This window comes from Balaenoptera musculus, chromosome 4, assembly GCF_009873245.2.
Source record: "Balaenoptera musculus isolate JJ_BM4_2016_0621 chromosome 4, mBalMus1.pri.v3, whole genome shotgun sequence".
Classification (NCBI taxonomy): domain Eukaryota; kingdom Metazoa; phylum Chordata; class Mammalia; order Artiodactyla; family Balaenopteridae; genus Balaenoptera; species Balaenoptera musculus.
The window spans coordinates 58,613,780-58,757,958 of record NC_045788.1 but is presented as its reverse complement, the minus strand read 5'-3'; the positions used below and the strand labels follow the sequence as shown (position 1 = coordinate 58,757,958).

Here is a 144,179-nt window from a genome sequence, read left to right as displayed (position 1 = left end):
AATGAGTTAATCTTTTGATCTCTCCCTCCCTTTGTCCCTGTCTCTCTCTTTCTTTTCTATGTGTCAGCTTTAGTCACTTCTACTAAAGAATGGCTTCCTCATATGATTCCATTTATATAAAATGTCTAGAATGGGCTAAATCATAGAGATAGAAAGAGTGGTATACAGGGGCTGGAGGAAATGGAAGGGACTGCTAATGAGTACAAGATTTCATTTTGGGGTGATAGAAATATTCTAGAATTAGTGGTAATGGGTGTATAACTCTGAATATACTAAAAATCACTGAATTGTAGACTTTAAAATTGTGAAATTTATGGTATGTGAATTATATCTCAATAAAGCTGTTATTAGAAAACAAGCAAAAAAAAGAATGAAATCTTGCAATTTGTGACAACATGGATGGAGCTCAAGTGCATCATGCTAAATGAAATAGACAGAGAAAGGCAAATACTGTATGATCCCTCTTATACATGGAATCCATAAATTAATTAATTAATTCAAGCTCATAGATACCGAGAACAGATTGGTGGTTACCAGAGGCGGGAGTTTGGGGGTGAGAGAAACGAGTAAAGGAGTCAAAAGGTATAAAATATTTTTAAAACATAATGGAATGCAGAGTCTTGACAACATATTTTTCACAATGTCCAGGATATAATCCAAAGTTAGTTAACATATGAAGAAAGAGAAATCTGTTTTCTCAAGAGAAAAGACAGTAAATGAAGTGTGACCTCAGGATGACCCAGATGTTGGAATTAGTTGACAATGATTTTAAAGGAGTTATAAAACTATACTTAAGGATATAAAGGAAAATATGTTTGTAATAAATGCAAATATATATCACAGTACAGAAATAAAACCTACACAAAAGAAACAAATGGAAAACATTGAGCTGAAAACTAAAATATCTGGATAGATATTACATGTTCACAAATAGGAAAATTCAATATGGATAAGGTGTTAACTCTTCCAAATTTGATCTATAACTCCAATGCTATCACAATCAAACTACCAGAAAATTATTTTGTGGATATTGACAAACTGATTTGAAAGTTCACATGGAAACACAAAAGACCAATAATACCCTTACACAATACTGAAATAGAAAAGCAAAGTCAGAGAACTGACACTACCTGACTTCAAGACTTACTATGAAGTTACAGTAATTAAGACTGCATTGTATTGGTGAGAGAATAGACAAGTAGATTAAAGAAACAGATTAAAGAGCCCATTAATAGATCCACCCTTATACAGTCAATTGATCTTTAACAAAGGAGCAAAGGCCATTAAATGGAGAAAGGATAGTCTTTTCAACAAATGGTGTTAGAATAATTATACATCCATATGCAAATAAAAAATTAGACACAGATCTTACACCTTTCAAAAAATTAATTCAAAATGGATCATAGACAAAAATGTAAAACACAAAGCTATATATAAAATACAATATAGGAGAATATATTATAGGTAAAGTTTAGGTGACCATGGGTTTGACTGAGTTTTTAGATATGAAACCAAAAGGACAATTCATGAAAGAAAAAAATGATGTCATTAAAGTTTAAAACTTCTGCTCTGTGAAAGACACTGTTAAGAGAGTGAAAAGACAAGCCCCAGACTCAGAGAAAATATTAGCAAAACACATATCTAAGACTTTTATCCAATGTATACAAAGAACTCTTAAAACTCAACAATAAGAAAACAAACATCTCATTAAAAATGGGCAAACTATCTGAACACTTTACCAAAGAAGATATACAGATGTCAACTAAGCATATGAAAAGATGGTTTACATAATAAGTCATCAGGGAAATGCAAATTAAAACAACAATGAGATACCACTACACACCTATTAGAATGGCCAAAATCCAGAATACTGACAAGACCAAATACTGGCTAGGATGTGGAGCAACAGGAACTCACTAACTGCTGATGGAAATGTAAGAGACACTTTGGAAGACAATTTGGAAGCCAGTTTGGCAGTTTCTTACAGAACTAAACATACTCTTATCAAATGATCCAACAAGCATGCTTCTTGGTATTTACCCAGATGAATAAAAAACTTCTGTCCACACAAAAACCTGCACACAGATGTTCATAGCAACTTTTTTATAGCTGCCAAAACTTGGAAGCAACCAAGATGTCCTTCAGTGAGTGAATGGATTAGTAAACATCCAAACAATGGAATATTATTCAGTCCTTAAAAGAAACGGACTATCAAGACATGAAAAGACATTGAGGAACCTTAAATGCATATTACTAAGTGAAAGAATTCAATATGAAAAGGCTACACACTGTGCCATTCCAATATTTGACATTCTGGAGAAGGAAAACTATGGAGACAGTAAAAAGGGCAGTGGTTGCCAGAGGTCGGTGGGGTTGGCAGAATGGGATTAATACATGGAGCGCAGAGAATTTTTTAGAGCAGTAAAAAATACTCTGTATGATACCATAATGATGGACACATATCACTAAACATTTGACCAAACCCATACAATGTATAACACCAAGAGTGAGCCATTATATAAATTATGGACTTTGGGTGATTATGATGTGTCATTTGTAGGTTCAGCAATTGTAGCAAATGTACCACTCTGGTTGGGGATGTTAATAATAGGGGAGGCTATGCATGTGTGGGGACACAGGGTATATGGAAAATCTCTTGGCTATTGTAAATAATGCTATAATAAACATGGGCATTCAGATACCTATTCAAGATCTTGATTTCATTTCCTTTGGATGTATACCCAGAAGTGGAATTACTGGATCACATGATAGTTCAATTTTTAATTTTTTGAGGAATTTTCACACTGTTTTTCATAATGCTCATTCCAATTTACATTCCCACCAACATGGTACAGGGGTTCCCTTTTCTCCATATTCTCACCAACATTTGTTATCTCTTTTCTTTTTAATAATAGACAACCTAACAGGTGTGAAGTGATATCTCATTGTGATTTTGATTTTCATTTCCCTGATGATTAGTGATGTTAAGCACTTTTTCATATACCTGTTGGACATCTGTATGTCTTCTTTGGAAAAATGTCTTTTCAGATCCTTTGCACTTTTTAAAAAAGTTTTATTTAATTAATTAATTTTTTTGGCCACACTGCATGACATGTGTGATATCAGTTCCCTGACTAGAAATCAAACCTGCTCCCCCTGCATTGGAAGCTCAGAGTCTTAACCACCGGACCACCAGGGAAGTCCCCCTTTGCACACTTTAAATAGGATTATTTGTTCCTTGTTTTTGTTTTTGCTACTGAGTTGTATGAGTTCTTTATATATTTTAGATATTAATCCCTTATCAGATATACAGATTAAAAATATCTTCTCCCACAGGTTGCCTTTTCATTTCTTGACTGTTTCCTTTGCTGTGCAGAAGCTTTTTATGGTTTCAGGTCTTATATTGAAGTTTTTAATCCATTTCAAGTTAATTTTGTAAGTGGTGTAAGATAGGGGTCCAATATCATTCCAATTTTCCCAACACCATTTATTGAAGAGACTCCCCTCATTGTGTGTTCTTGGCACCTTTGTCAAAGATTAGTTGGCAGTATATATGCAGCTTTATTTCTGGGCTCTCTATTTTTTTCCAGTGATACATGTGCCTGTTTTTAATGTCAGTGCCATACTGTTTTGATTACTATAGCCTTGTAATACAGCTTGAAATCAGCTTGTTCTTCTTCCTCAAGATTGCCTTAGCTATCTGGGGTCTTTTGCGGTTCCATATGAATTTTAGGATTGTTTTTTCTGTTTCTGTGAAAAATAACATTGGAATTTTGATAAAGATTGTGCTGAATTGGTAGATTGCTTTGGATAATATGGACATTTTAACAATATTAATTCTTCTGATCCATGAACACAAGGTATCTTTTCATTTATTTGTGTCTTCTTCAATTTCTTTTATCGATATCTTACAGTTTTCAGTGTACAGATCTTTCACCTCTTTGGTTAAATTTTCTTTTCTTAAAGTGTCCTTGTCTGGCTTTGGTATGTTAACCTCATCATGAGTTTGGGAGTGTTCCCACCTCTTCAATTTTCTATAAGAGTTTCAGAAGAATTGGCATTAATTCTTCTTTAAATGTTCAGAAGAATTCATTAGTGAAGCCATCTGGTCCTGGGCATTTCTTTGCTGGGAGATTTGTGATTACTGATTCAATCTCCTTCCTAATTATACATCTATTCAGATATTTTATTTCTTCATGATTCAGTCTTGGTACACTGTATGTTTCTAGGAATTATCCATTTTTTCTAGGTTATCCAATTTGTTGGCATATAATTGTTTATAGTAATCTCATATGATCTTTTGAATTTCTGTGCTATCAGTTGTAATATCTCATCTTTCATTTCTGATTTTATTTGTCTTCTCTCTTTTTTTCATAGCCTAGCTAAAGTTTTGTCAATTTTGTTTAGTTTTTCAAAAAATAGTTCTAAATTTTATTGATTTTTCTATTGTTTTTCTAGCCTCCATTTCATTTCTCTCTGCTCTGATCTTTATTATTTCCTTCCTTCTACTAACTTTGGGCTTGTTTGTTCTTCTTTTTCTAGTTCCTTGAGGTGTAAAGCAAGATTTTTTTACTTGAGATCTTTCATTTTTCCTAATGTAAGTGTTTATTACCAAGAATTTCCCTCTTAGAACTGCTTTTGCTGCATCCCATAAGTTTTGGTATATTTCCATTTTCATTTGTCTCAAGATTTTTTTTTTTTTTATGGCTGTGTTGGGTCTTCATTGCTGCATGCGGGCTTTCTCTAGTTGCAGCGAGTGGGGCTACTTTTCATTTCAGTGTGCGGGCTTCTCATTGTGGCGGCTTCTCTTGTTGCGGAGCCCGGGCTCTAGGCGCAGGCTTCAGTAGTTGTGGCGCACGGGCTTAGTTGCTCCGCAGCATGTGGAATCTTCCCGGACCAGGGCTTGAACCCATGTCCCCTGCATTGGCAGGTGGATTCTTAACCACTGTGCCACCAGGGAAGTCCCGCTCAAGATACTTTTAAATTTCCTTTTTGATTTCTTCTTTGACTCGTTAATTGTTCAGGAGGGTGTTGTTTAATTTTCACATATTTGTGAATTTTCCAGCTTTCCTCCTGCTATTGATTTCTAGTTGTATATCCTTATGGTTTGGAATGATACTTGATATGATTTCAATCTTCTTAAATTTCTTTAGACTTGTGACCAAAAATATACCAATCCTGGAGAATGTTATGTGTGCATTTGAGAAAAATGTATATTCTCACATTTTTCTACTGTTGGATGGATGTTCTGTATATGTCTGTTATGTCTATTGGGTCTAAAGTATAGTTCAAGTCCTATCTTCCCCTATTGCTTTTCTATCTGGATGATCTATCCATTGTTGAAAGTGGGTTACTGAAGTCCCTTAGTATTATTGCATTGTTACCTATTTCTGCCTTCAGATCTGGTAATATTTGCTGAATATATTTAGGTGCTCTGATGTTGGGTGTATATATATTTACAATTGTTTTATCCTCTTGATTAATTGACTCTTTTATCATTATATAATGACCTTTTTGTCTCTTGTTACAGATTTTTACTAAATGTCTATTTTGTCTGTTATGCACATAGCTACCCTTGGTCTCTTTTGGGTTCCATTTTCATGGACTATCTATCTTTTTCCATCCCTTCACTTTTAACCTACGTATATGTCTTTAAAGCTAAAGTGAGGCTCTTGCAGGCAGCATATATACACACCTTGATTTTTGTCCATTCAGCCACTCTGTCTTTTCAATGGAGAATTTAATCCATGTACACTTAAAGTAATTAGTAATAGGTATGGACTTACTATTAGCATTTTTTAAATTGTTTTCTGGCTGTTTTGTAGTTCCTTTGTTCCTGTCTTCCTCTTTTGCTGTCTTCTTCTGTGATTTGATGATTTTCCATATTGATAGTCTTTGATTCCTTTCTCTTTATGTTTTGCATATCTACTATATGCTTTTGCTTTGTGGTTACCATGAGGCTTACAAAAAAAAAACTTATAACAGTCTATTTTAAGCTGATAACAACTTAACTTTAGTCACATACAAAAACTCTATCCTTTTACTCCCCCCTTTATGATTTTGATATCACTTTTTACACTTTTTAAAATTATGTATCCATTAAAAAATTATTTTAGCTACATTTTTCATTTTTTGATCTTTGTACTAGAGTTAAGTGATTTACACACCATCAATATAATATTAAAGTATTGTGAATTTGACAGTACACTTACCTTTACCAATGTGTTTTATACTTTAATATATTTTCATGTTACTAATTAGTGTCCTTTCATTTCAACTTGAAGAACTCCCTAAAGGAGTATTTCTTCTAAGTCAAAAGTCTGTTGACTCAGGAAGTGTGAGGTGGGGCCCAGGAACCTGTATGTTTTCTCCCCAGGTGCTGATGATCAACCAGTTATAGGAAATACAATGGTGTACAATGGTGAAACTCTCAGAGCCTTCTGAGCAATATAGAACTGTATTTCTTCTACATCTTAGGCTTGGACAGTTTGCACATCTGATTATGAGCCATAGTGAATCTACAACCATTTTTAAGGGATCCAGAGTAATTACAAATTATTCACTAAAGAAGAACCCATAAGTCACCAGCCTGTGCATACCATCAGAAATGACTTTGTTATTACTCAAGTTATTATGATATGATCCCCACTGGCCTACTACCTGGAAGTTAAAAGTGTTTCTCTTGGTCCTGTCACCCCCAGAATAATTTCTGGGAGTTCCCTAGTGAGTTGCCACAAGCATGCTCCCGAATAATTTCCTCTGTATCTTCTGCTATGCCCTCTCATCTCATCACTATAGTACACGGCCTCTTCCAGGACTGCTCCTTTGGAGACTGCTGCTCTGCTGAGGATAATTTCACTAGAAAGCCTGTTGATGTCCCCGCCCTAACCTTGGAGAGGAAAAGATGCTTCCCCTAAATTCCACAGTAGAGTAACACTTTTAAAAGACTTTATGGAAGACCTGAAGATAGGAAGTTCAACACAGAATGTGGCTTATACTAGAATAGCTCTTAGAGGTCTTAAGGTACCATCTGACTTTGAATCCATGCTTGGCTCCTGCAAGAACAGCTTGTGAAGCAAAAGCCATTCAACTCACATCAGTGGAATCTCCATGTAATCCTGTACCTCTGACTTTGTGTTTAATACCCCTTTACTCCTAATAAAAGGAGAAAAGGAAAATAGGAAAAAAATTGTCCTTTCTCCCCTTCAAGTGGAAAAAGTCTATTTCCTTCAGGAAAATCCCATTTACTCCACCATATCATTTCCATAGGTCACGTACTTTTTTAGCTAGTACCCAGGTCTCCTACTTCCATCCCAATACTCTTTCCACTGCTGTGTTGAGTGTGTATCATTCAAACACTAGCCCAGAGAATTGTGATTTTTTTTCAAACACAATACACACAAACACACAGACTGGCCTAACTGACCAATTAGGAAGCTACCCTAAAAATCCACCCAAGAGTTGATGAGAGTCTAAACTAAGGCAGTACCAGCAAAGAAGAAGAAAAGGGAAGAGAATTCAAACCTACAGTTAGCAAAATGTAGCAACCAATTCAATGTGAGAACTGAGGGCAAAGATAACAAGACAGAGAAGACCAGGAGCTGAGTAGCACTGAGACTCTGTTTAGACCAGAGAGACTAGGTATCAAAAAATTAACACCATAAAGTCAAAATAGGGATGAGGTAAAAGTACCATGTGTTCAAATGAGAATATGAAGTTCAAAACTCATGGTAGGTAGATAGGAGGGGGCACAGTTCTCATTAAACCACCTACTCATAGATGTGTTCTTCTGGCAGAGCTGACAATAGAAGCTCTTAGAAAAAAGAAGATGAACCTAGGATGCTTCTTTATTAACACATTAAATAAGAAGAGTTATTTCAAAATACTCTAATTTGAAGTACAGTAAATATAAATGATATCTTAAGATTTATTATAAATTGAATGTGCTATAAAAATATCTGATTTCTATTGATGACAAAGTTACAGGTACTACTAATATCATGATGTTTTGTTGCCTACATTCATAATTGAAGGAAATGATAAATTTCAATTAGAAGTTAGTGAAAATTAAAATGGAAGTTTTAATTCCCTTTTCTCCACATCCTCACCAACACTTGTTATTTCTTGTCCTTTAGATAATATCATTCTGACAGGTGTGAGGTGGTACCTCATTGTAGTTTTGATTTTCATTTCCATAATGATAAGTGATGTTGAACATCTTTTCATGTGCTTACTGGCCATCCATATGTCTTCTTTGGAAGAATGTCTATTCAGCTCCTCTGCTCATTTTTAAATCACATTGTTTGGTTTCTTGGGTTGAGTTGTATGAGTTCTTTATATATTTTGGATATTAATCCCTTATCAGATGTATTATTTGCAAATTTCTTCTTCCATTTGGTAGGTTGTCTTTTCGTATTGTTTCGATGGTTTCCTTTACTGTGCAGAAGCTTTTTAATTTGATGTAGTCCCATTTGTTTATCTTTGCTTTTGTTTCCCTTGCCTGAGGAGACATATCTATAAAATATTGCTAAGAACAATGTCAAAGAGCATGTTGCCTATGTTTTCTTCTAGGAGTCTTATGGTTTCAGGTCTTACATGCATGTCTTTAATCCAATTCAGTTGATTTTTGGGTTTGGTATCATATAGTGGTGATCCATTTCTTTTCTTTTTTTCTTTTTTTGCTTGTGGCTCTCCAGTTTTCCCAATATCATTTATTGAAGAGACTATCCTTTCTCCACTGTATGTTCTTTACTCCTCTGTTGTTTATTAACTGTCCATATATGGGTGGGTTAATTTCTGGGCTCTCAATTCTATTTCATTGATCCATGTATCTGTTTTTCTGCCAATACCATGCTGTTTTTATTACTATGGCTCTGCAGAATTCTTTGAAATCAGGAAGTGTTATACCTCCAGCTTTGTTTTTTTTTCTTAGATCTTGCTAGTTTTTTTTTTTTATTGCTATAAAGAAGAGAGAGACTTTGGATTTCAGTCATCATTGATTAAGTAATTCAGATCATCCTACCAACAAAGGATGGATAACATATATAAAACATTGACCTGAATGGGTTGGAGAGCTAACAAGTTTAAAGAATAACTTGTCTAAGATACTGGAGAAGTCAGAAATCCAGAAAGGTTAGCTGAACATTGGCCTCTTCTGCCCTAATGGCATTTGTCAATTTTGGGTGAAGTGACTGAGATACTAAAGAACACTTTTTTGACAGGCTTATGTAGCAAAAATAACAAAATTGAGTCCAGACCTCCTAATGATAAGGGCTCTAGTAAGTCCTCCATCTTTGCATTGGCACTCCCAAAGGGCTGTACCTTATGAGTTGGGAGATCCAGAATGAAATCTCAGCTTCAAGTCATCTGAACAGTCCAGAAAATATCAGTCTCTAAGATGGATTAATGTGATGCCAAAGGTTAGTGCTTGCAAACACTTGAAGGAAGAGAAAAAAATCCACTCTGGAAGAAGGTAATGTCTTGCAAGTTCCCAAATAATTTCTACAAATAGTTTTTCAAATAAAATATCCACAGAAAATCAACTAGAAGACATAAGAGAAGGCAAGACAATATAAAGCAGAATAAGTATAAACAACAGGAGAAACAGAGCCATAAAAGCTCCAGATATGAAACTGATCAGATATGCACTTAAAATAGCTATGCTTCTTTTTTTCATTGAAAAGATTGAAATTTTCATCAGCTAGAAACGATATACAGTGACTGGAAAATTTATAAAGAGCCAAACAGAAATTCTAGAATTGAAAAAGATAAGAGCCAAAATTAAGAACTCAATCAATGTGTTTAATAACATTAAACTCAGCTTAAAAAGACAATCTGTAAAATGAAAGGAAGAAAAAAATATTTTAAGAATAAAGTACAAAAATAGAAAAGGATGGACAAAACAGAATTCAAAATGTGGTTGTTTTAAAATATATCCAAAAATTATCTAACATTTGTCCTCTCAAAAGGTAGAACCTAATTACTCTCCCGTTGCATGAGCTGGACTTACTAACTCACTTCGAGCAAACAGAATATGGCAGAAGTAACAGTGTATGACTAACAAGACTAGGTCACAGAAGGCAATGCAGTCTCTTCCTTGCATTCTCTCTCGTTTCACTTAATCTGGGGAAAGCCAGATGTCATATCATGAGACACTCAAGCAGCCTTTTTGAGCAATCCATGTGCTGAGGAAATAAGGCCTCCTTTCAACAGCCATGTGAGTGAACCGTCTTGAAAGAGTTCACTTCGGCCCCTTCAAACCTTTAGATGACTACAGCTCTGGCCAACATCTCGACTGCAACCTCATGAGAGAGCTTAAGGCAGAATGATGGTTACTCCTTAATTCCTGATCTAGAGAAACTGTGAGATAACTAATGTTTGTTTTATGCCATAAATTTTGGGGTAATTTGTTACTCAGTCACAGTCAACTAATTCACAGAGTGAAATAAAGCAGATACAGTAAGAATTTTTCACATGCATCTAATTGAGGTTTCAGAAAGAGAGAAGAGAGAAAATGGGGTAAAAATAATACTGAGAATTTGTCAAAATGAAAAAAATCCATAGGTTTATGAAGAAAAACAGTCCCCAAGAAGTGTAAATTTTTAAAAATCCACATGTAGGTACCTTATATTAAAATTACTGAAAAATAAAGATAAAGATAAAAAAACTTAAAAGCACCCAAAGAAAAATGATAAAGGTGAAAAATTAGACTGAGATCTTACTTCTCACCAGAATACAATGGGAGCCAGAGACAATGAAATGATCTATCTAATGTGGTGAAAGAAATTAGCTATTAATCTACAATTGTATATATAGTGAATATATCCTTTAAAAAACAAAATAAAATAAAGATATTTCCAAGCAAACAAAAACTGCAGGTCACTAACAGACCCACAATTAAGGAAATACTAAAAGTATTTCTTCAGGTGGAGGGAATATGATCACAGACAGAGGCATGGAAATGAAGAAAAGAAAAAAGAAGAATAAATAGCAATAGAAAGGTAAATATCTGAGTAAATCTCAATGAATATTGACTGCATAAAATAAAAATAAAGTTTCTGGTATTTAAAATACATGTATAATTGAAATGCATAACAACAAAAACACAAAAGGCAGAAAAGGGAAAAGTCTTTTAGGAAATAGCAAAAGTATTAATTTATATTAGATTTTAATAAGTCAAAGATTCATGCTGTACTATCAGAGTTGACACTAGAAGAATTGTAAAAGAGTATGTAACCAACAAGTAATGCAGGAGCAGAAATGGAATTTTAAAAACAAAACACTTGACTAATATAAAAGAAGACAAGAAAAGAGGACGATAATATAGAATAGGAGGGTCAAGTAGAAAACAAATGATATACCATTAATTATATTAAATATAAATAGGCTAAATAGACAAGTTAAAAGACTAAAATTATCAGATTGGAATTTTTAAAATCTTCAATTATATGCTGCTTACAAGACTACATTAAAGAAATAGGGATGACAGAAATAGGCGAGGGAGATTAAGAGGTATAAACTTCCAGTTAATGAGTTGCGAGTATGAAATGTACAGTGTGGGGAATTTAGTCAATAATAATGTAATATCTTTGTATGGTGACACGGTAAGTAGACCTATTGTGGTGATCATTTTGTAATGTACAGACATATCAAATCACTATGTTGTGCACCAGGAACTAACATAGTGTTGCATATCAACTATACTTCAAAAACAAACAAACAAACAAATTCATAGAAAAAGAGATCAGATTTGAGATTCCTGAGGTGGAGCTGGGGAGATGGGGAATTGGATGAAGGCAGTCAAAAGGTACAAACTTCCAGTTATAAGATAAATAAGTACTAGGGATATGTTATACAACATGATAAATATAATGAACACTGCTGTACGTTATATATGAAAGCTGTTAAGAGAGTAAATCCTAAGAGTTCTCATCACAATGAAAAAAAAAAATTTGCCTTTCTTTTATTTTTTATCTATATGAGACGATGGATGCTCACTAAACTTATTGTGGTAATCATTTCATGATGTACATAAATCAAATCATTACATTGTATACCTTAAACTTATACAGTGCTGTATGTCTATTATATCTCAATAAAACTGGAAGAAAGAAAAAATAGGGTTGCAAGTGAAATTATATGAAAAGATACAGCATGCAAAGGGTAACCAAAAGAAAATTAGTATAGCCACACTAAAATTAGAAAATAAAACTTTAAAGCAAGAAATATTACTGGAGATAAAAAATATATTTCATAAGGATAAAAGGTCAATCCAACAGGAAGATATAATAATTCTGAATTTCTATGCATGCTAACATAGCCTCCAAACACATAAAGCAAAAATCAAAAAAACTAAAAGCTGAAATGGAAAAATCCCTAACTACAGTAGAATATTTTAATCTACCTCTTTCAGAATGTGCTAGAACAAACAGACAAATAATAAATAAAATATAGAAGATTTGAACATTATTAGCGAACAAATTAATGATATATATTGAACAATGGCAGAATATATATCTCTTTCAAATACACATGAAATATTTATTAAAAGTGACCATATCCTGGTCCATAAAGCAGGAAAGTCTCAGGAAATTTCAAACAAATCAACAATATAGAATATTTTCTGACCCACTGCAATTAAGCAAGAAGTAAAATTTTAAAGTAACTTAAAGAACCCATAAGTTTGAAAATGAATAAATCCATTTCTATACAACCAATGGATCAAAGAAGACAAAATCTCAATAGAAATTAGGAAGATTTGGAATTGAATGATAATAAAAATACTACATATCAAAACTTGTGGGATATAGCTAAAGCACTGTTTAGAGGGGAATTTATAGTCTTAAATGCATGCATTAGAAAAGAGGAAAGGCTGAAAAGTAATAATTTAAGCAAACATCACAAGAAGTTAGAATATGAAGAGCAAAATAAACTCAAATAAAGAAAAGAAATGCCAAAAATATGAGCAGAAATTAATAAAATCAAAACCAAAAATATAATAGTGAAGATAAAGCCAAATTTGGGTTCTCTACAAAACTATTTAAATTGATAAATGTCTAACAAGACTGATCAAGAAATAAGAAGGACGGCATAGCTATCCCAAGAAGACATCATTACGGATAATTCAGATACTATAAGAGAATATTTTAAATAACTTTATGCCATAAAATTTGGAAATTTAGATTAAAGGGGAAAATTCCTAAAAAATACATAACTTACCAAGGAGAAACAGAAAATGTCAACATTTCTATAACTATAAAAGGAATTAAATCTATAATTAAAACCTTCCCAAAAAGAAAACCTCAATTCAGAAGTATTTACTGGTGACTTCTACCAAACATTTTAGGAAGAAATTATATCAATTTTTCACATTCTTCTAGAGAATTTTAAAATATAATAAATAAAGAACGCTGCATATATTAGTTTCCTATGGCCGCTGGAACAGATTACCACAAACTGGCCTGAAACAACAGAAATTTATTCTCTCACAGTTCTGGAGGCCAGAATTTTAACATCAGTTTCACTGGATCAAGGTGTCAGCAGGGTCACACTCCCTCTGGAGCTTCTAGGAGAGAATTCCTTCTTTGGCTGTTCCAGCTTCTGGAGGCTGTTGATATTCCTTGGCTTGTCCAATCTCTGTCTCCATCTTACACTGCCTTCTCCTCCTCAGTGTGTAATCTCCCTCTGCCTCTCTCTTGTGGGGATAATCTCTTCACAAGATCCTTAACTTTATCATATCTGCAAAGACTCTTTTTCCAAATAAGGTATTAATAGATTCCAGGGATTAGGTCATGAATGTCATTTGGGGGGTCATTTTTCTAGCCTACCACCCATCCCAATTCATTTTATGAGGCCAGCTGAACTTTGACATCAATACCTGAAATGACATTACAAGAAAGGCAAATTATAGGCCAATATCTTGAGTAAACGTATGTGCAAACCTTAAATAAAATATTAGCAAACCCAATCCAGCAATACATAAAAAGAATAAATATACCATGATCCAGCTGAGGAATGCAAAACTGTCTTAACTTTAAGAAATCAATTTAATTCTCCGCATGAACACTGACCAAAAAAAAGGGAGAAAAAATAGGGAGAAACACAGCTCTTTACATCCTCAACCAGAAAGAGGAGTTGTTATATGTCACTTTAATCTACAATGAACAAACAGAATGAAAGGAGCCATAATGCCTTCACCACTTCCACCAGCACCTCTCTCAAATAGGAGACCATTGGGTCTGTGGATGCTTGCAGGTATCCCCCCTACCAGCTACCTATAATTACCAAGAGAGCCATAACAACTTTCCTGGAAGCCCAGAACTGATTTGATGATTGAAGAATACCTTCTTGAGGTAGGGAGCAGGAGAAAGGCAGATTATATCTAGGTAATGTCTAGCACTTTGTTTTATCATGACGATGGGGCATGTGAAAATTTTCTCACTGGTCTCTGACTTTGATAACTTAAAATTGCCAGCTCATTGAAATCAAATAAAGTCAATGTATGATCTAGTCCAGAGATGGGTAGCAGACCCAGTTTTAGCAGTCCCTAAAATATTATAGTGCAATAGTTTTCAACCCAAAGCATATCCCAGCCACCAGGGGACTTTGACAAACTACACAAGCCTTAGCTCCACCCTTGGAGATTTACAGGTATAGGGAGCCACTATTGTGATGGAAAGGTATCACATTCTTCAGGTGTATTGTTTGTGTATTATAGCGGGGAAAACAGAGTAGAACCACTGGAATAATGATGTAACAAACATAAAAATAGAAATGTATGAAACATAAATACACTCCTTTCCCTTTCCCCTGATATTTTTGGACTTTATCACACAAACCAAATTAATGTACATGTATTCATTTTCTATTGTTGTATAATAAATTACCACAAATGTATTGGCTTACAATAACATTTATTATCTCACTAGGTCAGAAGTCTAGGCACATTGTATCTAAATTCTCTGCTCAGGGTCTTACAAGGTTGAAATCAAGGCTCCAGCTAGGGCTGCCATTTCATCTGAGGGTTGGAGGTGTCTTCCAAGCTCACTGAAATTGTTGGCAGAATTCAGTTCTTGCAGTCATAGCTGTTACTGCTAACAGCTCGTAGAGGTTGATCTCAGCTCCTAGAGGCCACCTTAAGGTCCTGCCCATAAGGCCTTTTAAAACATGATAGCTTACTTCCTCAAAGCAAGCAGGAGAATCTCACTCCAGTCTGCTACAATGGTCTTACATAAAGTGAAATTACAGAAGTGAACTATCACATCACCTTTGCCACTTTGATGTAATCGATCAAGGGGGCCATGTTCCCACCATATTCACAGGTCCAGCCCACACCCAAGGGTACAGGATCATACAGGGGGTGTACACCAGTGGCTGGGAATCCTGGCGGCTATCTTAGCTTCTGACCTACCACAGTGTGCACTGCAGAAAGGGAAAGAATATAAAAGAATGGGAAAACCTTGGATGGGCAGAGAGTAACTGGAGAAGAGAATCAGATTGATTGAGGAGTGGTGGCAAGAGGAGAAAGAGCTGGGCAAACAGCCTTGGGGGAGAATCGGGAGAGTTAAGAGTTTTGTCTGGCAATGGACTTTACATGAGGCAGACAGAAAGATACAATAAGGAAGGAGGACTTTAAGGAAATTCTTCTACTAAGAACTTACTCCTTTTTTGATATTTTCTTTAGAGACTGCCATAAAATATCTTAATTTCTTTCAGCTAATTGTATGTGTAGTTGTTTATCTTTCTTATTTTTATTTTTTGCTTCACTGTCATTCATTTCAGTGCAAATCTGTGCTCAGAATGAAACTCAATGTGATCCAACAATATTTTGATTACATTGTAAAGATGAGGCTTAGGATTCAAACAGACCTTAAATCAAATCTCCACACCTTCATTTACTAAGTCCGTTATTTTTTTAAACCTCCACCAATTATTAAGCACAATATGCCTATTCTAAATGATGTTGCTTAATTTAGCTTGTGATCAAGATATAGCCTCCAGTTGATTGATTTATCTCCTGTTATCTGTTTAAGTGACAGCTGTGATCACCAGTTTATCCAGATTGACAACAAAATAAATAAATGCAATGAATTGCTTCATTAAATTCCTTAAGTGGTGGTACATATTAAAAAGAATATCGGGCTTCCCTGGTGGCGCAGTGGTTGAGAGTCTGCCTGCTAATGCAGGGAACACGGGTTCGAGCCCTGGTCTGGGAAGATCCCACGTGCCACGGAGCAACTAGGCCCGTGAGCCAACTACTGAGCCTGCGCGTCTGGAGCCTGTGCTCCGCAACGAGAGGCCGCGACAGTGAGAGGCCCGCGCACCGCGATGAAGAGTGGCCCCTGCTCGCCACAACTAGAGAAAGCCCTCGCACAGAAACGAAGACCCAACACAGCCAAAAATAAATTAATTAATTAAATTTTTTAAAAAAAGAAAACTTAAAAAAAAAAGAATATAACTATCTAAGGTGTGCAATAGATGTCAGCTTCTACTATTATAGTTTTATTATTTCCTGCACCCTGGCAAACCAACTGGCAAAATGTATTATTATTATGTAAATGACATGAAAAACTAGGAAAGTGAAATTGAGACATATCAGGAGGAGAGCTAATATTAAGCTCATGCTTCTCAGCCTAGACTGTAAAGCACCACAGCAGCTGAAGTTTCTGTCTATCCATTGATGTTTTCTCAGAGATTTGCATGTAATAAGTGTTGAATGAATACAACATTTAATAAATGAAAATAATATTCTGTGTCTAATTACCAGTTCCATTTATGGTGCTCATAGCCTTATTAAGGGGTCCAGGATCAGGATAGAGGTGGAAGACCTACCTATCAGAAAATTAAGGGCTTGGAAGAGTTGGGAAATAAATTATGTTCTTGCTGGAAGATATTATAAGTAATTTATGCATTCATTTAAAATATCCTTTGAGCACCTTCTGTGTTCAGATACCATAATAGATGTTGTAGGGGTTAAATAAAGTATACAAGATTTAATTTCTACTCTCAAAGATCTTCAGTCCAATAGAGAAAATACTTGTATACCAATAATTTATATACAAGGCTAGATGTGATAAGCGGCACGTATAACACAAACAAAATTGTATAGGACTTCAGAGAAAGAAGAGATCACCTTAGACCATGGATTGGCTAACTATGGTCCATGAGCCAAATTCACTGTGGCCTGTTTTTGAATGGACCATGAGCTAAGGATAGTCTTTACATTTTGAGAAAACAAAGAAGAATATAGAGGCTGCATGTGGCAAAGCCTAAAATTTTACTGTTACTTTACATAAAAAGTTTGTGGACACCTGTTCCAGACAAATGAACAAAGAAGGCTTCATAGAAGGCAAATTTGATCTAGGCCTTCAACTGATGGACAGAGCTGGGGTTGGGGAAGGGCACTTGGAATGAGGGGAATTACTTTTACTCAAGCCCAGGGGCAGTGGACTTCAGGACACATCTGAGAATAATGGTGACAAATCCCACTTGGCATGACTAGGAGTTTTATGAAGGGAGAAGTGGAGGAGTCTGGAAGGGTTGTCTGTGGTAGGTGGGCTAAGGAAATGGACTATGCAGTAACTGAGGACATCACAGTTGCCAGAAAGAATTTCATGCAGTTTTTGCAATGGCCTCTCTTCAAGGATTCTAATGATGAGAATGAAGATGATTTTTCATAGCGAAGGACTATAGTAATGTAATTTTATGACAATTAGCCAGAGATGAATACCATGCTTCACTCCAGCCACCAAAACACTCATGACAGCAATGCATATTCTCTTAACTTCAGCCTAGGTCAGACTGAAACTCCCAACCAGCTGCTTAAAGACACCTTGCTTTATTATTTCCCATCTCCTCCACCAGCTAGCTCCCTGAAAATGTGATTGAAAATGGGATTTCAGACAGACTCTCTAGTGTAGCTTTGTTTCACATGACACTATGTTATTAATGCATGACACTATATTATTAATAATATTCACCAACAAGTCTCAGACCCACTATTTCACCCTCATTTAGTGGCAATCTCCAGCAATCAAATAATTGCACTTGTCTGTCTAGCCCAGCCACAAGACACACTTACACAGACTGTTCTGTTGGTCAGTTCCATTTGCTGACAGCTCAGCAGGGAAGGATTGATTTATTCAATGCATAAAGCTGCTGCATACAAGTGGAACTCGGGCTAGGGAAGGGGGGAAAAGACTGAGAAAGGCAATGGAAAAAGACATGCAATGTGGAATGAAATGGCAGGTTGGTTGGGAAATCTCCATTTGGGAAAAAACACATCTAGTCCACCCCAATTTCCAACTTTCCGCTGAAATCCTGAACGCCTCAGTTTTCCTCCCTCACAGGCTGAGAAGATAGCAGAGCCTTTATCCAGAAATACATGCCTTCTGGGTGCTGTCACTCTGGTCAGACACATTGCAATTCTCTGACTGGCCCTCCACTCACATGCTCTGGACTTTTATAAGGACAACAGTTCTTGTAATTAGAAAGGAAAGTAGGAAGTCAGACTAAAACAGACGCAGCAAGGAAAAAATAAAACAAGTTGAAGAAAAAGGAAAGAAAATCACAGGAGAAATGGTTATAATTATTTTACAATAGCCACAAGGCAGGGTGGGATCGCCTGACTTGATGCAGATAAGGGCCGACAGGAGGAAAGGGTGGCTGAACCTCAGCCTTCCCTTCTGACTTTCCACATCCCCTCCGCTTCTCCACTGCCCTAGGCCCTCACATTCCTACCCAGGGCCTGTCCTCCATCCCACTTGCTCTAAAATATCTCTTTCTTCCTTCCATTCTGCACCAGAATTAGAGCATTCCTTTTACTAGCTATAATAGCGAAAGGATCTCTTAAAACACTTCATGAAGGAGTCTGTTGATCATAGCTCAGTATGATAATTTACTAAGAATATTCACTTCCAAACAGGGAACAATAGGATGAATTCCCATTGGTAGATTGTCAGGTCATGGTAGGATCACTGAAGGTAAGGAGGAAAAGAAGAAGATTAAAGGGGTGGAATGAAGGAGAAGAGGAAGGGAACTAAATATGTACTGAGCGACATTTAGTTTACATATAGCATTGTGAGCAGCTGCCTACAAGAGATTCTATGGGCTAAATGGCTGTTAGTCTGGGAACTTAGACTCCATGGACCCAGATGTGAGCAAATTCCTTAAGGGTGGTAAGGAAAATATAGAGAAAGGCATTCTATTGACCCTCTCATGACCCAAACATTATATACATCTGGAAAGTGGACAATAAGGGTGAGCAATTACTGGACTCTGTCAGGGCTTTAGAAAAGTCAGCCAACCATTTTGAGGCTCAGTTTCCTCACTTATAAAACAAAGCTGCTGAGGGGGAAAGGGTCTCTACATTTCCTTCTCATTCTTAAAGTATATAATTCAATGAATTTTGTCTAATTTTTCCCTCTGTAAGTTCATTCCTATAGCAGATAAACATGCTTTTACTTCTTCCATCTTAAAAAAAAAAAAAAAGCAAAAAACCTCTCCTTATACTGCTTCTCTGTCTGATTTCTCTAATTTCTTATTTCTCTAATTCCCTTTTCAGCAAAATTCCTTGAAAGAGATGTCTTATAATCCATATCTCCACTCTTTCTCTTCACATCCTCTCTTGAATCCACTCCAGTCAGACTTTTGTCCCCATTGTGTTGCAGAAACTTTTCTCATAAATATCACCAAAGATCTCTAGTAGCCAATTCTCAGTTGTTCTTTTTTTTGACTATTAGCAGTATTTTATACAATTCCTCCATTGAACACTTTCTTCATTTGGCTTCTAGGACACCACATTCACCTAGTTTCTGGTCACGCTTTTTCAGTCTAATTTCCTGGCTTTTCATCATTTCCCCAAATTCCAAATATGAACGATACAAAAACACAGCCCTTATTCCTCTTCTTCTCTCTCCACTCATACAATGGATGATTTCATCTGTTCCATGGCCTTAGAAGACTATCTATGGGCTGATGACTCTCAGACCTCTCTCCTGACACCAGACTTGAATATCCAAATGCCTGTTTGAAACTCCTTAGATATCTAGTTGCTATTTCAAACTTAACACAACAAAAGCTCCCACCGCCAGCTTGCTCTTCCTGAAGTCTCTCCAGTCCCATTAAGTGGCAACTCCAGCCTTCCAGCTAATCAAGCCTACTGCTTGGGAGTCACTCTTGAATCTTTTCTCTCTCACACACATACTATATCTCATCCATCAACAAATTCTATCAGCTCTTCCTTCAAAATATAAGCAGGAGTCCAGCCACTTCTTTCCACTTCCACCGCTACCATCATCTCCTACTTGATTGCAGTAGCCTCTTATAACAGTCACCATCCACGTTGGAAACAGATGGCATCCCACAATAGAGTAACTGAAGAAATTTTAATTAAGGACCCTTTATGAAGGTATGGACAGGATTAAGGGAAATTAGCAAATGATGGTCAAGTGCCCAGTGTCTAGCATGGCTTTGGATGCCAATGGAGTCATTACTATCCTTAGACATACATGAAAAAGAAAAGGAGTGAGAGTAATTACCTGAAGACACACAACAGGAACTGCATTCTGCAGTGGAAAAACTCAGCCAGCCTTTGGCAACCATCAGAAAGGAAAATGGAGAAATGAAGACCATGAACTCACTGTCCTCCTGCCTTCCGATCTTCTGATCACAGACATAACTGAACCCCAAGCCAGAAGACAAGGGAGCCCATTGATGCAGTCCATTAAGGTCAGCCTCCTAGCCTCCTGTGCTCCTCTGGGACACAGAGCAGAATGGAAAACAGTAGAGAAGGGATCTGGAGGGGAAAACAAATGTATTTGGCAAGATATCCTCATCGGCAAAACAGAAATAAATATTACTGTCATGGAGTGAAGTGAAATAATCAACATGAAGCATTTAGCACAATGCCTGGCACATAGTTTTTAGGGGAAAAAAAACAACTTTTATATGCCTGGCATCATATTTCCAAAGGTGGATTTTTATGGAGTGATGTTTTCCAAACTTCAGATCATGACCAATTAGTGGGCTGTGAACTTAATGGGTTTCCCGGCATTTTTTTTAAGAAATAGAAAAGACCAGCACGCATCTCATGAAGCAAGTACAAGTATTGTCTCAAAAACATTAATTTCCTTTAAATTCACATTAAATTCAATGCATGTGTGTGTGTGTATACGTGCGCACACGCATTCAACTGTGTATTTGTTTCCTAGGGTTAGAACGTAAAATATATTGGGTTGGCCAAAAAGTTCCTTCCGTTTTTAAGTAAAAATAAAAGACACATTTTTCATTTTCAACAAGAACTTTATTGAACAACGTATTCACCCTTTTGTTCTACTACCTTCTGCCATTTTTCAGGCAACTTCATAATTTCATCTTCCCAAAACTTTTTATCTTTTTGAGCAAAGGACTGTTCCAGGTGCCTTTTACAGTCTTCCAGGGAATTGAAATTTTTTCCATTAGGAGAATTTTGTAAAGACCAAAATAAATGGAAATCCGAAGCTGCAATGTCTGGTGAATACGGTGGATGAATAAGAACTTCCAAGCCAAGCTGTAACAGTTTTTGCCTGGTCATCAAAGAAACATGCGGTTTTGAGTTATCCTGATGGAAGATTATGCGTTTTCTGTTGACTAATTCTGGACGCTTTTCATCGAGTGTTGCTTTCCGTTTGTCTAATTGGAGCAGTACTTGTTGGAATTAATCATTTGGTTTTCCGGAAGGAGCTCATAATAGAGGACTCCCTTCCAATCCCACCATATACACAACATCACCTTCTTTGGTTGAAGACTGGCCTTTGGTGTGGCTGGTGGTGGTTCATTTTGCTTGCCCACAATCTCTTCTGTTCCATGTTATTGTACAGTATCCACTTTTCATCGCCCGTCACAATTTGTTTTAAAAACGGAACATTTTCGTTACATTTAAGTAGAGAATTGCATGTGGAAATACAGTCAAGAAGGTCCCCCTCCCCCGCCTCCAGCTTAACTTATGTGGAACCCAAACATCAAAGCAATTAACATAACCAAGCTGGTGTAAATGATTTTCAACGCTTGATTTGGATATTTTGAGTATGTTGGCTATCTCCCCCATGGTATAACATTCATTACTCTCAATTAATGTTTCGATTTGATCGCTATCAACTTCAACTGGTCTACCCAAACATGGAGCATTGTCCAGCAAGAAATCTGCTGCACAAAACGTCGCAAACCACTTTTGACACGTTCAATCAGTCACAGCACCTTCTCCATACACTGCACAAATCCTTTTTTGTGTTTCAGTTGTGTTTTTACCTTTCTTGAAATAATAAAGCATAATATGCCAAAAATGTTGCTTTTTTCTTTCATCTTCAATATTAAAATAGCTACACAAAAATTCACCAATTTTGATAAGTTTTTTGTTTACAATGCATGCTGATATGACAGCTGTCACAATACAGTCTAAAAAAATTGTTTCAAATGAAGCTAAAGACAACTAAGCAGGGCCTCCTTGGTGGAGCAGTGGTTAAGAATCCATCTGCCAAAGCAGGGCACACGGGTTCGAGCCCTGGTCCAGGAAGATCCCACATGCCACGGAGCAACTAAGCCTGTGCGCTACAACTACTGAGCCTGTGCTCTAGAGCCCACGAGCCACAACTGCTGAGCCTGCATGCCACAACTACTGAAGCCCGCACACCTAGAGCCTGTGCTCCACAACAAGAGAAGCCACCACAAGGAGAAGCCCACACACCGCAACGAGGAGTAGCCCCCGCTCGCCACAACTAGAGAAAGCCCAAGCGCAGCAACGAAGACCCAATGCAGCCAAAAATAAATAAATAAATAATTTTTTTAAAAAAAGAAAGACAACTAAGCACTACTAGAGCCATCTTACAGAAAAAAAACAAACGAACCTTTTGGCCAACCCAATATTTCTTACTAAGAATTATGGTTAGAAAGTGTTTGAAAGCCACAATTCAAGAGTACTTCTAGCTACTCCCTCTCATCTCTCACTTATTCCTCCCCAAGAAGTGATTTGCCTGGTCGACAAATGTGGGAGAAGAAATTGAGCATATGTGCTTGAGTCTTTTCTCATTCTCTTGTCCCTGCTAGTCCCCTCTTCTGTCTTCTCTTATTCTCTATGGTAGACGAAATAATAGCCCCCAAAGATACCAAGTCCTAAAACCTGGAACCCATGAATATTACCTTATATGACAAAGTCTTTGCAGCTATGATTAAGTTAAGGATCTTGAAATGGGGATATTATCCTGGATTATAGGGGTCTAAATGGAATTATATGTATCCTTTAAGAGGGAGGCAGTGGAGATTCTACACACAGAGGAGAAAGGCAACTCAAAAACAGAGTAGAAAGGGATTTCAAGACACTGGCCCTCCTTGAAGATTGAAGTTATGCTGTCACAAGTCAAGGTATGCTAGCAGACACCATAAGCTAGAAGAAACAAGGAGTGATTACTTATCCATTCATCAGCCAGTAGACATATTTTTAAAAGATTTTAATTTTTTACTTATTTTTGGCTGCATTGGGTCTTCATTGCTGCACGCAGGCTTTTTCTAGTTGTGGCGAGCGGGGGCTACTCTTCGTTGCGGTGCACGGGCTTCTTCTTGCAGTGGCTTCTCTTGTTGTGGAGCACAGGCTCTAGGTGTGTGGGCTTCAGTAGTTGTGACGCACAGGCTTAGTTGCTCTGCGGCATGTTGGATCTTCCTGGACTGGGGATCAAACCCGTGTCCCCTGCATTGGCAGGTGGATTCTTATCCACTGTGCCACCAGGGAAGTCCCAGTCAATAGATATTTTTTAAAATTGCTTTTAAGGGTTCTTTCCATGCCCTTAGTGGGTAGGGAAGGGATTACCAGGCTTGCAACCATGAGTGAAGTGTCATGAGAATTGGGAAGGCCTTTGCACTCTGACTTTCCTCATAATAATAACAGCTACACTGAGTGATACTTATGTATAGAACACACAATGTACATCTCTATCCTTACAAAAATTTAGCAAGGTAGCCATCATTACCCTTGTTTTACAAATGAGAAAACTCAGAGTCAGGAATAGTTATTCCTTTTGGACAAGTTTGTCCAAATTCACACAACTAGTAAGTGACAGAGACAGGTTGTGTATCTAGTTTGATTTGCTTCCCAAAACAGAGCCATCTCCACTTCAAATGTCTCCCTGTGTTGTCCACCACTGGTTTCCTGAGGCTAGGTTTGTGTTCCTCAAGCAAGCTGCATATCATAGTTTGTATATATCACAACTATACATAACAGGAAATTTTGAACGTAGCAGTCTAGTTTTTTCTGGCCATTTTGGTCCCAAGGTCTTATGTCCCACTTATTTCTTTTGTAGTTTGTTGGGTTAAAAACTAGATAAAAGGGGGCAAAAGAGGAAGATGCACACTTAACACTAGGGTCTTAGTGTTGGATCGTTTGCTGACAATAAATTTCATTACAAAAATCTCATGGCTATCTTGGAGATCCAAATGCAGAATCTTTTTATAGATGAGGAAAAGAAAGCCAACAAATTCACATATTTGTCTAATAACCAATGACCTCATCAAAGCAGAATTTCATTGCAATGTAAACAGACTCCTAATACTTTGTAAGTTCGAAGTGCGAATTAACTCCAAATTTATTTTGATCATCCAAACATCACATTGTAAATTTTCCATTACTGTCTCCATTATTTTTCTCTTCTCCTTTTATGTAGGGATATATGAAACATACTCTGTAAGGGCAAACCCAAACCCTACTTTTTACTTTGAGAAGGGGAGAAATTTTAAATAGCATTTTTCAGTTGTGGTGATTTTGAGATCCCATGATCAGAATATTAACTGTCCTTGAAGTAGTAATTCCATTCCACAAAACCAAACCCCAAACATTCACACAAGTTCCTGTCAAGTCACATATTTAAACAAATTATTCTAAATAAATGAATGCTACAGAACCCCCGAAACAATGTGGTTTGCTCCTTTGATTTTCTGGAACATCTTTTTGCTATACTGTGCCGCTACATACTTATTTGCCTTCATGGTGGACTTGGTACGGCATGTTTAAGAATATTCATTACTCTTGGCAGTTATAAACAAAATAAATGCCAAATGGAGATGCTAAGATGCAGGCAAAAAAAAAAAAAAACGTTCAGAGTGTAGCTACACCGTAGCTACACTCACGCCCTTCTATACCATTACCCTTCCCCGAAAGAATTTCCAAATACTCTAAGCCCAGGCGCAAAGGACAAAACAAGGAGAAGCCCCACCTTTGAGCCCAGTAAGGAGGTGATCCGCCCACCCACCAACCAATCCGAAGTCGTGTTCTCCACCTGCCCACGGCTTGAGCGACCATTTCCTTCCCGTCCGCTGTCCCCTTTTACGACAGTTTTCCGGCCTAGTTTACGGCCGCCCCTGCCGTATTTCCTAGGGCGCCCGTGTCTGGGCGGTTTGTACGTGCTGGTGGTGGCCGCGTCGCTTTGTGGTAGAGGTGTAGAGTTGGTGGGGTGGGATGAACCGCGCTCCCGGTGGAAGCAGAGGAGCCGAGCGGGAACCATGGTGAGTTCCGCCTTCCGGCCTCTTGGGCGATCTCAGGTCGAGGCCTTAACCTCTGCTCAAGGTCTGGGAGGAGAGGAGCCGCAGATGTCTCCCTAATGCGACTCAGAGCTGGGGGTGTAGCGCCCCGGAGAGTCACCCTCTAGGACACAGAGCTGTTGCCTCACCCCTCTCGGGCCTTTGTGCCTGCCGTCCGTGGGGCTCGGAGGTTAGTGGAAACGCATTTGATTATACCTGCTGTTCCCCTAACACATCCTCGCAGTCCTTTCTCTACATTGCTCTGTCTTTCCCCTTTTCTCTTGCTGACACACCTCTTCTCGATTCCCGAACGTATTTGGCCGAAGGTGCTATGAGAAGCTAGTCTCTTAGTGAAGCCTACGTTTAACGGTGAATCAGAATTTACAGGAAACCTCTGTAAACAGTTCTCCCTTCTCTGGCAGAAACTTTATTTCCGTTGCTCTTGATTGAATTTTAATGTGACTTCACTTGCCCGGAGGTGAAAGAGAAGTTTTCAAGGGGAGGGGAATTATCCTTTTCACTGTTGTATAAGTAAATAAGCAAATCGACTTGCCTTTTTTTTTTCCTGAGTGAAAAATCCCATACCTTTTCAATGCATTGGATGTAAAATTTGCAGGATCATTGGGCAGAATATTTTCATCCTAAAAGTTATTTCTCCCGTTGAAATAAAACTTGTAATAAGTTGGAATGGGAGAATGGGCATGATAGGGAAGGGTGAGAATGAGAGAAATGAATATTTACTCTGCTTCCCTTTACCAGGCCAGTACAGTGGTAGCAGTTGGACTCACCATTGCTGCTGCAGGATTTGCAGGTTTGTTTATGATTTGGGGGTGGAACTGAAGTAGAGGAGGTTGTGGACTTTTTAATTATTTTATTGCTTTTGTTTTTAGGCCGTTACGCTTTGCAAGCCATGAAGCATATGGAGCCTCAAGTAAAACAAGTTTTTCAAAGTCTACCAAAATCTGTAAGGCTTCTTATTCAACATGTTTGGCCAATTCTTTGCTGTCTGTGTATGAAGCCTAGAGCCAGACATCCATGAAGTTCTAAGTGATTGCTTTGGACCCCTTCTCTTGCTTCCCACAAAGAAGGTTTAGAAGTTCTGAGCTCTGTAATGGTGCTACCCTAAAGAATCAAATGTTACATGTGACAGATTTGGGGAAGAGGTGTTAACAGTTTTAGTATAATGAAAGTTAATATCACTTTATTGCTCATACACCATTACCTTCAGCATCATCTGCTCTGCATCACAAACACAGAGGGATCTAGGGATCTGAAGTGATCCATTTTTACTGTGTGGCTCTGGCACTCCCTAACAGAGATTACTTGGGTAACACTTCAGTTAATTGGGCTTTAGAGTATGACTGAATGTGATGATCATACCTTCTGTGGTCTAAATTCAGAATGAATATGATTTTGACAGCCTGTAGAGTATTGCTTTTTATTGTTATGATTGAATGTGACAGAGTAGGGTAATGGTAGGTTTTACCAATATAATTTCTGACATACCAAGGTCAGTGGATCTAATAGCCTGATTTTCTCAATATATATCTTAAAGTCTTGTTTTAGTAGTTGCCTTGAACCTCAAAATGTCCTTGAACCACTTGTCTCAAAAGATCTCTGGATCCTCTAAAGCACTTGTTCTAAAACATGTAGTCATATTCTGAGATCAAATTTTTATCTAGAACATGGCTAGCTTGGAATAATCTTCCCTTCACTCCCAGAAGAACTGGCTTTGAGGCACTGTTATTTTGTCTTGTATCTTCAAGACAGTTTAGATTGTCCGGGGGGGGGGAAATATGGATGTTTAATGATCATTAAAATATTTGTTGCTATTTATAAAGTTAAAATACCATAGGAACTGCACTTAGTTTTCTGAAGTGTCTTAGTTTTTCTGCTGGTTCTGTGAACATTTATAGACATTTTTTAGCAGCTTTCAGTTTATTTTGATAATCTTTTCTTACAAATGTATTTCCGCTTTCAGGCCTTCAGTGGTGGCTATTACAGAGGTGGGTTGAACCCAAATGACAAAACCGGGAAGAGCATTAATACTAGGTGTAAGGTAAAATAATTCCTCACATTTTAATATTTTTCTCCAAATTTAGAGCTATAAGCAAGTGTAAGAAAGGACCTTCTCAAAGAATCTTTTTATTAGGAGAGATTTATTCTATGATGCACATTTTTATGTAATTTTTATTATTTTTTTTGGCTACACTGTGCGGCATGCGGGATCTTAGGTCCCTGACCAGGGATCTAATCCACACCCCCTGCAGTAGAAGCATGGGAGTTTTAACCACCTGGACTGCCAGGGAAGTTCCATTCTATTACATTTTAAGATCTAAAGATTCCCTACAAAAGTCCAATGAGGAAGGTCTAATGACGCATGAGTACTTTATTAACTCATTGAAGGTAGGATTTTTCAACAGATAATCACAGTGCTCAATATTGTTCTCTGTAAACGGAGTAACAAATTTTTTGTGATGAAATTCTGCCTTCTTTCCCCAAATACTTAAACATATTAAACATACTTTTCAATAAAAGGATTGTTGTAATGAATAGTTCAAAGTTCAACTAAATTTTAGAAGCAATGCCTTATTTTTCTAAGGAGCTCTGTTTAGTTCTGTGATTCAGAATATTAATCTTCCTAGTGTGTTAGAGAAGAGGTTCCCAAATAGCTTTTCATACTGTTGTGTTGACTTACTCGTTTCACAATTTTTTTTCATTTTCACAATTTTTAATTGACCTTTATATAGTTTTTTAATGTGACTCAGAACTACTCTGAAGTATACAATACCTTTTCCTTTTTAAATTAGCCCTACTGCCAATAAGGGAAAAATAAGAGATGCTCATCGACGAATTATGCTTTTAAATCACCCAGACAAGGGTAAGTATCATTAAACTATTGTTAACACATTTTGTTGGAGTAACTAATTGTTATTAATAGGATAATTTTGTATCTAATTCTTGGCTATTATAAGGGAAATGCCTAGATCTGTTTGTGAGCAATGTCTCCCAGGCTGGATCCATTTGTTGTTTAGGTATCTTAAAAGAGTAAGTTCTGAGTGAAAAATTTATAGACTAATCAGCAGATCTAGTAACTACTATAATTTGGAAGTAGTGATAAGCATTAACCGTGTTTTGAGATCTGCAGTTGTGATGTGACTTACAATAGTGAGTCTCAAATACTGCTACTACTACTGTTCGGGTTGGGGGGGTGTCTACATTCTTACCTAAGGAAAATGTTGAATTTCAGTTAATGAAACTAATAAAACTTTTAATTTTTTTCCTATCCATTTAGACCTTTTAACTAGTGGTTACCTACTTAGAAACCTATAGGATGTACTTATTAGTTTCTGATACACTTCTAAGCAGCCTAGGCTGTGTTGAAAGATCAAATGGAATACCAAAATGTAGACCACAAAATCCATGTTCCAGTGTTTAAGTCCTTTTACTTTACAGGAGAAGCCTCTCATTAAGAAAGAGGGTTTTGAGCTTAAACAGGGTTGTAATTGGTTGGTATCTGACTGCATAACCTTTTACAAAACTTAGCTTATACTAACTGGAAGGCTCTTGATTGTGTAGGTCTAGGGTGGAGCCCATAAATTTGCATCCTAACTAAGCTTTTTACTGATTGCTGGTGCTTGCTGGTCTGAGGCCCACACTTTTTTGAGAATCACTCAAATCACTGCTGCAGTTTAGTAGGAAAGCAGATGTAGGTGACATCGTGAAGGGACTGTTGATAACAGGAAAAGGATATAAAGCAAAGTGGGGTCTTCCCAACTAGCTCGCACCTCTGAAATTTCATGGTTTTAAATAACACAGTACAATAAATCGGTGTTTATGACTTGTGATCATCATGAAAAGTTAACTTACACTATTTCAAAGTCACATAAGTATGAGAATTTTTTTTAATCTTATTTCTATCAATTTAAGCTTTTCCAAAAGGTGCCATTTTTTGTGGAAATCTCCCTCCCATTGGTCAATATATTAACCATGTTTTTGGTCATCCAGTTCCAGTGCCACAGTTATTTAAAAAATAGTCAAAATTTCATTTCTGCTCATTTCACCTCTTAGATAAGCATAGGAATTCTTGAAGCAAGAGAATAGCTTTTCATGAAGCAGAAATTGGAGAGTCCATATTATAACTATTTCCTTTTTTTTCTTCCTTAGGAGGATCTCCTTATATAGCAGCCAAAATCAATGAAGCTAAAGATTTACTAGAAGGTCAAGCTAAAAAATGAAGTAAATGTATGATGAATTTTAAGTTCTTACTCATTTATGTATATGAGTACCAGCGTTTTATAATAAAATGCTCAAAGCTACACATTTTAAAATTAGCATAAGCTAAATGAAAGCCTTGGTATAAATTTGAGGATTTCAAATCGGATTATAGAATATTTGTAGGTTAATACTCAATAATTATGGATAAATGCATGCCATTTGAAGTGTTCATTACTCATTTGTCAAATAATTTGGTACCTATTTCAAGACAAGGTAAACAAGATAGTCTCTCCCTGAAGGAATCCCCAGTCTGATGGGAGACTGATAAACTGATAATTAAAATACAATGTGAAATAATTAAAATACAGTGTAATAAATATGATGGAATTAGCACAGGTGTTATAGTAGGGGCTCATATCATTAAGACAGACGGCTGTTCAAGGTACAGAGGACTCCCCCCAACCACTTAGAACCTTGAACTTAAAGTGAATTTAGCCACAACTTACCTAAGAAATTGATCTAGGTAGGTATTTATCACTTTGTTCAGTGATAAATCTGAATTGTTTCAGATTTCATACATTAAAAACTGTAACAGTATGATAAAGATTTGAGAATACAAGTCTTGTTTTTAATCGAGAAAGTATGTACATTTATTAGCTAACCCCTTAAAAGAGACTGACCATTTATAAACTACTGTAATTGGTTATTTTTTACATAGTCAAGTTCACATTTGTTAAAACACAATTAGTAAACTGAAAAGCTCTCCGTTATCAAAAATATAACTAAGGACTCGAGAATTCATACACTGATATATTTAAATGACATTCATCAGGGTAAATGCTTATTGGTCTAACAAAAAATATGTAAGGATCATAACCAGAGGACCTACCTAAAACACCTGAGGTTAAAATAGCTATTTTGTGGTCAGCCAGAATACTTAATTTTCAGTTCTAAGATGTAAGTACTACTACCTACAATCTAAACTTTCTTAAATCATCCTAAGTTCTTATTAATGGGGAACACAAAGATTTCAAGGTCAAATAATGGAGGTGTCATATTTAGCACTGGAATGTGTTTAGGGACATGTCAAAATGGAGGTATATCTGCTTTTATTTTCCACCCATTTCCTCATTTCAAAATCTGATCAAGTTCATTTGTCATATTTAGAGTATGACGAAGCACTTGGCTGTTTCCAGGGGCAAGGGGGTATGAAGGTACAGTTGATTCTTGTTGTTCAAAGTAGTTGTGTTCTATAAAGTCACTGAGAATACTAAATTAGTGAATCCTGAACCACGGTTCCAGGGGTTTCCTGTGAGCCTCTGGTCACAACACTTTTGTCACCAGTGACTATATAACCTTGTTTACACGTGTTTCTGTTTAAAGACATCTTATCTAATATCTGTTGATTCATTAACATTAAATTCACAGCCAATAACATTGAACTCATGCCAACTGCACATCACAGCACTTCTTGCATTTAGGATACCCTAGGCAGCAGCACTTCACTATGCTTGGGGGCCATCTTAAACAGTGAAATCACCAATAAAAAGGGACAAAAATGCAAAAATTTGGCATTAAATGGACCACGAAAAGGATGCTTTATTTACAGTAGGAAAACTGAAACAAGGCAGAGCATTACTTTGTAGGTACCGGGTGACTCATTTTCACACTTTGCAGTCCACAACCGCCAGGAAATCACCGTGATTGTTACTTTGGAGGTACGAACTTGAAAATAAGGAATCGCTAATAATGAGGATCAACTGTATTCTGGCATACTAGCCTTTTATTTCAGTCTTTGGACTAGTCAAAAAAAAATGTTTATGAACAAGAGCTTTAATTAAGGAGAAGAGATATTATCAACTAAAAAGCAAATTTTTCAAATAGAAAATATGCCCAAAGGCATTCAAGCATTAACTTTAATAAAGGAAAACTTTCATGTTGAAGGGTGTACTTTTGAGTGTTTTAATGCAAAAAAACAGCATACCTGTTTCTAAGATAAGTATTGAGACAATGGAAACCACTTTAAAATAATACTAAGGAGCACAGCAGACCACATTTTTCTTTCATAGTATGTTTTATTTCTCTAGGCTTACCTTTTTCAAGTAGAAGAATCCATATTTCATTGAAAGCTGTTAGGCAAACCTACCATTTTCTTGGGGTAAAAAAGTCATCTTTTTATGAGGGCTATAAGATCACGGTAATTGATGCAAGTATGATGATCTATAAGAGAGCCTTCATCTTTTAATGGTATTTTCTTACAAAATGCTTGTGTATTTATTAACATTATTGACTATTTACAATGTGCTAGCGTTGTGCTAAGCATTTCCCCCTACCCAGTAGTAGTTACTATTACATTTTACAAGTAATGAAATTGAAGTTCAGTGAGGTCCAGATACTTGCCCAAAGCAACATGCTGCTGAGAAAACTGATCTTTCTCAAACCCAAGTTCTACGCTGTTACACCGCTACACACTGTGGTACCTTTCACAAATCTGATAACCCAGGGATGTTTTCCTTGATGGTACTGAGATGTGTGTCTGGTACTTGTCATTACACTTCTACCTTGGGCCCTTTTTATCCACTGGTCCTTTCAGATATAGACTTCTTTAAAAGGGAGGAAGATAATGGTTGAATATAGGACTAGGGAATAGGAGGTACAGGTTTCAAGTGAAACTTCTGCTATAATAGCCAGGCAACTTTGAGCAAGGTATCTATGCACTTAGGGCTCTACTTCCTCATCTGTTAAAAGGGGGGAAAAAAAATAACAGCCAACTTAAATTGTGAAGATTTCTCCACATTTTATGGATAGGAAATTGAAAAACTAGAGCAAATGCTTTCTGAAGTTGCACAGCTACTGAAACTATAAGCCCTGAATATCTTCTCCAATTTACTAGGTTCATTTATAATTTGGTTCTCTATGTATTAGTCCTTAATACATGCCTATTCACAGCCTTAATGTTTAGAACTGGCATACCAGAGCTTTAGTTTCCTTACTTAGCCTCTTCCCTTTTGCCTTCACTGGGCCTCTAGGTTGACAATAGATGAGTCCTATGCTACTTAATAAACTTTATAAACCTGCTTTGCTGGTGATGAAAGTAGGCTGTAATGGGTGGTCCTGAAGTTGAATCTTTTCCCACCCTTATTTTTAAGCAAATTCTCTTGCCTTCAGCTGTTTTACAAATGATGGGAATATCTATAGAAGCATTTAACAAGTCATACAGACCCAAACCATTCAAGAAATAATTGAGAACATGTATGAAAATAGATGGAACCAAGCCCATTTTCTGATTCTAGAAGCTTGGTTATATAGTTTTCTCTGCTATCCTTAATTTCCTGTGCTCTAAATCACAACAAACAGAAGCAAGAAGGGTAAAAGGCAACTAGATGTAAAATGAGAAGTGGAAGAAACTGGATGACTAGTATCTTAACACAGGGTAAAAACCTAAACATGTTGGACCATGCCACACTAAAAAGCTACGTAGTATTCGGCACACTGAAATTTATGTCTACTTACCTTAAAGAAAACCTTGTATCAGAAGTATTTAAATTAACCCAGGCAGAATGCTTCATTTAAGAGTTAACCGAGCTTAAGTTAAACACTTCAGGCTAAATACTGAGTTCTACTGTTTCAGTGAGAATTTATAAGGCATCTTTGTTGTTAAAAAACCCTATAAAAGTTGTTTTGCATTTCAGAAGTGTGTGATGGGGTCATATTTTGTTCAGCAAAAATGATCTCCCAAACATGTTAATTACAATGAAAATTAGAAAATTGCTCCAAAACTTAAAGGACAGAATATGGTAGAAAGAAATCTATAAATCTGAGGTAAAGTAAAAAGCACTACTTAGAATGCTAGAATAGGTTTTTGTTAAAGAACCCTGGACTGAGAGTAACCTGAGTACCAGGAAACTTAAATGACTTAAGCTCTGCTTTTTGTTGCTGGCACTGTCGTTCAGTGTTGTGTATCTGCTAGAGCCAACTGTTGCGTTAGCATGGGATATAGAAAGAGCTTCTATCCAGTGTTAACCTATTATTCCTGACCCAATGACAAGGTTGTAGTCCAGTGTTAGGGTATAATCTGGAACAAGTTAACACTTGCTGTGACCTTAGTGCTGTTTCAGTTAATGGAATTTCAAGTGAAGTATTTACGTGACATTTTCCTTCACAACCTGAAAACAGCAAGGTGAAAAATGAAGTTCAAAGAGGTTGAGGTATGAGCTCCAGGGAACAATTAAGCACAGATTAGTTCATCTAGAAAAACTATGGGAAAATTTCTGTAATGAAAACAGTCTCTAACCTAGAAAATGAGTAGCTACATTTGACAATCCATCAAGTAAAAAGGGTACAAAACATTCAGAAAATATCCCTGTGGTTTCACCCTAATTTGAGAAACTGCTAACTAGTATACTTAATAGTGGGGCTTTGAAATTGAGAATGTTAGTGAAAAATAATTCTGCCCTTTTTTTATCTTTAGATTGCATACAATATAGCTGGAAATGTCTGGGACAGATATAAATAGAAAACACACACCATTTTAATTCAGCATACTCCTTGAGAGTACATAAGACTATGGTTAAGTATCACACAGTGTCTAACATATGATTGATTACACTCAAGTTATATTATATTGAAAGGCCTTTATGGGATCACCTAATCTAGGCCTCTCTAGTTAGATGAAACGGAATATAGAAAAAGTTTGTACAACAAAGATAGTAACTCCCTTCTGTGCTTCAGTACCCTGAAATAGTAATATAGAAGATAGATGAATCTGAATCTAAAGTGACCCACTGATAAACCATTTTAAAAAACAAAATTAATATTTTCCTTATAGAGTATGCACCTCCCTCATCCAATAATTAGGGGTTTTCTGGATGATTAGACCCTTGCTTGGATTTCTGGAGTAAATGATTATACCTTAAAATGTATTATTAGGTTGAACCATAAGAAATTGTCTCTTCTGTGGGTCAAAACTGGTCAGCTCCCAGCAATTTCCTATGGTTCAACATAACTGACGTTTTCAACCAGCAGTTGAGTGCAGTTTCAAATTACCACCACTTGCCAAAAGTTTTACTATAGCAGATTGCAATTATTGCTTTATTGCAACAGTTCCCTGAAATAAAACCCAAATGCTGTCATAGGTTAATCATGGGTTGTAAGTGAATATTATCCGTTCAAGCATCCTAGTAAAAAACTAAAATTTTAAAATAAGCGATCAGCAAATTCACTATATCAGATATCCTTATAAAGGGTACAGGGGATCCAAATTGTAAATAGCAAAGATAGGGAGACTGAGACTTTACAATGAACACCCTACTTGTTGCCTTTTGGAATTTTGCTAATCCCACAGATCCAGTTCAAATCCAAGTTCCTTGAAGCCTTAGAAAATCTAAGTATGAAAGTAATTCTCCTTATCCATTTCCAATAACTGCCAATCAGCTGCTTACGGCACAAGGCTCACTGTAGGCACAGCCTATGAGAATATTAACTAGTTGTGGTTCAATCTGAAAAAAAGCAATCTGTTTGCCGAGGCACAAAATGGTAGGTACTATTTCCCAATCTACCAGCAATATTCAGCTAACATACCAACTCTGCAGAGACCCTTCTGAGGTTAAACACGACTCATAGCAAACAGTAGCTACAAAAATACTTCCAAAGGTGATGGATCCCAGCCACAAAAGAACGGCTGACATGAATGGAGATCCAGAACAAATAGTAAAACACCAGCTTAGTGTTTTCCTGTTCTTTAGTTATTTTGCTTGTCTGTATATACCTGGACTTGCTTTTTAAAGAATATTTACTTAAGCTACTACCTCCCTCAGCCTTGTCCTAAGCAACGTCTCAGTTTTCATGAACTCACTGGTTTGATACGCTGTTACCTCCACATTAAAATAGAGTTACTTAAAATGAAGACTTTTATGTATCCCTATTATAATTTTAACAGTGGTGACTGACCTGTCAACAGAAACCCATACCATTTTGCGGAAGTTTTAGGCCCGTGGAAGGCTTAAAAGAGTGATGCCAAACCCAAGAATCCTAGGCTTCCCAAGGCTTCAGGAAAAGACCATTTTTACCCCCATGTAATCTCAGCTCTTAATTCATGATTTAGTTCAGATATCATACACGATTTCATATATGTATGCTGAAACAATATTTAAGCTGCACAAAACCTTTTGGGGCGGGCGGGTCTGGGGTACTGGCAAGCTTTCCCATAGCAACATTCCATGTAACTAGTAGCCAAAAAAGATGCTCCCCTCTCAAACTAAGTTTGGAAGGCTACCTCTATCAAGAATATTTACCTTTGGGGAGTGGGCTTTTCACTTCTGAATCTGAGCATGTGCTATTAAAAAAAAAAAAAATAGATAAAAGGCCTATCATGATTCTGCAGTACATATTTTTAAAGGACATTGGGATTAGTCATTTGTAAATAATGAAATCTTAATACTTATTTCTTAGAATCTGGTTATTCTAAAAAAACTCACTGGGCTAAACCCACTTAAGATGATTTTGTGTTTCTTCCGTTCCCATTGAAACAGTCTTTACAGGAGGATTTTAGTGAATATTCTACCTGGAAGAACATGAAAAATCATATTTTCTTTATGCCATATTTACTGATTTGGGGATTAATGAAAATTCTTCTCATACCTTATAGTTAATTTGTAACTCTACTATTGAGAAGAATAAAAAGGCCAACAATTTTACGTGTTTCTGACTTTGGTGGATTAAAAAAAAAAGACATTTGTGGGTAATTTTATTAGGATATGAAATTACTTGATATTATTATTCAATGTTCAAGGACTGCACTATTCACACTACACCTTAAAAATTTTCAGTTATCAGGGTTTTAGGAAAAAGCATGTAATACCACATCTTTAACCTCAACAGTAATAAATTTCAGGACTAGGGTTTTATATACACTGACCTGGCAAATATTTTTAACTATAACCTGAATTGTCCTTCAGCCATAAATTAAAATCACTTAGCTTTTTTATGCACATAACAAATTAACACAAATTATGCACATAAAAAATACTTTTCAGATGCCAAGTGAAAGAGCTGTCTTTCTTCTTGCTCAGTAGTTTTTATATAATATTGTAGAGCAACTCCCATAAACCCACAATTACTTGATATCACCTTGCAACACACTTCGTGTAAGTTTGTACCTTCCTAAAATTAAGACATCTGGCTAAAATATTTACAAAAAATCCATTCATTAGTATGAGAACCTTTAAAATTATTTCCTTGAGAACCAAAAATCAAATTAGTGACATTCCTTATTTAAAAACTGCTCATTGTACTTCTTTATAAAAATAACTTTAATAAAGAATCAAAGGCAAAAGTAAAATTCTGGATTTTACCCCAATGCCTTCCAAAAGTTGCCTATGATTAGAATTTTGTTACAAAGACTTTCCTAATATCAAATCTCTGATCAATACCCTAAACCATTCTATTCTAACACACTAAATTTTTTTAAGTACTAAGATTTCAGAGGATTCATTACAAAATGATAAATTGACCAGCTAATATTTTACTACTACTTATGAGCAAGTATAAATGCATCTTAAAAAGCAATCAGAATACTAGTCTAGGCCTTTAAGTAGGTCCAACTACTTTTCAACAGTTGGTATAAAAAGTAGAAAGTTAAAAATCAGCAAATGGAAGATCAAAGTTTATTTACTACCTGCATACAAAAACATATTGCACATCAAACAACCAAAATCCAAAAAAAAAAAAAAAAAAGGGAAAAAAAGAAAGAAAAAAGGGGGAAAAAAGAAAAGGAAAAGATACTCTACTGAAGACTAACATGTAGTTTATACAGAATAAACCTTCTGGAAATTGATCTTTTCAGTAGTTCAGGTTATGTCTGAATGGACATGACTAATTCAGCTTAGTGTTTTAACTAAAGCTATGTTTGATTTTTTAAATACTGTACACTTTAATAAATAAACCAAACAAAGCCTCAATGTAGAACAGTCACTGCCAATATCACCCAGTATCCCTGCAGATGAGAATTTAACAAATGTATCCCAGTGGCCTGCAGATTTTCCTCTACATACAGCATTTTAAAAACACATTAAAACAGACCAGTTTCCAGACTAAACTAATGAAGAAATTACAATTCAGTGCAAAATATCGTAGACTGCATTTCACTCTAGTTTTCCTCAGGTGAAGAAGTGGTTGCATATTATTAAAAATGTAACAAAAGCAGCTAATGCTTTCATAAAGAATATTCCCTTAGGGATCCCACCCCCCACCCACCTCCCCCCATCTCTGCCATATTTTGAAAACAAAATAACATTTCCTATAGCCAGCAACTTTTTTTAATGTTACATATACTATTCTCAAGGCACATCTGATGATATATTTTATAACACAGTAGGTGTCAAAGTATGTTTAACATATGATTTCTTCAGGATCCCTCCCCTTTCTGAATTCCAAATGGAGGAACTGAAAGTGCGATGTAAAGACTGGCGATCCATGTTCTATCTTTGGCAAGCTTGTACAAGCACTATTGTAAAATGTAATGTAAAAGAACTGTAAACTAGGAACTTCTTCAGTTTATGAAACACCATTCAGGACTGCTGCTTCTTGAGTATTTTCTTCTTTTAAGGTATTAATCTTTTCTTCTCCTGGAGTACGCTGTAGCTTAGAAATTTCATCGCCAGAAGCACTAGTTGGGCCATTTATTGCCTTTTCTGAAGGACCATGCTCTTCAATCACATCTTTTGCCTGCCAAAGGGAGACAACTTTTTCAACTTCTTTATAAATGAAATCTATAGCTGAGGAGGAAAATAGCTACATAAACATTAATTAGCTAATAAATAATTTTAGTTTCACATACCACAATGGATCAAAGAATTAAAACATTCTTAAAATTCAAAACAAATACCAATGTACTCCACCTCTCTGGGCTTTTCAACTCTTTATCTCTAGTATCTAGCGGTGCATAAACCACAGGAAGAATCTGTACCTGTTTACTGAAAACTTGCACCTAATTTCATTTTAACCACTGGAAAGCTCACCATATAAAAGATATAAACATTAATACCCTAAGTAATGCAAATAACCACCTACTTACTCACCTTTTCTTTGGAACTCACATTTACATATCAAATCCCTTAAAATATTTAAAAGAATTGAAACTTAAAGGTCTTTATCCACCACTGAGAAGAGGTATATTCAGCCTATTGCTCCCCAAATTAAGGCAACAGTCTCTATGCCCAGTACCTTTGGGCAGACTGAATTTTACGAATGCTATTTAGAGTTCTAAATGAAAAGTATTTCAGGCTCAAGCATGCATATTTTCAGTTACCTGGGGCCAAAAACAAAATCAAGAGTAGTATTTAACTAAAATATTACTGGTCTAACTGGGGAAACAAGTGATCATACAAGTAAGTTAAGAAGTGAAAATAAAACTAAACCATACCAAAAACAAAAATAAAAACACCAAAACCTACAGGTTAAATTCTCCTTACCATTTCTTTCTTGTTTTTAGCCAAAGTTTCCCTTGGGAGGTTTCTTTGTCTGCTCTGAGACTCAGCTCTAGAAATATAATCTGCAACTGTGACTGTTGAAGATGAGAAAAAAATTACAGGTGTTGAAAAAGTACTTCTAAAGTTTATTTATGGATAAAGAGTAATTTTACTTTTAAAATAAATTAATGGTGGGTTACCCAATTTCAAAATTTTCTTAAGCTGGGTACCCACCTCCAACCAAAAACTAACCCTGAAAAATGTGCCTGTGGTTTAGTGCTGACTACAGAAGATTTCAAGCTGGAGAGTGAGGAAGCCTAGATTAAAGTCCTCTTCAACAAGAGTCCAGCCATTTGCTTCTGGTTAGTCTACAGTTGTGGGGTAAGTCTGACATAGAAATCCACAACCAAGAATAGGGAATGCAGCATTCTAAGCCCAGACAGTGTTTGCACTTATCAGTGGGGGAAAAAATGGGGCAAACTGGGTCAAATCGTGGTGTAGCATGCTTCAATTTGAAATTTTCATCAAAGATGTAAAAGATTTACTCAGAAATTAGTTGTTCTGGTTTTGTTTTTTTTTTAACATTTTTTTTTAAAGCACAGTAAGATATCCAAGTGTATTTTATGGTTCCTTTTTCACGTTTCACACTAGAAACCATTCTGAGTAATCTAAAAAAACTGCAAGCAAACTAAAGATGACAGAACACCAACCTAAAAATGTGGCCATTGATCATGGTGGGAAAAGGTCCACCATTAATTCAGTAACCACTCCCTTCCCCCATCTTGCCAATCTTTCAAGGGACTGACTGAAAAGGTATTTGTGTTTGCAATGGCAGTAGGGATACGGGGAAAACACTAACCCAAAGGGGAAAAGACTAACCCAAACTAACACCCTACTGCCAACCCAACTGCAACAAACTACCTCTGGTCTGCTAGTACACTGGACTGGCCTCACTTTATACTGCAGAACTTTCTCTTCAAGGACTTACAACTTAGAATTCACTGATTTGAAGAAATATCAAAATAATCAGCCTCTTCCTTTCAAAGCATTTACTTTCCCTCAGAAACTGGTGAAGAAAAATCCCTGATTATGTGGAATACGGTGTACTTTAAATTATGGGAGCAAGTAAATTACGAAAAGAATTAAAACTCGGGTAAATTTAAAATTTAAAGTCACTACGTACGGGAAGAACTAGTCCATCAGGTTCAAATTATATGAAAATAAATCATTTTAATATAATAAAAAGCTGGACTGTATTTACAATTCATTTTTCTTAATCATGAATTAACATGCTGACACCTTTCTTTATAAGATCCAAGAACTTTCTAGAACTATTAAAATGAATTTTTTTAAATCTCAAGGAAACAACTTAATTCAGAATACACATCTTTAGAAACAGCGCTAAATAAAGATGTTTCATGTCTAAAACTGTCTCTTTTCCTCCAAATTATAAGAAACTCAGTGTGCTCATTTTGGAGCTTTATAAATGGTCATTTAAATTCACTGTAAATGAATTTATAAATACATTTAATAATAGTTTCCAAAATTGGGGAGAGGGATACTATCAAATCCACTTCATCATTATATCTACATACACAGAAGCAAAAGCATCCTAGGAAGTATTCTAGTTTGGAGAGCACCTTAATGAATTCATTCTGTTTCCATGGTCGAGCCCTCAGTGACACCTGGAAGAACTCAGCTACTTGGAAACCCTGATGCATAGACACACATACTACTAAATTTGAACACGTGACAATTCTTAGAACTCTTCATCCACTATGTACAGAGGATAGTATACTTTGATACAGTTTATCAATTAATTAATAGGCACTTAGCTGGAAAGGTAAAAATTTATCAGTGCCCCTCCCCTACCAAAGGGAGGTAAAACTAAAAATAACCTCAGTTAATTCAAAGAAAAACCTGTTTATAGCCAGTCTTTATAATACAAGACACTTAAAAGTTCAAAACAGATTAATAAGTATTTACAATATCTAGAAAAAAATTAAGGCAATTTGTGCAGCATACTTTGGACTCTAGAATTTAAGGGCTCCAAAGTTAATCCACTGGACACCAGTATACTATCATACTTTTCTTAGTAAAGAATACTCACTGTTTAATTTATACCAAGGGCAACAAGAAATTCTGAGTAAATAAGAACAAATTAAATAATTGTTTATTTCAGAGAATGTTGACATTAACTTTGGATAGAAGCTGCCTTCGTAGAACTCCTTCCAGGGGCAAAGGAGAAAATGATGTGCTTTTTCCACCTATCCTATCTTGTGGGTGTGTGTGTGTTGGTTTGGGGGGCAGAGGGCACGCTGAGAAAGGCAATGAGTTCTAAAGAGGAAATCAGTACTTCCAAAGAACAGAGTAAAACAGGAATAAATGCAGTAAAGAACACAAATCATTGCGAAATTATTTAAAACTCTAAATTACTCAAGTTTCGATTAATACCATGCAGAAATCGCTTCCTCTTCTTTATCAAAGGCTTTTACGTTATTCCCTTTATGTCCTTTGACTTAGTAATGAACCACCATCCACCTAGTTAATAAATTATGTTGTAATTTATTCTATCTCAAGCCCATACTACTAATAGCTTAAATTTCCTTATTTATAAAGTACAGCCAAAAACGGTATGCACTGCTATGCCAGCTTCAAAAAACAAAATAAATACAATCTCTTCATCTAAAAGATATTTCTAACACTACAGAGAGAGAAAAGAAGAGAAAACTAACATTTCCTGGAACCTTCTATTTTGACAATATTTAATTCCTTTTAAATTTACAACTATCTTTAGAACATGAACTTTCTTTTTCCCAAGAATGGAAATAATACCCTTAACCAGTTTTCCCAAATGTCTCTACAACCACTAAACTTAAAATTCTAAATAAAGATACTGGAATTTACATTCTTTATTTGGGGAAAACACAAGAATTTGCTTTGGAAAGAATGCAAAATTGATTAGTTTAAAAGGGGTTTATTTCTGGTGCACACAGTTTCTTCATTGTAAATATACATGTGATTCTCCGTACAAAGGAAATGGAATTATGTTCAAGATAGTATAGACACAGCAAACAAGTTTCTTTGAAGTTACTAAAAATTATATCTACTTAAATTAACATTCTAAAACTAAGTAAGTACTATTAATTTGAATAGTTAGTAGGTGTAAGGGAAAAGGCATCACACTACAATAAACAAAAACATAACATGCATTCCTCTTACTAGGAAAAAGACACTTTCAAGTATTTTTTTCATTTATACTTTTTTTTTAAACTGTGGGTATGAGAAACCCCACAAAAATGAGGTGCTGAACCCAGATATAGTAAGCAGGCACCATGCAAAAGCTGCCCCGTTTTGCCAATCAACCTCAATCACAATCTACAACATAGTTCCTGGGATGGCAGGCCCCAACTCAAGAATGCAGAATCTGCCAAGTGGACAAAATAGCGGTCTTCTCAACAGTATTTCCATGTAAAAAAATTGAGACACAACATTAGTTCAATTAGACGGGTTTACTACACATTTACGGTGTGAAGGAAGAATGCATTTTCTTAAGAGTAGTAGTTGTATTAGTTGAGTAAACAATTTATGCAATGCACATCTTGAATGTATATGCACAGGTGTACATGTAAGTATAATATATTTAGAAAGCAGACACATGACATTTTTTTTTCATGCTTGTAACCTGGTGTTGTCAACAGGTCCACGCAAGTTACCTGGCTGTCTATCTTCTGCCTGACCCCTGAAACGACGCCTGCGGCTACGATTGCGTCGCTGGGGTTTTTTTTCACTATCATCTGTAATTGCAAAGTTCACCATGAACTATTCTGACAAAAACAAAGCAAAAAACAAAGCAAAAAAAATAAAAAAACAAAAAACTTCTTTCCTTCAAAGATTTAAAGAAGGGGAAAGAACCTTTTAATTAAACAGGAAAGATAAAACAATACACATTACTCACAGGAAAAATACTTTTGTAGTTTGAAACATTCCTACTACATAAGAAATGGAATTATCATCCAGAAATTAAGAGGGTTTTAACTCTTGATTAAACTCTAAGACTTAATTTAAATTATCATCATTCAGGAATAAAGTTTTCCTTTTTTTACCAAAGTTAATGACATTTTAGCCCTCTGGAAATCAATGCCTACTCAGTATACACACCTTCATTAGTGTCATTTATAATAACATTTAAAGAGGCAAACTGAAAGCCCAAGTTTGGTTTAGAACAGTAAGAGTATTAAGTGCCTTGCAGTTTGAATATTTGTATTGTTTTAATGGCATCAAAGGGTACTTTAATAAACCCTCCCAGTTTCAAATTATTTGGCTATACAACTCTGAGAACTAGACATTTAAGACAGACACAAAGCCATCTACCTCATCTGAAGTAAACACTAGGAAAAATTCAATTTGTGAATTGCATATGTTTGGGATTTTTTTTTTTTTAAAAAGCTTCATACATTAACAATATTATACAATAATATATATCTTTTCCCTAAGTGCTTACATACCTAGCCCATTTTCATTAACTGAAGCTGTATCAGATTCAGTCATCCCATCCATCAGAACAGCATCTTCATCAGTCCTTCGTCTACGAGACCGCCTACGACGGTTAGTACTGTGATGAGATTCGCTGGCATCAGTGTCTGCAGTCTGATCTGATTCTGTATTATCAAGTAAGCTGTATGGATTGCTGTCTGGATCTTTGAGCACTATATGCATGTCAGAGGCAAGAAATATTTGTTTAAGAGAGCTGCAGTTATTAGGAATATTCTGACCTATATTGAACTATATCAATTAATGATAAGAAACTTCAATTTTCCCCCGATAAAAATATACCCTCTCTGTCTTCAGATAAAATGTTTTCTGTATCACTATTTTACCTGAAAAACAACAAATATAAAAACCTTTAAATGGCAATGAAAAATTAAAACAGAAGATGGGCAGACAACTTGGCTTTCTACCATTTCTCTTTGATTTGTTTTGAAAACGTATTAGGAACTAGTATATTATTACATGCTACTTCTTACATTCACATTCCTAGCTAATCCTGCCCAGAGGCTAGAGAAATAAAAATGAAAACAAATATTCAGCTAATATGAATCAATTCCACGAAACAGCTTTTTGTCTCCATAACTGAGTTCAATGTGGTTGCTGCTTCTTTGTGCCAATGTTAATGAACTATTTCCAAATAATACTCAACACCTGCACTCCATGACATAATAGAACTCTCTTACTATGAACTGAAGCAAGCAAAACAAGTCTACACAAAAAAGCATACTAAAAAATTTGAAATTCTAACTGGTTATAGGAAAATGTGGAAATGAATGTTGACTAGTACTCCCATCTCCAGAAAGAAAGAGGGAAGGTGGAGTAAGGTGGGGTGAGGGTGGGAAAGGAAAGGTTTTAAGATATAATTTATAAGAAAAAAAAAATACCCATCTTACCTATGTGCATTTATTGCTTCCACCAATCAAATTATAGAAGAAATTCACCTAATCACGATTTTTCCTTTCTAAGTTTCCTTTGGTAACAGCTAGCAAGCTAGCATCTTTGCAAAAGACACTAAGTTTATCCATTAATCATAAACACTAGGTAAAGTACATTTACTTTGTAATTCAGCATACTATAATTTTACAAACCTTGGTAATAGTGAACAATGTACTAAAATATAAAAAACTATTTCCCTGGAAGTCTGTAAACTGAACTTAGGACTTGAAGAATATCACTAGAACTAGAGAGTACTTTAAAGTCCCGTAAAAAGTATGATTTGATCCAGCCTTTTTTTAAAATTTATTAAGAGTGGTTTTATTAAAAGTTGCCATACAATAATATGTTATGGTTGTATCCCTGATATAATCTAGTCCATGGATCCCTGACAATTCTCAATTCTCCCCCCAGCCCATTATACTAAGCAAGAACATTCTGAATATTCTAGCTAAACTTTCACTGAGAAACACTCTATAGTGCTTTTCCTTATGTTGCTATGTGTATGTGTGTGTATATATATATATATATATATTCTACTATTTTCCTCAGACAGTTAAAAGAGAAACTTCCAAAAATGAGTGGCTCTGGTAAATGAATTAACGTATATGAAATTATACCGTTTACCAAGAAAGGATTCTGACATAGTATATAAAAGACTACCAGAACTGATGGAAGATTTGCCACCACGTGGTCCACCACGACCTCGACCCCCTGAAACACTTCTGCCTCTTCCTCCTGGGCGTCTCCTGCTGTCACGCTGATGCCGGCTCTCTCGGTCATCTTCTCCCGCCAATGACCAATCACTCAGCTCGTCTTTACGCTCAGATTCAGTTTCAGATGGGTTAGACAGCTCAGAGTTTGTACCTTGGGAAAGAAGAAAACGTAAGCCAACTATATTTCTATTAAAGAAAAAAGTGAAATTTTTCAACATTTCCTGCTTATCATCGTTTAAATAACCCTACTGATTGGCTGCTCCAAAGAAAGAGAAATAAAAATGTTAATGAATTTGAAATTTATTAAGAAATAATTAAATGTTAATATTGTATACCAGTAATAAAGTATTTACCTAGTCAGATAGATTAAAAATTGAACTGTTTGGATGCGCAGAAACATAGCCAATAGAATTTTGCAGAAAACATACAAAACATTACACATATACAATATGAAAATGCACTTAATATAGGGAAATATTTTTTAAATTTTGCCCATTTTTAGGTTTTTAACAAATTGTTAGTATTGGGTTGGCCAAACAGTTCATTTGGTTTTAAGTAAAAATAAAAGACATTTTTCATTTTCACCAAGAATTTTATTGCACAATGTATTCACTCACCAAGCGAACTGTTTGGCCAACCCAATATAATAAGAAATAACCACTATCCAATATTTAAAAGCAAATTTAATCATATTTAGAAGAATGAGTATTTTAACTGCATACTGTATTCTACCATTATTTCACTGATTCTAGGTGGCACCTTTTTTTCACATTTAACATCTCTGAAATAAGAATATTTCTTATAATTGATGGTCTCATGAACTGGGAGTGTATTTTTAGTAGCTCTACATAAAATTATGTTTTTCACACAATAATGTCTTAAGTTAGAAGAATACAGCGTTTGAAATCACTGAACAAATTTTAGGTTACTCTGAGAAAAGACAGCTTCAACCTGACAATCAACGGAGTTGAAGCCATTATCAGTGAGACAAAAACTTCAGCATGACTTTAAAAGTTTACAGACTTTTTCTAACATCCCAATGACCAAATTCAATAGTGACCTTTTAAAAATGCAAACACTGCAAAGATTCTATGAAAGCCTACAATATCATTATTATTATAACACAATTAATGTGTCAGATTTATATGACCCAATCACTATCATACTCATTCCCACTTCTATTCTTTGCTAGTTCTGGGATGGCATTTTTTCATCCTTTCCTCTTAGCACAGAGGTATCCTATGCTTTTCAAAAGTTCATTTTACACCTTTTTTTTTTTTTCCTGGCTGCATTAGGTCATTGTTGCTGTGCGCGGGCTTTCTCTGGTTGCAGCGAGCGGGGACTACTCTTCATTGCAGTGCGCGGACTTCTCATTACAGTGGCTTCTCTTGTTGCGGAGCACAGGCTCTAGGCATGCGGGCTTCAGTAGTTGTGGCACGCGAGCTTCATTGCTCCACGGCACGTGGGATCTCTCCGGGCCAGGGCTCAAACCCATGTCCCCTGCATTGGCAGGCGGATTCTTAACCACTGCGCCACCAGGGAAGCCCATTTTACATCATTTTGCTTTTACAAAAGACCTACACAAATACCTGTTTTCGCTAGCCAAAAGAAATCAAAGAGGATTTCTGCTTTAGGGAAAAAAAAGGCACGAAGAGAAAATAGCCTTCAGCATTTACTTTGCAGCAAGCCGTTACAGAGGCAGCAAGTACCCCAAACAGTGACAGCAGCACCCCCCAGCTCCTTCCTCAGGAACTAAACTCAGCATCAAGCCAACATAGTTTTGAACTGTGTCAGTGAGCATCTGTGCTTTATCTCACGTTATTTTGTGCATCTATTAGCAAGATGTGTCCTAAGGTAATTGCTTCTTCACTTTATGCCATTTCAGCTTACAAAAGGTTTCACAGGAAAACTCTACTTTCTGATAGTGTGGGAAACCTATACATGCAAATCTATCTCCTTAAGAGCCCAGTTCAATGTCTGTAGCTTCCAACCAATTTAACTAAAAACTAAAAACAGACCTCTCCCCTTATTTCCTTAAAATTAATGTGTATCTATCATGAAGTATTGTCATGTATTGTTTTCTATTTTCTCCAATGTGGATATACTTCCCACTTGGTCTACAATATAATAAAGGGGAGAGCTCTGTCTTATACCTCTAAATGCCCCCAGAAGCCTAGCAACATGCATATCAATTTTCTCTTGAGATGTGAATTTGCTGCATGATTTTGAAGTTCTTATGCTGAACTCCCAAATAAGAAAGATAAACTAAAAATACACTATATTAACTCCATAGTCATATAATGATAAAAGCAAAACACAAGAGCTCTTCAGATGCACAAAATGCTAAGTACTAAAGTACAGGGATTAAAACGTAAAGTTTAAAAACAAGCTTACCAACTTCCTTTCTCCTTTAAAAATAAGTCATCTATCCATCTTTTTTTCTCCATATGCCATTAAATATAGATGTAGCTAGTCATTATATAAGAATGGGTAAATCAGACATACATTTTAAGAAAAATATAGCAAGCTTCTAGTACTGACATTCGAATCTTTGTTAAGAAATGAGTCTCATAGTAGAGAATGAATCAAAACACTTATTTTTCCAAATGACAAAAAAGAACTTTGTTAACTGATGTCATGGTCTGGTGGAATAAGGGTAGTTTACCATTTCACGGGTAGCTAAAAAACAAAACAAAACAATCAAAAAAAACCTTGGAATGTATCAGAACTTTGGGATTTATTTACAAAGCTATATACCCTGCCTGAAAACATTACCAAGATTTGAAGTTAGATGAGTATCTCATTTTTTAACAGAAGTTCCTTTCGAATTATCTTTAGAAATACAGTGTAGTATTTAACTCAGTATCATAAGCAAAACAATTTTCTTAAGTTTAACCTAAATCTAATACTCAAGATAAGATACTCAAAGAGGGTGTCTAAATCATAGATAGATTTCACTAGATAAAGACAGCTATTAAGGTCAAGAACAAAAAAAGCTAATGAACTGGCTAGTGTTCCACTTCCTTCATATTAAACATCTCTGAGATGGCATAAGAAACTCTGCAGATGTAATTAAGGTTAAGGATATTGAGGTGGGAGGATTATCCTAGATTATCCAGGTAAGGCCAAATTAATCACATGGATCTTTAAAAAGTAGAGAACCATTCTCAACTACAGAGAACCAGAGATGGCAGCATAAGGACTCTCTGTAATTACTGGCTTTATAAGACGGAGGAAGCGGGCAATAAGCCAAGGAACAGAGATTGTCTCTAGAAGCTGGAAGTGTCAAAGGAACAAATTTTTCCCTATAGCCTCCAAAAGGAAATACAGACATGCCAACACTTAGATTTTAGCCCAGTGACACTCATGTCAGATTTCTGACCTACAGAACTGTAAGATAATAGTATTGTAAAAGCCTCTGAAATTATGATTTGTTGCATAATCAACAGAAAACAAATACTCTGTTAAAATCATTGCAATCATTCCAATCTCAATTTTGTAAAATATAAGTTCATGAATCCAAAAAGTCAGGGTGGGGGGAGGCTTTATAAATGATCCATGAAACCGATTCAATTTGTAATGGCTCCAACAAATAAAAAGACCTGTTTTTAACAGAATTTTAACTCAGATTTTCCCCTAAAACTTCTAAAATCACCTTATGAAGATGGTTCACATCCTTTTAAATGAACACGTATGCTGAACTTAATATTAACAGCTAAAGCCCCACATTTTATCAAATCCAACATTAGGTCATATTTTGTGTGCCATTTAAAGAAAATGCTGCCAATTAAAGTTGTAAGACATCATCCATTACAATGGATGTATATAACTTCAGAGACGTTAAATTCTTATACAGCTTATATATATATATATATATATATATATATATATATATATATTCACCACCTAAGAAACCTGCTATTAAGCGGACAAGAACATCTACAACCAAATTCAAATAATTTTTATTTCTCTGGAGCCCACTTTAAGTTCAACAGCTATTTCAAGAAACACAATGTTACTAGTTTGCAAAGATTCAGAGGTAAGAGTGCCATCTACTGAACAATTTGCATAGCTTTCTTCAATCCAAATGATATTCCTCTACCATTCTCATTTAAATTTATTTCTACTGTCAACAAAAGCATTTTGCTGAAGAGTGACCTCTCGTTAATAAGTGGACTTCCCAGAGGCTTATAAAATTGTTCAATGAATTCGTCAACCAAAAAACCAAATCTGATTATTTGTACTAGTAATCTGTACCTCTAAAATCATTCAGTATGTACTTCATTTCTATTTAACTACTGATTGTCTTTTGTATTAAATGTGCTTTCAGGATTGTAATAGTTCTCAATTCTCAGTCCTTCACATACTGAACACAGTAACTGGAATTTTTCTTTTCAGGCTTCAATACAAGGTTAACTTTAAAGTAATGAAAAAAGGGAAGGAAAACTTGACCATCCAACTCTACAACAAATGAAAGACAGTATAAATCTAATATAACTCTGGCATCATTAGATGATCCTTTGGTCAAACATGAAATGTGGAAGTGGAATCTGCACACTGTAAAGCTTTCATGTATTTGTTTTCCCTAAATGCCTTCTACTCTGGAAAAGGCTTATGAAATTTTTTCCCAAAGCAGTTAGGATGAGCATAGGGGAGTAGAGAAGAGAGAAGAGAAGAGAGAAGGAAAGATAGAAGGGAAGAAAAAAATCAGGTCACTGCTAAGATCCAAGTCCAAATGCAGAAAAATGGAACAACTCCAAAGCTGAAGACAAACTGAGAAATTCAGGATTAGAGAATTGTTGACAATCACCATCCACTGGTCCCTTCCTACATAGGTTAAGCCCCATCCTCTCAGTGAAACACATTTTAGAAAAATGTTCATTTATAAAATGTTAACTAGGTTCTAACTTTTAAAGCCCTCATATTATTGAAATGCTGTATTTCACAAAATAATTCCAGATGTGAGATATTAATATTCAAAACTGCCAAATGAACCAATATAGTATATTTTAGAAACCAGTACAGATTTGCTATATGTAATCGTGGCACAGTGATTAGTGTATTTTTTCATTTTTACTTTTCCTAGAGGGTAGGCAAAAGATAAATCCTAGTAGTATCACCACCATCACTAGGTTTTTATTGGAAAATGTATACAATTGTACAAGGAAAATACCTGAGAAAACAAGTTGCATACATATTTATTCTAAATATTTAGAACAAACATGATCATGAGCTATAAACTTAACAAAAACATGTTTCATTTCATTACACACAAACCTTTTACTTGAACACTACAAACCTTTTACTGTCATTAATATAAAGCATGCTGTCACTATTAAAACACGTACCTCAGAACTATCTCCTGCCCTCAAAGCCAAGATAAAGTGATGAACTAAACAATAATTAGCAGGACTTCCCTGGTGGCACAGTGGTTAAGAATCCGCCTGCCAATGCAGGGACACGGGTACAAGCCCTGGTCCAGGAAGATCCCACATGCCGCGGAGCATCTAACCCCGCGCACCAAAACTACTGAGCCTGCGCTCTAGGGCCCGCGAGCCACAAGTAATGAGCCCATGTGCCACAACTACTGAAGCCCACACGCCTAGAGCCCATGCTCCGCAACAAGAAAAGCCACCGCAACGAGAAGCCCGCGCACCACAACAAAGAGCAGCCCCCGCTCGCTGCAACTAGAAAAAAGCCCACGCACAGCAATGAAGACCCAACGCAGCCATTAATTAATTAATTAATTTAATAAAAAATAAATCCTAAAAAAACCCAAAAACAATAATAAGCAAAATGTATTGGAGCACCGAAACCACTACCAAAAAAAAAAAAAATTTTTTTTTTACCATAACCGGAGGTGTAATTAGGGCCCCGACGACCTCTGCCTCTTCCACTATAAGACCTAGAACCTTGTACAGAAGAGACGGTACTTTCATCAGTGGCATATCCTTTCTCTTTTTCAGGCCCTCTGGTGGAAGAAGGTCTGAAACCCATACCAATCTGTCGTAGCTGTTCATCAATCTGCAGGCGTTCCATTCTTAGCTGTTCTACTTCCTATAACCAAAACAAAAAAGGATATATCTTACATGTATTTTTTTGTCTTCTTAAAGCCCAGAGCTTGAGCTATACTCCAGTCCTACGAATGAAAAAAGCTGTGATCTTGGGCAGTTATTCAGCAAAGTATAACTGTATTCCTAATGAACACAATTTACAAGGTCATTTGCTAATTCAATTCACCAAGCATTTACTAAATGCCTTAGCATCATGTGCCAACCATGCTAAGTGCTACAGGTATTCAAAATAAAAAGACAATGACTCTTCTCCTTCAAGGGAATGTTTACACACAAGCATTAGAATAACCTAGGGGATGTTCAACAGACAAGTGCTGAAATAACCTATTTAAACAGCTAATAATTACACAAAATTACCAGATCTAGCCTTCAAGGAGTAAAAACTCTACTAAATGAGGTAAGGTACCATTTATGACAGGTACTATTAATAACCTACTTTCCTATCAAAATAATGACACTTGAGTTCTAACCTAGATGAACTGGCAGACTTAGTCATTCAGAGAATGAGGCCATTACAGGATGTGAAGGTAAGTGTCTAGAGAAAGCTCTTGGCTAAAAGGCAAGTAGAGTACTGGAAAGATGAGTTTTAAAAAAGGAATGACGTTATCAGGGGTGCTTTCAAAATATTAACACAGCAGCCAATGATATGAGTGACTAAAAGGAAAACATAACTAGAGACAGAGCAGTTGAGATACTATAAACAAGAAAAAAACAGCAGGAATAAGAAGAGTAGAATATGACAATCCAACTTACAGGGAATTTCTTTTCTAAAACCTTTTCGCTTTATTCATCAACCCAGACAGACTATATTAAAAACAATGGTTAAGAATTATCAACTGATATCTATGGGGGTAGTACATGTGATTCAGAGAATATCAGTTACCAAGAAAGCCCACCTTCATTCCTGGTTCTGTGTCCTATCTGCATCAAACACAAGAGTGACCATGTCTTAAACAGTACGGAAAGAAATGTAAAAGTACAGAGGGAAAGAGAAAAAATGTACATGAGGCCAATCATTTTACTACAGCAAAAGACTTTTAATATTCTCACGCAGAAAGAAAGGGCAAATATGAAGCTGAATTAACAAAAATATTTAAAGACTTAAAATTTACTACAAATATAAAATTAAAGTTTAATGTGTAGAGCAACATGATATGAACACTATACAAACCTTTAGATAAGCAATATGATACTCTAAAAGAACTTGCACATTTCCAATGCTTTCTTTAGTGCCAACAAATACAAATGGAACCATCCCCTGTAAGAAAACACAACATCCTCAGTATTTAATATTTATGTTTTCTAATTTCTAATTCAATCTAATCTTTTAAGTATATAAACCAACTTTTAAAGAAATTTTCCATCAAACTGGCATGAATTTTCAGATTAGATATATCACTTCAGTAGTGCTTTCCTTAAAAACATAATAAAACCCATTAGCCAGGTTATCCCTATAATATGTGCTCAGATAGCAAAACTTTCAACATGTGTGTAATGGAAGGAGTACTTCGTGACCATTAATAGAATTACCATCTACAGACTCTCAATATTCACGCAATGTAAAGAAATTACTGATATGGGCAAGTAGTCACCAGTTATTAAAGCAAATGAAAGGATTAACCCAGATCTGGTTTACTTAGCTGAATTTCAAAAGAGGAAGGTTTAAAAAAGTGAGGAGGAGGAGAATATGATGATGATTTTTTTTTTCCTTTAAAGAAGTAAACTTACAGCTTCCTACTGGCTAAGGGCAATGAACAGATCCTAAGTAAACTCACCCAATCACAGTGTCTTTCCTCATTTTCTTGATTTTACAGAATAGTTCCTAACAGTTATCTAAACAAACTGGCTTAACTTTGGATTCTAAATATGGAATTAAGTGTGGCTTAACTTTTTATTCTACGTAAGAAACTACTATGTGACTTATTTTCAAAATAATTTTTTAAAAATTTAATTGAATTTTAGTATGGGAGATCAAAAAGAAGAAATGCACCAGGACAGTTGCTAAGGCTACAGTACAGAGCACAGCTATCATGGAGCTTAAAGCTGTAGTGACTATAAGGAAGTAATTACAACTAGGAAGGCATGAAACAAGGGACTCTAACTTAAGCTTATTAGGAAGTGAGAAAGTCTTGACAGTGTCCTCAAAATTCACATGCAGAAAACAGAGGATAACAAAGTGAATAAAATACAGGGGAGGGGAAGAAAAGAGATCTAAAAGTTTTAATCACCATACTGTATTTCTGGGACTATATTATTTACGTTCATTATTTAATGTTCATTAAAAATTCACTTTAAGAAATATCCCAATTCTACAGCTGAGAAAACAATTTGCTCACCAGCCAATTTCATATCCAGTTACTTAATTCCAAATAACATCCACTTGTTAACTGCCAGAATCTATGCTAAGGAATAGGATAAAGTCCCTGTTCTAAAGGTAATCATAATCTCAGAAAAGATATAAACCTTCCGATAATAATCTCATTGTACAGCATTAGTGACATGAATTTAAAAAGCACAGGAATATTAGGTAGAATGTGAATTATGCCATCCCAGATGTGGAAATTTAGGGGAATTCATAAGAATATTATTGTCATTTAAAGTCAATATTAAAAATAAATAAGACTTTTACAAAGTAGATAAAAAAAGGTAAAGTCTTTCCAAACAGCTGATCTGCAAGGATTAAGAGAAACAGAATGCCTTGACCCCCAACTGGAGATAGTAACCAATAGTTACCTCCAAAGAAAAGGAGCAGTAAAAAGGCATCCTTAACTGCACGTATTTTACAGACTATTTTAATAGGTATTATAAACCATTAAAAAAAAAAAAACTGGAGTAAAGAGTAAATGATTATTATATATCTGAATATATGAGTTTACATCTAAGTTATTTCAGTGAAATTTCTAGATTTAAAAATATTTTTTAAACTGATTATTTACAGTTAATAGGGGACATTGAGACAAACTAGCACTCAGAAGAAAATAAAGCTGATCCTGCTCCTGATAACATTACACCCAAAAAAAAAAAAAAAAACAAAAAAAAAACAAAAAAACTGGAGGGAAAAAACTAGAAATGCACTTCTGAACAATCTATGACCTGCCAAACATGACACAAAATTGCATAAGTCAGAAGGCAAAAATATTTGCCACATACATAAAAAGACTAACTTACTCAAAATGTAAAAGCTTACACACTTCAGTAATAAAAAATGACAAAAAATATGCAAAGGACAATCTGTTTATAGAAAATGTCTTTCAAGCAAATGGAAAGATAACATGTACATCTTCTGGAATGGCACTAATTAAACTGTGATAAAACTCAGTATTGGCAAATATGTGGAAAACAGACATTTTCTATACTGGTGGAGGAAATGTGTGGGAAACTACAAGAGCTAAAAATTTAAATGCCATATATACCCTTTGATCTAACAAATGCACTTCCAGGAATTTACCATTCAGTCACAAGGGATCTTTGTTGCAACATTATTTTTAAGAGCAGAAGACACAAAAAGGCAACCTGACAAGTCTAAAATCTATGAGACATGATGGAAGAGAAAGACATGGACAGGACATAAATATAATTTATTTTTTACACCATACCTTTCTGTGCTATTCTAACCTTTACATAAACCGTGTTTCTTTTACAAGTAAAAACTCAAATCTAATCTTAAAAAACCTTAATTTACTGACTTCAAATATTTACCAGGTGCCTACTCTATACAGTTCATTATGCTAGGGAAGAAGGGAGAATATGAGAATTTGATTTCTTGACTTCAAGGAGCTCCGTAACCTGGTTTGGAGACATAAGATAAACCAGAAAACAAAATTTAAGACTTAAAGAAAATCATTAAATACACAATTATATAGACAATAAAAGCTACGGTATACAGGTGGAAAGGTCGTATCGGGCTAGAGATGAGTCACCAAAGACTTCAGAGTAAACAAGTTATAAACTGAGTCTCCAGGGGATTTAGACAGCTTTTTTTTCCTTTCTTTTTGGCCATGACACACAGCTTGCGAGATCTTAGTTCCCCAACCAGGGATTGAACCCAGGCCCACAGCAGTGAAGGTGCAGAGTCCTAAACACTGGACCGCCAGGGAATGCCCCTAGACAGCTTAAATTGTGAAATGGTGGCCCCAAATAAGCCAATATCAACCTTCAGATTTGTTTTCACATGCAATGTTTTGAAAATTGAAAAATTTTGTGTACTGTTTAGGTTTCCAGCTTTTCTTTAAAATATGGGAAGAAACAGCAACACATAATACATGCATTCCTACACAGCAACCAGATTAAACGTGAGAAGCACATTTCTTTCCTCCCTTTCCTATCTTGTACATCCCAACTTGCTTCGTAATTTACATAATGTGCTTGGTATCTTTTAGCATTTAAATTTCTTAACTCTGGCACAGAAATGGAGGTAACAATGACCAAAACTACAAACAAAGGAAAGTACAATAACTTCTTAATTTATGAAGGAGGGCCTAGAAGAATTAGCTTGCAACAAGATGGTAAATACTGGAAAGCAACTGGGAATAAGTCAAGCTAAGGGAAGACTTAGATATTAGTATCAAGCTAAGAAATTTATAATTGAGTCATTAATGACCTTGCCCAGTAAACACCTTGATCTTCAGATCAATTTTAGGCAGTGGTTGTATGCCAAATGGATCACCATTATTTTATATATTAAGTATAAATGGGGACAGTGCCAATTATAACAGTATGACACCCTCGATTTTAATCCTCATCTTAAATTCAAGAAAAAATGGGATTCCCCCCCCCATTTGGGGCATGGTGCTTGCTTAAGAATAAGTTAAAATTACTTGAGGTTCACAGCAGTTTTTGAAGCAGTGTAGGATGAAATCAATCCACAAGTACTCATTTGTATAATAGTAAATCATTTCTTTTCTCTCATTTGTTTTTAAGTGTGTATTTACCTCCACATTCTAACTAATTAAAAGGAATAAAGGAAATGGTATCTTTCATAGGCATCTTTACAACATCGAATACCAGCTGTGAGGCTATTTATGAGCCAAAATCTACAATTTTCTCTGTGTCTCTCTCTCTTTTTTTTTTTTTTGAAAAAAACTTACTCTGTCCGATAGGCAAACAAACTCTCTAGTTATCTATCATGCAAAACTGAGGAAGCTGTGAATGTACTGCTTTCTGGGAGATAATTTGGGGGAAAATCCTTGCCTTATGTTCAGACATGCAACTTATACAGAGTTGACCACTGGAGCCACAAAGATGAGAGATGCTTACAGTGGTGGATGAGAAGGAAAAAAACAGCACTGTGGACAAGACATCAACATGTAAGAAAAAGACTGAAAAAGAAATTTCAGAAAGTTGGCATCAGAATTACTAGCAACATAAAGCTTAAAGATTTCAATTAAAAAATGGTTAGGGCTTACAAATTCTAAAAAAAAGGTCAAGAAGTGTTACTTATCAAGAATTCCTTCACAGCTGACTGTTTTGTTTAGAATATCAAATTCTTTACACTCTAAGTACAAAAAAAAGAACTGTTAGGATTATCAGTCTTTTTTTTTTTTTTTTCCAAAAATTGGCTTTTTTACTGACGTACTGAGAAACCAACCAAGAGCCCAAGGCCAACAACTGAAAGATGACTTGTTTTCTAAGTGTGTTAAGCAACATTATAAGGAACAGAACTTTTTAAAAAAGAAAAATCTGCTGCAAAGCATAAGCAGTTCACCGGATATAACTTTCCTAAAACAATTTTCAAAATATAAAAAATAGCACTGTAAGTCAACCAGAAAACGAATGGGGGGCGGGGGGGAGGGAGACACACAACACAGGCAAATTATGTTTTAAATACTTACATCTTCTCTAGGTAGTTTATTTTCATTGTCTCCTTCAATTCTCACCCGAACCACACCAGATTTGTCTACTATTTCTTGAATAACTTTGCCATTCTTCCCAATTACTTTTCCTTTAATAAGAGAAAACATATATAATGGTAAGTTAAAAACCAACACTGCTTATCATTTCAACACCAGCCCAAATAATTTGACTTACTATCAAATTATAAAAACCAAGCAAAACTTCATCTTCTTACTCTCAATTAACTCACCCTAAAGACCACTGAGGAACTTTATCCTTGGTATGAAACCTCCTTCTCTTCGGTACACCTAAGGCAACTACTATTAACTGAGATTGACAGTGCCACTCACATGTAAGCCATTTTCAATGTCTAAATATTTTTTAATATGTTCTATATCATTTTTCTATTTTTAAAATATCAAGTCCAACCCATTTATTTCAAAAACTTAGATATATAAATGAAGGCAAAAAGAAAACTTTTATTTTGGCATTAAACACATCAATTTGTTTACATTTATGACATATTACATATATTATTATTCAAACAACTAACAAAGTCATCAATCTGGCTTTTATTTTCAAGTTCCTATTTGTTCAAAAGACACCTGTGACTTCAAGATTCTTTTAAAATGAATATTCTCTTCACCAAAATAAAATGTTGACATTTAACAAGTATTACATTTTACACCTGTAAGTTTTTAAAGTACTGCAGAACTGTACAACTACATACAACATGTATATAGTCTGCTGTCTTCCTAGATATGAAATACTGTAAAATGACATAAAATTCAAATTATTTACCTTCTCCACACTTAACTTGTAAGTCTGTCACATAGCAGTTATTGAGTATCCAATAATTAGAGGAGAAACTAAAAGGAGGACACGAAGATGCTCTTCCCCTTAGGAACTCACTTGTTATAAAGCTAACATACACCCATAAAGTAACAAAGCAATACTGGGTAGTGTTACCTGGTAACAGAAGTAAATGTTCAAGTAACTATCAGTAGATGGAATAGATGTATCCTAAGTTAACAGCAACATCTTATTTGTTAAGTCCAAATCCTCAATTAATTAAAATTTCATACTATATCAGCAATCTATTTCCACAATAAATTAATTTTGGTTGTAAGAGGTTAAAATATAAGTTTCTCCTATTGCATGCTTGAGAGAACAGTTCCCAATAAAGAATAAATAAGGGGGGAAGGAGATAAATAAGGAAACAATGGCAACAATAAGCCGGTCAATACAGCAGACACTATTATAGGATTTTCAAACCTCCTTGCCCAATAAACCTAAGTTTAAAAGCAGCAGCAATTGAACAGGTAAAAAGAAAAAACAAAGGAGTAGGACAGGGAAGTCACATGATGTATGTCTTCTCTGAGCAGCCCTAGCAGCAGCATATAAAAGCAACCTTCATGTTAACACAGTGAAGCTCAAGCAGCAGCTCCATCCTTGACCCTGCTAAAAATAAGCAAATATCTTTTCGAAAAAACAGATTGATATATCATACCCCCTCCCCCAAATCTTTACCCCTTCCTTCTTGTGAACTATACCAGTGCTGAGTGAATATCCATCACCCTTCTGGGGTCTGTGGCAAGGACCTACCTGCAAGTTTTATTTAGTCCCACCAGAGACTGTCAGTATTTTAACTGATCATTTCCACAGTTTAAATTCCAAAGCATATTGACAAACTGAAGCAGACCTGTAGCATAATGAGCACTGAGCATAAATGCTGAAGGGACAGAGTAGAGAAGTGATTAAGGAAGGCTTCCAAGAGGTGAAAAGTTTCAATTAATTTTCAAATCAATGTTCATGTAATACTTTTGATTTGGGAAGGATGGGAATGGTCAACAAGTCTAGAACCCTTGGAACCTGAACATGTGCGGGAATCCTCTCTGAAACTTACCTACCAAGTAGTCCTCATTCCCATTTACGTCTCAGTCCTCTTTTTTTTCTTTCACTTGGACTAAGAATGTACTATTTTTCAAAACACTGCTTCACCCAGAAAACATTTTGGAGGAAGATGTAGTACTACTATTATACACACCAACCAACTGAAGTCTTTACTTCTGAGTATTTCACCAATGCATAATAGTTGCTAATATTTATTTTCTAAACAGTAAACAAATAACCCAAATCACCAAAGCCAACCAAGCCAGGGTGGAGGAAAAAAAGAGACATGACAGGTACTCACATCACTGCACAGATAAACGAATAAAGAGAAAAATCTGAGAGCTACAAATACATCCAATTTCCTTATTTCTGAAATATCAGGAATTTTTACTTAAAATTAACACTACCACGAATTCTACAAGACCAAGGCTATCTTCTATAGAATTGTTGGGCTGGAAAGAACCCTGACTCCCTTGGACACACTCACCTCCAAATCATTTTTACAAGTGAAGAAATCTTAAGTTAAATTATGTTCTGTAAAAGCAGCAACCAAAATGTTAGTACTGATAGCTGTCAATAATAGAGTATTATATAAACAACAAAGGGGATCATTTTCAAAAGCAGCTTTCTTGTCAAAGGCAATTTCATTAGGCAACAATAAACATTTGGTAACTTTTTGTATCTTAACATTTATTAAAATTATGTACAATTCCTGAGACTTACATTTAATTTTAACCTCTCAACTCATAATCTCCAGCAATTCAGTGTACAGTGAACAGTGGTTTCTAAGAACAGATTAAGTGGAGCTTACTTAACGGGTGGTATATCATACCCATCCAAACGTTTGGGCAGAAGTGAAAAGATTTTTATACAGTTGAACACCACGAAACTGTCCAAATTCTTGTGTTGTACACTATTATCCCAAGTGCACTACTTGTTACTGGCCAAAACAAACATCTTTTTTAATAGTGGAAGTGTTTTTTTTTTTTAATTTTCATCTACTAATGTTTTACAGAATTTGACAAGTAAAACATGTATAGAATCTTCCTATAGGCGTAACTATATATAAATGGAGCCCAAGGGGCTCTAACTATTTCATTAAGGTCAAAAAACTAATGAGATTCAATAGATGACAAAAAAAAATCATAAAAAACCATTCCCCTAGTAAATTTTGCTACATCATGTTGATGCTTTATTTATGCCGAACTTTTAGGATAATCACTAAGTATTTAACATGTGACCAAAGCTTCTCCCATATGTCTCAAACAGCATTTTAAAGGACAGACAGCACAGATGTAGAGGATATTAATAACAAAGCTGTTAAACAACTAATCCCAAACTATAATGCTGATTTAACTGCACCTTCAAATTCAAAAATTGTCACTTAACTTATAACCCATGGGCGCAGCAGTTTTCACTGAGTGTCAAAAACTTAATAGTGAAACCTCCCCTCATATCATCATCACCATCCTTCTCTCCTGCCTATGACTTCTTAAACTTTAGTCTATGCCTTTGCAACAACTATTACTTACTTGAGGCCTACTGTGTAGAAGTTTATTACCCTATTGTTAGTCCACTCTTACTTTTTCTTCTACATTAAACAAAAATAAATTACCACAAATACCTTCTCAAAAAGTACTATGACAATTTTTATGGATATATGAATGATAAAGACATCAAGCAAATGAAAATATTAAGAAAGAGGCCAAAGGATGAAAAGGCTTAAGAAAAACTATGACAAACTGTTATAAAAAAAATACTCTACATAACATTAAGATATCAGAAAATGCTAATTTTCAATTAAGTCACTGTATGTAATTCAATAACATTTAACTTATTTAACATTTAGTAGAAGTACTTACCAACAAGATTCCTAGGAACCTGAATAAAATCCTCCACAAATTCCAAAAAACCTCTAGCCTTTTTTACAGCATCAGCACTCTGGTTGGGAGAAAGGGGAAACAAACATGAAATTCAACCTTGAAGAAACCCACAATCTACAAAAAAAATAAAATAAGAAAAACTGAATTATTACGCTCTAGTACAAGATTCTGCTCAGACCACCAGAGTGACATTTCAAGTCAAGTAATGCATGAAGTACTTTTCCAAAAAAAGTCACAGTAATCATTAAACAGCTAGCAAAGAGTCTTTTACAACCAAAATGTTAGACATCTCTAAGGTCCCTTTTAAGCTCCTGAGAAAATTAACAAGAGAGTTTAACTTACTTACATTAGCCAAATTTTAACCCAATCCTAAATACATCTGGCCCACACTCCTATGCTGAATTCTCCAGGTGAGTGTTAAAAAAAAAAATTGTTCATGTTGTCTGTACTATCTGCATTGTTTTTTCATTCTCAACATAAGAAATGATTTAAAAGGCTGTTTCTGCAGATGCATTTAAAAAAAATTACCTACTGATAACATCATTAAAATTCCTAATCGCTAATGGTTATGATTTTAAAAGACTAGAAGATTGGGGGGGGGGTTGTCTTCTCCAAAAGGAATTTATAGTTCTAGTAACAGTTAACTTCCACTTCTAATGTTTGTCCTTTAATAACCATAGGTCAAGTATATTGTGTGCTCACTGTATTATACACAGCAAAAATTTTAAAACCGTATTTAATCCTCATAAACTGTAAGGTAAGCACTATTATTATTCTCATTTTACAATTCGGAAGATTATGCAGGGAAGCTGAGTAACTTTCTCCAAGCCCTCTCAAAGTGGTAGATACAGAATTCCAATTCAGGCAGTATGGCTCCAAAGCCTTTCATCTTAATTACTTTGTTATATGGCCCACTTCTAACGGTTTCGGAAGTAAAAATCAGGCCTCTAATAAGATTTACTATATGACTCAAATGAAAAGTCAAGACTTGAAATTATCACCCCCAAAAAACTCATTTACTCTAATGTGAAGGATGGTCTCAATGAAGAAAAGTCTGATTTATTTTTCAGATTATTTTCCTGTCCACACAGATGTCACAATTAACCAGTGACAAAATATCATTCAAATTCAAGTTCTACAAAAGCTATTCTAGGGCTTCCCTGGTGGCGCAGTGGTTGAGAATCTGCCTGCCAACGCAGGGGACACGGGTTCGAGCCCTGGTCTGGGAGGATCCCACATGCCGCAGAGCAGCTGGGCCCGTGAGCCACAACTACTGAGCCTGCACATCTGGAGCCTGTGCTCCGCAACAAGAGAGGCCGCGGTAGTGAGAGGCCCGCGCACCGCGATGAAGAGTGGCCCCCGCTTGCTGCAACTAGAGAAAGCCCTCGCACAGAAACGAAGACCCAACACAGCCAAAAATAAAATAAATAAATAAATAAGTAAATTTACAAAAAAAAGAGAATAATCCTCATTTAAAAAAAAAAAAGCTATTCTATTATATGCTATTTATAACTGCCAGTGCCTGACAGTAAGCACTCAAAAAATATTTGAATAAATTATCTGTAATGCACATAAAACAGAGTAAAATTGAGAAGCAGTTGATTAAGGAACTTTTGAGAAGAGTACACATTAAACACAACCTTTAATCCCCCTATATACATGTAACAATTGCCAGGCTGATTACTTTAAAGCGTTACATCCTTCGGAAACTGAAATTCCAGACAATAGTTAACATGTTATAGGAAAGTTACCCAAGGTGGGGGACAAACAGCTTACCTCGCCGTAGATTCTAAATGTTCCAGTATCTTCATCTAGCTCAATAGCTGTAACTCCAGGAACCTTTCTAGCTTGCTGTATGTTACTACCATGTGTTCCTATTGCCAGGCCCATCAAATCTTCTCTCACAACAAATTCCTCATGAAAAGCTGCTGCAAGTTGTTTTGTGCACTAGTAAAAGAGGCAAATTAGAATTTATTATAGAAGATCAAAAAAAATTTTTGTACGCCTATGTTCATAGTATTATTCACAACAGTCAAGAGGAGAAAGCAACCCACATGTCCACTGAATGGAAAAACAAAATGTGATATGTGAGTACCACCAGAATTATTCAGCCTTAGAAAGGAAATTCTGATACATGCTATGACATGGACAAACATTGAGGACATTATGCTTAGTGAAATAAGGCACTCACAAAAAGACAAATACTACATGATTCCACTTACGAAAGGTATCTAGAGTACTCTAATTTATAGAAACAAAGTAGAATGGTGGTGACCTGGGGCTGGGAGGAAGGGAAAATGTGAAGTTGTTTAATGGACACAGAGTTTCACTTTTGCAAGATGAAAAGGTTCTGAAGGTTGATCAACAATGTGAATACACTTCTCAACACTATCAACTGCACACTTAAAAATGGTTAGGATGGTAAATCTTATGTTTATTTCACTATAATTTTTTTTAAAAAAGAAAAAGAACTAAGAAAAAAAGGAATAAAGGAAATTCATTTGGGGTCATATAATGGAAGGGGAAAAAAGGTTGACCTGTCTATCTAATCATGGTCACAGAAAACAGTAATTCTAAAACAATTTTCCAGAATTACTGATACAGGAAGCTCTCCAATTCAGATGATTCATGTTTCAAAACTCATTCACATATCCCTTGTTTGGAACTTTTAAATTAATAAGGGCATTAGTGTACTTATCCTAAAGATAAATGTACCCTAATTTCTCTAAGACAGTGTGTGTGTGCACAAGTGCGTGTGGGAGGGGGTGGGGGGAACACATCTCCTAATAGTGTGGCAGCGAAGAAGAGGAGAAAACAGGAATACCTTAGGATGGAGAGAAGCAATGATAGGCTCTTTTTTAAAACTACAAGCCATGTATCCTCTCTTCTTACCCAGGAGTCGTTACAGTGAACCAGTTACTAAGGAAGTGCATTGTGACTGATACAGGACAGTAAAAACCAGCAATAAAGTTCTACTGGAAATCCCTAGTGAGTTTTTAAGCTCTTTGGCACCTGTCATCCAAGTCCTAACAAATAACTCAACAGGCATTTAGCTGGCAAAAGGCTATGTTTGATAAAAGTAATAGAAAAAAGTAATTCTTCTAAGGACACAATGACTCCAGTTATTAGCCATAAAACAGGTCCCAAGTTGCCTTACCTAACAGTCAAGTAGTTTCAGCCGTGGAACTTGAACAACATACTCATGAAACTAAATGGAACACGCAGAAAACCTTTTACAAGTAAACCCACTTACTTCTAAATGCTTAGTTGCCTCTTCATTTCTGGACATAAGCATCAACTTCGTACGAATACTTCGCAAATGCATGTCACTCAAAATATTTACTCTCTTCACAGTTGCTTCACTGGCAGACTATAAACACACAAGTTAATCATTCAAAAACTTAAATCCTTTTTCAAGGTAATACAAACACAACCTTCCACATAAGGCCTTCCTTGATTTTCATCTACTATACTTCTCTCCTCACCTAACATGCACCGCCCCCCGCCACAAGTTAATCTTACTTTGCTTTCTTAATTTCCATATTACTTAGATCTACTCTTCAAATTATGATTGGGGGGCGCGGGTAGAATCCAGGATCCCATACATTAAGGATTTTATGATGTAAAGAATATTATATTGATTTTTCCTCCTTACTCCAGGAGAAGTTTACAAATTAACAATTTTATAACTGCAAAAAAATTTCTCCCACACTGTATTTTAATAAAGTCACTATAAAACAAGTTAGCTTTTATCTTTTGAAATATTTAATTATAAAATCTGTACAATATTCATTATCTACCTTAAAATATGGAGTTACCTTACCAGTATCATTAGCTGTGTGGTTTCTGGATGGTAAAAAATTCTGCATGCTCCTACTGCTTTCTTAAAATCTTTATGTGCATTTTCATTAGCACACCTAGGGAGAAAGTAATTCATGGGTAAGACCTATATAATAGGTTAAATTTAGAGGGCAATTATAATGAAAACTCAGTATTTCATTTTGACACCACCCATTAAAACTTTTGTTTGTTAAAAAGATTTTTCTATCAAGTTTTTGACTGGGCGTCTGGGGAAAAAAGTTTTTTGTAGCACTGAAAAATCCTCTTGATTCACAAATCAATTCAACAGTAAACAAAATTACTCACGCCTCTCTCAAATCCTCAGGAACATCCACTGTGCATTTAAAGAAGGTATTTTTTTTGACAGTTTTATTTTGATTGACAGGCCGAAGTCGTTCAAATGTGACTATCTCATTGTAAGTGGCATCACAAGCAGCATATTCAATGACATAAAACTAAAAGACATCAAAATATTTTAAAAATCCCATCTGAACAAAAATAATGAGCTTTAAATGAAGTTCTAATTACCTTGCTCAGTTTAACCAGTAGACCCTCCCCCTTGTGGCACAAATACTAAGCACAGCTTAGTTACATCAATCTGATTTGCCTAAACCAGATTATACATTCTTACAAGCATGAACTACGGTGGTCCTCACATGCCTGCGTTATTTATACCTCTGGAGAGCAGTTTTGGTGTTTGCAAATCCAGAACACAAATATGTTACTGGTCTCATGACTTTTTGAAAGGCATGATTAACTATTTCTGAAGTAGGCTTTTAACAACTAAGAGTTGGAGTAACATTTACAGAACCAAGAGTGGAGGTGTTTCCTTGGAAATCAGTCACAAAGCAAGTTTCAACATCACTTACTTCTCCTTTCATCATTCGAACTTTAGCCAACCACCATCCACATGGTTCTTGATCATTTGCTCTTGAATACACCTGGCAAGAAAAAAAATGCCCTTATTCCTTCATCCAAAAAGATTTCAACACTATAGACAATGACTTATTATAAGCGCAAACTTCCATTAAATTCAAGAATCAAAAATTTTATTGTTAAGAGTAATACAAAGAACAGCCCCTGCTCACCGCAACTAGAGAAAGCCCGTGCACAGCAACAAAGACCCAACACAGCCAAAAATAAATTAATTAAAAAAAAAATATTGTGAACAAAATGAAATTGGTGTACTAAACATGATTTAATAAAAGTTATATACGTTTAAATTTTACTACTGAAAAATAAAACTAAACCCTCTTTGGGCAATTTGGCTCCTTGGAAATCGAATTCCAAATTCAAGAGGGTTTACTAAACATAAATATTATTTTTTTTTTAAAGAGATTTATTTATTTATTTTCATTTTTATTTTTTTGGCTGCATTGGGTCTTCGTTGCTGCACAGGCTTTCTGCAGTTGTGGCGAGCAGGAGCTACTCTTCATTGCGGTACGCAGGCTTCTCACTGCAGTGGCTTCTCTTGCTGCGGAGCATGGCTCTAGGCGCGCAGGCTTGGTAGTTGTGACTCGCGGGCTCTAGAGCGCAGGCTCAGTAGTTGTGGCACACGGGCTTAGTTGCTCCCTAGCATGTGGGATCTTCCTGGACCAGGGCTCGAACCCGTGTCCCCTGCATTGGCAGGCAGATTCTTAACCACTGTGCCACCAGGGAAGTCCCAATAAGTATTATTTTAAAGAAATGCTTCTTACAAGACAGTTTTACATAGTGTAAAACATAGGTCTTTCAGTTTCTGTCAACACTGTTCATCTTCGAGCATGGCATTCTGATGATTCAAGTATCAGAAGTAAGGATAAGCTAGAACCTTAATAAGATGTATTTTAAATCTGTTATCAGTATTTATAAAATGTTGAAATTAAGAACTGTTTTTAGAAAGTTTTTAAAATTTCTTCCTATTTTAAAATTCCTTCAAGGTATGACATTTAAATCCCTTGCTGAGGAACTTAAATGTACTAAAAGTCTTTGAACAAAAAAATTATACACACATTTAGTCCATCTAGCAGAGTACATACCTTACAAAACCTCCTATGCAAAAAAAAACCCTGTATCTTATGTATTCTATAATTATCAGGTATTTTAAAATATAATACATTAGAAAAGTTTCCATTGAGAATTAGACTTATTTCTTATGACACAGCAGTTTGTTTGATATATTTTCAATACATGAGAAGGGGGGGAGGCTGGGAAGAGAGGACTAAGAAACACTCACAAAAATCTTGATTAAACTAAGGTTGCCCCTACACAGGTGGGCAGAGAAATCTACCAATCAATACATGTTAACAGCCATTTGTGAAATAATGCAAACAACTACTGATAGGCAAACAGTTTTGGAAAGCCTGAAGCTTCTATCAAGATGATGATGAGAGTAATCTTCGAAGTGGTGGAATACTGGAACTAAAAATAAATAAGCCAAAACTTCATGATCAACTTTACCGCACACCATGATTACAGAAAAGCTATGAGGGAAAAAAAAGCCTATATACCAATGAAGCTCCAGTGAACTCAATTTTAGCTTCTGCATTTCTTATATGAGTAAAGCTAACTATTTCTTGACTCTATCCTTTCTTACAGATCTTCCAAAAAATAAGAAATTCTTACTTTTAGAGTAGAATAAAACTCATTGTCTTGCAACTGTTATTAAGCATCCAATGAACCCTTACATAAATCTAAGACAGAATCCAGGAACCTTATTTTTCCTACATCCTAAAATACTCTGCCATCTTCTTTGACTAGAAAGAAACAGACGACGAAGAAATGCACATTAGTCAATCCAATTGGTTAAATATGAGTGATGTAATTATAGGGCAAAGATGGTAATATTCTATTCGATAAAATTAGAAGCCGTCAAAAGTTCCAAAATACAATCGACCCTTGAACAACAAAGGGGTTAGGGGAGTCAACCCTCCATGCAGTTGAAAGCTGAGTGTTACACAGACAGCCTTCTGTATATGCAGTTCCACATCTGTGAACTCAACCAACCACTGATCATGCAGTACTGTAGTATTTTCTATTGAAAATAATCTGAGTGGGAATTCCCTGGCGGTCCAGTGATCAAGACTCTACACTGTCACTGCCGAGGGCCCAGGTTCAATCTCTGGTCAGCGAACTAAGACTTCCACAAGCCGCATGGGGGGGCATCCGAGTATACATGGACCCATGCAGTTCAAACCCATGTTGGTCAAGGGTCAACTGTATTCTTAAACCATTGCATTCTGATAATTCAAGTGTGTAAGATGAAAGAGAAGAAATGATAAACTAGAGCTTATCAGAGATGGACTTTAAATCTGATATCAGTATTTACAAGATGGCTATGTTCTGGACTTATGCATGATAGCTGATGAGCAATAGGTTAATATTCAGAAAACTTTGCTCATTTTAGGTATATGTATTGTCAAAAACCAGGAAAACATGAAATAAAAACTTGGATTTCTTTGTTTAAATGCTTATTAAAATATCTAATAATGTTTATCTTCACCATCCTTTTATTCTTACTTCTGTAAATTTATATGTAAAATGACTTAAAAATATAAAAAACAATAAAAATGGCCCATTAGACTCAAATGGTAAATGTTGACTATCTTCCCTAGTATACTGAGAATTAAAAACCAAAAAGAAAATCCTGAGAACAAGGAAAGTGCCCTTTCCAAGCACTATCTTAGAAAGGCAGTTCAGCTAAACAGACTGGTATATCTCTTGTTGATCTACAGTGGATGGGTGCCTCAAGCTTGAATGCTGAAAAATGGGTCTTAAAATAAACTACCTGTTCTATTTCACCAAAGAATAATCGTCTAGGAATCTGGTTTTCTATGTAAGTTTACCTACAAAAAAGAATAAAACATTGTGGACTGTCTTGCAGCTTTAGTTCTCATTGAACACTAAAATGCTGGATTCCATTTTATACTTACATCCATCTCTGTAAACTTCATTAATAACGGATCCCTGAAAGACAAAGCCCCTCTCATAAAGCCAAATTAATCTAAGTTCCTGGCTCAAATCAAAATGCTATGAATTTGCCTCCACTTTTGTGTTGTGGGTCAAATAACATCCTTTACAAAATGAACAGTGTACTCAACACAATAAAAAGTCATTTTAATAACCCAGTGTTAAAACCACGCCCTAGCGTACTATGTCCGAGATGTAGATTACTGAATTTATTTATGACTACGTCATTGGAGTAAAAAGCACCTCACAGAAATTCCCTTCAGATTTCAATGCACTTAAATCCCCAAACTATTCCAAGAAAGCAATTCACACTCTAAGGCAATGGCCCTCATTTCTCTAACATTCTAAGTTTCTTCAAATTCAAGAAAGAGCTTAAAAAAAGACTAAGGAGTGCCCATGAGAGACCTAAAAACACAACAGTACCCAGACTGAAGAAGGCTACAGTTTCATGGAAGAATCAAATTCCAAAAGCCTATTTCAGTATTCTTTCTACCAAATGAACCCAAGTCAAACCTTACTGGCCTCCAAATTCTAGCACACAACCAAATTATGACTTAAATGGAATTCCAGTCTGGATCCTAATGTTATCAGCTTTTCATTCAAGTTAATAATGTTCAACGATGCCTTTCAAAGTTATAACCAAATAGAAATAATGTGAACACCAGCAGACAATTTCTACCAGTTTTTACCTAATTCTAAATAATGTTAAGCATTAAACTGAATGCTTAATCATAATAACCTGTCTTACAACTACATGAAAGACGTTTATTGAGTACTATTCATACCTATTTCATCTCATTACAATCTATGAAGAAATAGAAAATGTACATTAGGAAAGCAAGCTTAACATCTAGAAAACACTAATGTGATTTATCTACTTACACAACAGTATTATCTCATTAGTATCTGTGGCTGATACTTTAACAAATGGGTTTCATAAGTCTTGGAAACTGGCCAATCCCCAAAAGAAAAAGATACAAGTAATAAAGAATATGTTCACCTATTCTTTAATGTATGAGCATTCCCAAGCACTAAGACTAACAATGCTGACTTCATATTATGAGAAAGACTGACTAACTACAGACAGCTAAAATTTTCAGACTGGTTTCAAGAATCAAACTGAAACATTTTAAAAGGTAAGATGTAAATTATACATGTATATTGTATTTGTCATATAAGTAAAATACTAAATTAAAAAAATTGTAAGGTAAGAGGGCTTCCCTGGCAGTCCAGTGGTTTAAGACCCTGCACTTCCACTGCAGGGGGGCTCGAGTTTGATCCCTGGTCAGGGAACTAAGATCCCGCATGCCATGCGGCATGGCCAAATTTAAAAAAAAAAAAAAAAAAAATTGAAGGTAAGGGAGTGTTCTACATCAAATTATTCTTAATCCCTTTATCAAATTTCTCTCAAGGGACCTATCCCAGGATTATAACTAAATTATAAAGATGCAGAACCATAATGTCTGACTATCTGCCATAAAAGATGGAAGAAAAGGCATACATCACAAGAACAAAAACTTGCCAATCTGTATTTCAACCAGAAAACTTCACAATTCAAAAAAAAAGTTTTTATATATCAAATATGTTAAACCCAACAGGAAAAACTTAAGAAGTCTTATAAAATTATCTATTAGCTTGAGATGTCAGGTTTCCTATGTAACACGTTTGTGTGCGTTATTAACTTGCTGAATAAGGCAGGCATCTTATAATAAAAAATAAGGCCCCTCACATGTGAAATCACTGGGGAAAAACTCTTTCTACTGCCGTTCCAATATCCCAGAACATTATACTATATATCCAGCTTAAGAGAATCTAAAGAACTCTTCATTTTCCCATCATCTCCAACTTTACAAGCTGAGCATTATTTTCTTAGCAATCTTTTTTTTTGGCCATGCCACGCGGCTTGTGGGATCTTATTTCCCTGACCAGAGATCGAACCCAGGCTCTCAGCAGTGAAAGCAGAGTCTTAACCACTGGACCACCAGGAAATTACCAATTTTCTTAGCAATCTTTTGTTAACAAAATCAACTATTAAGCAGACACTTGTCAAAAAAAATTTATATTAAATACTTTAAAGATTTAAAAATATATGCCACTTTTTAAGATATCAAACACAAAGCCACCAATTAGGTTTAAAAATAAACCTTTGAATCTTAGACTTTTCAAAACCAACTTTCTATTATAAGCCATATAGTGTCCTCTTGAGGCCACTACCAGACACTAATTTATGTTTTATAATTTCATCTAAGTCTCATAAATTGGCTCGAAAGGGCAAGCCTGAAGTAGCCAAACATGTTTGTAAAGTAATAAAATTTTAGAGTAAGCCATGTGAAATCGCCAATATTTAACCATACCTGACCTACAAGAATGGAAAGTTCATATGGCTGAATTTTTTAATTATTATTTTTTAATAGAAGCATAGTTGATTTACAATATTGGGTTAGTTTCAGGTGTACAGCAAAGTGATTCAGTTTTGTATATATATATGTGTATATCTATGTCTGTATATATATATATACGTGTATATATATTCTTTTTCAGATTCTTTTCCATTATAGGCTATTACAAAACATTGACTATAGTTCTCTGTGCTATACAGTAAGTCTTTGTTGTTTATTTTATATACAGTAGTGTGTATCTGTTAATCCCAAATTCCTAATTTATCCCCCACCCCTTCCCCTTTGGTAACCCAACTTTGCTTTGTATGTCTGTGAGTCTGTTTAGTAAATAAGTTCACTTATGTCATATGTTAGATTCCACATATAAGTGAGATCATACGGGGACTTCCTGGCAGTCCAGTGGTTAAGACTCCGCACTTCCAATTCAGAGGGCATGGGTTCAATCCCTGGTCGGGGAACTAAGATCCCACATGCTGCGTGGCGCAGCCAAAATATTTAAAAAATTAAAATTTAAAAAAAATAAGTCATCATAAAGTATTTGTCTTTGGCTTACTTCACTCAGTATGATAATCTCTAGCTCCATCCATGTTGCTGCAAATAGCATTCTTTCATTCTTTTTTATGGCTGAGCAGTATCCCATTGTGTGTGTATATATACGTACGTACGTGCGTGCGTGTGTGTGTGTGTGTGTGTGTATACACACCATATCTTCTTTATCCACTCATCTGCCAATGGACATTTAGGTTGCTTCCACGTCTTGGCTATTGTAAATAGTGCTGCTGTGAACACTGGGGTACCTATATCTTTTCAAATCAGTTTTCTCCAGATATATGCCCAGGAGTGGGATTGTTGGATCATATGGTAATTCTACTTTTAGTTTTTAAAGGAGTCTCTATACTGTTTTCCATAGTGGCTGCACCAATTTACATTCCCACCAATAGTGTAGGAGGGTTCCTTTTCTCCACATCCTCTCTAGCATTTATTATTTGTAGACTTTTTGATGATGGCCATTCTGACTGGTGTGAGGTGATATATCATTGTAGTCTTGATTTGCATTTCTCTAATAATTAGCCATGTTGAACATCTGTATGTTGGCCATCTGTATGTCTTCTGGAAAAATGTCTATTTAGGTCTTCTGTTGTATGGCTGAACTTTAGATAAATGCCTGGACAGCTTAATGAAAAGCTCCCTTCTGGATCATTTCTGTTCTAAATCAATTACTAATGGCCAAATCATAGTCACCTTTCCATTCTTCAAAGAGGAAGGGTTCCTAGAGCTGCAAAAGAACAAGAGCTGGGAATGTGGCACAAAATTGACAACACCCTGTAATACAGCATGACATATTAGAAAGAATTAACATTCAGGACAAAAACTTACACTGGTTATTCAACTTTCTAACCTTCAGGCTACATGAACCTTGGAAAGGCTAATTAAAGTATTCATAGAGTTTAGAAGAGGCCCTCAAGAGACTATTATGTCAAACTGATAGAATGTGTTTAAAAAGCCAGTTAGTTATATATATATTATATGGGTTAGTGTCAGCTGTTATCACTGCTATTATAGTATTTACGACTAGCAGCACAAAGAGAACAGTAGCCAATGACTTAATTAAAAAAAAAAAATCAATATACTATGCAATAAATTACCCTAAAAAGAATCAAGTTATATTAAAAACCTAAATACTCTTAAAAAAAAAAAAACGGGGGGGGGGGTGCATCTCTGTAGAAGTACTAAAATGGGTTATCTTGGAGGCCACACTGGGAAAACTGATAGATCTGAATCTGGGAAAATTGGCAGATCTGAATAAGTAAAAATATAAACTCTTAATGGCAAAAGCACTAAAGTACAGCTTTTTAAAGAATGCCTGGGAGAAAACACAATATATAACAGAAACTTACCCATAAAATGTACACATTTCCAACATCGAAAACTACATGGGCAAAAAATAAAATAGATAATAAACAGAACAAGGGGCTAACAGCCAATAAACTAATTTAAAAGACACTCCATATCACTAGTAATCAAGGTTTAGAAGGTAAAGACAAAAGCTTCCTTCTATCACGTTTATGAAAACTTACAGATGAGATTAATAATAATCCAGCCAGTCCATCTATGAGGAAACAGACACCTTAATGTATTAGCAAAATTATGAAGTGGTCATTCAAAAAGCATTTTTGGAGGACAAAATGGTATAGTTTGGTATTATCAAAATTTTCAATATACATGCCTTTGATTCAGCAATTGAACCACCAAGATTTATACTAACAGAAAATGATTTACATAAGGACATTAACTCTTGCTTTTTATTGGAGGGGATAAAAGCAAAAAACAACTGTCAATAATTTCAACGACTTCTAATTATGATACACCTATACTAAGGAATATCATGGGGTGGTGAGAAAAAATGAGGTTAAATCTGTATGTGCAGACTTGAAAATGTCTACAGAATCTTAATTAACTGACTATAAAAATCACAAATAGAATGTATTCCCAATTTTTGTACCTTAAAATAGCACACATATTCTTTATAAATTCAAAGAAAAAAAAATCTAAAGAGACATCTCTTAAATAAGATTTAAGCTGGGGTGGGCAGATAAGCACACCTACATACCTACACTAAGAGGAAAGGTTCACTTTTTACTTTATGTAACTCTGTATCATTTCACTTTTTATATTAAGTTTTGTTACTTTGAATTTAGGGGGGGGAGCTTACATAAAGTTATTTGACACAAAATATAAAGTACTAACAACCATAATTCCTAAGCATTCATTCTATGTCATAAGAATAAATTCCTAACGCTGGCAAAAAAACAAAACAAAAAAGAACAATAAATCCACAGGTGGCAAGATTAATTTTAAACTTCTTCCCTATATGAATTTTCAAAAATTTCAAAAGCACAAAAAATTTACAAAGTAACAGTAATATCTTAATTCCAGACCATGATTCTCATTAATTTTAAGGAACAAATTTCACCAAGACTGAACCATAAAACAGAAAGTGAAATAAAACACTCTGTAATCATCAATTTCCAAATCATTCAATAAAGTTTTGTATACAACTGGGGAGGCAAGCCATAAAGATGGTCCAGGAACTGGACAGGATCTTCCCAGATTGAGACTGAGGAAAGCACACTGTAACAACACCCTCAGCACTCCACCAAGTTTTTCCTTTAAACTGAGCCTTTACATTAACAATAACTGTCTGAACAACAATTGTTAAAATATGAAAAGCACTACTCACAGAAATGACTGCCACACATGTGGCATCCTGACACAATTAAGTTATAACATGCTTTGATTTAGCAAAAGCAGAAGGATGCTTGCTCTAATTACCTAGAGCAAGAATTAAAATCTAGGCAGAATTTTAGAATGTGAGTTCAAGCTGTTGGGGGTTAAAGCCCTACAATTTGACTTTCTAGCCTAACATCTACAATTAACTCAAAAGAAAATTTACCATTAAAAAAATTATGAAGAATAAAAGTGGCAAGTAACTGAGTTCATCTGCAAAGCACTCAGAACAGTGTATGGCATGAAGTACGTACTGTTAAGTGTTTATAAAAACATTTATTTAGATAGCTGTTTCATCATTAAAGATCGACCCGTGTTCCCAGTTCTCCTACCCCAGCCTACATAAATTAGGTACAAATGAGATTTGAAAATCTTTCAACACTATCAAGGCCAACTCCTTGTGAGAAATACATTTAGCATATTTGAGCTCCTTGGAGGTATCAATTTCTTAAAAATCGAAAATCAAATTTTCTATCTCCAACAAACTCATTATGCTTCTATTTGACAATTATTTCCAAGTTTCTTTTTACATAACAGCAGGCATGTTAATCAAAAATAAACACAGACATTCAAGATCTACTAAGTGACATTCAAGATCTACTAAGTGTGAAAAAAGCAAGATACAAAGAAGCAGCACAATTTTTATTTTTTAAAAGAGAAAAAAGGAAGAGCCTGGGAATATGCAAACCATGAAATGTGGTTTTTATCTCTGGGCAGTGATTTTGTTTTCTTCCTTGTAAATTTTTCTGAATATTTCTAGAACATTCAAAAAGGCAGTATGCTAATTATATTTCATATTGTTACATAGGAACTATATTAATGATCACTACAATAAAGGACAGCTACTAATACTGTACAAAGATACTGAGGAAAAAGCACAAGACAAAATGGCAAAAAAAAAAGGAAATAATGACCAACGTTCTCTCCGCCAGATTCTGTGCAAAACAACTCAAATGCACTATCATCTTTAATTCTCAAATTATTTTCACTTTAGTCATTAAAAACAAAAAAACTTGACCAAGGCTACAAACCTAAAAATGGTAGCATTGAGACATTAATCCCAGTTCTGGCTCCAAAACTCAAGCATTGCTACATTACACAGCCATTACCAATAGAAAGAATGGAGAAAAGGAATTAGATTTATTCTCTATCAGCTAAACAGATTTTCCAACAAGAATATTTATTTAAAACAAAAAAATATGCACACAAGAAAATAAACTTATAAATACATACCTCTACTTCATCTCCTTCACTAATTTCTTTTTTATATCAGGTGGTGGTGGTAATCTAACTTCATTAAATGGAACCTGGCGTTCCGGTTGCCAACTGAAGGATTAGAAAAGGAATTAACAACTTTAAAATATATTATTCTAATAGCCCCTAATACAGAAGCTATGTAGTCTATGCTTAGTGCTGTATACTTTTCAAATCAATCATTTAGCATTCCCCAAAGAAAAACAACCTCTGTATTAAATCTTTTTCCAAGTAGTCTGTTGAGGTAGAACAGATTTTGCATGGCTCTTGATGAAGTTTATAAATAGTTAACATCATTGACAATTATATATTGCTTCCAAATTACTCATCCTAAGGTAACAGTACATACATTATTCTGCAAATGAAATAGGGTAAGTTCAGAGTAACAAACTGCTATAGTGGGATCAACTTATTACAAACACTTTTACCACTAAATGACTTATTAAGGAACACAATTTTAGAGATTATAAAATATAAGCTGCATAATTTCTTAGTGTACATGTTCACAGAAATATAGAAAACTACTCAATTATTCTGAATAGCTAAATTATGAAAAATTTTCTTACACAGATAGAATTTCTTTTCTACAATGAACACATACATTGTAATTAAAACCTAGAAAAAACTTACTTTTAATCTTTGTAGCAAATACGAATGTATTAAAACTACTACTTGAGCTGTTGCTTAATTTTTTGTGGGCTGTATTTTATAACTAAGTTGATAAAGCTAAAATGCTTTCCTACTTTAAGTTCTAATAGGTCATCCACATGCCTGGGAGGTACACCAGCACATAAAATGCTCCTATGGCTCCCCTGTGCCAACGCTGGGCAAAAAAAGAGACAAGTAAAAGACATTTGAGTGCTTTCTTTCATCTTTACTGTCTAAATGGCAGCTGCTCAAAGACAGAAATCATCTCAACACTTGTTTCTACAAGAAACAGCTGTTGGGCCGATATCTATTCAGGCAGTTACAGAAGCAGCTTAAAAGTGAAAGTTGACCACTTTCTTTTCTGACCTTCAATTATACAGTGTTCCTTTATAACCCTTCCTAACCAAGCCCAGAACACCGTCTTTAACGTTTTTAGCACAACTTACCTAACCTTTACAATATCTATACAACTTTTTATTATTCCTTATGAATAATCAAGCAATTAAAGACAGCCTAATACTTATCTACAACATGATTTCAAAATTCTGCGTTTTTAAGAAGCAAGCATATTATAATCCCATTCGTGCCGTCTATTTTTGCAAAATCTACTTACTGATCCACATCCACATGTGATTTGACAAAGAAAGGGGTCATGGAAAAAGTGCCAAGTGAATTGTGTGCAGAAAACCAGGTGAAGTCATCAAAAACTAAAATTATTTGAACTCAAAAAGATAATCAAACCAATGACCCCCACCCAAAAGCACACTCATTTTCCACTGGCAATAGAAACAGCCAAAAGCAAACAGTTTGGCACTACCAATCTTCAAAATTAGGATCTCTATCAATAAAAAAATAACTTACTTGTTCTCAAAAACAACTGTGAGGGAGTCTTCATGAACATCTTTGATAAATCCCTATAAAGAAATTAAAAGGAAATAAATATTCAATTAAATGTTAAATTAACTCTAAACCACTATATTAGAGCTACAAAAACAACATGGAGTACTGATAATAACCCAGAGCTTGGAATAGGCTAATCTGGGTTTGATTTCCATCTCCATCATTCATGAGCTGTTTGACCTTGGCAGTTACTTAACCTCTCTTTCATGATTACAAATAACATTAAATGACACTGTACTACTGTCAATCAGAAAAGCAACGTTCTCAACCTTAGCCAAATGCTTACACACTCTGAACCACTTGGTACTCAGCAAAAACTTTTCAGAAACGTCTTTATCATACTACACTCCATAATGTACACTATAAACTAATTAAATACACACACTTGCAGTACTTGGTTAAAACATGGCAAAAACGAATACATCTGTTTACCTCATCTACCTCCCAAAATATTTAAACACTATGTGTCAGATATTATTTTAAGCAAATTAGCAAACCAAAGACTAAGAAACTGACGGTGGAAAAACCAAAAAGCAAACAGATCAGCACTACCACCCCAGAAAATCTTTGGAACTCAATACAGAAAGTCTTACAGAAGAGAAGATAACCGATGAGGTTGAAAATAAAAACATTTTATTTTCTTTAATAATGTAGGATCACCCATCACAGAATGTATATAAGTCATGTATCTAGTCTCTCAGCACCCTCCTCCCACATTTGCTACTGAATTTTATGATTCTGTAATTTGGCCTTGATCTCTCTCCAGCTAGAAATGCCTGTGATCGACTTAATTGTGTGTTATGGGAAATTTCAATGCATATACCTTCATGTGAGGTCTAAAACTCAAGATACTTTCCTTTCAAGAGTGCTATAGTTGGAGCTTCCCTGGTGGCGCAGCGGTTAAGAATCCACCTGCCAATGCAGGGGACGTGGGTTCGATCCCTGGTCTGGCAAGATCCCACATGACAGAGCAGCTAAGCCTGTGCATCACAACTACTGAGCCCGTGTGCCTAGAGTCTGTGCTCCACAACAAGAGAAGCCACCGCAATGAGAAGCCCGTGCACCACAAGGAAGAGCAGCCCCCGCCCGCTGCAACCAGAGAAAGCCCGCGTGCAGCAACGAAGACCCAATGCAGCCGAAAATAAATAAACTTATAAAAGAAATATAGTGGCTGCCAGAAAATTAAAAAAAGAGTGCTATAGTAGCTCTTGCCTTGCAATTCTGAAGACATTTTTTGTTCTTCTTTGTCCTCCCAAAACTAAAAACTAAGAGCTGCCATCTAGTTCAAGCTGTGATTATCTGATCACGCTACAACAATGACTTCCTGGCCAGTTTCTCTATTTCTACTAGTTCATCCATACATCTACTTTCAGCAATCATTTTGGTCAGCACTTTCATAGCTACGTTCCCAGCAAATCCATCTCTGTTATACCCTTGCCATTTGTAAGGACTATTTTCATAAACTGAGAATTACCAAATTCATGAATATTAGAGTAAAACATCTTTCCATCAGAGATTAGTCATATTTATACTTTCACTGACATTTTCTAGTCCTTCACAAACAATTTTCAGTTTGAAACGTTTCATTAATCTTTATCATTTCTGTATAATTTATACAGCGGATAAGTGCAAATTAGAGCTCCAAATCACTGGGAAATTCTACTCCTCATTATAATAAAAAGGTTTTTTTCTATCTAAAAATCAGTGCTTATACTGCTCCCCACCCCCACTTTACATCCACCACAAACATCAGCATCAGCTTTGTCTGGGTGCACACACTGTTCACACACTTTAAGAAAAAATACAGCTCTGGAACCTACTCTTATTGCTAATATCTTTCAGGCAGCAGATTAAATAAGCTAAAAACTTGATACCCAAATAAAGTGTATTTGGACTGTAGTGAACAGAAAACATGTTCTAATCCCCAAACCCTAGATTCTAGGGATAAGGGGTTTCTAATGGCCAGATCTCTATAAAAATTGATGCACTTGACACAGGACACAGTCAACATTTTTCAATTCACCAGAATAATGGTAGGTCCCTATATACTCAAGAGATGGAAAATGGCAGGGTTAGGTCTTTGCCAAAATGTTTGAGAGTCAGGAGACACCAAATAACAATGGCAACATTTTCCTGCACATGGCATGGGTGGAGGGCGGGAGGGGGGCGGCATTATGACTAAGTCTCCATAACTTCTGTCTTTCTTGTTAGTCCAACCTTTGGGGATTTGGTCTCTTTTCCTATTCATACTCATCTGGCCCAGAACCTGTATTTCTTAGAATACTCTGACATTTCTTTTTCTTCTCCCCATACATATACAAACATGGAAGCCCAAGCCATCATAAAATGGTCCCTTAATTTGTTCATTCACAAAGCCTGGTATATATTTACACTTGAAACTCTTAACTATAATTTAAAATAATCATCGATAAGTAACAAGGCACTTTAAAATATTTAAAGTGTAATCAAAATATCTTAGAATGCTATCCCTGACAAAACAACAAACAGAGCATCATATAATAAAAACCCAGGAATGCCAAAAATTATATGTGAATTAGGAGTAAGGCAGGAACAGAGGGAATAGCAGGAATCTGAGCCCTGGAAGCACTAATTGAAGAATTTTTTTTTCAAATCCAATCTAGCCTAAAATAAAAATTTAAAAAGAAAACTCAAAGATTCAGTAAGGTGGCAAGTTAACCAAATTAGCTTTTCTAGCTAAAAATAAGCACTGGAAAATAAAACAAACAAAAAATATTCTACTAACAGCAAGGTCCTAGAAATGCCCTCAACAACAAAAAACTGTACACGACCTATGTGCAGACATCTGTGAAACTTGACTAATGAATAGAAATAGACCATTTAGGGAAACGTAAAGCACTCTTGATATTTTAAAATTTTCAACATGCCCCTAAATGGGATCCTACTAAAACACAAAGGAATGTGTAATTCTGTTGAGGGAATAGGGAGTTAACCTTAATAAAATTACATCAAAGTCTATCTTAAAAACAAACAAGAAGGCATTCAGTAAGGCAACTTTTAAATGGGGGTAGAGAATAATGAGAAAACACTATCCATACCAAATACTGAAAATTATTTTAAAGCTACAATAATCAAGACAAAAAAGACAAGGTGCTTGGCAATTTTGAGGTGGGAGCTTCAATGTCCTGTGGAAAGAACAAGGTGCATTCCAGATATCTGCCTAACTTAAACACACATTTTTGAAGTTACAGAACACTACAGCTGAAAAAAACGTTTTTCAACTCGATGAGGGTAGTCATAGGGAGAAAAAATCCTATTGATAAGCAATAATACACACGGTATGAATGAATTTCAAGAACTGACAGAATGAGATTATAAATACAATCAAAAGTCAGAACAGATGGCTGTGGGAAAGCCAGTCCAAAGAGAAACACAATTTCTTTTACAGACCTTCCAGATCCCTCATTTTAGAGAAAGAGAAGCTGAAACTATATACATCTATATAGCCCCAAAGTTTTACTCCCTAGGAGGTTGTAAATGCTGAATTTAAAACCTCATCTTCTGGGCCTTTCCTGGTAGTCCAGTGGTTAAGAATCGGTCATGCAATGCAGGGGACGACAGTTCAATCCCTGGTCTGGGAACTAAAATCCCACATGCCTCGGGGCAACTAAGCCTGCACTAGGCAACTACTGAGCCCACGCACCACAACCAGAGAGAAGCCCAGGGACCACAACGAAGACCCAACACAGCCAAAAAATAAATAAACGTATGTTTTAAAAAAATAAATTAAATAAATAAAACCTCATCTTCTGTCTTGAACTCTCTTCAATTAAATCATTATCAATTAAATAACAAAATGCTTTTGCTAATTCCCAGTTTTAAACTCTAAAAGGTTACCTCTAGCAGCAACACTATTATGAAGAAATAAGGCACCATTCCTAAAAAGCCTATTTAAGGCAAAGTCCCAGAACAAAATATCAAAATCTAATTTACAACTGGAAAGGCAGCTACCTTGTTTAATATACTAATCAATTTATCAGAAGCTTTGCTTAAGTGATGATGGCCTAGCAATCTGCAGAGATCCATGAATCCCTTTGAGAACATTCCCACTAAACTCATTAGGAACTATCATCCTAGTCTAAAAAAATTCCTTTGAAAAGTATCATTTCAAATTCACCTGCTACTTCAGATTTTTCAAAAATCCACTAATGACCTCCCATTATTGTAATTCATTACAACACTAAATTCACATATCTTACAAAGGGGGAAGTAGAAACTTAAAAAATTTTATACTGGGACTTCCCTGGTGGCGCAGTGGTTAAGAATCCGCCTGCCAATGCAGGGGACACGGGTTTGAGCCCTGGTCCAGGAAGATCCCACATGCTGCGGAGCAACTAAGCCCGTGCGCCGCAACTATTGAGCCTGCACGCCGCAACTACTGAAGTCCACGTGCCTAGAGCCTGTGCTCCGCAACAAGAGAAGCCACCGCAGTGAGAAGCCCGCACACCTCAACGAAGAGTAGCCCCTGCTCGCCGCAACTAGAGAAAGCCCATGCGCAGCAAACGAAGAACGAACGCAGCCAAAAATAAATAAATTTATATGAAAAAAAAACCCTTAATACTCAGCAAACTATTACCAGAAGTCAGACAGTCTGAATCCTCAAAATGAGGTTTAAAGTGGAAGCCCATAACCAAAAACCCAACACTTACGCCCTAAAGCTGTAACTCTTAAACCTCAAAATTCCTGTTAGAAGAGTTTACTGACTGCCAATAGACTGAGCGAAAGAGGCCAGCAAGACACAGAACAAGCTTCCTAAATGGAGGCTATGTTTTCAATGACTCTTATCTGAAGTGGTAAAGCAAGGATTCATCATCAGGAATCAAACCTCTAGTTCACATTTATTCTCCTAAGCAAGCAAAAAGTTCTCACAGTCACATTACTGCCTCCTTCAAACCTGATCAAGTATTCTTATATAATTTAAGATCTTCTCTTTAAAGTCTTTCTCAGGATCACTGGTATGACATTTAAAAATTTTATATTTATTTGGCACAACAGTCAAATAACTATATTTTAGTTGCCTTTTCCAATGTATTAAGACATTACAGTTGATGGCTCAATTATTGAAGCAAATTTGTGATAAAATGCTGTATTTCTAAAAATAAACTGATTGACATAGAGAACAGACTTGTGGTTGCCAAGGGGGAGGTGGGGTGGGGGAGGGATGGATTGGGAGTTTGACATTAGCAGATGCAAACTATTATATACAGAATGGATAAACAACAAGGTCCTACTGTACAGCACAGGGAACTATATCCAATATCCTGTGATAAACCATAATGGAAAAGAATATGAAAAATATATATATGCATAACCGAATCACTTTGCTGTACAGCAGAAACGCATTGTAAATCAACTATACTTCAATAAAATAAATTTTTAAAAAATAAATAAAAATAAACTGTTTAAAATAAATTCTCAGTACATTAAGAGGCACTGGAATCAGTTTGTTAGATCCTGTAGGGCCTTTCCTCTGACTGGGTAAACTCTCCATTTTCCCAAACTCCACAGTTAAAATTTGCTGCTGTGGATAAATGTAATTACAAAAATATAACCCATGAGAAAAGAAAAGTTAATAGCATAATTTATGCAAAATTCACCTCAGGTTTTTGTTTTTCAAGAACTGACAAAATGGATGATGACTTGTTATTCTTTGATCAATTATCAGTTTGTTTAGTGATTCATTCTCTGGCCCCAGTCTACTTTCCCAGCCCAACAATTCTAACAATTGTTCATTCCTGCAATCAGGATGCTTCCTACAATTGATGGCATCTTAGAATAGCCAACAGCTGAATGGCTGCCAGGATATAAACGTCACTGTTAAGCATGCTCAAACTTGGTTTGCTTGCAATTTTCTGTGGCACTTGATTGCAACCCCTCAATAGTTCATTCAGCAAACCAATGAAGTACCATTTTAGGAAGGATTTAGGTTTCTTACCAGAAGGTTGTTCTGTTGACACCTTCTGATAAAATCAAGAAAGCACCAGCATCAAAACTTGCAGAGTGGGTGAAAATTCTTGTAAGAAAATCCTGGAGATAATAGAGAGCTCTTTTAAAGTATGCTTGCAACATCAATGCTCTCCATGACACTGAGGAAGATATTGTGAGAAGAAACACAATCATCTGAACCTGAAAATGTTTTAGCCAATTTATTTTGCTTCTATTTTCCTTATGTATGCAAATGTTTAAAGATAATCTTTCAGGTGATATAGAAAAGAAGTTTAAAAGATAAAACTACCACTCATAGATCAACTGGCAACATTTCTTCTTTTTTAGTGCCTCTTACAACTGATGCCATTTTTAATACAATGAAATTGTATGGCTCTTCCACTGATTTCCCAAATCTACATATGGAAAAATAACCTGTTCCCCGGACTCTAAAACCCAACTTCCAATTATATACACATCTCCACCCATGGCTTACTTTTATACCTAAAATCAATCAACATGTCAACAGTCAGAATCATCTGCTGTCCTGCTTTTGCACTCCACACATGTATGATCCATTTTACAGGATTAAAAAAAAAGAGAAAAGTGAATACAGCAAACTATTTCTTAATCAGAGTTCTACGAGAATACAGCCCAATCACCAAGTCATTCATTGTGTGTAATGAACTTCTCTCCCATGTATCTAGAATAGTACTTGCCATGCACAATCCTTGGAAGAATTGAGAAAACGGTGTTCCTCTGCTTTATAATTCAGATGAGAAACTATTAGGTTGAGAAAACTGACTTAGGGACTCCCAGACCTAAGCAATTTTACACATGAGTCTCAGTCTGCGAACTGAAGGAGTTGAAGCTTCTTAAACTAAGGTAATTCCTAGGCACTCAAAGGTGTGCCTAGAGTACTTAAAGCTACTCCTTCTCCCCCTAAAAATACTACGGTTAATCTTCCTGGAACTTTTATGTCAAGTAATTTAAAGAATTTAATAAACAAACTTTATGTTTCTGGACTGTGTATACAGTTAACAGATACAGAAAGAACTCCTTATTAGGGAAGGGGAAAAAAACACTGAGCAATACAATATACTGGTTTTACTGTTAAGACTGGTCTCAGATCCACTACTTACTATGTAGTAGGTAAAAGAAGAGAGGGCCCAGAGCAGTAAGGTAAGGAAAATAAGACTCTTTTAACTGGCTTTACTTGCCCAAAAGCAAGTCACAATATCCTCCTTCAGGAACTCTTTATGGTCTTCCCAGAGCACCCTAGAAACTTTTTGGAGCAATTCTCAGAAGGTTCTATCAACCCTGAATGGGACCCAGCTCTCCTAGATGGTGGAGTTCCTCCCATCCCAATCCTAGAAGTGAGGAAGATCTGGCTGATGAGAACAGTATCTAATTTCCCCATGTGCAAACAAAAACAAAAACTTTAAAACAGAGAATTATTGTTTAATACATGGTGCTACCACAACTGCCTATGATATTCAAAATAAGACTTGATGTAGTAAACATGAAATAAACAAATAAAACACTTTAAGAAAACCTAAGGAACTGTATGTATAATCTGGACACAGGCTGTCTTAACCAGGCTGGAAACCCTGAACCCTTAACAGGGAAAAAATACTTCAGTATGTAAAAAACAGAACTTCTCTACGGCCAGGGATACCAGAGAGTTAACAAATTATAGATGGGGAGGGGGTATTCATATAATGAGTCCTAAGAAATCTCAAAAAGCAAAAAAGGACATCCCAGAAGGAAAATGGGGAAAAACAAGTGATTTATGGAAAAGCAAATCCAAATGGCCAACAAACATTAAAATTCACATGTGGGGATTTGCAAATCAAAGTTGCAATCTTTACATCCAAGAGATTCACAAAAATCAAAGATTATAATGCCTATTTCTGGCAAGGATGTAAAAAAAAAAAAAAGCTGACATTCATCAATTGAGAAAATACAAAGTGTTAAGCCTTTCGGAATGTAATCTGTTAACATTTATTAGAGTTAACAGGTAAAAGTTCCCTTCCACCAAGCTATCTCGCTCTTTGAAACCTATCCAATGGAAACACACATGGAGCAGCAAAAAACTGAAAACAAAGTGTCTATTAACTGGGGAATGGCTGGATTTGACAGTAATTCTTATGATGAAATATGTAACCATTAAAAAATAAATTACACTCCAACAAAAAATGGCCAAGATGTAGATTATCTTATTTTTACAGAGCAGTATTGAAAAACACCTACGTTTGTATCTGAATGTGTATCTATGTACATTCTATGAGTATGAAGAAAAATCTGGCACGATGTATACTTGGCTACAAACAGGCTACCGAAATGGATTGTGAATGAGAGATCACGTGGAGAAGGGAAACCAAGGGAAAAAGAAAAAAAAGAAAAAAATTTACAATAAAGCAAATATGTATATGCTTATACATATGTATAAAATTATACACTTGCATATACATGTATAAATATTTTTAAAGAGTTGAGATTATCTTTAATACTCCATCAATCAGCACTACTTCCATACAGCACATATATAAACACATTACCACTCCCCATATCTTTTTAATTTTTCCATCTCTAGTGATCTCAAATCCACATTCTAAGTAATAAACTCGTTTGTTTGATGTTTACATACAACACCTAAAAGATCTGGGTTGTTATTTGATTCCCGTAACGAGCACATTCAAGACTGCTGCAATCAAAAATTTTCTTAACTTCAAACAATACACACTTTTTTTTTTAAAGGACCTACATCTATGTCTGGAAATTATTTCAAATCAATGGACACATGTTCTACAAATAGAATCCACAAATTTACTAATTATGTATTACAGAAATTATTGCATCATTATGGAATAAGTCCTTTTAAGGAAAAAAGTTACTCAAGGCAAGCCTTTAGCATCCATTAGTACTGAACATTTAACTGTTCTGAATAAAAAATGACAATGAAAATGTGAGGATTTCATAAGAATACATAAATATCTACTAATGCTTACATACTAGTAATGTTCTTGGTTTATTAATTTCACAAGTTTATAATATCCAACAGTTCCTGAAATAGAAAGACTCAGAGGTTTCAAATGGCCACACAAAACTATAATGACTTTCCTGTTGCCAAGAGTTGAGTTTAAGTTCTCTATAATTCTATATATGCATAAAGTTCTGGGACATATCTGAGCTTGACCAGGATCAATGTGTAAGCCCTCAAAAAAAAAAAAATTTAAGTTCAGTTTGAATCAAAATCAGAAATAATTTAGTTTTGTATATATGCATTTATACAGATATTAACAAGTCAAAAGAGTGTCCAGACACCAAGAATGACTGATCCATTTGTTCATTCAACAAATATGTACTGAAGGTCTACTAATGAACTAACTACACATATCAAGTCACTGGAAAACTTCAGACTTGAAAATAACCTGGAAAACTATTAAAGCAAAAAGCTATGAAACAAGAAAAGTTCTACTTTTTTTTTTTGGCCACGCTGTGCAGCATCAGGATCTTAGTTCCCCGACCACGGACTGAACCCCTGCCCCCTGAATTGGGAGTGCAGAGTCTTAACCACTGGACTGCCAAGGAAGTCCCAAGAAGTTTTACTATTATTAATTAGCCAGAATAAGAAAGGCACGGAGATAGGAACCCAAAAGATGAGATTCCTGATTCTTAAGAAATACTGACAGGGAAATGCCATGTTGCTTTGCCAACAACTATAAATCTCATAGTTATTACTGGGGAGACCTCTACTCATGCTCCCAAAAAAGCTAAGCAAAATATGCTGAGGCTAGAGTATGGAAGACAAGTTATAACAATTAACATTTAACTTAGATTTAACTTTGGTTCAATTTTGCCATGGCTATCAGCCTCTTAAATGTAAGGAAAAATAAACTGAAGAGATTGTTGTACGTGTAAATATATATTACACGTACAGATTAACAAAAGTAATGCTTTGCATTGCTTAATTTTGTTTTGCTCAAGCTATTCTTTATTTGGTCCTAGAAAATTTAGATTTGGTCCTAGAAAATTTAGATTTGGTCCTAGAAAATTTTACACCAGCATCACAACAGAATTTACTACTATTAGCTAAACATCTGCCAAAGAATTTTCTCAAGCCTTTTGATAACTACTGTGTCACATCTTAAAATCTGAACAGGACGTTTCATACATATATAAAAAAGCATTTCAAACATTTCCCAAAATACCTTACACATAACGAACACTATAAAGCTAACAATTAAGGATGGTATAAATCACAACTATCCAGCACAAATTATAATTTGAGCCATATATCTAGTTTTAAAATTTCTAAGTATATTAAAATAAGTAAAAAGCAGGTGAAGTTAATTTTAATAATTTTAACCCTATATTTCCAAAATATTATTTCAACACGTAACCAAAATTTTAAAACTCTGCAGTCTTACATTCCTTTTTTCATACTAAGTCTTTGAAATCTAGTATGACTTTTACAATTAAAGCACATCTCAATTCAGACTAGTACATTTCAGCTCCATGGCAAGTGGCTACCATTGGAAAGGGCAGATTTCTGTAATGTGAAGCAAAGCTCAAATCATTTCTCCAGGAATCCTCCCAATTCAGTCCTCTTGACTCCCATTGTATTCATCAGAATAATTTATAATTAATAATTTGATAAGCCATATATTCGTACTTGGAAAAAAAAATCACATAATGGTTAGAGATCAGGCCCTCTGGGAGTCCAAAACATCATTATGAATCTTGAATCAGCCTATTAATTTTACGGATAGATTCGCTTAGCCTCAGTTTCCTCAAATGGGGTAACATTATCTCTTTCACTCTGACTGAGAGGACTAAATAAGATAAATTCATGTAAAGTACCTACACAGTCTGATAGTCTGAGTGCTCAACAGATAATAGCTGTTATTGTTGTTAGAGCTAGATAGGACCTTAGTGAACTAACAATCTAGCAGATTCCACCACTTGATAAATTGTCAAAAGAAATCCAAGTGCCTCATACTGCGGATGAAAAACCTAAGCCCTCACAAACTAGCTAGTACGAGAATTAACGGTCAATCACAGAATGCATACTGCTCTTCAACTACAAAAAAGCAAGTCTGCTACATCCTTAACACTGTGGTAGAGAATTCAGTTCTTGAGTTGTTATTATCCAGTCAAGCGTCTGCCTTGTCTTCCTAGCTAAAACACAAGCTTACTGCCATGAGATTTCCTTTGGCGAACCTCTCATGCTATGCTGAACTAGGCAACTGGAAGTGAGAAGCCCTGGTGTTAAATCTCATTTCAGCTACAGTGTAATTGGGACGTTATTTAATCATTATTGGCAGTTTCCTAATATGTAAAATGAGGATAAAAACACATACCTCATGCAGTCCCTGAGAGAAATCAGGAAATACATGTACAAGCCTCAAAGAATACACAGTAAATAACAGATAATAGTAATAAACAAATAATAGTAAACTATTATTTTACTCACAGAATACACACAAATATCTGATGATATAAAAAATATAAACATGTATAGAAAGAAAAATATGGAAAAAAGTATGTTTTCTGTAAGTAAAGTCGAGGCCTTGACAACAAATTCTCTAGATAGGTAAGATTACGGTTTTTTTGGGTTTTTTTTAATAAACTTATTTATTTTTGGTTGTGTTGGGTCTTCGTTGCTGCACGCGGGCTTTCTCTAGTTGCGGCGCGCAAGCTTCTCATTGCAGTGGCTTCTCTTGTTGCAGAGCACAGGCTCTAGGTGCGTGGGCTTCAACAGTTGTGGCACATGGGCTCAGCAGTTATGGCTCGCAGGCTCTAGAGCTCAGGCTCAGTAGTTGTGGCACGGCATGTGGGATCTTCCCGGACCAGGGCTCAAACTCGTGTCCCCTGCATTGGCAAGTGGATTCTTAACCACTGCGCCACCAGGGAAGTCCCGAGATTACAGTTTTCTTTCTTTGCTTTTGTGTTTTCAGATGTTTCATTAATTACACATTGTTCTTGTAATACAAAAACAAAACTCCACAGGAAAAGTATTTAAGTATTTAAATTTAATTTTTAAAAATTAAGTGGCCTTTTCACTTAGTTAAATCCTAGCTCTTCTACATATTTAAAAAACTGCATTTTAAAACATGTACAACAATAGCTTCAAAATATCTGGAACTGTATGTTCTTAATTTAATAGTGTCCCCAGTAAGAGAGCAACCATCTTTTCCTCAATTACTAATCTCCACAAAGAAATCAACAATATTCTACACTAACTTTGAAGTCAGTACATTTTCAAAACACAACTCCTTTACTGTAACTCTACAGACCATCATCATTAGCAATAATAAACCTATTGCATGATTTAATTACTCTCAAATTTCATTTAAATATTAAACTAAAGCAAAAAGGAAATTTTGCAAATATCATAGCACTTTAAAATGTTCTGTAGTTGATCAATTACACAGTCAAAACCAGAAATCACAGAGCTCTAAAAGTAATTCTATCTTCTACAGAGAAGGCCTGAAAATTCATTCAGCCATCTTAGAGATCACACATTTCCTTGGAACACCATGGAAACTTTCCTCTCCAAGAGCCAGAAACTGAGTGACTTACTTTCAACTTCTATTTAAAATTATATTCTGCTCACGGCTATGCAAGCTAAAATGCTATTACAAAGCTTAAGATCATATACATCAGTTAAAAAGCATTTTAATGACCCCAAATGGGCACAAGGCTTTTTTGGGGTTAACGAAAATGTTCTAAAATAAGATTGTGGTAATGGTTACACAACTCTGTAAATACACTATCAGAAAATGTAAATTCCATCTGAAAGCTTTAAAAAGGAAACAAAAAGAAAAAAGGCATCTTACATGACCAGTAGTATAAACCCTATGCTGCCGCACTCCAGATAAAAAAGGCTACAAAAGCGAATTTTTATATAAAATTACATCCCCCATCAAGTGCTTAATTACCATATTTCCCATTCTTCCCAACCCCTATAGAGTTATCTGGCTTCAAACAAGAGTATACCAAGTTTTTATGTCTGTAACTACCACAGATCCACTGTTAAGTAAAAAGCGCAGGATGCAGAACAAAGTATTTAGTATGCAATCATTTGTGTAAATATTTGGGGGGAAAAAAGAGACTACTCTATTTTGGGGTTGAATCTTCTTCACCGGTTCCAATTATTTTGTGCAATGAAGTTTCAGTTCCACTAAAAATCTTTAATCAATGTCTACAGCGCACTGCCTCAAGCATGATGATACTGGCTACTAATCCCATGACTTAGAAGTTCTTCAATGGCAATTCGCATTTACAGCCAAGTGTGTTGGGGGAGGGCAGGGCAGAGAAAAGGGGAGAAAATGAGGAGGAAAATCAGAGTCACCTGTACATTGAAAACCACCACTGAAAGAAAAAACTACACCAAAATGTTACCTGTTGTTATCTCAAGGCAACTTCTGTTTTTTTCTGATAGTTTCTAAAATCCCTCACTGACCATGTATTATTTTTTAAATTAAAAAAAATTACTTAAAATAAAATTACTTCCACACTAAACAAAAGCCAAACTGAAAACTCTACACAGTTTTCTGTATGATTCTGTTTAGGACATTCTGGAAAAGGCAAAACTATGGGGACAGAAACCACCCCAGGTTCTGGGGGTGTGGAGAGAGGATGACTGCAAAGGGGCAGGATAGAAATTAAGGGGATGGTGGAACTATTCTATCCCTTCATACTAGTGGTAGTGGCTACACAACTGTTAGCATTTATCAAAGCTCACATAATTGTATGTCAAAAAAGATGCACTTTACCATATGCAAATTAATCTCAAAAAATTCATGTAATTAAAATTAATAAAACTGTTTCTGCGGTAAGCCAATTTTTTTCCAAGCGGACAGTTTCATGGGATAAAAAGTACTGCAGACTACTGAACTACTTCAAAAGCCTCATTTTATACAAAAGACTATAGCCCAGGGATATTTGGTCAAGGGTGCATTGCTAGACAATGTTAAGTAAGCTGAAGTATGTACAGACCTAGAATTCCTATGTGTTTAACTTCAAATGCAGGGCTCCTTCCACTTCATCATGCTCACTCTTCCCGAGTTCGAAGACCGTAGTTTCCACAAAGTGCATGTACAAATGGATTATGGCAGGACATAAAATTCCAAACGTTCAAGTGCTATCTCAGTAGAGACAACGTGACTAGAGTCCTTCCCAACCTCTGCCAAAAAACCACCTAACTTTACATTGTTAGGCAAAAATGGGTAATGGAATCAAAGTCTAAGAATCAAGCAGATTTTGTATAGTATGGATAGGTACCAACAACAAATACTTTGGAGTTCCAAAATGGGGGCATCTGATTCGTGAATTGACAAAAGCAAAATAAAACAACCAAAAAACTTTGGGAAACCAAAGTAAGATGGTAAACAATCTTTACTAAAACATTCAAACTGACGATCTTATTATTCAACCTTATAAATTAAAAATAAAGTATATGTATAGCAGGTGAACAACATAAAATGTACTTGGATAAAAAGAAATGGTGTTGTATCTACCATCAACATGCTAAAAATAATTTGTTAAGGCAAAATAATCTTTTCTGTATTTCGATATGCCAGGAAAAAATGCATACCTCCATTACACAAGAATTGAATAGCCAAATAGTAAAAATGATACAAATATGATGAACCTTATCTACCCTTAACAGGAAAAAGTATAAGCCCATTCTTTGTGCACTGTGCCACAACTGTATCTGCAGTCGTTCAGAGAAGGCAACCATTAGGTTTAAGAACAGAAGGGGACTTCCGTGGAAGTGCAGTGGTTAAGACTTCGCCTTCCATGCAGGGAGTATGGGCTGGATCCCTGGTAGGGGAACTAAGATCCCACATGCCTCTCAGCCAAAAAACCAAAACATAAAACAGAAGCAACAGTTGTAACAAATTCAATAAAGACTTTTAAAAAATGGTCCACACCAAAAAACATCTTAAACAAATAAAGAACAGAAGTTAATTAAGCATCTACTCAAATTTTACTCAGGTCTTTCGTCTGACACCTAGTTGTAAACATAGACTGATAATGTAACCAGTCACACATTAAAGGACTCCTTTCCACCAAGCAGTCCCTGTTTCTACTTTATGCTAACCACCTAAGAAGATTCAAACTTGTAAATACTTACAGAGATCCTTCAGACGCCAACTGTGATTCCCCACCATGCTATAACCACGTGATAGCTAAACCAATTCCACATAGATAATTAGTAAACTAGGAGAGGAAAAGCAACGCTGAAAATAGGAATTACGACCACCTAGTAAAATAAAATTCTGTGCGGGATAAAAGGCACGCTGAAACGAAACCCAGTGAGAATACATTCTGCGTACTCACAATACTACTCCTGTATTAGGAGAAGGCCCTTCATAAAAATAGCCAGGACTCTCAAACATTTGAGATGCTGGCTTAGTGAGATTGACTGACAGACAACAGCTGGGGAGATTTTGTATTGATCTCGTAACCTCGTGGCATACTTTGGGAGAAAGGGAGAATCGGGAGAAAGGACCGTTATAATGGCAAAACTAAACTGTAAGGATTTCATTTTCATTTATGTCACCCCTACACTGGAAGCCCCTACTAAATTCCTCTACTCTCGAATTCCTCTTCCGTTTTCCAGACCCGATCCTATAGTAATGCACCTCCTTCCACCCGATGGAAACAAAAAACCTCGGGGGGGGGGCGGGTCAACACCTTCCCAAAACACTGGGTAACCGATAAAGAAACTAGTCACCTCCCCACCTGTGTCTCCTTAATCCATTTCACATTTTAAATCTTAAAGCCTAGAACTCTCGCCTTTTCTTCCGTAATAGAGGAGCTCAGGCGCCGCCCAATTTCCCAGGCCGCAAAAAATATTTCTACCCGCCACATTTCAAGATTTTCTAGTTTTCTCTTCGATCCTAACCCTCAATCCGGCACCCGCTCACCCTTCAGACACTGAAGTTTATTAGCCCGAAACCCTAGTACAAAGGTGAATTCCTAAGATTCCGCGACGCGCCCCCCCAAGGGGGTGGGGAGGGGTCGGAGCAGCGGGCCGAGGCGCTCCCGCTCGGCCCAGTCCGAGGGGCGGGGGAGCGGCTGTGACCACACAATCCCACCACCTCCTTTCACGACTGCCCCCAACCTCCCGGAGCTCGGGCCTGCTCCCAGGGAGCTCCCTGCCGCCATTCGGCTTCTCCTCACCGGCCCGCCAAGGGCCACACTAGCATCCAAGAAAAAGATTCATAAATAGGAATACGGAAAAGATATCCGACGTGTTGTTTCAAAACATAACGGAGCCCGGGCCCCCGAGACCGTTAAACCGCGGGTGGAGGGGGGAGAAGCGATGAACCTAGCGGCCTCAGGCTTTGGCCTAGCCGCCCTTTTCGACCCCAAACCTCACTCTCCAGGACCACCAACCCTCCCTCAAACCTGCCCCATCCCCCAGAAGACCCGACAAAGCGGCAAAAGGGTCGGTACCTTGTAGAAAGCCCCGTTGGAGCCGCGAACCTCCACCGTCAGCTCCGCCATGTTGGAACCGCAAAGGCCGCTGGGAAGAGATTCTAGAAACTTTCCAACCAGAGAGGAGGAGGGGGAGGGGCGTGAAGGAGGCAGAGGGAGGGACGGGGAAAACAGGGCGGGGACTGGGATCCCCCGCCCCACACCCCTGGGGTCTCAACGCGCAGTCCTGATTCTCCCAGCGGGATCCCCCCCGCTCCTTACATCACTATCCCCCGGCTCCGCCCGCCGCCGCAACGTTCTCTTCGCCTCCCGACACAATCGCCCGACCTTGTTGACCCGCCCCTACGTCTCCGCCCCCCCGGTGCGCGCAGCTTACCCGCCCCAGCCTGTCCGGGCCTCCAGCCGGCGGGGACTGAACTGGCCGGACGGGCGCCGCCTGCCTCACGCCTCTGCGTTCTGCCGGTTTCGGGCATCGTGCCCTGAAACTTCCTTGAGGTGCTGGTAGCCCTGAAGTAGCTTCCCCACCTAGAGAAGCCCCCACTCTGGGGGCTTCAGACGCCCACTGGCACAAACTTTGGGGGAAAGAGGGAGCCTATAAATGGACATACAATGGGCTCTAAACTCTCTCGCCTCGGTCTTGAAAAAAAGTCGGTGGCCTCCTCCCGACTCCACACAGTTCGGCCCAGCTCTCTCCCCACCTGTTACCACTTTAGCTGTTTAAAAAGTCAAACTAAGTACGTCCAGTTCAACTTAGCTGTGTTCACAAGCCGCAGCAAAATGTAGGCGGTAATATCATTGTTAGAAGGTAATCAGGGAAACGAGAGAGAGGGAGAGCAAGTTTTCCCCTGCTGCAGTGCACGCGAACTTCCACAAACAGGATCAAAGCAGACCAATTTGGCTTTTCTACCAGAACCTACAGCAATACCATAAGCGTTATGATGGAGATACTTTGAATATTTGTTTTAACAATAAAAGTTTTTCCCAAACCAAGACCTTTGGAAATAATACTGGAAGTATTCTTTTCTGTGTGTTGTATTACCGTTTTGACAGGAAAACTCTGGAAAAGGATGCTTTGTTGGCACTCTACCGCCTCAAGGAAATGCCCACTGGCCTAGCTCTGGCCTTTATGGGGAAAGGGGGCGGGGGGCGGGGAGTTCTTTAAAAATGTACATAACGGGGTTTCCCTGGTGGCGCAGTGGTTGAGAATCTGCCTGCCAATGCAGGGGACACGGGTTTGAACCCTGGTCTGGCAAGATCCCACATGCCGCGGAGCAACTAGGCCCGTTAGCCATGACTACTGAGCCTGCGCGTCTGGAGCCTGTCCTCCGCAACAAGACACGCCGCGATAATGAGAGGCCCGCGCACCGCGATGAAGAGTGGCCCCCACTTGCCACAACTAGAGAAAGCCCTCGCACAGAAACGAAGGCCCAACACAGACATAAATAAATAAATAAATAAATAAATAAAATAAATAAATAAATAAATAAACCCAAAAGTTAAAAAAAAAAAAAATGTACATAACGTTCCAGCAGCACTTCTACATCTCCAAAGGTCGGGAAAGGAAATGGAGGCTTCAAAAGTGCACCATATTGCTATGTACAGAATATTCTTTTGAAAATGTTCATCATTGTGAGGAAAACGCAAACACACTAACCCATCAATGAGTAATAGCCACCATTTGCTAAGGGCGTCACGTGTCCAACACTTATGATTTCCATTAAGCAATTGAGATTTGCAGCAACTGTTACCGACCAGGGTTCTTGGCCTCCTTAATCAACAGAAATTGATAAGAGGCCAGCAAAGAAACCCAGGCAAGGCTTTATTGGGGCCCGTGCTGCAGCAAGGGGGATTGAGAACAAACAACACGTTCCCTTGTTTGCTCATTCCCTGAGGGGAGGGGGAGGCAAGCTTGTTCTTTATATGGGGTGAGGGGAGGGGTGTGTCCAGGGCTCAGGCCAGAAGGCTGCCTTAGGTGGTTTGCCCACCCCTTAGGTGGTGCAGGGGGCATGCTCAGTACCCTGCTTTTGCTCCAAGCTCTTCAAAAGCGTTAGTTGGCATTTTGGTCTCTGTATCTTTTGTCCAGGATTTGCCCTATACTGTGCATGCATGCAGTTATTTTTAGTCCCATAGAGTTTCTTTGTATTTTGTTGCTCGAGGAGCAGTGTGTCCGGGTGCAAGCACTGCAGCAAAGGGGCCCAGTTCCCAGCAAAGGGTCCCAGGTCCCAGCCTGTCTCACAACCAGTCATTTACCTAAGACCTCATAAGTTTTAAGTTAGCAGAACTAGACTTAAGTCCCCCACATTTCCATTTTCAAACCCTACCTCCCGACCCTGTTTGCTGCCCCCATGTTATATTCGTAATGGAATATTACACAAATTTTAAAATTTTGTTATAGATCTATATTCATCATCTTGAAAAGACATTCATTATTAAAAGGAAAAGAATGTCAATTATATCTCAATAAGACTGGGAAATAAATAAAATTTTAAAAATTTTTAAAGAAAGGAAAAGTCACAAAACAGCAAACATAATCACCTTTAAAATAATGTGTGTGCAGGACTTCCCTGGCGGTCCAGTGGTTAGGACTCTGTGCTTCCACTGCGGGAGGGCACAGGTTCAATACATATATATATGGCTTGGAAGTTCATATTAATAGTTGTATATTTCTAGAAGGTGGACTTACGGTTGACATAAATTTTATAATTTTTATATTTTTTTGCACTGTCTGAATTTTTTGGAATGAGCATATCACTTGATTCTCAGGAAAAAAAAGTATTTTCATTTTTTAAAAACTATACCATGGATATTCCACAGCTGTTAAAGTTTTAGAGGAATATTATTTATATGAGTAAATGTCTATAATGTAACTATAAAAGGAAGACTGTCAAATACTGTATATGGAATCAATTTTGTACAGAAAATATATACATATATTGCAATAAAATACAAAGATGTTTACCAAAATGTTAACAGTGGTTATCTTCAGGCAGTTGCATTATGAATGATTATTTTTCTTCATGTTTTCTATGTTTTACAAATTTTCTACATTGAAAAGTATTTCTAATTTTTAAAAATTATAAATTAAATAGGAAAATGTTCCTTAAAAATATAATTAAATACACACATAATGAAACTTTGTATACACAACTACTGGAACACTAAGAACTTAAGATTTTGATCAATTTTGTGGCACTATATTTAGTTTGAGTTGTCTTCATGAAATGTGATATGGAAACATGCTATCATCATTTTACATCTTCTCGAAGTAGTTCACTTGAAAGTAATTTTAGCTTGACTAAATAGAGACTATAGGAGTTTTTCTTCCTCAAGAAACAGAGATTTAGAAAGTCTAAAATAACTTTTAATATTTTAACCAACAGTTTCCAAAACAAATTGTGCCCTGTTTTAAAAATAGCTGATAAAAGACTCAGGAGTCATAATTTAAAAGATTTCAACTTTTGTTCTATAGGTATCTTTTTTTTTTAAGTTTTCTTTTTTTTATATAAACTTATTTATTTATTTATTCATATTTATTTTTGGCTATGTTGGGTCTTCGTTTCTGCGCGAGGGCTTTCTCCAATTGCGGCGAACGGGGGCCACTCTTCATCGCGGTGCGCGGGCCTCTCACCGTGGCGGCCTCTCCCGTTGCGGAGCACAGGCTCCAGACGCGCAGGCTCCGTAGTTGTGACTCACGGGCCTAGTTGCTCCGCGGCATGTAGGGATCTTTCCAGACCAGGGCTCGAACCCGTGTCCCCTGCATTGGCAGGCAGATTCTTAACCACTGCGCCACCAGGGAAGCACTATAGGTATCTTTGATTTTTTAAATCACAATATATTATCAGACTTTGAGTATAAGAATTAATATAAAAGAAAATTACATTAAACCAAACTGTTGAGTTTAGTTGTCTTGATATTGTAAAGAGTCCCTATGAGATAGGCAACCCAGGATGAAGGAAGAAAGAAACCATACCGGGGACTTCTCTGGTGGCACAGTGGTGAAGACTCCGTGCTCCCAATGCAGGGGGCCCGGGTTCAATCCCTGGGTAGGGAACTAGATCCCACATGCATGCTGCAACTAAAAGTTCCCATGCCACAACTAAAGAGCCAGCGAGCCACAACTAAGGAACCCACCTGCCACAACAAAGACCCGGCACAACCAAATAAATAAATATTTTAAAAAAGAAAGAGAGAAAAAGAAAGAAAGAAAGGAAGGGACCATTCTCGTTTTATTTTGCTCAGAAACTGAACCTCGTTCCACCCTAGACCCTAACCTAATGTGAAGTTGAACTTAAAGCAAAAAAAACTAGATTACATACCCACTTGAAGAATAATTAATAAGAGATAAGAGCATGGATTGCCCATTTGAAGTCCAGATGAGTCTGTCATTTTCTGGTTTGGACTCTGCGTGAGCAAGAAAGAAATTTTTATTAATGTTATGCCACAAAGATTTTAGGGTTGTTTAATATAGCAGTTAGCATTAATTAATCTGACACATGCATTTCCCTACTTTACTACTTACATCAAAATAAATTCCAGTTGAAACAAAGATTTAAGTGCAAAATAGTCATGAAAATAGTACAAGTAAATATAGATAAATTTTAAACTATTGTTTAATTGTTTCTGCCATTACAAAATTCCCAGAAGCCAATGGGGAAAGACTGTAAATTTTAGTACATAAACACTTAAAACTTCTCAAAGGAAAAAAAAGTTACCGTAAACAGAGTCAAAGTTAGCCAGAAGTAAAAATGACTAAGTTCTTTACTAAAGACTTTTTTTTTCTTTTTTGGCCACGCCGCTTGCGGGATCTTAGTTCCCCCACCAGGGATTGAACCCAGGCCCTCGGTGGTGAAAGCGTGGAGTCCTAACCACTGGACTGCCAGCGAATTCCCAAGATCTCTTGTAAGTCATAAGGAAACATAATCCCACAGAAAAATGGACAAAGAACATGAACAGTTGACATAAAACTAAATATAAATAAAAACATAGTAAAAATGCTCACAACTAAAACTCCCAACAGAGAAATACATATTGAAACATCATTTGGGAGTTCCCTGGTGGTCCAGTGGTTAGGACTCTGCTTTCACTGCTGAGGGCCCAGGTTCAATCCCTGGTTCGGGAACTAAGATCCCACAAGCCTGCAGCGTGGCCAAGGGAAAAAAAAGTCATTTATATACCACTTTTTCCCTCTTTGAATGATAAAGGTTTAAAAGTTTCATGAAACAAGTGTTAGAAAAAAATTGGAAAATGCCATGTTGATACAAAAATATGTAAATTGGTTAATCCTCTTCAGAGACATATTTTTAATGGTATTACTATTTAAATTAATCATAACATTTAAGCCAGCAATTCAATTTATAGGAATTTATTCTACAGATATACTCAATAAGGTTGCAGGATTGTTCATAAAGGAGTTTTCATAGATGGAAGGAACTCACAAAAACAATTAAGAAAAAAATTAATGAAAGAGGAAAAGAAATAAAAGCCAGCAAAACCTTAGTTAACCCTTAATAGAGCAGTAATTAAAACAACTTAATCCATAAAATTGATTAATATGCACCCGTTAAAAGGAATGGGATAGAGCCAGAGTTCCCAAATTGAGCAACAAAAGGCACCAGGACATGGCAGTGAATTCACAGGAGTGCCTGAAGATATTTTACATTTTTTAGGTAAACACAGTAATGCTTGACACCTATTGGACATTGTGCACACTGCTATTTCAAGGTAGTTTAGTTTCAACATTAAGTCATGCTACATTCCATTTGTTGATTTCGCATCTTTGCAAGCATGGACTTTCAGCAATTAATGTAACAATAAAGCAAAAATCAATATGGAACAGAAAATGAGGGTGGTAATGTTCTCTGTGATTCCAAGAGAGGTGTGTAGTGACCAATGGATAGGCACATCCCATTAGCAAGAAATTGGATTATTTAAGAATGAGATTAAAGTATTCTTTCTACTAGTTTATACTTATTTATTTTTCACATATATGTTGAATTGTTATGACATAAATGCTTCTTAAGTTTTTAGATCTAACTACTTAATAAACAGAATCATTAGGTATTTATTTGGGCAGTGTAGTGACTACTGAGATACTGAGAATGCTATGAACCAAGAATGTTTGGGAACCTTTGAAGTAAGTAGTACATCTATATGTGCAAAGATGGGAAGCTCTTCCACATATATCATTAAGAGAAATAAGCTGCAGAACTGTTTATTTGTGAGAGGGGGGAGAATTGGTTTCTCTTATATATATATTTTTTCAAGTGTCTGTATTACCTTTTATAATTTTTTAAAAACTGTAATTTTTGAAATGAAATGACATGCCCCTCCAAAAAAAAACCCCAATAATCAAAATATCAATCACCAGGAACCTTACTTGGGCATGGTAAGTTATTTAAAATTTGTATTATTTTTCTGTTGCTTCATAAAAAACAAATTACCACAGATTTAGAGGCTTAAAACAGCATAACTTCTCCTTTCAGAATATGTATTATACCACACCCTCCCTCCTGTGGGTGGATCTCCTCCAATCAGTTGAGGCCTTAAAAGACTGAGGTTTCCCCAAAAGGAAGGAGTTCTGTCTCCAGACTGCCCTCAGACTCAAGACTGCCACATCAACTACTGCCAGGACTTCCAGCCTGAGTGGTTTGAATGTCTTTGGTTACTCATTAAGGAGACTTGACACCAGAGTATATGCTAATGAGTTGACTTAGGGTGGGGCTCCTAGATAGCCTCAGGATGGGGCTGGTTGCCAGAAAGACCAAGGGATCTGAACAGAAGGTTGGAATTTTCAGCCTCACCCCTGACCTCTGGGAAGGAGAAAGGAGGAACAGGGAGGCTGGAAATTAAAACTAAAAATTCTTGAACAAAGACATTTGATGGTTATCCTGGTTGGTGAACACATCCACCTGCTGGTGAGGCAGGAGATAGATGGGCTCCAGGTTAGGCATTTACACCTGGCCTGCTGTTTACATTTCATAGGGCAGGAAAAAGGGGGCTTCAGGCCAGACACTTAACAACTAGTCTCCTGTTTACATTTCCTGAGACAGGAGTTAGATGGGCTCCAGGTTAAGACATTTAAAATCAGCCTCCTGTTTACTCTGCGAAATGGAAGCTACGACAGGGACAGGGTAAATAGCCAAACTTCATCTATTGTGGATGCCTTAAGGTAACAGTCATGGCAAGAACAAAGAGGGGAAAAACCTTGTTTGAGTAAAGGATCAAGGGATCTCCGCTTCTCCCCTCCTTGGGGCAAGGGAAACACTACACATGCACAGAAAGGCTCCCTGGGGCTCAAAAGTCAGGGGACAACACCAGGCCATGAGTCTTGATTCCCCCAGACTCCTTTGCATCGAGATCCATCTTGGCCGAGAGGTGTGTGTGCACCTAACGGGAGGGTCCTGAGACAAATTAGCCAGGGGGGACAAAGCAAGATGATTGGCCAGAAGAAAGACAAAAGACCTGGAAAACTGCCCCGTTATAAAGGATTGAAACTTTCCAAAGGCAAGACTCTCTCTCTGAGTTCGCCTGTACCTCTTTCTGCATGCCCTCTGCTTTTCCAATAAACTTCTTACTTTTCTCTTTACCTTCTGCCTCCTCGCCTGAATTCTTTCCCGACAAGGCAGGCAAGAACTGGGGGTTTAGGCCCTAGCTGCTGACCTCTGTGGTCTAGCAGTTAGGATTCCCAGACTGGGAACTACGATCTTGCTTCCAGCTACTGCTCACGGCTGCTTGCTGCAAGCTGCCACTTACTGTTGCGTGTGTCCGAAATCACTGGGAGTGTGAAGCATCCTAGTTCCCTAAGGACAGAAGCTCCTGCAATTGGGACCTTTCCAGACCTTATGCTTTGTACCTCTTCACGTGACTATTCATCTGTACCCTTTTTAATATCCTTTATAATAAACTAGGAAACATAAGTAAATGTTTCTGTGAGCTGCTCTAGTGAATTAGTCAAACTTGAGGAGGGGGTTGTGGGACTCTCCAATTTATAGGTTGGTCAGAAGCACAGGTGGAAACCTGGACTTCGAGATTTGCATCTGAAGAGAGGGCGGACTTGTGGGACTGAGCCTTTAGCCTATGGGATCCGATGCTATCTCCAGGCAGTGTCAGAACTGAGTTAAATTCGTAGGACACCCTGTCACCGTCCACTGAGAACTGGAGAATTGTTCGTGTTGGAAAAAACACATCTGAGAGAGTAATCTGCTTTACTCAAAATCTACTAACATTTAAACGTTAGTCACATCTTTAAAATACGTTCACAGCCACATCTAGACTGGTGTTTGACTAAACGACTGGGCACCATAGCTTAGCCAAGTTGACACATAAAATTAACCCTCATAGTCTCAGACTCTCTTTTAAAGGGCTCACCTGATCAGGTTAGGCCCACCCAGGATAATATCTCGATTAATTTGAAGTCAGTTTATTCAAAACCTTAATTGCATCTGCAGAACTATACCTTTGCCATATTCTATTGGTTAGCAGCAAGTTACAGGTTGAAGCTACACAAAAACATGGATAACCAGGGAGCAAGAATCATGAAGGCCATCTTGGAATTCTGCCTACTACAGTGCAAAGAGAGCAGAACCTAGCGGTGACTCTGAGAATCTGTGAAGCACAGCTTTAACCAGCCAACCTCTCTCCAGACTGTTTCTCTCATTTATTCATTCATTCATCATTCCATTTATCCATGTTAAAAGAAAACCAGGCACGTAGTAAACAGTATTGACTGCTGTCATTTTTTTTTTATGGTTTAAACAATTATTGATAGTATATACCCAGTGCTAGATGTAATAAAAAGGAATACAAAGAAAAATAAGACTGATCTCTGTTTAGAGTCTGGGGTTGAGGTGGGGGACAGCCCCATAAATAAGCAATGAGAATTCAACAGACTATCTAGTATTACTCTGTACCATGTAAGATGGACGAAGGAGGAATGCCAATTCTGTGCTGAGAATCCAGTATGTTCCCATAGGGCAGAGACAATTTAGTGGCATCTTTTTTTTTTTTTTTGGCCACACCTCACAGCATGAGGAACTTCCCCCACCAGGGATAGAACCCGTGCCCCCTGCATTGGAAGCACAGAGTCCCAACCACTGGACCACCAGGGAAGTCCAATTTAGTGGCATCTTGAAGAAACTTAGTTTGTCATATAGTCAAGGAAAGACTCATTCCAAACCCCAAAACCAAGAATAATGACCAAAGTACGAAGAAGGAAAATTCAGCCCAGTTGAAGCTTTTCACTCTGTTCACATAGAATTAAGAATATTTCTATTTCACTAAGTTATACTACTTAATTGCAAAATTTGCACTTTAATATTTTTCTCATATTATTTTTCACCAACCCATAAGCTCTTTGAAGGAAGTTTCTTTTTTTAATATCCAATTACATTTGGTACTTAATAAATATTAATGAATGGATGGATGGGTTTTGGATCCAACTGGGAAGAATAATGTAAGCCACATTAAGAGGTTTGGAATTATTGTATTTCTGAAAGGCAGCTGTAATGTAATATTAAGAGCAATGACTCCAGATTCAAACTGCTGGCTTTGCCACTTACTAGCTATAAACTTGGGAAAATTATTTAAATTCTCTGTGCCCTGGTTTTCTCATTCATAAAACTGGGATGAAAATAGTGGCCACTCCAAAAAGGCTGATGTGAGGATTAAATGAGATAATATATATAAAGTACTTAGAAGAAGGCCTAGGATATAGCAGGTACTCAACAAATGATGGTGATGGTGTCAGATAATGAACAAACCATTGCAAGTTTAGAAGTAGGGAGATCACTTGACCACATTTGGGTTTTAGAAAGAGAATTTTTATCAGTAAAGAGGAAGAAAGATTTAAAAACCACGATAGAGAAGGCAGGAACCATTTAAAAGTCTATTGTAAGCATAGAGGAGAGATAAGTAGAACATGAACTAAAGTGATGAGCGTGGAGAAAAAGAGATAAAATTGAGATGTTTAAAATGTTGAATAAATGGGAACTAGTAGCTAGATATATGATGAGAAATGAGGAGAGACTCAAGGATAAATTTAAGTTTTTACTTGGATGATTGGGTACATAACGATGCCATTAATTTAGAACAAAATGGAAGATTTGTGGAGGGAGATAAGGAGTTCTGTTGGAGAAATAATTGCATTTGAGGTGTCTTCAAAACATTCAGTGAAGATTTTAGTAGAAGTATAGAGTAGAGATTAAGTTTGGGGAGATTCCGGTGAATATTTAGCATTTAAGGTCAGGAAAGCAGATGAGATTTCCTAGGGAAAGTTTATGAGGAGAAATTAGAGTAACAGTCAGTGCAATTTATCAATGGGACTATTTGGGAAAAGAAGCTACTTAGCCTAATTCACAGAGCACAGGAGAATATATTATCTTATTAATATAGACTAATAATAATAATATTAATAAAAGATAGAAAGCAAAATGTCTGACTAATGTAAACTAGACATAAACTCCCCTAGAGCAATGATTTACTTCTGCTTCTGCACATTAGCATGCCTAGTACTCAAAATATTGTGGGCTCTAATGATGAATGAATACAGGAGATAAGAGTAATAAAAATAAATACCTAATCTATGAAACATCATGGAAAATGCTTAAAATATGTGAATAAAAACTAAAGCAGAATATAAAAGTTGATCTGCACAATTATGACAACTATGTAAAACGTACATGCACAAATAGATAAGAATAAAGACGAGCTTAAACAAATGAAAAACGTTTAATTTGTTAGGGTGATTGGAATGTTGCTTTTTTTTCCTGCATTTATTTGTAGTTAAATTCATAATGTAATTTAATACGAAAGAAAACTGTGAAAGCATATTGGACCAGAAGGCAAGAGAACTCTCTATGGCAGGCCCAATTCTATTGTGGTTACCCTATTATAGTCAATTCACCTCTCTGAGGGAGCACCACTGTGCTGAAACCTGAAAAAGTTGATTCCAGATTTAACTAGGTAGAAGGGGGACAGTAGTAAAGGGGACAGTATACTAGCCAGAGAAAAAAAGATTGTGTGAAGGCTTCTAAAGGGGAGAACGACTGGAGCACAGAGTGCAGGGGAGATGTGGCAAAAGATGAACTTAGCTAGAGATCCCTGGCAAACAACCAAGGGATTTAAATTTTATACTAAGGACAATGGGAACCCATTAAAGGTAGAATAAGCAAAAGTGTGGCTCTCTGTAAGACCAGAAGCTCAGGCTGGAGAGCACATAGTTTTATCAAAATATATTACTATAAGATGTTTCACGCTCATTTTATATTTTCTGTAGCCCAGCCTAAGAATAATATTTTTCCAATGTTTTTTTTTGATTCATAATTTGTCCCAGATTTAGCCAATGGGAACCTCTTCAGGCTGGCTTGGGAGTTCTTTTAATGTGGCTCATCAATATTTGAGCAATCTGTATTTTCTTGCACAAATTTTTCTAGGTTCATCTTATACTTTCCATTCCCCCAGATGGTTGTGGAACCAGCTATTTCTCCAAGGAAACCTGGTTCCTTTTACTAGGGAACTGTATTTAAAAACCAAGGTCTGGGTGATAAAAATATATCTGATTCTTTCATTTATTTTTTTTTTAATTTTTAATTTTTAACCAAACTGCAGGGCTTGTGGGATCTTAGTTCCCCGACCAAGGGTCAAACCCAGGTCCCAGGCAGTAGAAGCGCAGAGTCCTAACCACTGGACCGCCAGGGAATTCCCTGATTCTTTCAAAATATAAAAATTTTGTCAAAGACATTTTTATAAACTAAACTTGTTTTTAATACTTCAGAATTTTATTCTTAGGTATAAAAGATGAGCTAGGATGCAATGGACTCCAAAAAGTTCCTTTTTGGACTTTGGTAGTCCTGAAAAGTAGGAGTTAACCTATTGTAAACATGGACTTGACCCTAGGCTTTCGTTATAATTTATTATTGTAGCAAAGAATTTGAGAAACACATACAATTATTTATATCATCTTTAATCTATTTTTCCGTAACTGTTCTTTTACTTAAAAGGAGAGAAACACTACGAAACTTCAAATAGCATGCTTCCCTCCCATCAACATTTAGGCCAATATTTCTCAAACATTTAAATAAATCCTTCTTAGTACAAAGTACCTTGGTCTATTCCTTATTACTCTGTTTTATAGTTTTTAAAATGTTAATAATGATGCATTGAATTGATTCCATGATCCAACAATGAATCATGATGAGTAGTTTAAAAAAGCACAAAATGCCCATAATGATTTCAAATAATTGTCTCATACTTAAATTAAAATATTGATTCTAACAGTAATACTATTCTAGAGTTTATTGATAATAACTGAGCACTCATTACATGCCAGTGTACTCAGCATCTTTACATATGTTGCTTCATTTAATCCTCTCATTAGTCCTGAGAGGTGGCCATTATTATTCTTCATTTCACAAAAGAGAAAACTAGAGCTCAGAGATGTTAAGTAACTCACCAAAGACCATATAACAAATAAAGGATCAAGTTAGAATTTAAAGTCAGTCTTTCTGATTCTAAAGTTTATGCCCTTAACTGCTATATTACATTTTAATACCATTAGCAACCTAATTAAGGTGGAATGGGCATAAGAGTTAGATGATAAGAGTTGCCTAGAGAAGATGGTGAAGGAAGTCAGCTTAAAAGCGAAAAAATGATTTGATAACTTGAGGTTAAAATAGGAATCTAAACTTGAGAACGATATATTGTATATTGACCTCCTAAACATCCTTCCACTTCTCTCAGTCACCACTGGTGCTACCAGACCTCAGACTTTCAGTCCTGGATTCTCTGTAGAGCACACAGGATACACACTCTTTCTTTTTAAAAATTATATATCTCCTCTTGAGCTTTTCTTTTTGCCAAAATTATACTTAATTTAAAGAATCAATTAGTTCTCAAGGAATTTTAGAAACTGTTGTGCCCCACTCGCATCTATAATTATTTCCCCTTTCCCAGAGACAACCACTTTTAATTTTTTAGCTTATTATTTTGCTATCTTTTATATTTCTAAATCATATGTGGGCATTATCTATTGGCTTCTTGCTATGGAAGAGGAGACCTTAGGTCTCTTCTTTCTCCTGCCTCCCCTACAACATGTACACTTTCTATTGTTTTCCTCCAATTTAGTCTTATAGAAATTTAGGTTATATCAATTATATATATATATATTCATATATTCAGAGCTGAGCCATAAGATGAATGAGGATTACTTTTCAGGGACGACTTTATATTTTCCTAGAGTTTAAATTTTTTTTTAACTTAATGTTCTAACTACTTATCAACAATTCAATTCCAAAGTCTCTCCCAGAGATGTTTTTACCTTCTCTAAATTGGACTGGTTATACTCTTCACCAGATATACAGATATCATCTTGAGATCTCCCTTCACCAACATCCTGGGGATTCATTTCACCTCTCTTCTGTATTAGTGGCCCTTGTTTACTTCAGTTGCTTCCTCAGAAAGAATGTGGGGAAGAAAATTTTTGCATTTTTCTGTGTCTTAAAGTATTTTTATTCTACTTCATAGCCAATGATAGTTTGGCTGGTTATGAAATTCTAAATTGGAAATCATATTCCTTCAGACATTTGAAGTGCATTGTTCAAGTGTCTTTTTGTTTCCAATGTTGCTACTGAAAAGTCTGAAGAAACCCTAATCCCCTATCTTTTTGTATGATCATTCTTTTATTTATGGAAGTTTATAATATCTTATTTTTGTCTCAAGTATTCTGGAATTTCATGATAATGTGCCTTGGTGTGAGTGTATTTATATATATATGTGTGTTGGACACAAGATACCTCATGTCTTTTCTTTTTCTTTCTTTCTTTTTAGGTCATGTTCCTGAATTATTTCATTTACACTTTCTCTTTCTCCTTTTTCTCTGCTTTTGCTTTCTAGAATGCCTACTATTTGGATGCAGTATCTCCTAAACTGATATTCTAATTTTTTAATCTTTTCTCTCCTAGGGTTCATTTCTTAATATTTTTGCTCTATTTTCCGGAAGATTTCCCTAACTTCTCTATCGAGTTTTTCATTTTTGCTATCATATTTTTAAATTCCAGAGGCTCTTTCTAATTTTCTAAAACAAATAAATATATATTTGTCTTAGTCCATTTGAGCTGCTATGACAAAATACCACAGACCGTGTGGCTTATAAGCAACAGAAATTTATTTCTCACTGTTCTGGAGGCTAGGATGTCCAAAATCATGGTGCTGGTAAATTCGGTGTCTGGTGAGAGCCCACCTCCTCATAGATAACTGTTTTTCACTATAACCTCACGTGGTGGGAGGGGCATGGAATCTCTCTGGGGCCTCTGTTATAAGGGCACTAGTCCCATTCATAAAGGCTTAATTCTCAGAACCTAATCACTTCCCATTGCATGTATGCAATGATGCAATATAGTGTATATATATTTTTATATACTTCAGAGAAATATACATATATATATATTTAAACATATAAATATTCCTGTTATGTTTTGGCTATATTGATGATATTATTAAGTAATGATCTTTTGTAAGTTTGTCCGCCTTGCATTGTCTGTATCTTCCAAGTTGACCTACATTACTGTCCTGACAGATGTTTTGCCTATTCACTTATGGCCTTGGTCACTGACTTCTTAAAAAAGGGCTCATTTACACTCTCAGGGAAGCTGAAGCAAGATTATAACATACAAACGCAGTTCAGTTTCTATTTTCCTTGGAAGGTATATGTAGCAGTGGCAATATAGCCCTTTTTGTATATATCTAGGTTCAGGCTTGTTACTCAGGTTTTCAAAACTAAACAAGAAGCGTGAAATTGCTCAGGGATGGGTGATACAAACTATAAAGAAAAGTTAGAGAATATTTAGCCCAGAGGTCAGGATAGCAGTTACCTCTTGGGATGGGTGAAAGAAAGATTTTCAATCTGGGAGGGACATGAAAAGAGCTTCTAAAATACTAGCAATGTTTTATATTTTAGGCTAATGGCTTTATCAACATTCATTCTATTGTTATTTTTATTCTCTGGACTGATTTTACATGCTTTTATGAATGTATGATACATCTAAAATTTTTAAAGATGATTTGCAAACTTAAAACACGATAGGCTTTTTCAGTTTTGCTATAAAATTCCTTGTATTTTGAACTTAATCACTTTTGCTAATTTTGACTATAACTTTTCTAATGAGGCATTTTGAAAGATAACCGCAGATGATATACATGATTTGCATTACTTTAAAAAGATTTTGGATAAGTAAAACTACTTTCAAACACATGTGAAATTTAATAATATTTTCTCCAATTTCCAATATGAAGGAAATTTCAAAGCCCAAAAGATGGAAATACATATCTTTTAAAAATTTTACTGTCCAGTCTCTCAAGAGTTAATAAGACAGGAGAGGGAATTGGTTTTATAAAACATATTTTTAAATAGGCCATATTATTTCATAATGATATGAAATGTGCATCAGAGAAAATTATTCTAAAATTCTATAAAGCACGGCAGTACCACAGTTCTGGTCGATTATGATAAGAGGAATTGGCTGGAGCCCATATAATCTGCACGTGAATTTGATTAAAATTGTTTTGCTTTAAATCTATCCTTGGTGATGTTAAGAGGAAGATACTCCTAAATAAACATTAAATCAGGTAGATGCAGTGGGCAAAAACAGGAAAGAAGATATCTGCTTTAGTTGAGGATAGGTAGAAAAATTTTTGGTTTTCTTAGGTTTGATGAATCTTTTAACCTGGTTTAACTGTTTCGTTTTTTTTTTTCTTCTGTGAGTTTTTCATTGTGTTCCCTGTGAATAAGTTAATGATTTTTAAAAAGGAGTTGCAGTAATACTAATGACACATTGCTATTAAGAAGTCTTAAGAACAGGGAATGGGGCTTCCCTGGTGGCGCAGTGGTTAAGAATCCATCTGCCAATGCAGGGGACACAGGTTCGAGCCCTGGTCTGGGAAGATCCCACATGCCGCGGAGCAACTAGGCCCGTGTGCCACAACTGCTGAGCGTGCGCTCTAGAGCCTGCGAGCCACAACTACTGAGCCCATGCGCCACAGCTACTGAAGCCCACGTGCCTAGAGCCCATGCTCTGCAACAGGAGAGGCCACCGCAATGAGAAGCCCGTGCACCACAAGGAAGAGTGGCCCCTGCTCGTCACAACTAGAGAAAGCCCATGCACAGCAACGAAGACCCAAAGCAGCCAAAAATAAAATAAATAAATTTAAAAAAAAAGAACAGGGGATGTAGAGGGTGTATTGGATTCAGTCCACTCAATAAAGCTAGCCTTTATCCATAAATAAGGTTTTTTTTTTCCTCTGCCGGGCATTATTAGATATATTGGTTAACATAATCAATGTAACCAAATATACATTTGTATGGAGTCTAAGACAGGATTTTTGAAAATTCTAGTGTACTATTAAGAATAACTGATTCTTATAAAAACAATTTTTCATTCATTTATCAATTAAACATTTCTGGAATATATACAACATGACAAGCATTTACTAAGTGCTAAGTATGTAAAGAGCAAGAAAAGACATGGTCAGTTTCTTTGAATCTCATATTCTTTTGATGGGTATATGTTGAGTAAAATTTTAAAAATTATGTGGATTCCCCATCCCCTCCCCAAGGAGTAAAGAGTGGGAGAAAAGTGAAGAAAAAGGATATAATTCTTGGATCTTCAATTTCTTTCGAATTCTCCAATTTACTAATCACATTGTGTATAAGCTTAAATATGAAGATAGTAACCATAATACTCTTATTCATAGGTCATAATTTGCTAAGAGTGGCTCGGCATCTATTATGAGAAAGACCAACTAATATATAACTTCACTTAGGAAGTGGCTTGAGAATTTAACAAAATTATTAATGCACCCAGTCTTGATATTTTATTACAATTTTGTTTTCTGAAAGTCACTTATAGATTTATTATATTTCTTTTTCTGATCTTGCTTTGCAAATTCTTTTTCTACCATGGCATGAAAATAGAAACATTTTTTTCTTCTCTACTAAGAATTATCTTCTTGGGGAAAAAGATGTCCTTGGTAAGATGACATTTTGGAGAATAATATGTAATTAATTCACAGCAACTCAACAAGTTTGATAACTCTGAATTTCATCTTCTTGATGATCCCTCATTCAAAGACATCAGTTTTCCAGGCAAATATACTGTGAAGGCATTTTAATGATATTGTTTTGTTATTATTAATATTATTATTATTGCATTTTCCATTCAAAAATTTATTAATGGGTTAGAGGAAGAGTAAAGTGACCAGAACCTTAGGGGATTGCATTACTAATGAAATTATTTTTAAAGTAATAATTTTCAATACTGAAAATAAAATTTTATGAAATGGAGAAAAAGCTCCAACTTTGACTTTTTATTCACTCTACAAGTATTTACTAGAGTTTTGCCATGTTGTATACACACATGTGATATCATTGTGCAAAAGATGGATAGTGTCCTTGTTCCCTAAGAGCTTTCAGTTTATCAGGCAAGAAAGGTGACTGAAGAAGCAATTACAATAAAATGAGACAAGTTCCATATGGAGAAAGTGTTCTGTTAGAGCCCAGAGTAGAGTATCATAACATAATCATGGGGGGAGGCAATGCACTATTTCCTGGAGGAAGTGAGGTTTAAGCTGAGATCTTCAGAAATTACACTTACGCATCTATAGTAGGAATATAAGAAATTATAATGATAATACCTAAAGACACATTCATAAATCTTTATAAGCTTGACATTTAACAAGTAATTTTATAAAATAGTTTACAAACAGATGCTCATTAGGTGGGCAACTTTATCTCCATCTTAAAGAAGAGGAAACATGTTCAAGATGTTAAGGTATAATTGGGATTCTAATTCCTTGAATCAATGTATATGAAGCTTAGGCCTATTTCATAAAATGTGTAAGCATATAAAAGTTGACATGAAAAGTTTAAGTTTTCCTTGCATGTCAATTAAAATCAAGAAAACCAAGAATGTAAAATGTTCAGTTACTCAGGAAATCTCAAAGCATACTGAATAAGACAGTGAAAAAGTACAGATGCATTTCGCCATCACTAATCAAATATATTATTATTCTGAGACAAAAGGCAAGGGATTTTTGGCATTGTCAAGGAATCATGTATTTCAAAATATTTTGATTTCAACATTATTTTAAGAATATTTATAAACCCACTTGTAAATCAATTTTAAAAATAATAGGTTGGAGCTACACAATCTTGGCCAAGTTGTCTAAAATCTCTGCTGGAACCTACCACACAGGATGATTGTGAGAAAATGAAATGTAACAATATGCCTTGTAAATTCCTTCAGGCTGTCTAAGTTTACTTTCATCCAACTTTCTCTTGCTCCCTGAGGGCTGGGACCAGTGCCCAGTAAATAATGAATTAATCAAGGAATAGCTGTTATATGACTTATTTCTAAGCATACAACAATTGGACACTGTTGGCTAGGGAAGGGGGTTGCTCTGCGTCACCACTCTTCTCTCCATAATCAGCTCTACTTTTATCTTGTCTGCATTTTAGACTTCACTGTAAGCCTGCCACAGGGGAAACTGTTAGTTTTATAAAATTATGGAAAACTATTGCAGTAAACCATAATTACTTGATGCTAATGTACTCAGCCATTTTGGCCCAAATTTACATATTTAAAGTCAATGAGGGGGACTTCCCTTGTGGCGCAGTGGTTAAGACTCTGCGCTCCCAATGCAGGAGACCTGGGTTCGATCCCTGGTCGGGGAAATAGATCCCACATGCATGCTGCAACTAAGGAACCCACCTGTCACAACAAAGACCCAGTGCAATCAAATAAATAAATAAATATTTTTTAAAAATAAAAATAAAGTCAATGAGGGCTGGGGGTGCTGGTGAGGCATATAAGCAGTGTTTCTTGGGGCTATTCCAATTTTGTGCCATGATTTATTCGAAAAGCTTTTTGTAACCAGACCTAACTTGAACTGATGTTCTATTTGACGTCCATAGTGGTTTTCATAAACTCCATTCCTCTGGCAATCGATTTTGTCCAACCTTATGGGCTTCCTTGAATTCAGTGGTTAATTTCTGTCCTAAATTTGTATATGTTGATCTTCCTTCTAGAACATGGACATCTAGTAGGTGCTCAAAAGATAATTATTGATTAGTTGATAAATGCAAATGTTACAGTCCTATGCCTCTCCACGTTCTGGGATTTGGCAAAGTAAGCCACATAAAAATCTTAGGCCTAATATAGTAGATATAGAAGAAAGATCAAGAGCTTTGAATTCAGAGGGATTAAAATCCCAGTAAAACCTTACATCTCTAAACATGTTTCCTCTTCTTTAAAAGTAGGAATAATGATGCCCACTTCAGTAGAACGTCGTGAGACAAAAACACTTAATACTCAATACTTATAATTCAATCCTGTCTCATCAAAACACATATCCTTTGTACATCATGAACTCTTTGGGAGCAGACACTGTATATTAATCACATGTCTAATTTAAACACCTAGCAAAATGCCTGGTCTGGCATATAGTATATAGCAAATTCTTTCATTTAATTGAATGGTGCTAACAAATGGTAATGGATCTCACAAATAGCAAGACAAATTGGAGGCCTATTGTAATAGAATATTTCATTTACACACTTATTTTCAGCTATCGTTGCCTTCATTTTTCTTTAGTTGCATAGATGTCAAGATGGTCAATATATATTGGATACTTAGTGAATAGTATGTTTTGAGGCTTTCAATACTGTTGGTTCAATTGAATTGTGGAGCTGTTATACAAAAGGTAAAGAAGAATGCGTACCTTCCCTCAAGAAATTACAATCTAACTGAAAATGTATAAATGTCTTTATAAAAAGGACTAAGAGCATTTTAAAAACAACAAACAAGTAAATGTGATATATCAGAAGCCTTCCAAACTTTTTATATCTTGATCCAGAATAAGAAATACATTTTACATGGTGACCAAGCATATATACGTATAAACAACTAAAACAAAAGCTTCATAAAACAATGAATACTTTTACAGTTGCATTCTGATTTTTTTTATTTTACGTATTTCATTGTACTTTGTTTAATTTAAAAAATTCTGGAATCTGCTGACTAAACTTAAACTTAGTTTATGACCCATAATAGGTCATGGCTTACAATTTGGAAAACATTGACCTTCTTAGATTACTACTAAATAATTTTTCATTTATCTATGGTACATGCCTTCTATGCTTTCAGTTTTTTGATCCACAAAATTTATGGATAATATATAAAATGACTACACAAAGGCAATCATTTTGTATGAGGCAGAAATTGTTTGACAGGAATAAAGTTGATAAAGCTACAGGTTTCTAGAGAGAATAATCCAGGGCCCTAAGTGCAAACTAGGCAAAGTTAATTAGAGAACTGTGGGAATAAAAATGGTGAAAGAAGCATTGGAACAGGGAAAATAAAATGGCATTAAATGAAATAAGAGCAGAGCTAGAGACAGAGAGAGAGAAAGTGACTGATTTAAGACATTTGAGACATGGGATCAGCTAAGAGAAGCCAGGGGGAATACAACTTGACCTAAGCTTGTGGTCACTTGGAATGACCCAAAAATACTTGGTAAAATATTTTACAATGAGGGAAATATAATAGTCAACCTAAACATTAAGCATATTAGATGTGAGACCCCACACTACAAAGTTGGTTTCTGGGATTATGTTGTTTGCCTGCAAATTAGTCATTTAGATGTATTTTCTGCCCTGATGGTTCTTTATGTGGTCTCAAAGTCATTTTGAGTTTCTTTTCTTTTCTTTTTTTAAATATTTATTTATTTATTTTTGGGTGCGTTGGGTCTTAGCTGCGGCACGCGGGATCTTTTTGTTGCAATGCAGGGGCTCTTTGTTGCGTCACGTGGGCTCAGTCGTTGCGGCACATGGGCTTAGTTGCTCCGCGGCATGTGGGATCTTATCTCCCTGACCAGGAATTGAACCCACGTCCCCTGCATTGGAAGGCAGATTCTTAACCACTGGACGACCAGGGAAGTCCCTGAGTTGCTTTCTTAATTGTGATTTATATTAAACCATCTTTACTTTTACCGTCTTCCTGTAATCAGCCAATTTGTGTCACAACAAAAACATTAATTTTTGAGATTACAAAACTTAACATTTATTCAGTGCTTACTATATGACAGACATTGCTGCAATCACTTTGCACATGTTCATTCTTCTAAACCGTGGAACCACCTTTTGAGATAGATGGTATCATTACTCCCTAGTTTACAAATAGGTAACATAAGCAGAAATAATTTGCCCAATCTCATACAGCTAGCCAGTAGCGGAGTCTGGCTTCAGTGCCCTTATTCTTAAGCTTTGTGTGATACAGGCTGCCTGAGGCTAGTATGGTCTGGGGGCCATAGCTACTCTCAGCATTGTGTTTTGTAGTACCAGGGCCTAGCCATCTGACCTAAGAGGCCCCAGGCTGCCCATTTCTGATTCAGTAGTAGCATACATAACATATACACACTGCAAAAACTTAGAAATAATGATACGCATGAAAGAAATGATAAATTAATCAGGAACACATTAAAATATTTAATGTCATTGCAATTTGTACAAAGAAATTACATGAATACTGATGGGATTAATCAGGGAAAGCTATTTCTGATATTAGCAAAAATGAAAGCTTTTGGAAAACAAGGAAATACCCCTTAGCTCAAGTAGCTGCACTCTTTCTTCTCATCACAATTTGGACCTTGTGCTGGATGCCTTCTGTTTGCCTCTCTAGGCTCTCTCTCCAGTCTTCTTCAGCCAGCTCTACCCCTTAGGAGGCTGACCTGCACTGACTGCATCACAGGCTTTTTTCCCTTTCAGCTTTGGGTGGAGGCTGCCAAGAGAGCCCTAGTAGGAGATGGTAAGAAGGTAGAGAGCTATGGGAACTAGTTCCACCATCCTGCATCTATTTGCATCCGTTGACTGAAGATCAGAGTACCCGTCAGACGGCCCTCTTCACAGAGCTTTCTGAGTCCCTAGGTTCAGGAAGCCACAAACCCAGCCTCACCCCCGCAGCCTTCCACCCCTTGCAGGCCTAGCACTGGCAAGGGAACCCAACTCTTACTGCACTATCTCATGTAGTTTCCCTATATCCTGATGATACTTCTAAAATAGTCCCTTTTGAAAAAAATCTCCTTAAATTATCCAATTTGAGTATGCCATCTATTTCCTGCAAGTACCTAAATGATAAAACCTTTTAGGATTGCTGTTTTAGGATTCCTCCCTTACCGTAAGGAATTTGAAAATAAATAAGGCAAAATATCTAGGATATCCTTGATGTATTTTTCCCAATGCAATGAAGGAATATTTGTTGTTTACTTGCCTTTCTCCATTCGTATTGGAAAAGGAAAGAAAGAAGGGAAATGGGGGAAAAGTAAAAGAAGCATGAAAATAGGAAATTAACAGTAATCAAGGAGACAAAAGGAAATTAAGACCAATCGGATGGGCAGCAGAGTACAGTCATTAAGAACTGAGTTCTGAAGTCACCAATCCTGGCTGAACCACACAGTCACTTACTAATTGTGCGACATTGAGAAAGTTACTTTCCCTCATCTCTAAATGGTTAAATAACATTTCCTATGTCATAATACTGCTGTGAGGATTAAGGAAAAACATTTGTATCAATTCTTGGAAAATTTAGGTCTTCAGTAATTGTTACTTATTTCTCTTTTCCTTTCCCTTAGCCTTTATTGAAGGCTATTAAACAACAGGCAACTATTTTGTGTGTCTTTTCATTGACATGGAATTAATTTAGTATTGAAAGAGAATCAACACCTACTCTTTCTGATTCCTAACACCTCAGCAAAATTAATCATTCCAACTTGTCCAATTAATTTGAGTTTCATAAATTCAGAGTTTTAGGAATGAGTTCAGGATTTTCAATATCAATTTAGTGCATATTCCATAAAATAGAGCTTCTGCTTTGAGGAGGTAAAAACAAAAATATAACTTAACAATAAAAGATCATAGAGAATTTTTTTTAAAAAGTCTACCGATTCTTGGATGACTATTTGACTTCACCAAGAAACTTTTAGAAGAATCATGTATAAAAGAATCAAGAGTATTTTGATTCATTTTATAATACATAATTCACCTCATTCCCAGGAAAATGTGATTTGAAAAATGTGGAAAGCTTAACTGGTAAGTATTAATGTTTGAAAAAGAACAATATTAAATATACTAAGCATATTATTAAGAAATCATTCTCCATTGGTGTTATTTTGGTTGTTTCTTATTCACTAGTTAAATAAATGAAGAAAAAGCATATACATACAATATACAAAGAACATATGTGATATCTAGTATATGTAATATATTATATATGAATATAATATATACATGTATATATTTCAGAATCTAAGATTAACAGAATGTAAGTTGAATGACTATATGATACAGAATTTACCTTCATAAGTACAGTAGTAGCTCTTTATAGCATAATTTATTGTATTCAATAGGAATATAGCTATGATTGTTTTGGGTGAGTACTTGGAAACTAGTGTTCTTTTCAGTATGACTGAAAAAGTACAATGTATACATAGCATTTTGAAAACTTTGTTGCAGCATCCAGAATCAAATTCAGAAAAAATGTATCATGTAGCAAAGAAAATCTTCAAATATAAACTTACAAACATCTAAAAATTAAACCTGATTGAAACCACACCATGCATAGTGTAGTGTTCATGTATATGTCTGGAAACATTTGAAACATTTACATGTATTCATTAGTAAAAAAGTCAGAAATATGAGTCACCCTTGTAAGAAGGGAATCAATTTTTAATTAAAGGGAGATTTTGAAGCAATCACTTGGCCACTTGGTTTATTCAGTTGCAGTGCAGTAAATGCCCCTGCTCTGGAATATTTACAATACTTTGTTCAACATTAGCTGAACCGTTTGGCCTAAGATTCAAAGCCCCAATTCAGATTGTATTTTGTTATACTCTCATTTCCTTCATAGGTTTCTTCCTCCTTCTGTCATCTGACACTCAAGTTATAAAAATAAAAAGTCTCTCAAATGTGCTACAGAAACCATGTTCTAGTACAAATATAAACACTAACCCCTATTCTTGCTTTACTTTAAGTTTTGTGATTCATGCTTTAGATATTTTCTTGAAATCATAAAACACGGCTGATATTGGAGATAAATATAGTTTACATATTGCAATATTATCTATCTCCAAAGTCTGTTTTTATTTTTTTGTTTTGTTCCTTTTTCCACCTTCACATGGGTCTTTTGTTCTCATAGTCATTAAAAACAAACAAATCCAGCTCAATGTAACTTATGCTGCTTGAGAAAGCAGTTCCCTCTATTTTTTCCTGCTGCAGTTATTTGAATTAAATTTAAATGAAAGATGCCTCATCTGTTTTTTGAACTACAGTGTAACAGAAGATGAATATAAACTTCATGGAGACAGGAATTTTTATTTTGTTCACTGATATATTCCAAATACAGTGCTATAGAAGTTCAACAAATATTTGTTGGCTATCATATATTTTGGTTGTAACAAATATAAACAATACAAAAGTGTTTAAATTAAAAAATAGAAGTCTTTCCTTCCACAATCCTGATTCCCAAAGGTAACTACTATTAAGTGGTGTGTGCTCTGGCAGACTTTTTTCTATGTATATCTACTTGTTTTTAGTTCTTAGTAATGGTGCCTATTTTTATATGTTAATTGGCTATTTATATTTCTTATTCTGTTTATATACGTTGTTCTTTTTTTTCCTTCTTAGGAAAAATGATAAAAATAACAAGCTTCTACACTACTGCTCTATGGCATCAGCTACAATGCATTCCTATTTTCAGTCACTGCATTGGTATTTTAAGATCATTTGGTAGGTTAAGTCACATCTTGAAATTTCCAGAAAGCTAATTCTGATTTGTTACTAAAATGCTATGTGAGCTTGGGAAAGTTATTCAACATCTCTATGCCTTTTACTTTTTGTCTATAAAATGGCAGCGGCCAAAGGGTTCGTGGTGAAATTAGGCAAACCTTGGTCATGGAAAATGAATAATGAATGAAACTTCCACTTCTCACAGTCCAATCCCATGCCACCACTGACCAGGAACCAAATAAATTGGATATGCTGCAAAATTAAGAGCCAATGGTAGTCACTTATTTTTGTCCTATGTGATTAATAAAACCATGTTAAATTCATACTTCAAAAATTTGAATAATATTGGAACACTGTCATCATACAATCAAAATTTGAGAAAGCATTTATGATTTATAAATCACAAATGATATGAAATACTTGTGACAATTACCTAAGATTATTGAGAGTAGAATCAGAACTAGAATGAAAACCTCTTCTGGTTTTTTTCTAATCAACTTTGCAGATACAAATGCAAACTTGATTCTAACTCATTACATTTCAAAACAATCTTTGGTCAGAGTTCGAAGAGAGTGCTCTGGATGTTAGCACAAAAGTGCTGAGAGAGTATAATTAAGATTTTTAAAAAGACTCAACTGAGAGACTTAAGCCAGATTTATAGCCTTTTAAGAAAGCTATTTACAAAGTCTCTGAACTTCTTCTTTCTCTAGTATGGTTAAATTTAATCCAACCTGACTGGAAGTTTTGTTTAACAAAATTTCCTTACATGTACAAGGAATGTTACCTACATCTGCACTAGACTGATATCTAACCTGGCCTTTGTGCTAATTGGAATAACTTGTTCATTCCTTTATGGGCTCTTGTACTGCCAAATCACAGAAGCCTTTTACAACCTGCTGCCTGGGAAGACCTAGGACACAACAGTAAACAAGTTGAAGAACTGCTGAAAACAATATTGGGATTAAAATGAAAATGTATCCTTTGCTACTGTTTAAGACCCCAAGGAATTTTTCATTATGCATTTTGCCTTAAGGGCTTTATGAAGTTGGGAAAACTAGCTATTGAATTTTAATACATGAAATCCACACCTAAAACGAGCAGATCATGACCCCACAGAAGTCTAAAAATACCCTCTGATGCCTTCAGACCTTGATTCTGTTACAATATTCTTCTTAGGTTTCCAAACTAAGAATTACTGCTAATGCAGACTGTAATATGTGAGGTGTCATCGTTCAGTTTGTTGACCCATGAACCACAGGAATATCTGATACGTTATGTAAAACGTATCAAATTTCTGCTTCCTTTCTGCTGAATGAGAAAATCTATTTATAGACTACATGGTAACATGAAAAGCATGGCCGAGGTTTCTTTCAGACAATAAAAATATAATGCAAGTCTTCCCTTATAATGAAAAACAAACAGCTTTACAAGTGTTAATTCTGTAACTGCTTAAAAGAGGACCACTTTTCAAAAGCTGATCTTTTAGTCTTCTAACTGATTGTGAACATTAGAAACACCTCTTAGTAGCTGTCCATATGTCATAATTATTACACAAATGAACCTCAGTGGGTAATGGAAGTACCAAGACTTGAAAGGTGTATTCCAACATATTTAATAAATTGTTGGTGATATCTACAAGTGTGAGAAGAAGGAAGGGAGGGAAGGAAAGAAGGAGAAAAAGGAAATTTGGTCTAATAGGCCATGCCTAAAGTCAGCTTGCATTCCCAATTAGATTAGTCAGCTCATGAACTTGTCTGTTGCAGTTCCATTTTGAGACATGAGACATTTTTTAGGTATACTATTTTAGGTAATGTCCATGCAGGCAGTAATCTATTTGTTCCAATGATATATTATTATAACCTGTTTTAGATAATTCTCTACATGTAGTTGAAGCAAGAACTTTAAGCAAGCATCTGGGAGTGATTTAAAGGATATTTTATTGTTCCAGGTATATATTGTCTCAATTTTTTTAAATGCTACAGAAAAATATGAATAAAGAAATGTCTGTGGTTCATTGCAACATTGTAATAACTGAAAATTGGAAGGAACCTAAATATCAGTTACTAGATATGGTTAAATAAATTATATGCACTCCATTATTGAATATTATGTTGTTGTTAAAATGAGCTCTGTATACTGACTTGGAAAATTTTTCAAAATAAATTATTAAGTAAAAATGCAAACCACAGAACAGTATATTTATGATGACTACATTTATATAAAATATTTAAAGTTATATGTGTGTATGTATGCAAATACTTATAAAAAGGAAAGGAACTTGGAGATTGAATCTTTCGTAATAGAATATATTCATGTGTTGCTTATGAAATTAAACAAACATCTGAAAATAGCAGTTATATTTGGGTTCAAATTGGTTCATTGTGTGTTTAGCATGCAGCTGGGTACAAAATTAGTGCTCTTTGTTCTAGTTCTTTTGGTTTCTTGTCAGTTTTTAAGGCAAATATACTACAGTTACTGCTTAAAACACATGGGCATTGCATCTAATTTTCAAAATACAGTGAAAATAAAATCTGTCAATCTCAGAAAAAACTCAGGGAGGTTTAAGAAGAAAAATCTGGGAACCCTGCCCTTAGTTTATTTGGGGATAAGATTCTAAAGACTTTTAAAAATAATTCGTTATTATAATTTTTATTCATAACCATAATCAATTTATTAGTTTTCTCAATATTCTCTGAGGCCTTGAAGGCCATAAGTTTCGAGCTTCCAAAACAGGACCACTGAAATTTCCTAAAGAGAAATCAAACACACAATCAGCAACTCCCTTCCCATAAAATAAACAATACCAGGAAGAGAAAAATAAAAGTTAATGTATCACTATTATCAGTAAAAGTGCCTTTGGTTGCAGATAACCTAAAACTATGACTCAATTCACTTAAACAATAAGGAAAATTTATAACTTCACAAAGCAAGAAATTAATCCGAGAAGATTGCCTGGGAAGGTGATTGGTCTTCAACAGAGAATCTGATAAATGGGCTGTTGTTTCTAGTAGCAGCTAAGGGTGGATCAGTAGCTGTAAGTACAGAAAGAAAGACCCATGTCATGGGCGTTGCAGTTGGAAGGGTCTATCAGGTTAGTCTCCAAAGGATCCATAAAGCCATCTTGAAGAATAACTCAGCTCTAGGGAGTTCCCTGGTGGCCTAGTGGTTGGGATTCAGTGCTGTCACTGCCATGGTCTGGGTTCGATCCCTGGTCGGGGAACTGAGATCCTGCAAGCTTCACATTAAAAAAAAAGAGAGAGAGAGAGAGAGGACTCAGCTTTAAATATCTGCCAAACCAGAGAATGCAGACTTTTTTTTTTTTGACCGGGGATCTTAGTTCCCTGACCAGGGATTGAACCCGCACCCTCAGTAGTGAAAGCGGGGAGTCAGAACCACTGGAACGCCAGGGAAGTCCTGACATCTTAAAATAGTACCAATCCTGGAAGAAATTTTCTGCCTCCCTTTCCTCTCCCTCCCCCTAGTACACCCACTTAGAGGGGTCAGCAATAGCAGCCGAGAATGTGGGAGGAGGTGAACAAACAAGAAAAAGAAGCCTACCACGTTCCCTTTTGCCAAGGCCACCTGCGGCCTGCCTGCAATATTGCCCTTCCTGGGTAAAAGGGTGAGTGGAGAGAATCCTATCATTAATGAAGATTGAAGTGCTGATTAATATAATCCTGGGTACTGGAATTTCAGGTTCCAATGACTCTATAGACTGTACAATGTGATTTAAAGTGGTGATTCAACGTTGTATTACTTTAGCAAGAAGAAGAAAGTTAATTTCCCCAGATCAAAATATGTTTGAAATGTTCATATACCTATGTATGTAAATGTGGTAAAGGCACACACAATATTTGTATAAAGAATCTCTCTGTAATACCTGTAAAATATAGAATCAATCTATGAGAAAAAAAAAAGAAAGTTAAGGAAGAGCCTGGGTCATCTTCCAAGGATTAAGGAAGAAATTTCTTTATTGAATATACTTTCTAAGGGAGAGTTGGGAATAATTAATCTTTAGATTCATTGATTAGCTTCCATTTCTTTTGTATCTTTAAATGCTCACTATTTGTTACTATGCACAAGCACTTAAATGTACTTGTCACTTCTGCTCTAATAAAGTTCCTCATCTCCACATTCCACTTTAGCTATACTGACCTCTACTTCCTTTCAAGTTCAAACTGTCAGAAAAAAAAATTTGTGTTTGATATAGTTGACATCTGTTATTTGTATCTGCCTAGCATTGGGGGGTGTTTGTATGGGAATTGCTCTTCACCTACTCTATGTCAGAGGTGTCAGTCCCAGGGCCCTTGAAATCCTGACCTCAACAGTGGGCACTTGATTCTGACCCCCAAAATCATAGTGGTCCATCGGTATGAAAACAGTGATTTATCTAAGAATAGACTATTGTTTCATTCATTGAATGATCTTGGCCACCTAGTGAAAAATCAACTAACTGTACATATAATGGTTTATTTCTGTACTCTCAATTACAGTCCATTAATCTATATGTCTATCCTTGTTCCAGTACCACACTATTTTTATTACTGTAGCTTTGTAGTAAATTTCAAAATCAGAAAGAGTGAGTCCTTCAACTTTGTTCTTTTTTTCCAAGATCGTTTTGGTTATACTGGGTCACTTGAATTTCCACATTAATTTTAAGATCAGCTTGTCAATTTCTATAAAAACTCCAGTTGGTATTTTGATATGGAACGTGTTGAATCTATAGATCAATTTGGGGAATAGTGCCATCTTAATTATATTAAGTTTTCTAATCCATGAACACGGGATGTGTCTCCATTTATTTATATCTCTTTAATCTCTTTCAATAATGTTTTGCAATTTTCACCATACAAATCTTTGACTTTTTGGGGGGTTAAATTTATTATTCATATTTATTATTACTTTAATTTTTAATTTTGTTTTTGGGCTGCACCATGGCATGCGGAATCTTATTTCCCCAGCCAGGGATTGAACCCGTGCCCCCCTGCAGTGGAAGCATAGAGTCCTAACCACTGGACTGCCAGGGAATTCCCAGTATTTTATTATTTTTGATGCTACTATAAATGGAATTGTTTTATTAATTTTGCTTTGGATCGTTCATTGCTGGTGCATGTAATTGAGTTTTGTATATTGATCCTGAATCTTGCAAACTTGCAGAACTTGTTTATTAGTTCTTGTAGTTTTTGGTGTATTTCTTAAAATTTTTTGCATACAAGAGTATATCATTTTCAAATAGAGAGAGTTTTGCTCTTCCTTTCTAATCTGGACATATTTTATTCCTTCTTCTTGCCTAATTGCTATGCTTAGAACTCCAGTACATATAATGTTGAATAGAAGTGTGAGAGCAGATATATTGCTTATTCCTGATCTTAGGAAGAAACATCCAGTCTTTCACCATCAAGTTGATATTAGCTGCAGGTGTTTTTGTAGATGTCCTTTATCTGGTTGAGGAAGTTCCTTTCTGTTTCTAGTTTGTTGAGTATTTTTGACACGAAAGTGTGTTTGATTTTGTCAAATGCTTTTTCTGCATCATTGAGGTACATCCTTTCTTCATCATATGTGCATTTTAAACTTTGATAGATAATGCTAAACTGCTCTTCTCAAGCTATAGCAATTTATATTCCCAAAAGAAATTATGAAACTTCCCATTTCTTCATTGTCAGCAATGATTATTATTGTGGTCTTCTATTTTTCGTCAATCTAGTGGGTGAAAAATGCTTTGCATTCATGCTTTGCATTTACTTTGCATGTTTCTGATAACTAGTAAAGTTGAACATGCTTTAATATATTTTTTAACATCTTTATTGGAGTGTACTTGCTTTACAATTGCGTGTTAGTTTCTGCTTTATAACAAAGTGAATCAGCTATACATATACACATATCTCCATATCTCCTCCCTCTTGCGTCTCCCTCCCACCCTCCCTAATATTTTTAAATTTATGGGTGTTTGTAATTTTTTCTTGTGAATTGTCACAGTATCAATATCCTTTGATCATTTTTATATAGCCTCATTTATTTTTCTTGTTAATTGTGGAAGCCCCTTATATGTTATAGATACTCAATTCATGTCATTTATGAATATTATAGATATTTTATCCAAGTTCATAAAAAGATAATTCTGGTGAATACAAGAATCATTAATTTTGCCTTAATCACTGCATTAACATTACTTTTTACATAAGATCTTATATTAAAAGTATGCAAAACAGTGACTCCTTTTTTTTAGGCCTTAAAAAAGACAAATGCTTTCCATTATATCTTTGACACATTTAAAATTATATTCTCAGATTCTACTGATGCCTTTTTGCTAAAGAACTTACCATAAAGGAACTAAAAATTTCTGGGTGTTAAAAACTATCATTATAACAACGCCCTGTAATTTTCCATGCTTGCTTCTGTTCTCTTTCAATTATATACTAACCTGCTTTTGCCTAACTGAGCAGAGTTGGAATTTCTAAAGGAAATTGGTAGTTTGTGTCTTTCAAGGAGTTTAATATTTCATCTAAATTCTTGAATTTAATGGCATAAAGTTGTTCATAATACTTCATTATTATACTTTTAATATCTTCTTTTAGTGGAATCTGAAGTTAATTCACCTCTCTCATTCTTGATCTTTCATTTGTGTCTTTCTCATTTTTCCTGATCAGTCTTACTATAGGTTTGTCAATTTTATTGATTTTTCTCACATAACCAGCTTTTTTTTATTGCTTGTTCTCTAATGCTTTTCTGTTTCCTATTTTATTGATTTCTGCTATGGTCTTATTATTTCCTTTATTCTGCTTACTTTGGATTTCATTTGATCTTGTTTTCCTAGTTCCTAATGATTGAAGCTAAGATCATTTATTTGAAACCTCTCTTCTACAGTAGGTGTTTAATGCTATAAATTCCCCTCTAAATACTGCTTAAGGTGTATTTCATAAATTTCACAATACTGTACTCATATTATGTCAGTTGCAAAGACTTTATAGTTTCCCTATTGATTTCCTTGACCCATTAGTTACTTAGAAGTGTGTTTTTTAGTTTCCAAATTTTACACTGTTTTCCAGATATCTTTCAGTTATTATCTGAATATTCAGGTAACATACTTTAAATGATTTTAATTAATTCAACATTTTAAGTTTTGTTTTATGACCCAGGATATATGGTCTAGCTTTGTTAATGTTCCAGATTCATTAAAGAGAATGTGTATTCTGCTGTTGTTGTGTGGTTTGATCTATAAATGTCAAATAGGTCAAGTTGGTTAATAGTGTTGTTCAACTCTTCTATACCCTTACTGATTTCTCGTCTATGTGTCAATTTTTGAGAGAGGGAAATTGAAATCTCTGACTCTAATCATAAGTTTTTTCACCTTGAAGTTCATCAATTTTTGCTTCGTGTATTTTAAAGCTCTGGTACTAGGTACATAAATATTTAGAATTACTATGTCTTCTTGATGAATTGATCCTTTTATCATTACAAAATGACCCTCTTTATCCCTGGAAACATTCTTTGCTCTGAAATTTGCTTTGTCTGATATTAATATTTTATTTTATTTTCATTAGTGTTAACATGGTATATCTTTCCTGTTCTTTAATATTGAACCTATTTAACATTCTTTTTAAGTAGGTTTAGAATATTGGTGAGTCTTGTTATTTTATCCAATCTGCCAATCTTTGTCTTTTAGTTGGAGTGTTTAAACCATCTACATTAAATGTGAGTATTGAAATGTTTGTGTTTAAATCTGTCATCTTGCTATTTGTTTTCTATTAACACTGACTGTTCTTTGTTTACTTTTTTTCTGCCTTATTTTAGATTAATTGAACATTGTTATAATTCCATTTTATTTCTTTTGTTGGTTTATTAGCTGTAACTCTTTGATGGTTATATAGTGTTTGCTTTAGAGTTTACAGGTTTACAGTATATATCTTTAAGTCATCGTAATCTGTCTTCAAGTGATATTAAATCACTGCTTATATAGTATAACAACTTTATAATAGTATACTTCCATTTGTTTCCTCCCAGTGTTTGTACTATGATTGTAATATATTTTACTTCTGCATAGTTTATAAGCCCCAAAACATATTATTATTTTGCTTTAAACAGTCAATTATCTTTCAAAGAGATTTAAATAATAAGAGAAAATATCTTTATAATTACCTACATAGTCACCATTTCTGGTGTCCTTTGTTCCTTTGTGTAGTTCTAGATTTCGGTCTGTTATCATTTTCCTTTTGATTGAAGGACTTCGTTTCACATTTTTTATAGTGCAGTTCTGCTTGCTGGTGATGAATTCTTTCAGCTTTTGTATATCTGAAATAGTTTTTATTTTACCTTCATTTTTGGCAGATGTTTTTGCTGAGTATAGAAATCTAGGTAAACAGTTTATTCCTTTCAGTATTTTAAAAGTGTTGTTGTCTTCCAGCTTCCATTGTTTCCAGTGAGAAATCTGTAGTCTTTGTTCCCCGGTACATAATGTGTCTTTTTTCCTCTGGCTGCTTTTAAGATTTTCTCTTTACCAATAATTTTAAGCAATTTGTTTATGATGTGCCTCACTCTAGTTTTCTTCATGTGTCTTGTTCTTGTGGTTTCCTGAGAATCTTGGATTCATAGGTTTACAGTATTTATCAAATTTGGGAAATTTTTAGCCATATTTCTTCTAATTTTTTTCTGTCCTCCCATCTAGCCTTTCCTTTGGGGACCTCAGTTACACTTTTATTAGGCCTCTTGAAATTCTTCTGCAGCTTATAGATGTTCTTCTACTTTTTTTAGTCTCCCCCCTTCCCCTTGGCATTTTTCATTTGGATAGTTTCTATTTCCACATTATTTCATTCACTAACTTTTTTTTCTGCAATGTATTCCTCTAGTTAATTCCATCCAGTGTATTTTTCATCTCAGATATTGTAGTTTTCATCTTTAGAAATTCAAGTTGTCTTTCAAAAAATATCTTTCATATCTCTACATGTTCAACCTTTCCTCTAATTTGTTGAACATATGGAACGTTGAACATTACAATGTGTGTAATACATATTTTAATGTCCTTATCTACTAATTCTATCATCTGTGTCATTTCTAGATCAGTTTCTATTAATTGTTTTTTCTCTCCAGCCTTGTATGAGGTCTGAGGATTACACCTCTAATCTTTTGAATGTTTTTCCCTGGTCTCCAGTAGTTTCCTTAATGTATGTACTGATCAGTACTCAGCTAAATACTCTAGGTGGAATCTGTGCAGACCTCTGAAATTCTCTCTCAATGCAGATTTCTCCTCTCTGGGACTCTACTTTGTGAATTCTAGCTCTTTGGGTCCCTCAAAAGCCCAGTTTTAATTCTTCAAGTCAGGAAGGACCACTTGGGTATTTCTCCCTGTGTCACAGCCTGGAAACTTTCTCAAGGCAGTAAGCTGCACAATTGTAAAACTCATTTTATTGTTTTCTGACTCAGAGGTCACTATCCTTTCCTGCTTAATGCTCAATGTCTTTAAAACTATCATTTGATATATTTTGTCAGGCTTTTAGTTATTTCAGGAGGGTATATCTGGTCCTAGTTACTCCACCTTGGCCAGAAGCAGACATCCTTCACACTGTTTAACTGTCCATTTGCCCAACCAAGTTAAAGCCTCAGCTATCCTCTCCTTTGTAATTCAGACTACTCAAAATAGTCTCAGTTCTAGGAATTCCTGTTCTAGTTCTAGGAATCTTCCTTCCCACCACATTAAACCTTCATTGTGCTTTATATTAGTTAACCCATTAATGGACCAGTGCTAATGAACTAATGTAGCTCCTATTCTAAGCAATTTAATTTTTCAAAAATTAAAAAAATAACTCCTTTTCTGCTTATAATAATAAAAATGCTCAGTCTAAGGAGAATGTGTCAAGAATTACTTGAAGGGACTTCCCTGGCAGTCCAGTAGTAAGACTCCGCTTCCACTGCAGGGGGCATGGGTTTGATCCCTGGTCAGGGAACTATGATCCCGCGTGCCATACGGCACAAAAAAAAAAAAAAAAAAAAAATCACCTGTGATTGCTCTTCAGAGAGAAATGCTGTGAATATTTTGTTGTCATTTATCCCAGGATTTTTTCAATATATTTTTTAATGGAATCATAAAAATATGCAATTCTGCATCTTGCTTTTTCCACTCAACATTTTAGTAAGCGTTTTGCTCTATTATCAAAGCTTCTCTGAGAAGCAATTTACATGATGTAGAGTGTTCCATTAAACTATAATCAGATGTTTAGATAGTTTACAATGTTCACTATTATATATAACACTATACAAATATTTTTCTGTATCTTTGATTATTTCTAGAGTAAGGTCTCAAAATGGAATTACTAAACCAAAAGATATAAGTCTCTTTAAGAATCTTACTATTTTTTCCTCCAGAAATATTACACCATTTATACTCCCACCAGTGGTGTGTGAAATTATCTGTCTCATCATCTTCTGATTTTCATTGCATATCAAAATAGCAGGGGCTTCCTAGAGAGAGGAAAAAACTTATTCACAAGGAATTATTTAAATGATAGAACTTTCATGTGCTGTAGTTGATAGTACCTCCCAAATCCTCTAAGTACAGCTGTGCAGTTTGTACACTGTACAGAAGCACCTGGCTGGGGTGGCCAGGGGAGGCTAAAATCCATTTCATGCTCTGCTTTCCAAATTGAGTCCCCACAGGGCTTTTTCTAATTCAAAAGACCTGTAAAGTCTGTTGGTGGCCCTGATAGCTACCATTTATCCCTGTAATTACTATGTGTCTGACACTGTGCTAAGGGTTTTTAATTTATTATCACATTTAGTCCTCATAACAACTCTGTATTGAAAGTATTGTCATTTTCATTTCAGAAATGAAAAAACTGAGGATTAGAGAATTTATATATGTGATCTAAGTTGCGGAATTTATATGTATTGTAGTCTGAATTCAAATTAGATTTGTCTGGTTCCAAACCTACTATGTTATAAATATATTGTCAATGATTGATTTTTAGTTAAGTGGACCATCAAACATTCCTCAAAGGCTTCTGATAGGTCTTTTAGGCAGGTAAATTTATCACAGTTTACCAGTAACTAACAAAAATAATACAACAATAACATGATTGTTTGAAAACCTTTGTACTCTGGGGATGAAAATTCTCTACTTTGATTACCCAATATGCATACAGATAAAGTGTTGGGGTAATAATAGGTGATATACATTTATGAGAGTAGATAATCTAGGAAAAGCTTATTCCTATTACAGATTTCTATCTACTGTTGTGTTTTATGCTGAGACCACTTATAGAATAGTGCTTGTTCACACCTCTCACAGAATATTATGGCCACAGCAATTTTAGTAGAGGGCTGTGAGAGAAAGCTTTATGAACAATATAATGACTCGGTAGGAAAATGATTCATTTAATGTCCTGCTAACCTTTTTTTTTTTTTTAATTTATTTATTTATTTATTTATTTTTGGCTGTGTTGGGTCTTCATTTCTGTGCGAGGGCTTTCTCCAGTTGCGGCGAGCAGGGGCCACTCTTCATCACGGTGCGTGGGCCTCTCACTGTCGCGGCCTCTCCCGTTGCGGAGCACAGGCTCCAGACGCGCAGGCTCAGCAGTTGTGGCTCACAGGCCTAGTTGCTCCGCGGCATGTGGGATCCTCCCAGATCAGGGCTCGAACCCGCATCCCCCGCATTGGCAGGCAGACTCCCAACCACTGCGCCACCAGGGAAGCCCCTGCTAAGCTTTTTTTCAGTGATAGCTACATTGGATTATTACTGTAATCATTAGTGAAACCAGTGACATCCAGAGTTATTCATTATAAGGAGAAAATTTGGCAGAGTCTAATATGCCTATCTTGTAATCTCCTTTAAATCTTGTTCTGGCTCTCACTCAATGCAAGACATTACCCAGGGGTAAGCAAGGCCCAGAGTAGAATATCATACTCTTTCATATGTCATTTATCTTTTATCAGTTCCATTCTATCCAATGGAGTGTGACTCAAGAGGTCATGTTGCTGCTACCTAAATACTATATTCATTGATATTTGACACTTGGCAAAGAGGTAGGTTTTCCATAGGTACTCTTCTCTAATGAGCTCTGGTTGTAAATATCTCCTTGGCAATAATAATGCCCACTTGTTGGGGGCTCCAACTGATTTTGAAGTAATCATCTTGTGAAAGGTAGAAATCATCGAAATTTTACCTGTTTGTAGAAAGGTAAACGTAAAGAAGATACTAGTTATGGTTATGGAATAAAAAAGGCACAGTTATTCTGTTTGCTTTAATTAGTTTAAGAAAAGATTCTTGCAAATGAGTTGATTTCTGTGCTTGGACTTCTCGTGAATGTTATGCTTTAGATAAATATGTTAATCAAAAATCCAGTCAACATTATGTGTTGATCCCTGGGGGAGACAAGAACTTGGATGTATTATAAACTCAGCATCTTTTTAGTATGTGTTATATAGCTTGATAAAAAGATTGATGTTCATAAGAATTTGGGGCTTCCAGTTTCGAGTAAATGAAAGTTGGCTTGAAGTACAATACTTTTAAAGGACATTCACCCTCTGGTCATCATCTAGCTAGGGCTTATGTTTCCACTGATTTGTATTCTAGACCATTTATTTATAAAATTGGGCAAACTTTGGGAAGCTGAGTAAGGGATTATTCTTATCAGGTAGCTATATCTTAATGATAATTCTGACATTTCAAGATTACCCATTGATAGTATTATATCTTGTGGTGTTTTCTTTTAATACTTAGTTTAAAGGGTAAGATAAAGAGCCTGTAATAAAGCTCAGGAATGGCTTCTACCTAAAAGACAAATACAGTGATTGCTCTTTACATACAACCTGCAATCAGGAACGATATGAGCATCTAAGGATACAAAAATTTAAATCATAAGTGCAGAGGGTTGCATCCTGGTGTACCCGAAACATGTTCCATACTACCTTGGTTTTAAATCTCTGTAATTTTTCTATTTGATTAGAGGTTATTCATTTTGGAAGCAATAAAGAAATTCCAACTTGAACTGCCTTGTATCTTTTAATTGGAATTTTCCCAAAGCACAAAAGTAAAAATGTAAAAGTTGCTGTGTTTCATTAGTTTTATTCTTTTGAATGTTGCTACGCTGAAAGCTCTGTGTGAAATTATTAGAAGACAAGTTTTCAAATGGTTGTAAAAGAAGATGCATATATGGTGACTCACTCAAAGGATATTATTAAAAAAAGAAAATTTTCAGCCACCTAGATCTCAGGGTATCTATGCCCATTCAAGGATAGAGAATCCACCATCTGTATGATTATTTTTACATCTGAACTTTTTTTATACACCAGAGAAACTCAAAACTTTCAGGGTCATTTGCCCAGCATGTAGTGGAATGTCCTGTGCAATAGATTCCAATTAATATGACCGTGTTCAATGGCCCTGTACCACCAATGATGCTTAACTGCTTTCCACTTGGCTTTATATGGCACTTCTTTGTTGCAGCTGCAACCAGGTCTATCGCCCCTTTGATAAGAATTTCAGTTACCCCAGGGAGAAGCTTTCAACTTTATTAAGCATTGAAGTCTGCACATTTATTCTTCTATGGAAGAACAGATCAAAAGCACACTTTCTAAGGAAGTAATCTGAAAAATTAGGATAGCGCTTGTGGACTTTGGCAATAATGTTTTCCTGTAATTGAAACCTAAGAACCTGTGACAAATGACTAGACTATTATGAACTTTTTAGCATTTAACAAATCTTTTTTTTTTTAAAGTAAATAGCATTCTTTGATTCTACTTAACTAATTCTTTAGCACGCTGTGTCCCTTTTGTTGTGGTTAGGAAACCCTCAGTCTAGGTTTAGAGATAGGGAACTGACAATCAAGGAAAAAAAGCAATTAGATGATTAAGTTGTGGTATAGAAAAAAGTCTGTGATTTTCAGTCCTGTCTCTGGCCTTAACTCACTGTAAAAACTTGAGCAAGACACTTAGATTTTCTGGGCCACAGTTTCCTCATCTTTCAAAACTGAGGATTGGCAAGATGATGTGTAAGATTTCTGCCGAATCTGAAATTCTCTGAATCTAAATGTTGGGCAGGATGTGACCAGACACTGACAACTCATATTTGCGCACAGCCATTTTTATTTTGCACCTCTGTCTGTTTTGATTTCAGGTTTGGTTTGGCAATGCAATAATGCAGTATGTTTTTATCTTTCAAGTTGAAATGAGATGTATCTGGAACACAGGTTAAAGCCAGAGTAATACTGTCTTCACAAAGGAGATTAGATTGAGTCCCATTTCTCCCACCAATCCCAAGCAGCTAGAACTTTGGAGAGGCATCACACAGACTCCTCTTGGGAAAACAGAGACTCCTTCTACAAACACATACAGGAGGGACAGCAGCTAGACCGCTGGGTGGTGTGAGGTTGCAGCAGGTGCACAGTGAGGGGCGGGAGAGGGCTGCCCAGCAGCCTGTGTCCGACCGTGGGGAACCCTGTGCCTCCCCGGGGACGGGCCGAAGTCTGCACTATGGAAGAGGAGAAATACTTGCCTGAGCTGATGGCAGAGAAAGATAGCCTGCACCCATCTTTTGTGCATGCGTCATGCCTTTTGGTCAAAGTTTTGAGACAGATGGGAGACAAGATGGCAGAGTAGGAGGACCTTCAGCTCACCTCCTCTCACGAAAATGCCAAAATCACAACTAACTGCTGAACAGCCATCCATAAAAAAGACTGGAACCTACCAAAAAAGATATTCTACGTCCAAAGACATAAAGAAGAAGCCCAAAGAGATGGTAGGAGGGGCGCACTCGCGATACAATCGAATCCCATACCTGCTGGCTGGGCGACCCACAAACAAAAATACTTATATCACAGACGTTCTTCCACAGGAGTGAGAGTTCTGAGCCCACATTAGGCTCCTCAGCTTGGGATCTGGCATCGGGAGGAGGAGCCCCCAGAGCATTTGGCTTTGAAGGGTAGTGGGGCTTGAATGCAGGAGCTCCACAGGACTGATGGAAACAGAGACTCCACTCTTGGAGGGTGCACACAAGGTTTCCTGCACACCAGGATCCAGGGCAAAAGTAGTGACTTCATAGGAGCCTGAGCCAGACCTGCCTGCTGGTCTTAGAGGGTCTAGGGTCTCCTGAAAAGGCAGGGGGCTGCTGTGGCTCTCTCTGGGGTCATAAAAGATGGTGGTGGAAATATCGGGGAGTGTTCATCTACCTGAACTCCTGCTAGAGGCAGACATCTTGCTTGGATAATTAGCTCCAAGACCTAGCCCCACCCAACAGCCTGTAAGCTCCAGTGCTGGGACACCTCAGGCCAAACAACCAACAGGTGTGAACACAACACCACCCTCAGCAGACAAGCTGTCTAAAGACTTCCTAAGCCCACAGCCACCTCTAGACACGCCCCTTGACTTGGCCCTGCCCACCCACCAGCGGGCAGGCACTGGCCCCTCCCACCGGGAAGCCTGCATAAGCCTCTAGACCAACCTCACCCACCAGGGGGGCAGACACCAGAAGCAAAAAAACTATGATCTGGTCTCCTGGGTAACCAAGTCTGCCATTACAGGTCAGAACCTACCCTGGAACCAGCTGGTCCCTGGCCCTTGGGTAATGAGAGGGGGGTGTACTGTTGGGACACATAGGACATCCCTTACAGAGGGCCACTTCTCCAAGGTCAAGAAACATAACTAACCTTCCAGATACATAAAAATACAAGCAGAAACTTAGATAAAATGAGATGGCAGAGGAATATATTCCAGACAAAGGAACAAGATAAAACTCCAGAAGAACAACTAAGTGACGTGGAGATAGGCAATCTACCCAAGAAAGAGTTCAGAGTAATGATTGTAAAGATGATCCAAGAACTCAGGAAAAGAATGGATGCATAGAGCAAGAAGTTACAAGAAGTTTTAAACAAGGAGTTAGAAAATATAAAGTACACGCACACATAATTCAGATTTCTCCACAGCTGACAGGAAAAATTATTGCCTTCTGTGTTAGTCTTTATCTGAGGGCTACCCCTGTTATTAGCTCTTTCAAAGGTTTAGATAAAGATCTTTGAGTTCCAATTTGTGGGATTTAGATCATTGAAAGGGGTTTCCTTGAATCAAAATGTATACCGCACATTGCCTATAGGCTGAATATAATTCCTTATAGCATGTTGTCAATGGATGCTCAAAACACAAGTACTAAATGTAGAAGTCCTCAAAATATTTTAGCATTAAAAAGTTGGAAATTATTTTGTAGGCCAATTCTTTCTAAATTTTTAAGTTCTGATTAAGGATCAAGTTGGAACCATGTCTTTCTTCAGGATCTTAATAACTACCACTGAGGATCTAACTACCACTAAGACAAGGATAATATTATTAGAAACTTTTACTTGGGAGGTATGGATTTAGGAGCCAAGTTTCTAATCTCAGGCCTTCAGCAATTTATTTCTGATATTGGGCAATTTACTTGTTCTATCTGTCCCTGTTTTATCTTTTATACTATACCAAACCCTTATGAGTAGTAGTTTCTTAAAGGTTAATAGCAAAGTGGAATCTGCAACCATATAAATTAACTTTGTGTACTTGGTTGTGTTAAAATCTACAGATCTATCTCAAACTTGGAATGGATATTTTACTAATGCATGATTTTGTAACATTATTCATTGGTCATTGGGAAAATATTTGTTCCCTGACTTACTCAGATCTTATGAATGTTGACCCATTTCATTATACAATACCAAAAAAATTTTCTGGTAAAACCATCATGAACCTCATTAGAAAAGATTTTAAGTGTTGAGAAATTGTAAAGTTCACCATGGTGGACTCAAGTTTTCCAAATTTTAATTTTCTCTCAAAGGCTCAAGTTTTACCAGAGGCAAAAATACCATCTGTTGTTTTCCTTGAAGTGACAGGCTTACCTGTTAATTTAAAAAAATTGAAAAGTGTACCAAATACCCAATCTGATAATCCATCATTTGTCTGCCAGTCTTTTTTTCAAGTAAAAATGATGTTCCATGAAAACATAAGCTGGTTCTATTTGTTACTCAATTGCATGAATTTCTTTTCCTAGAGACAACTTCTTATTTCAGAATGCAGCCGAAGGGCTTTATGTGTACTTCCCATTTTATTATACAGAACATTAACAAGATGTATAGATTTAACAAAGTAATCATTTTATTGATTTATAAAGGACGTTCTTTTCAGGTTTCAAACAATTTTTTGTTTTGTTTTGTTTTTGGTCACGGAACTTAGCTTGTGGGATCTTAGTTCCCCGACCAGGGATTGAACCTGGGCCGTGAAAGTGCAGAGTCCTAACCACTGGACCACCAGGGAATTCTCTGTAAAGGACATTCTTAAGTGAACCTGGCATTTTATTTTTATTGCGAGTGCATGATGATGAAGGATGTAACTACCAGTGTAGTTTTGTGTCATTGCTTTGATTCTTCCAAAGGGACCAACAGTTTTAACCACCATTGCTTTTGCACCACTAGTAAATATTAACCTAATGAAGAAGAAAAATAACATCTTAGTTTTATTTATTTATTTATTTATTTGGCCAAACCGCTTGAGAGATCTTAGTTCCCCAACCAGGGATTGAACCTGGGCCCCCAGTAGTGAAAGCCCAGAATCCTAACCACTGGACCACCAGGGAATTCCTAGTAACATCTTAGTTTTGTTATTAAGGTATTTTTGGCCTTGCAGACTTCCTGTAAGTGTCTTGGAGACCCCAGGAGTATGCAGATTGCATTTAGAAAACCATGAGACTAGATTTTAGTACTAACATGATCTTGACTTTTCCCCTTCTGTTGTCAGAAGATTGGGGTAGCTTGTCACTGCTCCTTTTCTCACAAAGTTGCTTCATCAGAAGTAAGGAATCATTGACAACAAGGCTCACTCATTAGAAGCAGGGACCCGCTCCTGAATGACCACATTGCCCTGTTTTGCTGACTGAGACAGAGTTTAGTAAAAGTAGGAACTTGAACCAACATAGTCAGTAGCTGGTAAGCAGTACGCAACTACTTTCTTCTCACTATACTTGCCTCTTTTTCCAGGGTGGGATAATAATAAACAGAACTTTAAGAAATTCTTGATACTGGGGCAAGGCCATGATTTGGATCTAGCCTGAGACCAAAATCCATGTATTTGGCTACTACCTTATACTGATCTCTGTGCTGCTACTCAGCTCTGAAAGTCAGTGATTCTGGAAGACAACTGTATTCCAGGAGTGGCGATAAGGCTGCTGGTAGCAGAGACAGGCCCCACAGACCCCCTTGAAAGAGTTCAGTACTAAGACACACCCTGAGGGTTTGGGTAAACTGGAAGGATTTTAGCAAATGCAATAAATAGAGAGTTTTTAACCATACCAAATGTAGGCAACATAGCCTGACGGCTAGATGAGCAGGCTTTGAAGACAAGCTTTTCAAAGCCCAGAACAACCATTGACCAGCTCTTTGATTTGGGGCAAATAACTTAACCTCTCTGTGCTTCAGAGTACTCATTTGTAACATGAAGCGGTGAGAGATGATGATGATAATAATGCTACCAACTGAGGCTTCAGTTAGTAATGATCTGGTAAGCAGTAGAGCACATGGTAGGCAGTAATGAATCTTGGCTATTAAAATTATTCACAGTGCTGGGCACTTGAAAACCATGCAGTACAAACTGGCTATCATTATTTAACACACTGCCTCCTGCTTTTCATTACTGATGCAAACACAGGTTCTTTGTTATTTATTTATTTATTCATTTGTTTGCTCTACACTGTTTACTGAACACCCACTATCTGTCACTGTGCTAGATGATTAGTCTGCTCTGGTCCTGTAGTTGGCAACTCCAATATATCTACTATTTCCTTTTCTCTCACCGTAGATACAAAGGAAGAGAAGTAGTACATTTACTTTTCATAGGCTTCCTCAGATAATGCAGTTCATGTCAAGCACCACATCAATTTCTTCTAATTTTTTTTTTTCAGATTAGAGCCAGCTGGTTAATAATTGCTTCTTTATCTTTAGGCCAACATTTAAACATAGATGGGAAAGTAATCATCTCCCATTTTCTAGAATTGTTATTAAGGTTTTAAAAATTCAAGCCAAAAAATACTCTGTGGTACATGTTTCTTTCATCAAAGTGAAAACATAAGCTAATATTACACTGATGATTACAAATAGATTATTTGAAAGGAAGATCTTTAACTCATTTTCCACCATGTACAATGTAACTGGTGCTTGAAAATTCCTCAAGAACTGTGTATATGCAGATGAAAATGGAGCTCACAATTATCCATATGACAAATAAATTTCCTGAGAATGTGAAGATTCTCCCTAAGAACCCAAGAACATAAATGCTAACAATTTATTCACTGAAACTGAAAATAAGATTTGAAAATTTAAAGAAGATAATCTTTCAGCGGTAGGAAAAGCTAATCATTTTTATTTAACAGATTTTAAGCTTCATTCTTCTTGAAAGTTTAAATTCTTCCTAATCTAGCAAGCACTAAAATACGTAAAAATCATAGTGCAGGTTGCATATCAAAAGTGTCTTTAAAAATTTCATGTCCGACTGATTTGAAAATTGAATCATTTTAAACGTCTTAGGAAAAATCCCCATATAAAAGAATCATAAGATGAATAATTTCAGTAAGGAATTCTATTGTTAACCACAGAAAAATCCTCTCTAAATTATATTTTGAGTATTTGGATTTATGTATTTCACGTATTTTAAGGCAAGATATGCTATAGTAGAAGCTATTATATGTATATCAGTAGAAGTTATAATTTCTTTATTATTTATCAAGTTAGAATCACACCATAAGTCATACTATTGAAAAGTATCTTGATGGAAATAAACTAATGTGAGACAGAGCTGAGTTGGCCATCAGTGATAGAATTAATTTCAGCACGCATCTTCTTTGACCCCTCAGCACCATTCAAGACCATTGGCCACTCCCTTACTTGAATATGCTCTCTCTTTTTTTGGTTTATATTGACACTGCTTTTAACTATTTCTTGATTACCTCTTTGGCTGCTTTTCTCAGAGTACTTTTCTGGCTTATTCTCTACCAGATATCAGAGCTCTTCAGGTCCTAGTCCTGGGATGTTCTGTTTTTACACAGAATCAGACTTCAAGGATCTGAATCCTGGTTACTTAAACTAATCCTGGTTACTTAAACAGTGCTTAAACTCGCTGTAGACAAGACTTACACCCTATATGCCTCAGTTTCCTAATATATAAAAATGAGATAATAGTAATATCTACTTCTTGGGGTTATTGTGAGGATTAAGTGAATACATTTAAGGAATTCAGAATAGTGCCTGGTACATAATAGACACTCAGTAGGTTTTAATTTTTTTTATTCTGCAATACATTCTCTCCCTAAGTAATTGTATCAATTCCCACCCCTATGCTGATAAATCCTAAATATAGATTTCTAGTCCAGCTGTCTCTTCTGAGGTTCAAACCTTATACCTGTCTGACTATTCAGTATCTTCTTTCGCATGTCTCTCAGAACTTCAAGCCATGTTCAGAACTGAAAGTTAAATTATTAATCTCCCTCTTTCTATATCTCTTCCCCACTCCCAATTTGGTCCTCCTTATAATATTACAATGTCAGGAAATGGCATCTTCATCTCCCTCATTCAAACAAAAAATTTTAACTTTTTAATATGGAACATTTATAACATGTACAAAAATAGAATACCTGGCTTCAACAATTAGCGTGGCCAATCTCGTTTCATTTATATTCCTACCCATTCCACCACACCCCAAACTAGATCATTATGGAAGGAATCTCAAATACCATACTATTTTAAGCACAAATATTTTTGTATGCATCTCTAAAAAGTAAGGACTCTTTTTAAAAACTTTATCAAAATATTGGTAATTGGCTCATAATTATTTTTCTTTTTTTACTCTTGATTTACATCAGAATCCAGATAAAGTCCACATATAGCAACTGTTGATATGTCTCTTAAGTTTCTTTTAATCCTTCTGTTCCTTCCTCGCCCTCTCTTTTCCCAGAAATATATTTGTTGAAGAAACAGTCATTGACCTAATAATTACCCTTTGTCCCCTGTACTTTTTATAAATTTTTTAAAAATTAATTAATTAATTTATTTATTTACTTATGGCTGTGTTGGGTCTTCGTTTCTGTGCGAGGGCTTTCTCTAGTTGTGGCAAGCGGGGGCCACTCGTCATCGCGGTGCGCGGGCCTCTCACTATCGTGGCCTCTCTTGTTGCGGAGCACAGGCTCCAGACGCGCAGGCTCAGTAGTTGTGGCTCACGGGCCTAGTTGCTCCGCGGCATGTAGGGATCTTCCCAGACCAGGGCTCGAACCCGTGTTCCCTGCATTGGCAGGTAGATTCTCAACCACTGCGCCACCAGGGAAGCCCTGTACTTTTTATAAATTTATAGTTAGATTTCAAGGCTTGGCTTGCTTATGTTCAGGTTTGCTTTTTTACAAGACTACTTCATGAGAAGTATTGGCACTTCCACCAGGAAGCACATAAAGTTTGATTGTCTCTCTTTTTTGTGATGTTGATAGCTGGTGATGGTCATTGTTTAGAATAGATCCATTATACCATTCGTGTTTATAAAGTGTTAATATTCTATCATTGCTTCTTCATTTATTGGCTGAAATGCTTCTGTAAAGAGAAACTTCCTCTCACAATTTTTAGTTACCCAGCAGTAAGTTTCATGTGAGAAAGACAAAATACTCTCTTCTTTATCAGTTTTCAGCATAATGAGTTGATTCTGTATCATATGCCATGGGTGATCAATGAACTTTTTAAAATGTTTTTATATGTTTCAATCCATTGCAGTAATTATCTTTACTCAAAATTATGCCACTTTTTGACTAGTAGGAACTTCATCAATTTGGCTCCTGAATCCTTTTGACAAACTTCAGCAGTCTTTGGTAGTCTCATTGTTTTCTTGTATAAGATATTTCAAGATCATCTTAGACATCTCTTGTTCCAGAACTCAAATTATCCATTTCTCCAAGGAGCCCACTCTTGGGAAATAATACTTAGAGATCACAATCTGGATTTTAGGAATGTTTACTGATGCTGCATTGGTCATTGTTCAGTGTATAGAGCTGGGAAATACATAAATATTGTTTAAAAGAAAATACAAGTTCACAATATTTTAAATTTAAGATTATAATATTTATACTTAACTTCTTTGATTTTATATTGATGCCATTTTCTACTACTGTAAAAAATATTGTTTCCCTTTTTTTTTCTTTTCTTTTCTACTTTTTTTTAGGCCTCGCCATGGGGCATGTGACATCTTAGTTACCCCACCAGGGATTGAACCTCTGTCCCCTGCATCAGGAGTGCAGAGACTTAACCACAGAACCACTAGGGAAGTCCCAAAATATTGTTTCTTAATGGCATAAACATGATTAGTTTTGTGTATCCTAGATTGTGTATAATAGTTTCAGAATAGCATAATCAGTGTTATAACTAATAATATGATTACTGAAAATCGTTCAAGATATTTTTTTACATTTCATTTATTTATTCTGGTCCTCAGAGTATATCTGACTAGGCAAATGAAATTACTGTGTTTTCATTCATTTGAAATAATTTTCTATGTGATTATGCCATCAACTCATTGCCTGGATCAATTCATTTTGTTTCAGATTTTTTTAAATAAAATTTTAATTTTCTCTCTTCCAGTTTTATTGAGATATAATTGACATATAGCACTGTATAAGTTTAAGGTGAACAGCATAATGATTTTACTTAAATACATCATGAAATGATAATCACAATAAGTTTAGTGAACATCCATCCTCTCATATATTTACAAAATTAAAGAAATAGAAAAAAAATTTTTGCATGTGGTGAGAACTCTTAGGATTTACTCACTTAACAGCTTTCATATGTAACATACATCAGTGTTCATTATATTTATCATGTTGTACATTACATTCCTAGTACTTACTTATAACTGGAAGTTTGTAATACCATTTGACTGCCAGTCTACATTAGTGTGCAAGCCCCCAGTGACTACTGAAGTTTTGGTTGGGTTCAAGGTACCCCCCCAAATAGTTTTAACAGATTTTTGGGAAGGAAGTTTCTATTTTAATTAACAAATTAAACATTCCCCTGAAAATGAAAATTAGTAATTCTGCTAACAATGTGGTCCTGTTATATTCATTGTATTCCTACAGATGTTTTAAACTGTGGAATTCTGTGTCTTCTGTTTCTTAAGAGGCACTGTGGTATAGTGGCTATGGTATCAGAGAGCCTGACTGTATTGGCACTCACTAGATATTGATGAAAGAATAAAATCCACAAGTCTTGGAGTCAAACTAGATTTCACCTCCAGCTCTACCACCTTCTAGCCGATAGACCCAGAATCAGCCAATGAACCTCTCTGACTCTCAATTGTCTTCTTTCGTAAAACAAAGGGAGAAACCCCCAACTTTTTCTTTCTTCTGTTATTTTTCACATTATTTGCAAGAATGGCTTCCTTTGGTAACCAGATAAAAATCGATGTGATTTTTTTTTAAAAAAGTAATAATTCCTGCCTTGTTTACTTCATAGAATTACTTCACAGAATGTGAAGATTAATACAATGGTAAATATAAAAGTTCTTGACAAAATATAAAGTAATATATGGATGTAATAGATTATTATCTGCTCATAGCATCAACATTCTCAAAACAGATATCTGATTCAATATTGTGAATGCATATATATCTCTATTTAAGGCTTTAGATAAGAAAGTAATTTTAATATATGTTGGCAATTTGTACACATATATATGCACATATATATTCTTAAGCCTAGGATTGTAATTTGCTTAATTTAAAAATATAACTTCTATTCAATATAGACAAATAAAGCTCCTTTCTATCATAGTATTGATATTACAGGTCTGTAAACTGGTATCTGTAATTCCTAAACTCAAAAATATTTTTAAAAAAACAAAAGTTTTTTTGTAACTAATTTGTAATAAAATTTGACTTGAACTGACTACTTATAGTCTATTCTGCTTAATGTGAATATTCGTATGTTTCACTGCAGAAGAAATATCTGACTCGTTCTTCCATGAAGAGCTCAAGAAGCCCAGACCAACAAAGATGGGGAAATTAAAGAACAGTATAAATGAGATATTTAAGCTGCATATATTCAAGACCTGAAGCATGTGGTACAAATAATAAGTTCTGTGTGTTATCAGAAAGAGCATAAAATAACTGTACACTATAGTTCTACTACCTTCCAGAAAGGTGAAAACAGTTTTATTGATTCATAGTATATTCAAATTCAGCACAGTCCCTTTAACAGAGAAAGTACAGTTTCTGAAATGAACTCTAAGTTTTTCTGAACAAAGGGAAGTAGTCCCGATTCTTCAGAACTTTTCTTTCATCACAGGTGAACAATCTTATAATGAAAGCTTGTGTCCTTGGTGCTTATGACACCTTATTATTCTATGAATTGGCCTCAAGAAGTGTAAGATCATTGTCAGTCTTAAGTAATAGAGAACTTGATTTCCAGATGTTGGATTGAACTTGGAATAACACTTATATAGGGTTCTTGACCTCAATATTTGCTTACCTCTCTTTCAAGGCTCTGGCTTGTTCCATTCCATTTTTACAAGATACAGCTTTGCAGCCCTTGGTTTGTGCCCTGTCCAGTGTTTCAGAGCAAGGTCAGAGAGCCCTGCATTAATGTTGGAAATGAGGTCCTTAAGACCCTCAGTGGAATGCTGCCAATCTCCAGAATGTTTTGCTATTTTCTCTTTGAAAAAAGCCATATTTAAGCCTCAGACTAAAGATGTAAGCTCTTGGGCCCTTATTTAAAAGACTAAAATACCTTGAATTTTCAATCCAACTGTCCTCCTTCAAAAGGCCTTTCTACAATGTGCAATTTATAAAAGAAAGAAATATTTTTCTTTAGTAAATATTACATTGCTATTAAAAGACTTGATCAAAAGCATTTCCACTGAGCAAATAATCATTGTAGGATACTGATTAGGAGTAGGAAGTTTAGACTATGAGAGACTGGATTCAAATCCCAGCCCAGCTGCACTTACTTACTCTGTGACTTTGGGCAAGTAAAGCAACATTTTAGCCTCAGTTTTCCCCTCTGTAAAATGGAGGCAATAATAATACCTACAGTAATAGATTATTCTGAGTAATAAATGTTAAACTACTTAGCAGAGTTCCTGACATTGTGTATAAGAACAGAAGAAATGTTGGTAGAACAGAAGAATAATTGGTAGACCAGGTAAGAGCAAATTAGCAAAAATATAGAACTAAAAAACACCATCAACCAACTGGATTTAATTAACATTCACAGTGAACTCCACCCAGTAACAGCAGAGTATACATTTTCTTCAAGTGCACCAAGAACATTGACTAAGGTAAATGATATCCTGGCTTATAAAACAAAACTTAGAAAGTTATAATTAATTGAAATCATACAAGGTATATTCTCTGAAAACAATGGAATTAAACTAAAATAAACCTGGTAATCCTAAGTTTTAACCAGTAGTGATAGAGTTTAGTAGGTAAGAGCTTGGATTCTGGTTTCAAATAGAAGCAGATCTGAATTCTGGCTCTATCACTTACGTGTTTTGAAACCTTAGACAATTTATTTTTAAGTTATT

The 144,179-nt window shown here is 35.9% G+C and overlaps 2 protein-coding genes across 7 annotated transcripts; one reads left to right on the top strand and one right to left on the bottom strand.

Moving 5' to 3' along the window:
- The first annotated feature begins 25,372 nt into the window (after nucleotides 1-25,372).
- Nucleotides 25,373-30,150, top strand: DNAJC19 (DnaJ heat shock protein family (Hsp40) member C19). The gene is given in 7 exon segments (XM_036850610.1): nucleotides 25,373-25,524; nucleotides 26,299-26,350; nucleotides 26,430-26,503; nucleotides 27,521-27,558; nucleotides 27,560-27,598; nucleotides 28,350-28,420; nucleotides 29,707-30,150. Coding segments are annotated over 7 exon segments (348 nt in total). The 5' UTR covers nucleotides 25,373-25,521; the 3' UTR covers nucleotides 29,778-30,150.
- A 7,242-nt stretch (nucleotides 30,151-37,392) lies between these two features.
- Nucleotides 37,393-94,079, bottom strand: FXR1 (FMR1 autosomal homolog 1). 6 transcript variants are annotated; one of them, XM_036850607.1, is made up of 18 exons: nucleotides 93,824-93,931; nucleotides 77,345-77,397; nucleotides 75,815-75,907; nucleotides 65,816-65,887; nucleotides 65,253-65,401; nucleotides 64,930-65,023; nucleotides 64,360-64,476; nucleotides 62,883-63,053; nucleotides 61,086-61,164; nucleotides 57,330-57,439; nucleotides 52,670-52,756; nucleotides 51,424-51,481; nucleotides 51,274-51,336; nucleotides 45,372-45,575; nucleotides 43,733-43,933; nucleotides 42,941-43,021; nucleotides 39,228-39,319; nucleotides 37,393-38,481 (listed from the first exon to the last, which is right to left on the bottom strand). In XM_036850607.1, the coding sequence occupies exons 4-18, from the start codon at nucleotides 65,828-65,830 to the stop codon at nucleotides 38,311-38,313; spliced, it is 1,692 nt and encodes a 563-aa protein (XP_036706502.1). In that variant the 5' UTR covers nucleotides 65,831-65,887; nucleotides 75,815-75,907; nucleotides 77,345-77,397; nucleotides 93,824-93,931; the 3' UTR covers nucleotides 37,393-38,310. The 6 variants fall into 6 exon arrangements, with proteins under 6 accessions (XP_036706502.1, XP_036706498.1, XP_036706500.1 ...); XM_036850603.1 differs by having other exon boundaries at nucleotides 51,274-51,481; nucleotides 93,824-94,073; XM_036850605.1 differs by lacking the exon at nucleotides 42,941-43,021 and having other exon boundaries at nucleotides 93,824-94,073.
- Nucleotides 94,080-144,179: the final 50,100 nt, after the last annotated feature.

Bases quoted from the DNA above. Each gene is read 5' to 3' on its own strand.
- FXR1 (XM_036850603.1), bottom strand. The intron at 51,482-52,669 runs GTTTGTATAGTG...TTTTGGTTATAG, and splicing joins ATCATATTGCTTATCTAAAG to GAAGTAGAACAGCTAAGAAT. The intron at 39,320-42,940 runs GTAACTTGCGTG...CATCTTCAACAG, and splicing joins GGCAGAAGATAGACAGCCAG to TCACAGTTGCAGATTATATT.